General features: G+C 41.2%; 4 protein-coding genes across 6 annotated transcripts in view; 2 read left to right on the top strand and 2 right to left on the bottom strand.

The window, feature by feature from the left end:
- The window catches only part of INCENP (inner centromere protein), a 34,312-nt gene extending 10,020 nt beyond the window's left edge, over positions 1-24,292 (bottom strand). The window contains exons 1-9 of the mRNA XM_060770474.2: positions 24,168-24,292; positions 9,536-9,680; positions 8,113-8,223; positions 6,433-7,199; positions 5,383-5,431; positions 4,922-4,955; positions 3,184-3,283; positions 829-880; positions 1-15 (exon numbers count right to left, since the gene is read on the bottom strand). The exon at positions 1-15 is cut by the window's left edge and continues 88 nt beyond it. Coding sequence (XP_060626457.2) covers positions 1-15; positions 829-880; positions 3,184-3,283; positions 4,922-4,955; positions 5,383-5,431; positions 6,433-7,199; positions 8,113-8,223; positions 9,536-9,680; positions 24,168-24,186 — 1,292 coding nt within the window. The 5' untranslated portion in view covers positions 24,187-24,292. The remainder of the gene's footprint in view (positions 16-828; positions 881-3,183; positions 3,284-4,921; positions 4,956-5,382; positions 5,432-6,432; positions 7,200-8,112; positions 8,224-9,535; positions 9,681-24,167) is intronic.
- A 2,824-nt stretch (positions 24,293-27,116) lies between these two features.
- LOC132771921 (inner centromere protein-like) lies at positions 27,117-52,135 on the top strand. The gene is made up of 19 exons (XM_067466254.1): positions 27,117-27,219; positions 29,142-29,282; positions 30,632-30,745; positions 32,320-32,966; positions 33,541-33,589; positions 36,217-36,342; positions 36,866-37,183; positions 37,310-37,417; positions 38,330-38,432; positions 38,543-38,662; positions 40,225-40,236; positions 40,455-40,564; positions 40,751-40,871; positions 43,194-43,292; positions 44,786-44,883; positions 46,138-46,219; positions 47,070-47,168; positions 49,939-50,098; positions 51,808-52,135. Exons 2-19 carry the CDS (start codon positions 29,146-29,148, stop codon positions 52,014-52,016), a joined length of 2,712 nt encoding a protein of 903 aa, XP_067322355.1. The 5' UTR covers positions 27,117-27,219; positions 29,142-29,145; the 3' UTR covers positions 52,017-52,135.
- A 15,537-nt stretch (positions 52,136-67,672) lies between these two features.
- Positions 67,673-73,756, top strand: FTH1 (ferritin heavy chain 1). Its single transcript, XM_060770504.2, has 4 exons — positions 67,673-67,948; positions 71,025-71,171; positions 72,478-72,603; positions 73,440-73,756. Exons 1-4 carry the CDS (start codon positions 67,838-67,840, stop codon positions 73,602-73,604), a joined length of 549 nt encoding a protein of 182 aa, XP_060626487.1. The 5' UTR covers positions 67,673-67,837; the 3' UTR covers positions 73,605-73,756.
- A 2,735-nt stretch (positions 73,757-76,491) lies between these two features.
- BEST1 (bestrophin 1) lies at positions 76,492-119,915 on the bottom strand. Of its 3 annotated transcripts, XM_060770518.2 has the most exons (10): positions 119,646-119,915; positions 110,292-110,451; positions 109,027-109,121; positions 106,104-106,337; positions 88,769-88,923; positions 87,595-87,672; positions 84,238-84,390; positions 83,620-83,700; positions 81,748-81,899; positions 76,492-78,781 (listed from the first exon to the last, which is right to left on the bottom strand). In XM_060770518.2, exons 2-10 carry the CDS (start codon positions 110,441-110,443, stop codon positions 77,572-77,574), a joined length of 2,310 nt encoding a protein of 769 aa, XP_060626501.2. In that variant the 5' UTR covers positions 110,444-110,451; positions 119,646-119,915; the 3' UTR covers positions 76,492-77,571. The 3 variants fall into 3 exon arrangements, with proteins under 3 accessions (XP_060626501.2, XP_060626511.2, XP_067318656.1); XM_060770528.2 differs by lacking the exons at positions 109,027-109,121; positions 119,646-119,915 and having other exon boundaries at positions 110,292-110,353; XM_067462555.1 differs by lacking the exons at positions 106,104-106,337; positions 109,027-109,121; positions 110,292-110,451; positions 119,646-119,915 and adding an exon at positions 103,803-103,919.
- Between the last annotated feature and the right edge of the window lie 24,264 nt (positions 119,916-144,179).

The following is a 144,179-nucleotide window of genomic DNA, read 5'->3' as shown; positions in this document are numbered from 1 at the left end:
TAGCTTGCTTGTCTCCTGTAAATGTAGTGGTTTGTATAAAAAATAAGATAGGCTCATTATCCAGAACACACCAGTGCAGTATTCTATCACCAGTCTTCTTGAAAGCACTGAGCATCTTCCATCCTTTGGCTTCTTTCTGAGTCCTTTGAGGGTCTTAAAAGAATCGTGAGGCAGGATGTCAGCTCAAAGATATACCTTGATTTCACTAAGGGCCCTTCAACACAGCTGTATAACCCAGAATATCAAGGCAGATAATCCCATAATATCTGCTTTGACCTGGGGGCCCTTTCACACAACTGAATAAAATACCACATTATATTCTTTGAACTGGATGATATGGCAGTGTGGACCCAGATAACCCAGTTCAAAGCATATATTGTGGGGTTTTCTGACGATATCCTGGGTTATATGGCTGTGTGGAAGAGCCCTGGGTTATCTGAGTCCACACTGCCATATCATCCAGTTCAATGTGGATTTTGTACATTTGAATCCATGAACCTAATTTGGCATGATCTCTTATTTGTAACCCAGTCTGAAAATTCTCCCTTCCTCAACTGCAAAGTGGAATACCGTTTTATGTTTTTCCCGTTCTTTTCTTTCCCTGTTCTTCAATTCCTCTTATCTACCAACACTTTGAACTTGTGTATGACTGGGTACTATTTTGTCACTCATGTGAGACATCAAGCAATGAAGCTTTTTTCCTACTCCTAGTAACAGACAAGTAGAAAGGATGTGGCAGTCTTATCCATAGGTACTTAAAAGATGTACAGGCATATATACAAACAATAGTTAAAAACGTAAATATACGAATGTTAAAAAAGAACATACCCAACGTTCTGGGATTGTTTTTGAATTTCTTCACACTTTTTAGGGCTTCCCACTGCATAGAGAAAAGCAACCACAGTTAGTGATCTCTAAACTATTTTATGTGATAAAAGCGTTAAGTGAAAACTATTATCAAGCAGATGAACATTTGTAATTGCCAGGACAGATATGGTTATAATTTACTTTTTTATAGAGGTTTTACAAAAAGGTGATTTACCGTATATACTTGAGTATAAGCCGACCCAAATATAAGCCGATGCACCTAATTTTATCACAAAAAACTGGCAAACTTATTGACTCGAGTATAAGCCGAGGGTGGGAAATGCAGCCGCTACTGGTAAATTTCAAAATAAAAAATAGATACATTATTATTGAAATTACATTAATTGAGACATCAGTAGGTTAAATGGTTTTGAATATTTGCCATAATCCAAAGTAAAACAATAAACAAGCCATGTAAGTGGAAAAGGGGGGTCAACAAAAACAATATGGTATCAACAGTAACTTTATAATAATGGTGACTCAGGCTGGCTTCCAACAATGCCTATATAAACAAAAAAACTATAAAAAAATTAAACAAAAGGCAATACTAAACATGGTAGAATAAGTTCAAATAAACAGTTACATTAAATAATTATCATTAAAAGCAATTCTCGCAGGTTTCTATTGATGCAGCCTAGAACGGCACTGGCCTTTTCAGCTGCAGCATCACACTATTGTCTCATGTTCAGTTTGTGGTTCTAAGACTCCTTTCATAGAATCCTAGAGTTGGAAGAGGCCCCTAAAGAGCCATCTAGTCCAACCCCCTTCATTCTGCCTTCATGCAGGGAAAGCACAATCAAAGCACCCCCAACAGATGGCCATTCAGCCTTAATATTAATATTATTTTTAATAATAATAGTAATAATAGAATTGGAAGGGAGCTCTAAAGGCCATCTAGTCCAACCTTCTTCATTCTGTCTTCATGCAGGGAAAGCACAAGACACCCCTGACAGATGGCCATCCAGCTTTAATAATAATAATAATAATAATAATAATAATAGAGTTGGAAGGGAGCTCTAAAGGCCATCTAAGCCAACCCCCTTCATTCCGTCTTCATGCAAGGAAAGCGCAATCAAAGCACCCCCGACAGATGGCCATTCAGCCTTAATATTAATAATAATAGATTTGGAAGGGGGTTCTAAAGGCGATCTTGTCCAACCTCCTTCATGCAGCAAAAGCACAATCATAGTAGGGCACCTCCTGGTCTCAGAAAGCAGGCAGGCAGGCAGCGAGGCCAAGTGGAAGCTGAATGGAGCTGGCTGCGGAGGCCTGTGCAGTCCTTTGCAACCAGCACAGGCTTCTGCAGGCCTCCACAGCCACAGAAGTCAGGTAGGCAGGCTGCTGCAAGCGGAGGTCCTTCTCCGCTGCATCCTCCTCTCACTGCGCACGCCGGCGCACACCTTTGCAGGAGCAAGCGGAGGACGCAGCAGAGAAGGACTTCCGCTTGCAGCAGCCTGCCTGCCTTCTGTGTCTGCGAAGACCTGTGGAAGCCTGCGCTGGCTGCAAAGGCCTGCGCTGGCTTCTGCTGCCCTTCGCAGCCAGCTCCACACAACCTTGCTTTTGGTGAGACCACCTCCAGCTGCGTGAAGTGGATGGCGAGCGCACCTGCTGCTGCCCCTTCCAACGAGGCTGCCTCCTTCCTTACAAACGGAGGCCCGAGGTAGCCTCGCCGGAAGCGGCGGCAGGTGCACTCGCCAGCCACTTCTCTGGCCCGAGGCTGAAAAAGGAGATGCAAGGCTCACCTGCGGCCTCCACTGCCTCTGCCACTGCCATTCGTCCACCTCCTCCGGCCCACTCCATGGAAGTGAAGGCCAGCCGGCTTCGGAGCCCCCAGGCTCCACTGCTCAGCTTGACTCAAATATAAGCCAAGGGGGATTTTTTAAGCCCAAAAATAGGGCTGAAAAACTCAGCTTATATTAGAGTATATACGGTAATCCTTTTACCTAAGTGCTTATGTCATGATCTCTAGCTCATGCCATACAACTGTCAGCCAGCCACTATGACACAGAGCACATGGCCATGATCCAAAAGGGAGGACAGGACAGATGAACCAGCCAGAAAACTCAATTGCCCAAAGGTGGGGGAGAACTGGGCTCTGGAATATGGAAAGGGACAACCTCCAGACGCCAGGATTCTTGAGTGATTTATGATGTTGTAGTTAGGCCTATATAGGAGGCCAGTAGTGCAAAACTCTTGTAGTTAGGCCTATTGCAGATAGGCCTAACTACAATATCATAAATCGCTCAAGAATCCTGGTGCCTGGAGGTTACTAATACTCTGTTACTCAGTGAACCCCATTATTCCTAATCTACTGACCCTTGTGTTCTCCTTTTTGCTGATCTTCTTGAGCCTGGAGATTTGCAGTCATGCTTGCCTTCTGTGAATGTAGTGACGTTCTCAAGGTTTCAATAGCCTGCTGTAAGGCAAACACATTCTCACATATAAAAAGAAACACGGGTAAAAACATTGTTATGACAGATCAAATCCTTGCAATAAAAACAATTTTACATTTAAATAAAAAGTTCATGGAACCCTAAAAAAGAAGAAATATTGTATACTATTTCAGGGGAGTTTTCTAGTTAGAGAACTTCTGATAGATGTAATACAATCTCAAATGCTGCATGACGCCCAGACAGCAGTTATAGTGAACCAAGAGGACAAATGGCTTGTCAGGCTTAATTTAACCTGTGGGTTTCAGGTGCACCACCACTGCAATTCTCCCCCCGAAGGGGGACTCAGGACGGCCTAACAAAAGCATCATACGATGCTAGCATCATAAAAACAACCACATAAAAACATAATACTTATTATTACTATATATAATAATATATATTATATATAGTAATCATATATATAGTAATAATACATAAAAATAAAAATACATAATATGTAATAATACATAAAAACAAAATATTTATGTAGAATATTTGCTTGCCAACTTTAAAGAAGCAGCCTTTGACAGAAGAAACGTATATGTATCAACTCGTAAATTAATCCTGTTCCAATAACGATAATAGACCTCACTACCTCTGAGGATGCTTGCCATAGATGCAAGCGAAACGTCAGGAGAAAAATTGCCTCCAGAACATGGCCATATAGCCCGGAAAAACCTACAACAACCCAATAGGATATATACTTGGAAAAGACCACTCCAACCTTTGCCATCTGTTATTCTACGATTCCATGCAGGAAGACACAATGAAAGCACTCCCAAAAATGGCCACCTAGCCTGTTCAAAAATCTCCAGAGAAGGAGACTCCACAACACTCCCAGGTAGAATATTCCACTGCCAACTAGGTCATACTGTCAGGAAATTTTTCATGTTTATGCAGAATATTTTTCCTGAAATTTGAATGCATTGCTCCATATCCTAGTCTCCAAAAACTGCAGAAAACAAACTAGCCCAGTCTTCAATGTGACAACCTTTCAAATACTGAAAGATAGCTAACATGTCCCCTCAGCCTTCTCTTCTCCAAGCTAAACATACCCAGCTCCCTAAACCACTCCACCATATTTTAAGAGAGCCATTGCTACTGTTGAACAACTCCAGCATATTCTAATGTTTAGGCAGCCCGTTTTCCTCAATTTGAAATGTTGCTCTATGTCCAAGATGCATCTACACTGTAGAATGATGGCAGTTTGAAATGTTAACTGCCATGGTTCAATGCTACTGAATCTTGGAATTTATAGTTTGGTGAGACAGCAGCACTCTTTGGCAGAGAAGGGTAAAAACCTTGCAGTACAACTCCTATGATTCCATAGCATAGCCCAGGACAGATACCTGTGGGATGACACTAGGCACTTCTTTTCAGAGTGACGAGGAACCATTGGGAAGTATTGTCTAGCCCACATTTTACTGTTTCTTCACGAGAATATCAAAGGGACACTTGTCAAAGCCCTTACTGAAATCAAGTTATGTTATATCCACAGCAATCCCTTCATCTACCAAGCTTGTAATTAAAAAGTCGATAAGATTACTCTAATTCCTCTAGGTAAGGAGGTACAATATAGAAATATACCTTTAGGCTTTACTTTTCCTCTTTTCAGAACTTACCTCTTGAGAATCAGAAGAAGGATCTAGCTCTGGCCTAGGGAGAAAAAACATAAGCATACATACATAAATAAAACAGTACAATTTTCTTTTTATCATTCTGTCTCTAAAGACATTAAAGCGATGAAATGAAGTGGCCAGCATTGTCAGCTAAACTCTTACCCACATTCTGTATTAAGACTACACAAAGCCCTATAAAAGCGCAACAAATGTCCTGTTTTCATGTGGGAATTTGGAACTCTCAAGAAGTCAAAGGATTACATTCAGCACTGCACAAGCAGATGTTGTTAGTTCATCCAACGGGACTTCTCTTTGCTCCCCTCCCTCTTATAGCCCTTTTATTCTGCTTTCACGGCTTGTGGAGCTGGCTTGGAAAGGCTGCAAAGAGGGTAGAGCAATGCTGCCAGCAGTTTTAGTGTAGACAGCCCACTCTGGATGCAATTTGAAAATTTTATTCAACTTACACAGATTCAGTTGCTGTTTCTTCATCTTCTGAATGCACAGCTGCTGGAGCTATAAGTCAAGGAACATAAATACGTTTATATTTCCAACATAGCCTATGCAATAAAAATACAAGTAACCCATATGTAGAGTTTGTTTTTCAACAGTACCAAATCCAAATAAATTGGAAAATGAGTTACAGGTGGTAGCACATTGTTGACTAGGAGCAGGATATTATGAACAGATCAAAACTGTCAACATATATCACATTAGCTCGGTACAGGGCTTAGAAAATTGCAATTTACAAAAAAAGACTGCATATCCTCAGTATGTGTTTTCAATTCCTGTAAAATTTGTTCAGATGGATTTGGTACTTTTCAGAAACAACTCCACACATAGAGCCTTATTTTTCCTCGTCCATGTGGCCACCCAGACAAATGAGGGAGGAAGTGGGTGAATGGATGATAAGGGGGGGAAAAAACTTTAAGAGGCTACTTTAGAGAGGCAGAGGCAAAAAGGGTTTCCTTGTTTGAAAGAATAGAGAGGAAATAGAACAAAGGGAAATCAAACAACAAAGGAAAAAACCAGAGCAGAGGCTAGTCACAGCATGCCAAGAGAGAAGGCAGGAACAAAACTGAACTGGCAAATAGGGTTGCTCTACCTAGATAATCTGGCTTACCTATTCTATGACCAATTAAAGGTTCCCTTGTTCCACAAGCTTCTTAACAAGTATGGGTTACATGCCCCATCCCCATTTGACACTGCTCAGTTCTTCAGTGTTTATCATTCTTTCTGGCTTTGCTTTGTAAAAAAGTACCCACATACAGTTTTTTGTTTGTTTTCTATTATCTATTCTATTATCGAAAGCACTTCAAAAACCTTGAACTGAGTCAGAAATTATTTTAATACAGGGGTCCCTTCCTCAAAAAAATCCATGGTTATCTAAAACATCAGCCATAACAATTTCAATTTCCCAGCATTTTGATTCAACACATCAATGGACAGGCAGATAAAATTTGGGGGGTGGGGAGAGAAAAAGAAAAGTAATACTATCTCATGCTGTACATACTTACAGCTTGAGTGCCCACAAGCACTGGATGATTGTTGGCAAGCTTTATGCTTCAACATAGTCTTGGTAAGAGATTTCGATTGCCGGGCTGCTCTTTTCCTTTTAGCGCTTAGTGAGCATCGTGCAACCAGAGAGATGTTGCCGTTCTGGGATGGCCTGCCTATTAGGCTTCGCCGTACTGACTGACGTTTTCCTTTTGATTTTCGAGGCGTCCATGGATCCTCACTGAAGTTCTGCTTGACTTCCGTATCAGAAGGCTGCAAATTTTCTTGTTGCTGAGCACATGCGATCTTCTCATTTGTCACGGGTTCTTTACTTTTAGTGGTTTTGGCAACCGATCCATTAGCAATTTTCAGTTTGGAAGCTCTTCGCCCCTCTTTTTTTATTTGTGCTTCAGGAGTATCTGGGATCACAATCAAAGACACCCTGGACAGAGGTTTTTCTCTGTTTGTAGAGGACTCTTGAGATAACAATGGGGATTGGATGCTCAGTGAAACCTTTTTTTCTGGGGGTGGAGATTTTCTGAAGTGAAGTTCAGCACTGTGCCTCTCATTAGCACTGATTTCTACCAGTGGTATCCTCCCTTTCGCCAAAGGAACAGTAGCGTTCTTAAGAGAATCTTCCGAGGGCCTGGCTGACCTGGCAGCCCGAGACCTAGTCACACGACAACAAGGTGAGATATTCCCTGTATCACCTTTGGAAATGTCCAGGTCTGTTTTGTGTTGCAGACCTCGTTTAGAAGATGCCTGGCTACCATTTCTTTTTGATAACCTAATAAAAGGAAGACACTGTCAGAAAAATAATAGGATACAAGTTCACTGCAGAGTAAAGCTAGTAGATATTATGAGGGAAGTAGTACCAACTTCTATTTATCTAGATTTATTTTTTTCCCCATTAATTGAACTGATACAGGATTCAATATGAAACTTAACAGAATCCTGCTGTTGTCAGTCCCAACATGATCATGAACCCACAGCCGCATACATTACACATCACCCATACCTCTCACTATGATCAAAATGGGAAGTTTTGTATAGACTTGAATGAGACTTTCCATTACTGGCATCTTCTGCACATGATATCTGATGCATGAAGAACTGAACTGATAGTATCAGAAAGCTCTATACATGTAAAACAAGATATTTAAAAGAGAGGCAGTTGCACCATCATCTTATGTCACTGTTTCTTCTTTATTATTTCTTTTCTTTTCAAGAAAAATAACAGATATATTGAAGAATTTTCAATTCACTGCAGATAGTAGGTAAGTTTCAGAACCCTTCTAAGATCAAAGAAATTTCAGACAGATTAGAACTTGGTATTTTCAGTGCGACACGGAATTGTAATGGGGCATTAAGATTTGATGCCCAAGTCAATATGTACAAAGTTGTTTTCAGAAGCACTGATTTGTGTGGGTACCTGATATGGCCCCATCACATTTTTCCCCCAAAGGGAGTTTGCCATCACTTTCCTGAGATTGAAAGTGTGTAATTTGCTCAAGAGCACCTAGTGGGTTTCCACAGACAAGTGAAGTTTCCAACTCTGGTTGCCCAAGAATCCTTTTTAAACACTCAAATCATTACACGACGCCGGCTTTCTTCCTATCTCAATATTTACTCCAGATGTCAACTGTAAATCATCCCATCACCCATCGTCAACCTGACCTCCATATAATATTCCATCCTACCTCTTTCTGGCAAACTGTTCATGCTTAGCAGATGAAGCACGGCTTTTTTTCTGGCGATTTCTCTGCGATGGCGTTTTGGGCATCAGCAGCTGTTCTTCATTGAAGTTGTTGCTTAGATACCAAAGAGCAAAACAGTTGAAATGCCAGCCTGTTAGTGTCTTACCCAGATAATTACTGACCAAATCATCTATTGTGTGTTACAGAAAGGTAAACTATTTATTTCAAATTAATCCATGCAGGAAATGTTGCAAGACTGAAACAGCTAGAAGCATGTGTTTCCAGGGTGGAATGCAGGGGTTAAACCAATCATAGTGGATCGCTCCTCCATGCCATCCTTTGAATAGTCACTGTGTAGATGAACCCAAAATATTTTTACGAATACTTATCTGTTTCCTGGCCTGGGCAACGTACCCAAACACAAATATAATTTGAGAAACTTTCCGCACATAGTCTAAGGCACTACTTTTTTAACTGTGGCTCCTGACCCCAAATGGGGTCCCTTAATGTTGGGGTTCTGAACACCACATAGTAGCTATTTTTGACATTTGCACAAATCTATTGTGCAGTGTTTACAATGGACTATGCAGAAGATGCTTCAACTGTACTTCATAAAAAGGAAAATCAGCCTGTTTAGCAAAACTTACAAATGCTCATTTCTTGTCAGCAAATGTTTGATTTTCATACTTATTTTATATACTAATATAACCAGGGTTATGTAAAAATTTCTTGGGCCAAAGGAAGTGTGAATGGAAAAGTTTAAGAAGCCCTGAACTAAGAGATAGAGATTTGGTAGAATTATACTTTGCATTTCTTCAGCCATCAGATATGGCATTGATATCTCATAAAAATCAAGCATATCAGAAAAATACATAAGATCAAGATAACCATCAAAAATGAGTGTCTTGATAAGGTCTCAGACTCCAAATAAGCAATGTGTATAGAAAACAGCGCTCCATGCAGTCATGCTGGCCACATGACCTTGGAGGAGTCTACGGACAACGCTGGCTCTTCGGCTTAGAAATGGAGATGAGCACCACACCCCAGAGTCAGACATGACTGGACTTAATGTCAGGGGACTACCTTTACCTTTATAGAAAACACCAGCCAAATTGTATAATTCCATGAAATGTAATTATGAATGGCAAAATGCACATGGGCTGCATAGCTAAATGTTTTAGGATTATGCTTCTAGATTGATTAAAAACAATCCAATTACAAACCAGCCTGTTTTCTTATGACCGCCAATACCAGTCAGGATCTCAGTTACATTTACAATTTAGAAAGGATTTATAGTTTCTCTGATTTAAAGTTAATCCACCCAGGATGACAACCTCTCGGTTTTGGAACAGTTACAGTTTCAACAGATACAAAGAACCAAATATTTGCTTTTGGCACCTGTCCCAGAATATTGTGAGATTTTTACCTGCTGAACATCTTTTGTGCCTCTTCAATAATCTCATCCATCCACAAAAAGTCTGTGTTGTCAGCATTATCAAGAAATTGCCTACATTGATTCTGTATTTCCTCTTCCAGCCTCACTGGGCATATCATCTTCAGCATTGCTTGGTCTGCAAAATAAACAAAGAGGTTCTTCTTGATCAAGGAACAGATATACTTGATAATTTGTTCATCACACTAGAGGAAAAAAAGATAGAAATGCCTTGATTCTCTCAGACTCTGTTTCAGCAAAACAATCTTAAACAGGTTAGCTTGTGTTCAAACTAAATACTCAGAACCAGGCAAGTGCCAGCAGCCTAACTTTAAATAAAAGTCAAATTACCAATTTTGAAAGTAGTGGGTGTCTGAAAGATACATGGCAGAGCTTTACAAACATTTTGTGTTGGTGACACTTTCTTAGTCATGTATCATTTTGCAACATGGTAATTCAGTTTCATAAGCATACTAGAGGTGTTAACCAATCCCTTATAAGAGACATGGAAACATACATAAGTTGTAATAGTGATGCAACATATCACATGAAACTTTCATTTATATATTTTAAAATATATGGTTTGTAAGTTAATTAACATATATTTCCAATATTTTTGTTATTTCCTGTTACATTTGTTTTTTTTTTAATATAATCTTTATTGCAATTTTCTAAAATAAATACAACCAGTAGGGTTTGAGAGGAAGTGGGAAAAGGTCCGGGGGGGGGGGGGGGGGGGGGGGGTAGGGAAGTATAGGGTGGATTGAAAAAAAAGAAAAAAAGAAAAAGAAAAAGGGGGGGGGGTAGAAAATTGAGAGGTTAGGTAATTATAGGGGGGGGGGGGTAGTGTGGGAAAGGTAAGAGTGCCAGTTAAAAGAAAAAGAGAGATCAAGAAAGTTCGTTCTTCAAATCCACTGACTTCCAGGATTCTTTGGGGGAGGTTTTATCCTTTTCTTTCGTTTCTTCCTCCTTTTTCTCTCTGTTTACCATAGATTATTTCGACTAGTATGAGGTTTATGTCCATCTCTCTTTCCCGTGTCGTCTCTTCTAACTAGCTTATTCTTGAACTTACTTTTCTAGCTTTAAGTATTCTTTAAATTTTGTCCAATCAGTTTCCATTATCCCTTTGCTTCTTTGGATAATAAAGCTCAGTCTGTCCATGTTTCTCACCTCTAGTATTTTCCTTATCCACTCCCCTAACTGTGGAACTTTTTTCTTCCTCCAATATTTGGCAAGACATATCCTTGCCGCTGTTGTTGCCAAAAATAGTAGTTTGTCTGTGTTCTTGTCTTTTTTAACATTTGTCGTGATGCCCAGTAGGAATATTTCCGGTTTTAGAGGAATTTTGATTTTCAAAATTTTCTGTAATGTTACTTGTATCTCCTTCCAGTAGCTTCTTGTGTTTTTACACCGCCACCACATGTGGAACATCGTTCCTTCTATTGATCCACACTTCCAACATTTTGAGTTTGCCTTTTTATAGTATTTGTTTATTTTAGCCGGGGTCATGTACCATCTGAAGAAGACCTTAAGCCAATTTTCTCTCAGGTCGTATGCTTTTAAATATTTCAATTTTTTCTTCCATATCTCTTCCCACTCTTCTGTTCTTATTTTTCTTCCCACATTTCTAGCCCATTTCACCATACATTCTTTTATCTCTTCTTCTTCAGTATTCCACCTGAGTAGTTCTTTGTATATCTTAGATATCTTTTTCTTCTCCAGTTCCCATATCCTGTCCCATTTATTTCCTTTTTTTTCGAATCCTGTCTTTTCATCCTTGCCAAAGAATTCTTGTACCTGCCTGTATTGGAGCCAAGTCATGTTTGGGTAAATTAGTTTCATTTCAGCTAGTGGTCTTAGGGATACTTCATTTTTTTCTTCCTTTATTAATTCTTTATAATTTGGCCATTTTATCCAACCCAATTCCTTTCTCTGACACGATTCTAGTGGGGAGATCCATGTTGGTATTTTGCTGTACATCCTTTTTTTATATTTATTCCAGGTTTTAATAATTGCCGCCCTTATGTAGTGATTACCAATTTTTTTTTCGATTTTTAGTTTCTCATAGCCAATATAAGCATGCCACCCCCTACGGAGATCAAAGCTTTCCAAGTTTAAGATTTTATCTTTTTTTCAATCTAATCCAATCCGCCGCCCATGCTAGTGCGCAGGCTTCTGCATAGAGGCCCAAATCTGGGAGGGCCAGTCCTCCTCTTTCCCTCTCATCGGTTAGATTTTTGTTGTTTATTCTCGGTTTTTTGTTGAGCCAAATGAATTTCCTAATATCCTTGTTCCATTCTTTTATATTTTTTTGGGTTCTGATTATAGGTAAATTTTGAAAAAGAAATAACATTCTTGGAAGCACATTCATCTTGATACAGGATATCCTCCCCAGGAGTGAAATTTTCAGATATCTCCAATTCTCTAGATCTTTCTTTATCTCTTTCCAAACTCTTATGTAATTGTTTTGCAGGAGCTGTGAATTTTTGGGTGTGATGATAATTCCTAAGTATTTAAGTTTCGAGACGATTTTTATCTTGCTGTTTTCTTTAAGTTGTTCTAATTTTTTCTTTGATATATTCTTTGTTATAGCTTCAGTTTTTCCTAAATTTAGTTTGAACCCTGCCACTGTTCCATATTCTTCAATTGTCTCTAACCATTTATTCAAATTTTTGTTTGGTTCTTCGATAATACAAATTAAATCGTCTGCGGATGCCCTACACTTGTAGGAATACCCATTTATTCTTGCTCCCCTAAGTTCCTCGTTGTCTCTTATACTATTTAATAGTACTTCTAGTGTTAAAATAAATATTAGGGGAGACAAGGGGCATCCTTGTCTCGTTCCTTTCCGTATTTCAATTTCCCTGCTTTCCTGTCCGTTTATTACTATTCTTGAGTACTGTGTTTTGTATATTGCCTCAATTGAGTTTATTATATAAAATCCTAAGTCCATTTCTCTGAAAAGTAATTTTTAAAAAATCCAGTTTATTTTGTCAAACGCTTTTTCCGCGTCGATTGCGAGGAACATCACTTCTTTTTGTATGTGTTTTTCGTAATATTCAATAAGGTCTATTATCGTTCTTACATTTTCACATTGATTTCTCCCCGGAAGGAAACCCGTTTGTTCCTCTTTGATCCAATTTACAAGGAATTTTTAAAATCTTTCCGCTAGTATGTTGCTAAAGAGTTTGTAATCTAGATTTAGGAGTGATATTGGCCTATAATTTTCTACTTTCTCCGGATCTTTGTTTTCCTTCGGTATCACACATATATTGGCTTGTTTCCAAGTGGGGGGGATCTCTTTAGTTTCTCTAATTTCATTCATTACTTTTTTTAGGTACGGTGTTATTTCTTTTTGTAATTTTTTATAGTATATTGCTGTATACCCGTCTGGGCCCGGTGCCTTATTTAATCTCAGGTTTTTTATTGCTTTCTGTATTTCCGCCCCGGATATCTCCCCGTTGAGTGCCTCCCTTTCTTTTTCTGAAATCTTTTGGATTTTCCTCTTTGCTAAATAGTCCATAATTTTTTCATTTTTTATTTGTTCATCCTGGTATAGTGTCTTATAGTATTTCTCAAATTTTTTTCGCACTTCTCCTTCTTCTGTTACTTCTTCTCATTCATTCTTATTCTTGTAATAATTCTCGCTTCTCTCTTCCTTCTTAATCTTCTTACCAACCAGATCCCCGGTTTATTCGCGTTTTGAAAATAATCAGCTTTTATATACTTCAGGTTTTTAGCTCTCTCTTCTAGCTCTAGATATTCTTTCTCTTTCTGTAATTTAGCTATATTGTCCGAAGCCGTCTTGTTTCTTGGATTTTCTTTTAATTTCCTCTCTTCCATTTCTATTTTGTCCATTAGCTCTCTCTGTTTCTCTATTTTTTCCCTTTTTTTCCTTGCTTTTAGTTGTATAAAATATCCGCGCATAACTGCTTTACCCGCTTCCCACAAGGTGAATATGCTTGTTTTGTCAGTATCATTTTCCTCGAAATATGTTTTCAACTTGTCTTTGCATCTCCTGATGTCTTCGTCCTTCAGTAATAGATTGTCTTCTAGTTTCCATTTCCAATCTTTTCTCCCTTCCCTAACTTCCATCATTAATGGGCAGTGGTCTGACTCTGTTCTTGCTAGAATCTTTATGCTTTTCACCTTGGGCAAGAGGGATGCAGATGCCCAGATCATGTCTATTCTCGACCAAGACTTATGTCTGGCCGAGAAGTAAGTATAGTCCTGCTCATTTTCGTTATTATGTCTCCATACATCTTTCATTTTCATTTCTTCTAGCAAGTTTAATAGTGTCTTTGGCATGTTTCCTGATGTTTTCTTTTCTTTTCCTGTTTGTTTGGTATCGTTTGGATTGGTCGTTTTGTCTCTTTTAACATCTAGTACGCAATTGAAATCTCCTAATATAATTATTTTATCAAATTCCTGTTTTATTATATTTCCTTCTAGTTCTTTTAGAAATTTTGATTTTGCCTCGTTCGGCATGTATACGTTGTAGACTTCCGGTGCGCGAAGATGGAGAGGAGTCAGGCACACTAGAGCTCCGGCGTGTGCCAGCCCAAGCCGAGAGACCGGGTAGAGCGACAGCTCCCTTCCCCGGCGTGGATTGATACGAGGGGAACAGCGGAACCGGGGATGCCGCCAATGGTCTAAAGGGGGGTCCCTTCCTCAAGAGGGGACCACCCAAAAGACCCGGTAAGGCGCCCGAGGTACGGCGGGTCTAGGCTGGGCGAGAGGGCATCAAGCCCGACCTATCCTCTACCACGCGCATTTTAGCGAAAAAGAAGCAAGAACCGAACCAAAAAGTGAGTAAGAAAAGAAAAGGATTCGGAGAGGGAGGAGGGAGACCCCTTCCATGTGAATAGAGAATGAAGGAGCGATAGAAGTGGACAAATGGAGAGAAAGAAGAGACCGGAGAAAGGAGAACCCTCGGAAATCCCCTGAGAGGGAAAGAGGGAAGGAGAAAGAGGAGAGAGAAATAAGAAGCTGGAAAGCAAAAGACACGAGAGAAAAAGAGTGCAATAACTAAATGAACGAAAGCAAGAAAACAAGCTCGAATGCTCAAATAACTAAGGAGTCTAGACAGAGTTAAACGGAAAGTAAGAGAAAATAATTAAATAATTAAATAATTAAAGGAACAAGGAACAAGGACTGACCTTGGGAAGATTGTTTTGTCTGCGGAGCCGATAGCAAGATAAGGAGGAGGCCGAGTGAGCTCTCGCGAGAAGAGGAGAGAGTCCACGTGAGAAGTCGAGGGTGCCGAGATTAGGAGGAGAAGAAAACGCGAGAAGAGAACGCAAGAGGAAACGAGAAGATAAAAGACAGCGAGAGGAAGTACGAGGACGGGAGGAAAACAGGAAGAAGGAGACAGGAAACGTAAAGGGGAAGGTAAATAAAGGCACACAAGCGGCGAAGAACGAAAGGCACGGGACAGCGAACAAAGAAAGAGAGGCCAGGCGGAGGGACGCGCAGAAGGCAAAGACAAGAAAAGAAACAAATAGAGAAGAAACTGAGTAAAAGGTAACGAAAGAACAATTTAATATACCCATCACCCATCACCCCCAAAGATTAGCATTAAACAAATAACAAAATAAAATAAAGAGAAGGCAAGACAATTTTAAAATAAAGAGAAGTGGAGAAGGCAAGACAATTTTACGAAAGCATATTGGAAGAAAGAGAGAGAGGACCCGAAGGAAGACAACAGGAAGGAAAACAGACAAAGAGACAACGTACAACATCGCCACAAAAGGAAGATCTAGACCCAAGAAATTACAGATTAGACTTGACAAGGACAACAGGAACAGACCTAAGAACGGAACCTATGTTTGAAGAAGCCTCTGGAAAACTGGAAAACAGGGAAGAAGAAAAAGAAAAACTAGAACAACAGCAAGAAGAAGGAGAACTAGAAAGACAACAAGAAAGTACCTGCTGATATGTGTGCCAGCTTAAAGTTTTACTGTAATAATGTTAACGGACTGAACTCGGGAAATAAAAGAAATAAAGTTTTTGAGAATTTAAGAAAAAAAATTGCCAGATAATTGCTTTACAGGAAACTCATATCACCCATAAACACATAGCGTATCTGGAAAATAAAAAACTAGGTAAGGTATATCAAGCATCGGCTTCAGTAAAAAAGAGGGGGGTAGTAACATATATAAAAGAAAATATAAATTCAGAACTGGCCTTTAAAGATCAAGAGGGCAGAATGCTGGGGTATTAATCACATGGCACAACACTAAAATATTGGTCCTGTTACATTTGTGTGGCATATCTGCAAACTGCAACCAACACACTAACATGTTGTGACACACAGTTTGGAAGTTCTGTTAGATTAGGCACCTAGGTCCCTTCTACACTGCCCTATATCCCAGGATCTGATCCCAGATTATCAGGCAGTGGAAACTCATTTAATCCAGTTTAAAGCAAATAATCTGGGATCAGATCCTGGGGTACACGGCAGTGTAGAAGGGGCTCTAATCATATGCCTATTGCTATAGGAATGAAGAATCCCTACTGGCTATACCAGTTAACTCCAGAAATAAATGTAAAATATTGGTAGCATGCAATGCCTTATAGTGTTGTGGATGATAGGAGAGATAATACCAAGAGGCAGAAAAGTATGGTTTTATTTTCAGCTGAGACTCTGCTGTGGAATTTCCTCCGAAAGCAAAGCAGGGTGAGGATAAAAGCGTTGACTTTCCCTTTTATACATCTTCAAATACAGGCAAACAATGAAACATGCTCCTACATACGTTAACATCCCCCACTACGTCACTTTAGCATCATAGAAATATCAAATTAGAGCTTTCTACATGAATGGGGCATGTCTCATATCTATAGAGCAGCTTACAGTAGGTTAGAGATACTAAGATTCAGCTCACATAGATCCATCAAGGGGCCTACTTTTGACCTATCAGGACAGGGGGAGAGCACCACTTCTTTTTACCTCTATCTGTCCGTGCTGTTCCTATCTTCCCCCTAAAATGTTCATATACACCCCTCCTCTTGACTGTGCTTTGGACACAGATCTTCACAATCATTTTGTCCTGTCAGCTTGGCTACCTAATACAGAGAGAATCTGATTTTCCTACATTTCAGTGCTTCCAACATGCATACAATACATGTATAAATATCCATATTTTCAGTATCTTCACATCAATAACAATGGTTCTCAACCTGTGGGCCCACAGAAGTTTTGGCCTCCAATTCCAAGAAATCTTAACAAGCTGGTAAACTGGCTGGGATTTCTAGGCCAAAACACCTGGGGGAACCACAGGTTGAGAACCACTGCCTTATATGATTGGCCCACCACATTTGCGGCTTTGACTTTTATGGATTTATAGAGCTTTCTCCTCTGTGGCCCCCCGATTCTGGAACTCACTACCTGGAGAAATTTGGAAAGCCTCTACCCTAGAAACCTTTAAAAGGGACCTTAAAACCTGGCTCTTCCGCTGCGCCTTTGGAGAGTAGGTATACAATTCCACACTACTGCTTAGCCTCAACGTTCTGTCACTGGAGTATACGTTGTGTCGCCCCTTCCCCTTTGTGAGAAAGCTTGATTCCACAACCCCCGCTATAATGAGCCCTCCTTCGCAAATAATCTGTTTCTTTTTTATCTCGCCCGAGTTTTAATTAGTCTCTCTTTTAATCATAACATGTAGCCCACCCATTGTGATTGCACCTATTGTAATTTTATATTGTTATATATTTACATGTTTTATGCAATTATGATGTTGTTTATTGTTTGCATTTTTGGTTGTTTTTTGGTTTTATTTTATTGTAATTTGTTGTTTGGGCTTGGCCTCATGTAAGCTGTTCTGAGTCCCCACTGGGGAGATGGTGGCAGGGTATAAATAAAGATTATTATTATTGTATTGTAGAAGGCTTTCATGGCTGGAATCACTAGGTTCTTGTGGGTTTTTTCGGGCTCTAGAGCCATGTTCTAGAGGCATTTCTCCTGACGTTTCGCCTGCAGCTGTGGACAAGTCTACATAGGGACCACCAAACGCAGCGCCCAGACACGCATCAAGGAACATGAAAGGCACTGCAGACTACTTCAACCAGAGAAGTCAGCCATAGCAGAGCACCTGATGAACCAGCCTGGACACAGCATATTATTTGAGAACACAGAAATGCTGGACCACACCAACAACCACCATGTCAGACTACACAGAGAAGCCATTGAAATCCACAAGCATGTGGACAATTTCAACAGAAAGGAAGAGACCATGAAAATGAACAAAATCTGGCTACCAGTATTAAAAAACTCTAAAATTATAACAGCTAAACAACAGAGAGGAAAAAACCAGGCACAGATTAACACCTCCCAGCAACAGATTTTCCCAGGCTCAGGCAGGCCTTCAAATGCTAATGAATGTGATCAGCTAAACATTCACACCTAACTGCAGCAGGGAAGAGCTCCTTGCCCCACCCCAGCCATTCCACAGATATATAAACCCATTTTTCCTACTTCCAACAGACTTCACAACCTCTGAGGATGCTTGCCATAGATGCAGGCGAAACGTCAGGAGAAATGCCTCTAGAACATGGCTCTATAGCCCGAAAAAAACCCACAAGAACCTATTATTATTATTGACAGACTTTATCAAAATATTATCTCAAGGAATTCCAAGTTTTCCAGTGGGTCCTTGGCCCCTTCTACACTGCCATATAAAACTGAGATTATCTGCTTTGAACTGGATTATATGGCAGTGTAGAAGGGGGCCAATGTCAACTTCCTTCAGTCACAATGGAGGACCCTGAGATTCCCAGAGAGGTGTTCTCTTAGGTAAGAAAAGTAATTTCTTTATAGGGAATGTTTCGCTTTCTCAAGGACCCCATGCTCCTAATCCCAGCAAATATAGAGGGCTGACTGCACAACAAAAGGCCAAATTATCTTTAGGAATATTTCTGGCTTGTCAACCTGCATTTTAGCTGAGAATATTTCTTCTTTGTTTTTTTAATAGTGTTTTGTTTTATCTCACAGTTTTAACCTTCTTGTACTGTTCTGTCGCCTCTGGGCCTATAGCTAGTTGACTTTAGATATAGGATGTGTAACCTTTACCCAGCGGGAAGCCAGGGGCCCTAGGAAAAGTTCTCAGAGGCTTCCTTTACAAGAGGAATCTTCAAATGGCTTAAAAGGTACAACAAAGTCTTTTATTAATGAATCAAACAGGAATTGTAAAGCTTTCTTGGTAAAGTATAAGTTCTCTCAAACTTGTCCACAGGGAACAGGCACTAGCTTCAATAACTTTCTTCAAAGGAAAATTCCCCTATTTAACTTCTCCCAAGGCTAACTAAAATCCAACCCTCACTGGTGTGGGCTCCTCTGCCAGGCCGAACTCCTTCACTGAGAGGACCTACCAGACAGGCAATGGATGTTCTTTAGAGTTTAAGGCTGTCTTCCTGGAAACTCCCAAGGCTGTAGGAAGGAATCCCTGGAGTTCTTAGGAGACTCTTAAAGCTGTGGGAATGCTTCCCTGGCATTCTTTCCCTGGAGCTCTTAAAGGCTGAAGCCTTTGTACAGGGGACGTAAACACATCCTATACATTGGCTAACCTTGCTGTGACTAACGTGAAAAGGCTCCCTTCCCTCCAAAGCCTAGAAAGGGGGTGGAACCAGGGAACCCAATGATAATTGACAGGTGGCTTGCTCCATGAATGCAGCCAAAAGCCACCTATCTGCAGAGTCCCTGAAACTTAGAACTATAAACAAACACTCAGTGCAAAGCACAAAATTGGAGCTCCTGGAACAGCTGTTCCAGAACATGTATCCTGCCTCAAGCCACAAGGTGATTGTCAGATCCCAATGCCATCAGGAAAAAAAAAATCACTATTGACTGTGCCAGAGTTTGTAGATTTTCATTTGGCAGCAAGGAATTGAAGTGTCTTCTTCCCAATGGCACCCAAAGCACAGAACAATCTCCCCTATGTATACCACCAAGTCTCAGTGCTGGCTTACTTTCAGTATTTCCTCCAAATGTAACAAGTGACGAGGAAGTGAATTGTGATAAGGAGGGACACACAAACTGCAACTTCTCTTGAACACCCATATAGTAACCACTGTAACAGCAAATTGGCTGGAGTTCTTTATTTAGCAACAAACCAACCCCCTACTTCAGCAGAAGCACTCCCCTTCCAGTTAAGGAGCAGGCAAGCACAACTTGTATATTTTATAGAAAACTTTATACAGCACTATTTACAAAAGTCTAGCAGAAGTTCTTGACTCTCTTCATTCAGCCTTTCTTTCCAACACATTATACCCCCAGTCAGTTTATATCGTCTTCATTATTTATTTATTGACCGTATTTATACCTTTCTCAACCCTGCAGGGGACTCAAGGCGGCTTACAGAGAGGCAATTATTCAATGCCTTAAAGCACATACAATTCCAAAATGTTAAAATACATATTAAATATTTAAAAACATTTCATTTCATATTAAAATCATTCCATCCTTAATTGTAGTCCAAGCCAATCCATAGTCATTGCACATATTCCAAATCTGTTATTGCTCTGCACTATTCTCCGAAAGCCTGATCACACAGCCAAATATTTACCTTCCTTCTGAAGGCAAGGAGAGAGGGGGCTGATCGATTGTCACTGGGGAGGGAGCTCCATAGCCAAGGAGCCACAACTGAGAAGGCCCTTTCTCTCGTCCCCACCAGTCACATTTGCAAGGGGGCTGAGACTGAGGGCAGGGCCTCCCCAGACGATCTCCCAGGTGGGTTTATAGGGGGAGATTCATTCGGACAGGTAGGCTGGGAACATTTTGGGGAGTGGTTCTCAACCTGTGGGTCCCTAGGTGTTTTGGCCTACAACTCCCAGAAATCCCAGGCGGTTTACCAGCTGTTAGGATTTCTGGGAGTTGAAGGCCAAAACATCTGGGGACCCACAGGTTGGGAACCACTGGTTTAGGGCTTTATAGACTAAAGCCAGCACTTTGAATTGTTCTCAAAAGCAGACTGGCAGCCAGTGGAGCTGACGTAACAGGAGAGTTATTTGCTCCCTGTACCTCGCTCCGGTGAGCAATCTGGGTGCCGCCCATTGGACCATTTGAACAGTCTTCAAAGGCAACCCTATGTAGACCATGTTTGCACTAGTCTATACAGCAGGGGTCCTCAAACGTTTTAAACAGAGAGCCAGGTCACAATCCCTCAAACTGTTAGGAGGGCCTGATTATAATTTGAAAAAAACATGAATGAACTCCTATGTGAACCACACATATCTTATTTGTAGTGCAAAAGACACTTAAAAACAATACAATAATTAAACTGAAGAACAATTTTAATAAATATTAACTTATTAGTATTTCAGTGGGAAGTGTGGGCCTACTTTGGGCTGATGAGATAGGATTGTTGTTGTTGTTGTGTGCTTTCAAGTCGTTTCAGACTTAGGCTGACCCTGAGCAAGGGCCAGGTAAATGACCTTGAAGGTCCGCATCCAACCCCTTAGTCTTAGTTTGAGGACCTCTGCTATACAGGATGTAACAAGAGCGTGGACCTTAAGCTTCTCTGTATCTGCATCTCCATCAGCTCAACACTCTGGCAACAGCACCTCACCACGACATCTCCAGAAACTCCTCCCAACACATGTAACAGAGAAGCTTGTGCTTCTTTATTACTCTTTCAAGTTATCCCACCTTGGCTGTAAATTACTCAAGACTAACCGAGTGATTAAGTCCTTAATTCTTGCTGCTGGAATGGTACTGAGACTTATACTCACTTATTGTTACTTTAAAGGTAAAAGTTTTCCTCTTGACATTAAGTCTAGTCATGTCTGACTCTGCGAGGGTGGTGCTCATCTCAATTTCTAAGCCAAAGAGCCGGCATTGTCCATAGACACCTCCAAGATCATGTGGCCAGTATGACTGCATGGAGTCCCATTACCTTCCCGCCCAAGTGGTACGTACTGATCTACTCACATTTGCATGTCTTTGACCTGCTAGGTTGGCAGAAGCTGGGCCTAACAGTGGGAGAAGATGGGGCAATGCTGACAGGGGATAGGGAAAAGGCAGAACTACTTAATGCCTTCTTTGCCTCGGTCTTCTCACAAAAAGAGAGTCTTCAACCTCAGCAAGATGGAGTGGATGAGGGATTGGAGGACATCCAACCCCAAATTGGGAAAGAAGTCGTCCAGGAATACCTGGCCGCTCTTAATGAGTTCAAGTCCCCAGGGCCAGATCAACTACACCCCAGAGTATTGAAGGAACTAGCGGAAGTCATTTCGGAACCACTGGCAACCATCTTTGAGAGTTCTTGGAGAACGGGAGAAGTTCCAGCAGATTGGAGGAGGGCCAATGTGGTCCCAATCTTCAAGAAGGGAAAAAAGGATGACCCAAACAACTACCGTCCGGTCAGCCTCACGTCGATACCGGGCAAGATTTTGGAAAAGATTGTTAAGGAAGCGGTCTGCAAACACTTAGAAACAAATGCAGTCATCACTAATAGTCAACATGGATTTATCAAAAACAAGTCATGCCAGACTAATCTGATCTCTTTCTTCGATAGAGTTACAAGCTGGGTAGATGCGGGGAATGCCGTGGATGTAGCGTACCTGGATTTCAGTAAGGCCTTCGACAAGGTCCCCCATGACCTTCTGGCAAGGAAACTAGTCCAATGTGGGCTAGGCAAAACTACGGTGAGGTGGATCTGTAATTGGTTAAGTGGACGAACACAGAGAGTGCTCACTAATGCTTCCTCCTCATCTTGGAAAGAAGTGACAAGTGGAGTGCCGCAGGGTTCCGTCCTGGGCCCGGTCCTGTTCAACATCTTTATTAATGACTTAGATGAAGGGCTAGAAGGCATGATCATCAAGTTTGCAGACGACACCAAATTGGGAGGGATAGCCAATGGTCCAGAGGACAGGAGCAGAATTCAAAACGATCTTGACAGATTAGAGAGATGGGCCAAAACTAACAAAATGAAGTTCAACAGTGACAAATGCAAGATACTCCACTTTGGCAGAAAAAATGAAATGCAAAGATACAGAATGGGGGACGCCTGGCTCGAGAGCAGTACGTGTGAAAAAGATCTTGGAGTCCTCATGGACAACAAGTTAAACATGAGCCAACAATGTGATGTGGCGGCAAAAAAAGCCAATGGGATTTTGGCCTGCATCAATAGGAGCATAGTGTCTAGATCTAAGGAAGTAATGCTACCCCTCTATTCTGCTTTAGTTAGACCACATCTGGAATATTGTGTCCAATTCTGGGCACCACAGTTCAAGAGAGATATTGACAAGCTGGAATGTGTCCAGAGGAGGGCGACTAAAATGATCAAGGGTCTGGAGAACAAGCCCTATGAGGAGCGGCTTGGGGAACTGGGCATGTTTAGCCTGAAGAAGAGAAGGCTGAGAGGAGATATGATAGCCATGTACAAATATGTGAGAGGAAGCCACAGGGAGGAGGGAGCAAGCTTGTTTTCTGCTTCCTTGGAGACTAGGACGCGGAACAATGGCTTCAAACTACAAGAGAGGAGATTCCATCTGAACATTAGGAAGAACTTCCTGACTGTGAGAGCCGTTCAGCAGTGGAACTCTCTGCCCCGGAGTGTGGTGGAGGCTCCCTCTTTGGAAGCTTTTAAGCAGAGGCTGGATGGCCATCTGTCAGGGGTGATTTGAATGCAATATTCCTGCTTCTTGGCAGGGGGTTGGACTGGATGGCCCATGAGGTCTCTTCCAACTCTTTGATTCTATGAGCTCACCACGCTCCCTGGATTTGAACCGCCAACCTTTCGGTCAACAAGCTTTAATCCGCTGCGCCACCAGGGCCTCACTTTAGAAATGATATAATACTCCAAACCTCTGACAGTCACAATAACAACACGCTGAGCATCCCTTAGCCAAAATGTTGGGGCCAGATGTGTTTTTAACATCGGAAAACCAAGGGCTGGCTGGCTATCTCATGCATCAAATTCTGGAGTATTTCAGACCTGGAAGATGGGAGGGGTTCAACTGAACATATTGGGGGGCAATCTATAGGGTGGGCATCTCTTACCCAGAAACTCCAAAGGCTTTGAAATCATCCAACCAGGAGAATAAGGTTTGTTCTCTTTGTTTTGGGATGGTTCAATATACTCAAAATGTTTCATGCACAGAACTATTAAAAACATTGTGTATGAAATAATTGCGTGTATACCAGGCCTGGGCCAACTTGGGCCCTGCAGATGATTTGGACTCCAACTCCCACCATTCCTAAGTCCAAATCACCTGCAGGGCCCAAGTTGGCCCAGGCCTGGTGTATACACTTCCAAATAACCCAGTTCATAGAACCATAGAATCAAAGAGCTGGAAGAGACCTCATGGGCCATCCAGTCCAACCCTCTTCCAAGAAGCATGAATATTGCATTCAAATCATCCCTGACAGATGGCCATCCAGCCTCTGTTTAAAAGCTTCCACACTCCGGGGCGGAGGCTCCTTCTTTGGAAGCTTTTAAGCAGAGGCTGGATGGCCATCTGTCAGGGGTGATTTGAATGCAATATTCCTGCTTCTTGGCAGGGGGTTGGACTGGATGGCCCATCAGGTCTCTTCCAGCTCTGATTCCCTGTGCACGAAGGGAAGGATGCGAGGCGGAGGCGGGCGACCCTTAAGGCCACGCAGCCCGCCTTCTCCCGATCCAGGACTTACCCTTTGTGCTCCCCGCCATTGCTGCTTGGGGAATACAGCCAGCTCCGGAGCCAACACTTCCGCAGCCAACTGTTAACGACGACCCGCGCTCTCAACGCCTGCAACCCAGGCTTGCCGCCGTTCAAATATTTTATTTTCAAACTACGTCACAACCCGCGGTCCAATCAGCAGCGCGCGCCTCCCGAACGGGGACAGCCATTGGCTGAGACGCAGCTGCCCAGGTGGACGGAGGGAAGGGCAAACCCGGGGTCACACGAGACTTCAAAGCGAGAGTGCATCCCTCCTGCAGAATCTTGGGGATTGTAGTTTAGGGGAGGGGACTTCAAAATGCTCAGCCAGGGGGGTTCCTGGGCCTCACTAAACTACAAGCCCCAGGACTCTGCAGGAAGGAGGCAACCACAGGATTTAATACTGTTGTTGAAGCCGGAATTACTGAGTTTTCCGGGCTGTTTGGCTATGTTCCAGACGCATTCTCTCCTGACGTTTCGCCCACATCTATGACAGGCATACTCAGAGGTTGTGAGATCTGTTTGAAACTAGACAAATGGGATTTATATATCTGCGGAATGTCCAGGGTAGGAGAATGAACTCTTGTCTGCTTGAGGCAAGTGTGAATGTGGCAACTGGCCACCTTGATTATCATTTAATGGCCCTGTAGCTCCAACGCCTGGCTGGTTGCTGCCTGGGGGCTCCTTTGTTGGGAGGTGTTAGCTCCTCGGACTACACAGAGAAGCCATTAAAATTGACAAACCTGGACAATTTCAACAGAAAGGAGGAAACCATGAAAATGAACAAAATCTGGCTACCAGTATTTAAAAACTCTAAAATCAAAACAGTAAATAAAGAGCAATCCTCAAAAACAGGGGAATTCCAGACAAGAATAAATCAGGGCCAACTAATCACCTCCCAACAAAGGATTCCCCAGGCAGTAAGCAGCCAGACCTTGAAGCTGCAAGGCCATTAAATGTTAATCAAGGTGGCCAATTGCAACATTCACACTTGCCTCAAGCAGACAATTATTATTATTTATTATTATTATTATTTCAGATACTTGTACCCCGCCCTTCTCAACCCCCAGGGGGAGACTCAGGGCAGCTTCCAGCCAGCAACAATTCAATGTCTCCAATGTACACATAATAAAATTATATAAATAAAAATGTAATGTTCGTTTGTGGGGTTAACATAACTCAAAATACACTAGACGAATTGACACCAAATTTGGACACAATATACATATCAGGCCAATGAGTGACCATCACTCATTAAAAAACTGAAAAGCAAAGCAGAAGAGACACATATATACATAAATATATACACATATATACATAAATATATACACACACAAAATACATATACACAGACTGGTCCACAGCAACTCGTGGCAGGGGACAGCAAGTACATAATAAAATCCAGTAATTACATTCATTTAAAGTATTAAATCTCATTAATTAATTAAAATCTGTTTCTGTTTAAAAAACAGCCTGGTGGCTGTTCTTTCTCCCACCCTGGACTTTCCACAAATATGTAAACTCCACTTGCCTAGTTTCCAACAGACCTCATAACCTCTGAGGATGCCTGCCACAGATGTGGGCGAAAGGCCAGGAGAGCATGCTTCATCTAGAACATGGCCATACAGCCCGGAAAGCTCACAGCAACTCTTTAAAGTACCAACTAACTGACGGGATGCTGCGCTTGAGGAAGCGGATTTCTTCGTTTATGTTAGGGTGCATCTATACACTGGAGAATTAATGCAGTTTGATACCACTTGGAACAGCCCTAGCTCAATGCTATAATATCCCGGAGTCATATTTTCACAAGGCCTTTAGCCTTCTCTGTGAAATAGTGCTGGTGCCTCAAGAAACTAAAGTGGTGTCAAACTGCATTCATTCCCCAGTGTAGATTTGGCCACGGTAGTCCACGCTCTGGTTACATCCCGGATTGATTACTGCAACGCGCTCTACGTGGGGTTGCCCTTGAAGACTGCCCGGAAGCTTCAGATGGTCCAGCGCTCGGCAGCCAGGTTGCTAACGGGAGCGGCACTCAGGGAGCATACCACTCCTCTGCTGAGCCAGCTCCACTGGCTGCCAATCCGCTACCGGGCACAATTCAAGGTGCTGGCTTTAGCCTATAAATCCCTAAACGGTTCTGGCCCCGCTTACCTCTCCGAATGCATCTCCACCTATGAACCGACTAGAACATTAAGATTGTCTGGGGAGGCCCTGCTCTCGATCCCGCCTGCGTCACAGGCGCGCTTGGCGGGGACGAGAGACAGGGCCTTCTCAGTGGTGGCCCCTCGGCTATGGAATGCCTTGCCGGCAGACATCAGGCAGGCACCTTCGTTGCTGAAGTTTCGGATAATGGTTAAGACCTGGCTTTATGAACAAGCGTTTGGCTAAGCAGTGCAACCAATCAAGGAAGACGGTAAATGGAACATAGGAATGGCACAAGGACTATGAGAACGGATCTGATTTCAACTGAGGCGTTATGTCTGTTGTTTTGTTGATTTGTCTTGTTTGATTGTTAATTGTTGTGGATCGATGTTGTTGATCCTGTTTGTTGCATTGTTATGTTTTAATTGCACTGTAAACCGCATTGAGTCGCCTGTTAAGGGCTGAAAAATACGGTATAGAAATGAAGCAAATAAATAAATAATAATAAATAAATGCACTCTTAGTTCAACGCTCAAACCAACCCAAGGCTCTATGAGGAGATGCTACTATAGAAAGTGCGCACGCGCCCCCTTCCTGCTTCCCCTGTCCTCTCTTTTGCCTCAGCGCGCCTCTGAGCCAACAAATCTCGACATACTAGTGCGCGTGCGCGTATTTATGCGAGCTGCTGCCCTTCACCGAGGTGAAACTGTAGAGGCGGGACTTCAGAGTGAGCCCTTTAAGCCTTCAGGACCAATCAGGAACACTTGCTCGAAAGGTTTCCCCCCTCCCCTTTCGAAGTACTGGCGGAAGGGGCCGGGTCGTTTCAAGCGGCAGGGCTCTCGTGCGCATGCGTTCAGGAGCGAGGCGTGGGGCGCATTTTGTGCAGCTCGGGGAGCGCTGTTGTACGTGGGGCGCTTGGGTGGATGTTTTGGTTTTCTTTGTGTAGCAGATAAATTGGGTTGTGAGGCTGCTAAAACGAGTTCTGCGGAAGGGAAGGAGATAGGTTTTTTCGCTTCTTGTCTCCCTGAGTAGCAGGCTTGAGACTTGTTTGGCTAAAGACTACAGCTCTCAGGATACCATAGTTAAAATGGTATCAAACTGCATTAATTCTTAAGTGTAGATGCACTCCAAGGGACCAATTACATACTTTTCAGCAGGCGATGTGGCGTTGCTATCTGTGGAAGTAATTGCCCTTAGAAGCTATGATAATTTCCATTTGATGTTCAATATTTGGTGTTACTTTTTTTTTCAGGTTGCTGCAAGAGGACTGCCTTGGGTGTGGCATTTTCATTTTTCCCATCTTGTAACGTCATTATTTCCAGGTTGTTGTAGGTTTTTCCGGGCTATATGGCCAAGTTCTGGAGGAACATTATTTCCCTTTAATATTGTTGGTCTGCTTTGCTTTCTCCTTCAGTTTTAATTGTAGACAGCATTGTTGTTGTACTTTCAGACTTCTGGTGAAGCTGTCACAGAGTTTTCTGGGTTGACTTGCCCAAGGTCAGAAGTAAATTAAGCCCAATCTCAAACCACGACACCTTCCTAGCTCTTTACCTCAGCTTTAATTGCAGTCTGTTGTGTCAAAGTGCATTAATTCAACAGTGTGAATGTTGCAGTTTGACACCACTCGAACTTCCATGGCTCAGAGATGTGGAATCCTGGGAGCTGTAATTTTTCAAGACCTATAATCAAGCTACAAGTAGAAAGTGCTCCCTATGTCAGCAACAATAAGAACAGGATACTGTATATATTGCGTTGTGAGTTTTCCAGGCTGTCTGGCCATAATCTAGAATCATTCACTCCTGACATTTTAAAGCCCTGTGCTGGCAGGACTGAAGACCGACAGGTCGCAGGTTCGAATCCAGGGAGAGGCGGATGAGCTCCCTCTATCAGCTCCAGCTCCTCATGCGGGGACAAGAGAGAAGCCTCCCACAAGGATGACAAAACATCAAAAAAAATCATCCGGGCATCCCCTGGGCAACGTCCTTGCAGACAGCCAATTCTCTCACAACAGGAGCGGTTGTTCCTGACACAAAAAAAACATCCACATCTATGGCAGGCATCCTTAGAGGTTTTGTGAGGTCTGTTCGAAATTAGACAAGTGAGGTTTATATATTTGTGGAAGATTCATGGTAAGAGAAAGAACTCTTGGCTGTTTGAGGCATGAGTGAATGTTCCCATTGGGACTGGCACAGCTGGCTGGGTGTCAGCTGCATTAAGATCACTACTTACCGAAAGGTCATGAGTTCGAAGCCAGGCCGGGTCAGAGTGCGCTTCCGGCCAATTTGTCTAGCTTGTTGTCGACCTTTGCAACCCGAAAGACAGTTGCATCTGTCAAGTAGGAAATTTAGGTACCACCTATGTGTGGGGAGGCTAATTTAACAAATTTACGAGGCCATAAAAAAAAATCTTCAGCAAAAGCATGCGAGGAATGCAGGAAGTACTTCATCAGTGTCGCAGATGGACGGTGAAGCGACAGCTCCCCTGGTGGCCAGAAAATTGGAATGTTAAATAGCCTCTGACTGTCGGTCTATATGTGTTGTGTGTCTATGGCATTTAATGTTTGCCATGTATGTGTACATTGTAATCCGCCCTGAGTCCCCTGCAGGGTGAGAAGGGCAGAATATAAATACTGTAAATAAATAAAATACAATTGGCCACCTTGATTAGCATTGAATGGCTTTGCAGCTTCAAAGCCTGGCTGGTTGCTACCTGGGGGAAATCCTTTCTTAGGAGATTTTTTAGCTGGCCTTTTTTGGTTATTGTTATGCAAATATAAACTTAAGGGATGACTTGATTTCCCCCCCCCCTCTTGTCTTTTAATTAGTGCCATGGCCGAGGGTAGAGGCCCCACTCACCTTCTTGATGTCTGTAATCAAAAGTTCTCAGATTTCCTGTTCAGTGCCGAATACAAATACTTGACGTGGTTGCGGGAAATTGAAGAGGAAGCACTGAAGATGTTTGAAAGGTAGAACATATGCTTGAAAAGAATGATCCCTTTGTAATGTTTGTAATGTGCTACTTTTAATGGCCGTCACCTTGACTTAACTTGTGGCAGATCTATGAACGAGAAGCCTGCAAGAAAACTTGCTCAGTTCTTGAAAACTCAGTGATGTAACTTCCTTGGCTTAGTCTATCCACCTGTGCTGTGGTCGTCTTCTTTCCTCCTGCTTTCTGTTTATCCAGCATTTCCAACGAGGCATATCATCTCATGCTATGTCCAACATAACAATAGTTCTTATTTAATCACTTTGGATCCTGCTGCTCTTTCTCTCAGATCCATTTAAATTATGTAGGGGTTTTGGCAGAGGACTCTCCTCTATCCCTATACTTTGAATGAGTTTATTCCTCTCTTCAGTGGCTTTTTATGACAGCTTTTCCCACCCCACTGGACAGCATACCATACACAGTTAAGTCACTATTAGTAACAAAGTGCCCAGTTACTGTGGTCATCTTGGAGGCAAAAGCAAAGCTGCATATATACTAAGCATATAGAATCCTAGAGTTGGAGGAGACCTCATGGGCCATCCTGTCCAACCTCCTGCCAAAAAGCAGGAAAATCACATTCAAATCACTTCTGACAGATGGCCATCCAGTCTCCAAAGAAAGAACCTCCATCACACCCTGGGGCAGAGAGTTCCATTGCTAAACAGTTCTTACAGTTGGGAAGTTCTTCCTCGTGTTCTGGTGGAATCTCCTATAGGTTGAAGCCATTGTTGCGCATCCTATTTTCCTTAGCAGCAGAAAACAAGCCTGCTCCCTCCTCCCTGTGACTTCCCCTCACATATTTGTAATTGGCCATAAAGTCTCTCAGCCTTCTCTTCTGCAGGCTAAGCATGCCCAGCTCTTTAAGCCGCTCCTCATAGGGCTTGCTCTCCAGACCCTTGATCCTTTTAGTCAGCCTCCTCTGGACACACTCCAGCTTGTCAACATCTCCTTTCAATTGTGATGCCCAGAATTGGACACAGTATTCCACGTGTGATCTAATCAAGGCAGAATAGAGGGATAGCATGGTTTCCATGGATCTAGACACTATACTATTTATGCAGGCCAAAATCCCATTGGCTTTTTTGCCACCACATGATATTGTTGGCTCATGTTTAACTTGTCCATGAGGACATATGCTACATCCTGTTTCTGAGTTGCGTGTTTACCATAGCAGTAAGGGTTGTTTGCGTACATTCTGTGCTATCCCAATGACAGATATGTTAAGCTTTTAATAAAAATGCATTCTGAGCTACTGCAGTGGAGCCCAGCATAGCTTCTTGTTAATTGCAAGCTTTCAAGGATTTTGTTGTTTGTTTCATTCTGCAACAGCAGCTTTAATGCTGAACCTGAGCTGATGCCCAAAACACCATCTCAGAGAAAGCATCGAAAGAAGAAGCGGTCCTCATCATTTCAGTATGAAAATAAGGAACTAACTCGAAAACGGTAGTAATTGTTTAAATATTTAAGTTTTGTACTTTTGAATAAGCTGTGTGGGAAAGAGCCATATATATCCTGTGGATTTTCCAATATTTGCAGTTTTCCAAGTTCTGAGTATGTTCATTTAGTATTTACCTGACATTTACTGTCAGTATCTTAATGCAACTTTCATCAGCTTTTGCCGATATCATGTTTTTCTCCTGATTATTATGCTTTATTTTTCCCCTATATACCCTGCCACTGCTGTACAGCAAAAATACTTCCTCTTTTGTTTTTCAAAAAAGTAAAGATTATTGTGTATTATGTATACTTTACACTCAGCATGGGTGAAGCTAAATTTGTCATATTGTTGCCTTTAATGTCTTGGACATCAGTCCAGACAGCATTCAAGAGAAGGTTCTGTTTTGAACATTTCCCTCACCGCAACCACTCCTGTTGTTAAAAGGACTTGCAGTTCATAGCAAGGAGCCCCCAGTGGCGCAGTGGGTTAATCCTTTGTGTGGTAGGACTGAAGACCGACAGGTCAGAGGTTCGAATCCAGGGAGAGTGGGGGATGAACCCCCTCTGTCAGCTCCAGCTACCCATTCAGGGACGTGAGAGAAGCCTCCCACAAGGATGGTAAAACATCAAAACATCCAGGTGTCCCCTGGGCAATGTCATTGTTGATGGCCAATTCTCTCACACCAGAAGTGACTTGCAATTTCCCAAGCCGCTCCTGACATGAATTTTTTTTTTAAAAAAAACACCCTTAATGTACAGTATATATTTGTATATTGGTGATTGGCACAAACATGCTCCTGGTGGGTTCTTGGGCATTCCTATGGTAAAGCAGTGGAGTAACTAATAGAGAAAATACAGGAATGTGGTATGGCCATGCTCAGTTGGAGTGGGAAAATATTCAAGTAAGAAATATTTGCAATGTGGTGATAATGCCACCCTGTGGCCTGAAAAAGAATTACTGTATTTGATGCCTAGAGACTAGCCTTATATTTGAAATACTCCACTGATTGGGGGGTTGTGAGTTTTCCTGGGCTGTATGGCCATGTTCCAGAAGCATGTCTGGATTTCCCCTGTTTTTCGAGTGTTGCTCTTTATATACTGTCCTGATTTTAGAGTTTTTTTAAATACTGGTAGCCAGATTTTGTTCATTTTTATGATTTCCTCCTTTCAGTTAACATTGTCCACATGCTTGTGGATTTCAGTGGCTTTTCTGTGTAGTCTGAGGAGCTTACACCTCCCAACAAACGATCCCCCAGGCAGCAACCAGCAAGGCTTTGAAGCTACAAGGCCTGTAAATCCTAATCAAGGTGGCCAGTTGAAACATTCACACTTGCCTCAAGCAGACAAGAGTTCTTTCTCCCATCTGGGACATTCCACAGATATATATACCTCACTTGCCTAGTTTCCAACAAAATCTCTGAGGATGCATGCCATAGATGTGGGCAAAATTTCAGGAGATAATGCTTTCCTATCATGGCCATACAGCCCGAAAAACCCACAGCAACCCAGTGATTCCAGCCATGAAAGGCCTTCAATAACACTCCACTGATTCTCGGTTGTCTGTTTGTTTGTTTTTTAAGATTATCTAGAATGCGAAGTGGTATAAAGCCAGCATGTTTTCAGAGACTTTCCCAAAATAAAGAGGGCCTTGATGTGGGGATAACAGATTCCATATCTTATTGTATGACAAGACGTTCTAAAGAAGCTTCAGAAGTACAAAGTGAGATATCTCCAGAAGGAAGAGTAATTGTTACCAACGGTGGTCTAAGTGCTGAAGTAAAGGAGGAAACGAATGATTATGTAAATAGAGCCGCATTTTCAGATGGCAATTTGGTTCATGTGGCTGGAACTGCAATGATGCTGCCACCAGAAAAGACTGAAAAAGAGGGCGATGCCTTCAGATTAAGGAATACACCATCTCCACAAGCAGCTTTAAATGGGAAGTCATCAAATAGAGTGGAAGAAATTCCAGCCCAAGGGTTGGTTAACAACTTGGTGTCATCAGGGGAGCTTTTCCAGGAACTAAATGAGAGTACTGGAAGCCCTGCAAGTTCCAAGTCAGGACATCGCCATGCAACTAGAGTACACAAAAGCAAGAAAGTATCCCTTGCAAAGAGGTATTCGCAAAGTAACAAAAGGAGAAGTGTGGTTCGGAAATCCCTCAGCAGAGCAGTGGCCAAAAAGAAAGCAGCTCAAGACTCCTTGTCTACCTGTAGTCGAGTCAGCTGTAAGTAAAGACAATTCAGTGTATGTCACATAGAGCAGGTCTGCATTGTTATGTAACTTATAGAACCTAAGTGTTTGACAAGCAGGAATAAAGTAGAAATCTTTAATGTGATTGCGCAGGAAACAAACTTCCTGGAGTCTTAAGGACTGTTCAGTATCCCTAATGTGTGCAATTCATCTACTTTTGTTCTAAACTAGCAGATTCTTGAAAACAATGCTGATGTTTCTTTTTATAATGACACCACCTTACAACAGTAACTCTAGTAAAAAAAAAACTATGAGATTTGAGCACTTTGTACCTATCTTCCCAAAAGATGTGAACATTGGAGATGTTGCATGAAAACGCAGTTGGCCCTCTGTATCCTCAGTTACAGAAAACCAATTGCCTCCCCCCTTAAAAAAAAATCAAACCTTGATTCTGCTATTTTATATGAGGGACGTTGGTTTACTATGCCATTGTGTATGTCATGGGACTTGAGCATCCACAGAGGGCAGCAGAAGCATTTCATAGTATTAGTTTTCATCTTAAAATGTATTTTCATATAATTATTTCCTTTAACTTTCTCATTCTCCAGCTCATAGTTCTCTTGAAGTGTTCATGGATGTTGAGATGAGTGATCATGGGTAAGCATGTCCTAGAAAATTCAGACAATCCTAAGGGGACCCTTTCAAAAGGTTTCCTTAACAATATTTCTTCAGAAGGGGGTTGCCTTTGCCTTCCTCTCAGGCTGAGAAAGTGTGACCTATTTATTTATTTACAGTATTTATATTCTGCCCTTCTCACTCTGAAAGGGACTCAGAACAGATCATAGAACACATATACGGCAAACATTCAATGCCGTTATACACTTGACAAGACAGATACCTGTATATAGATAGAGGTATATATAGGCTTTCCCATTTTCGGCATCTTGGAGGCTGATCTTGATTCCGGCCACGAGGGGTGCTGTTGCTCCGCTTTCCCTGCCAAAGAGCTTTGTTAGTAAACTTCCTCCTTGATTGAATCGCCGGCATTTTCTGTCATTTTCTTATGGGTGCCTTAAACACCTCTCCACTTTAAGCGGTACCTATTTATCTACTCTCATTGCTTTTTACAAAACTGCTAGGTAGGCAGAAGCTGGGCTAAAGGCCAGAAGCTCTCCCTGACCTGGGCTTTGAACTGTCAATCTTTTGTTTGGCAAGATTTATTGCAGCTGGCGGTTAACCTGCTGTGCTAAAGCTGGGCCTTATCCAAGCTTACAAATTGGATTGTCATAACTGAGTGGAGATTTGAACTTTGTTCTTCAGAGCTGTAGTCCACTATTCTCTTTAAAGTTTTATAAGGCGTTATTGGCTAGACAGTTGTAGCCTTTGTTTCATTTGAGGTGGTTAACATTTTATCAAAATGCCTTTCTTCAGGCCTTTATTGACACAGAATGCTGAATCTGATGAGGTAAGATCTTGGCAGTTTTCTGCTGGTGAATTTTCACATGGTGAATTTCCTTCTTGATGCCTTCTTTAGAGCCATTGAATTTTGCCTACTAAATTCCAAATAGACTTGAAAAAATTGGTCACTTTTATTTACTTTTGCAATCAGTTATTTATTGTGTCAAAACTGCTGTAACGTGAAGAAAATTAAATACTGGAAGGCATGCCGCTCAGCTGTGGCCCAGTCTATTAGATGCATCTAACTGCATGAGATCAGCCGGGTAGGGAAAGAACATAAAGCGCTTGTGGTTCTAGGTTCAGCTCTCCTTGTTAACACACTTTTGGTTGGATCTGCTTCTGCTACCCCTATTTTCTATCTTTTTATGTCTTTTGAATCAGGGAGGTCTTGCAGAATCATCTCATTGAAGGTGGTTTCTGCATCATAATTGGCAGTAGCCATCTTAAGCAATAGTGAACACAGAAATAATTAAAAATATGAATTAAATATTCATCTAATTTATATTTTGCCTTTCTCCTAATATGGAACACAAACAATACATATCAAACATAGATATAACACACATTAAAATGGATAACAACATGCTTGTTTTCATATAGACATAACATATTTGAATAATAAAATAGTATTTAGCAATAAAATTATCCTGAAACCCACTGAATTTATTTTTTAAAAATATTCATTCTAAATAAATTACAAAATATTTCTTACTTTTACATCAACTCAAGAAATCTGGAACTCATTACAGGAAATGAGAATAGACAATATGTTATAGGCTCCCTATTGTAGTTGGCCTGTGAAAAATATCAATTTCAATTTGGTATATTAAGTGCTATTGCACTTGGCTGAAAGCAGTTTTAAATCCCTAGATTTCTAATAGCTATTTGAGTAGTTTGAGCAACTGCAGTTTGCTAGTGCATTTAGTGGTTTGCAGATGTAATACTGATTTGCTGCCAAGCTTAGCAAACTACAGTACTCATTTCTGGCAACACATCAGACTATTCAAATCCATTTTTTCTGCAAGTTGGAAAAAGAGTTTTGAGGAGCAAACTTTACCTACACATGAAGTCTAAGAACAAATCAACAGTTACTATTCATCATCACTCCCCCCCCCCCCCCGGTGCCATCATCATATCCTCTAGCAGTATTACAATCTAAGAAAAGATTTAATTAATATTCAGATTATCTTGTCCTGACATTTGTGTTTAATATTCCCATTGGCCCAGTGAGGTTACCGCCATGGGTGCTATATTGCCATTTTATTAGCAGTAGAAAAAAATGATGTTTATTACACTTCTCTGAGATACTGAGTTCATTCTAGTAATTGTTCATTTCTGATCTTTATATTTCAGGAGTAGTTTGAGCCTTGCAGTACTCATGAGTCCATAAATGTGATTTCAATTGATGTTTTCATGTTATGTTTTTAACTGGTTTGGTTTAAACATGTTTGTTTATTTACAGATGCTTTAATATATGCCATTAAATTGTTGCCTTTGTAAGGCCACCTTGAGTCCTCTTCGGGGTTGAGAAGGGTGGGATATAAATGTAGTAAATAAATAAATGGAAATTGCTAAGAGATGGGAGTTGTAGCAGGAAAAGAGTATAAAGAAGAAAGTAATTGCAGTGCCTATGAATTATGGTATTTTAATTTGTTTAGTTTTTCTAGAAAGATTTCAGAAGAAAAGAAGCTGTCTGCCCACTTCTCCTCATTAATAAAAGTTAGAGATGTACATCACCATAAGACACTTACATTTTTCATGATTTTTCTGGCTCAATGTTTGGATGGTCAGGTATCATTATGCTAAAATGTAACTTTTTTCTATAGATTCCAAACACACTACATAACATGTTTAGTACACTGGATACATCAAGTCCGATTCCTAACAGTGTTTTGCAGAGTTCACCTAAATCAAAGATGCAGCAACAAGAAATATGCAATAAAGGTAAATAACTGAATCCAGTTAAGTTACATAGGTGCAACAAAAGCTTGATAAACCATGTCAGACTTATGATTTGTCACCAATCTATGACACTGTTATGAAGTGTAAGTTTTTTTTTAAAATACCTATTTTGTTGCCTTTAAAAGAGATTTAAATGATTCATATTCCCCAGTTTTGAAGAAAAGTGTCTGCCCCTTTTGTTGCTCATATGAATTAAATTGCTGGCACTAAACTCGATAACAATTTGTCATCACAGTGGAGAGAAGCCTGCATAATCCTTATATACGCACTTGATCTACGTGTGTGTGTGGTTGGGTTTTTTTGGGTTCAATAAGTTTATTTTGTTTTCCAAAATCTTCATAGAAAATCAAGGAAGGCGTCTTAACTATCAGCCACACATTCCTGAGCCCGAAGGAAGCTAGCCTTCTTCTGAGCCACACAATCTTTCTTCTGGGCAAGGGACAACTTTGGACGGCTCCACATCTTCTTTTTGACTTCCCTCTTGGGTTTCTTTTCTTTGCTGCTGGCTCACAGGCTTCTCAACACATTTGGCCTTGACAAGGTCTACGAAGGCCAAGTTGAAGTGACTGGTGATGAGTATAATGTTGAAAGTGTGGATGGGCAACCTGGTGCCTTTACATGCTACCTTGATGCTGGTCTTGCTCGAACTACAACTGGGAACAAGATCTTTGGTGCTCAAAAAGGAGCCGTGGATGGTGGCCTCTCAATTCCACACAGTACCAAGCGCTTCCCTGGCTATGACTCAGAGAGCAAAGAATTCAATGCTGAAGTCCACCGCAAACACATCATGGGTCAAAACGTTGCAGATTACATGCGCTACTTGATCTACCTGTGTTGATACTACCTAGAATATAGGTTTTATCTCTGTTGTGGTTTTTGGTCAAGTCCAGGTGTTAGCAATTAACAGGATGTTATGATGTGTGGGATCTGCTGCAGGAAATGTTACTGTTGGGACTAATTCTTCTTTTCTGCAGGAAGATTTGAAACCGAAATCAGCAGCATCCAGATCAACGGCTCACAAGATTCAGTCCACAACTGTATCAAGGAGCAACTTCCAAATAGCCAGTATGCTTACTTTATGTTTTAAAATTAATCTATATGGGATTTATTTTCTTTTTTCAAATTTGATTTAATCTCAGTATAATGGCCTAAAAGCAACAACATGCTGGTACTCGAATCACCTCCGGGCTAAGTAAATAAATAAATAAATACTGTAGAGTTTTTGTATCATTTTTATATTTTTATTTTTAGTGTGTTTTATCAAAGTTTTCATTTTATTTTATGATGTCTCTATTCTATGCTTTTTTAGTTAGGTTGTTCTATATGGTCTAAAGTGTTTTGCTTTGATGTAAATTGTTTGTATGGTTTTCTTTTTGGCATTGAATAGTTGCCATATTTGTTGGAAGCCTCCCTGAGTCACTTTGGGGAGATAGGGCGGTCCATAAATAAGGTGGTATTATTATTATTCTTCTTATTATTATTATTGATAGCACAATTGAACATTCTTCTTAAGTGACTGGAGATTTGGGGGGGGGGGGTTGCATAGGGATATAAGAATGAACGAAGGATCACTCTCCCTTTTTGGTTATAGTAATGAAAGTAGTTTCATCAGCAGCTGTTCCCCTATATTGAATTTAGGCAAGGGAATGCAGTAATTTGAAGTTACTGGAATTATCCCGGAAGATATTGTGATCTCTTGTGATGGAGATTTGCTGCATGGTAGCATGAGGAGAAGTGGAAACCAGAATGTATCTGGTGTCATAGGTGGAATGTCTTAGTCACAGGGAAAATTAGAAAGGGTTTTTTTTTTTTTTAAGATCTTTGAAGTGAGACTGTGTACTTACAGACTTTTCATTAGCTTTCTCCTATAAAATATGATGTTCCAGACCTCTTGGTAGGAATCTGAAGATGTGAGGTAGCAAAGATAATGTATATAACTGGATTCACTGTATACCCATCTTGCTTGTTTTTCCTAAGGAAACAAAGTTACAAGTGTGCAAGTGATGATCTGCCTACTGTCCAGAACATGCAAGATGAAAACAATTCCAGTCACAAAACAACATCTTCTCATGCAAACAAGGTATTGCTGCCTTCTGTCAAAGAAAGGCTAAAGATATCAAGGGCAAAAAATGTTCACTTTTCTTTTTCAACTCTGAGAAGGCACTAAATATGTTCATACTCTTTTGACAGATCATACGGCCATTCAAAAACTTTTTCCAATCTATACAGAAAAATCAACTACTTAAACCTTCAGGGTCACCAGTAAAGAATAGTGTTAAACACAGCACACCCAGTAGACCTCCCACCAAGGTAAGGAGGACTTCTCTCATTTGCTTTTAATAATAACATATGGAATCTTGTTGGCAAATCACAAAAGCATAAGAACTATAGTCATGGTGTTGCGTAGTGTCTCTTGTCCTAATCTCCTCAATCCTCACTTACTAGGCAGCAGGAGCTCCAATTGGGCCACACCGCCCAGAAAGCAGCTGACATGCCAAATTATATGGGTGCATCAGGCAAAAGCAGATCCCTTTCAAGCCAGAGATTGCTCAGGCGAGGGCGGAACTATCAGCCTGTTGCTTCCCAATAGATACAGGGCCCGTCCCCATTTGACACAGAAGTCAGTGGCTGAGAAGTAGGAGTTGTGAGATTATTGTCATCCCTATGGATCCCCTAAATTAGAGTTGGAAGTATGTAACTCTTAGTTCTTCTACAGAAGACCCATGTAAATTGAACCATTTCTCTGATAATTTTTTTAATTGGCCAGAATGCTGTTGGCCTGTTACTACTGTGTAGCCTAGAATTGTACACTCCCAGCTATTTTATCTTCACAATCCCTGTATGTATATCAGGGAAGTTGTTCAAACTAAAAGGGTCTTTTTAGCAGGATTAAATAAAAGTAAATAAAGAACAACACTCAAAAACAGGAGAATTCCAGAGAAGAAATGATCAAGGATGGTCAACACCTCCTAACAAAGGATTCCCCCAGGCAGCAACCAGCCAGGCTTTGAAGCTACAAGGCCATTAAATGCTAATCAAGGTGGGCAATTGCAACAGTCACACTTGCCTCAAGCAGACAAGAGGTTTTTTTCCTACTCCAGACATTCCACACATATATAAACCTCACTTGCCTAGTTTCCAACAGACCTCGCAACCTCTGAGGATGCCTTCCATAGGATGTAGGCAAAAAGTCAGGAGAGAATGCTTCTGGAACATGGCCATACAACCCAAAAAAAAACACACAGCAACTCAGGATTAAGATCTTTACATGAGATTCTGGAGAACTGCAGCAAGACGAAGTACATAGCATCAGAGTGGACTAATAGACTGTCTTACTTCGCAGTAACTTTTCAGATTTATAAATCATTAGATTGGTATATTACAAGATTAAATAAACATTGTAAAATGGCAAGTTGGGGGCAACCAGCAAGAGAACCTCCTCCTCTTGTAGATGTGGTCAGATCTGTTTATCTTGCTGCTTGAGAAACAAAGTTGGAAGACAGGCCACAGCAAGAAAATACTTCACCTTGTTCAAACTCTCCTCTCGTCTGAAACAAAACTAAACTTCCTTTGATGGGGTGAAGTGAAGTCCAATAAAATTAAATTTAATGTTGAACGTCATTTTGCCCATTGATCCTGGGGTCTTGAACATCACTAAGGCATCAATTAGTTTGTTTTTGGCCTACGTCCCCCTTAAGTTACTACTGATGAGGTAAAGAAGCCTTTTACTTGGGTCCAGTTGTATCTTAAACTTGTATGTTACTTCACAAAGGCAGAAAGAACTACCTGTAGATATGACTTGGTTAGACATCACTTTGATTTCCCTAAACTGAACAATTTCATCTTTCTTTTTTCATATCCATCCTACAAAGGGAGATTTTGTTGTAAGTAACTATTTTTGTTCTCTTATTTTATGGGTTGTGGAACTTGTATGGTGAATGGTTTCTAAATACATGACTTGAATGCAGATCTTTTCTGGGGTGTTTCATGTTTATACTATCACAGAACTTGGTTTCTTTTAACTCATGGCAGGGACATTGCTTAAAATATACTGTGTTGAGAATGTATTATACCGTAATCTAACCTTTTTTTCATATCTTAGGAAAAACAGCGTCAGCGTCTGGAAAGTCTCAGAAAAAAGCAGGAAGCAGAGCAACAGAGGAAACAAAAAGTGGAGGAAGAAAAGAGACGACGATTGGAAGAAATAAAATTGTAAATAACAATATCCAGATTGCAAATAATATGTAGGGCATACTTTATAATGTTGGTGAATACAGCTACTCTTGGTACTAAGGTGACAGTCACGTATTTGAAAATATGACAAGACTATTAATATAACACTTTTGATAACAATAAAATTATGTTCTAATTGCTATGTGAATTTTACATATTTTACAGAAAGCGCGAAGAAAGGCTAAGAAAGGCACTCCAAGCCCGAGAACGGGTGGAGCAGATGGAGGAAGAAAAGAAGAAGAGACTTGGACAGAAGTTGTCTCAACTGGAGGAAAAGAGTGAAAAGGTAAAAAATAGTCCTAATCTCCTACCCACAAATCCCATAGTTTGTTCTTTTTATTAGATATAGAACAGTGGTTCTCTACCTGTGGGTCCTCAGATGTTTTGACCTTCAACTCCCAGAAATCCTAACAGCTGGGAAACTGGCTGGGATTTCTGGTGGTTGTAGACCAAAATATCTGGGGACCCATAGGTTGAGAACCATTGATCTAGAGGCAATTGACTGGGGCTTTACATACACAAAAGATCTTCCCCTCCCAAATCTATAAATTCCAGATCCTTTCAGTTCTCAGGACCACTATTGAAGAGTAGGACACAAAATATTGAGACAGTATGGGGAAGAGATATGGTAATGCTGCCTTTACAAGCAGAAATGATGTTCTGTTTGTATAGCACATCATTGGGTTCCAGCTTTTATAGTCATATAATTTGTTAATATCTTTCTCTGACTTTCTAATGGCAATTACTATCCAGCAAATGTGCTTTGGAAGCATCCCCTGTCTCTTCTTGAACCATCCTTTGTGGCTTTGTGGTGGACCTTATTTCATTTCTTTCTATCTATTCTTATGCAAAGTGGTTTTGTGCAAGCAAAACGGTTTCAGTGTGCTAAGGAAAATATATTTTATTTCTTTGTTCCTTCCTATCTAAATGCCTGATCACCTGTTGTACGCCAATGCAGGAACACCTCTGACCTTAAACACCACACCGGCTTGGTAAAATCAGCAAGCAGTTTATTGAAGAATATATGTAGGCAAAGGAATAAAAAATAGCAAAAACAGTAAAGGTCCAATATATGAACTAGTCCATAAGCTTCAAAGGAAAACAAGATCCATGAGTACATAAAGTCCATGAAACTAGGCACTTGAATCCATGAAACAAGAAAGCAGGAAAATCTCATAGACAAATTTTAAGCTTGGCAAAAACTTGGTACATGGAACTAAGAGCACTTGAAAAGAAGACCATGATGAAATAAGTGTTGACTCGACTGAGACAACTCCCATGAATCATTATAAAGCTTTTTCGGATCCCAAAACGTAAAGGAAAGCATTTCTCTTGACTTTTCCACAAGATAAAGGTTTGCTATCTCTCTTTTGCAGTCGACAAACTGATCGTCTCAGTCTCTGAAGACATTGTCTCTGTTTACTAAACCTCTTTCTCTCCAAGTTTTCATTATCTTCTCCCTCATTAACTTCTGCACCCAACAAATCATTTTCAGACAATTGCTCTGAGAAAAGCTGTGAAGGTCCTCTCCCAAGAATGTGACCTTGTGAATCTTCCTGAGACAGCTTGGGCCTCTTGTCTGAGCTTAACTCAGGCCCAAGTAAACCTTCATTCCCAATGCCAGCAGACCCAGGCCCACCACCAGGAACATCATCCCCATTCCAATCATGAACATCAACATGAACATCAGACACAATCACAGGTTGAACAGGCTGATGTACAACATCACCGTCTCCCAAATCAGTTACTATACTCCCGACTCAAGGATGGAAAACGGAATGTTGGTGGACAGAAAAAGAGAGTTAAAGATGGGCTTAAAGGCAATCTTAAAAACTGTAGCATAGACACTGAGAACTGGGAAGCCTTGGCCCTTGAGCGCTCTAACTGGAGGTCAGCTGTCACCAGCAGTGCTGAGGAATTTGAAGAAGCACGAATGGAGAATGAATGAAGATATGTGCCAAAAGGAAGGTGCATCAAACCAACCCTGACTGGACCACCTTTCGCCTGGAAACCAATGTTCTCACTGTGGAAGAAAATGCTGGTCCAGAATAGGTCTCCACAGTTATCTACATACCCACCGCCAAGACACTACACTTGAAGGGCCATCATACTCAGACAATGAGGAATTGCTTAAGTAAGTAAGCCCTGGAGAGATGGGAGGGTGGGGGGAAGGAATATGCCATGCCCAGCTAAGAAGTAACATGTTAAAAAGAACATGTTATTTCCTAGCTCTGGTCATGTTAAAACTAACATGTTGCCATTACTGAGTTGGCCTCTCAAGTCTACACCATCCCCACCTTAGTAATAAAAGTAAAGAATAACTACATCACAAAAGTAATCAAACAAGTAGGGACAAACTTATTTTATAGATATTAAGACTTTCTCACTCAAAATATTTTTTGTCAGAAAAAATAACAAAACTTGTTTTTAAAATACTTAATTTTATGAGTGATGATAGTGAATTTTCAGAAAGTACAGTGATTAACAGAAACAGATTGTGTGTTTTTTTTTTCTTGGTCACTACCACTTGACATTCTGATATAGTATGCTTTCTTAGACTAAAATCTGGAATAAGGAAAAATATAATTTTATTTGGTCCTTTGGACAGGCGAGAGAAGAGAAAGCAGCAGAGGAGAAGAACAGGAAGAAGAAATCAATTAAGAAAACGGGGGAAGCAGAAGCCCGGAAACAGAAATTGCTTCAGGTGGTAAGCACTCAATTTGAATCCAATGGTAAAACTTAAAATAAAACAGAATTATTCTAAGGAGCTATAGAAATTATTTATATGGACAGGAATTACAAAATTCTTGAACAGTATTTCATTGTTACCCTGAAACTATGCTCGCTGTTGGCTGAAATAGCGGAACCCATGGAATGCACTGCCGAAAGGAATTCCCTTTAAATTGTGTATGTTTTTTCTTGCTGTTAACAAACCCATGCCGTAAAGCATTTAACAAAATTAGTCTGGAATTAGATAATTATGTTACTCCTATTATTCAATGGGAATATATGGCTCCCCAGTTGAGCTAGCATTGACATGATTGGCTAATAATAATAATAATAATAATAATAAAAAACTTTATTCATACCCCGCCACCATCTCCCCCAACGGGGACTCGGGGCGGCTTACATGAGGCCAAGCCCAAACAGCAAATTACAATAAAATAAAAACAAAGACACAAACGACAACACAGTGAAATACATAAAACATATGAATACAATAAGCAATATAAAAATACAATATCCACAATCACAATGACAAAGAGCAGGCTGCATGTGCAAGATAAAATGCTAAAACTCAGGGTGAGATAAAAGAGGAGCAGTTTGTGAGGGAGAGCTCATAAAGAAAGAAAAAACAGGCCTTCATACAAGCGGGGGAAGTGTACTCCAGGAACAAAAACATTGAGGGGAGCAATAGTGTATGGTTGTGTAGCTACTCTCCGAAGGCGCACGGAAAAGCCAGGTTTTGAGATCCTTCTTGAAGGTTTCTAAGGTGGGGGCTTTCCTAATCTCTCCGGGCAATGAGTTCCAGATGACCATCCAGCCTCTGTTTAAAAGCCTCCAAAGAAGGAGCCTCCACCGCATTCCAGGGCAGGGAATTCCACTGCTGAACAGCTCTCACTGTTAGGAAGTTCTTCCTAGTGGTCCCATCAAAGGGGCCATCCGGTCCTGGGTGTTTCATATGTCTGTGTTTATAGTGCAGAGATTTGATCTGGTTGGAATGGGTAATTGGCAAGTCCCTGGTAAAAAAAAAAGAAAAAAAGAGATGTTATTGTGTGAAAACTGAAGCCATGTTAACCTAAGGAATGCTCTGCCATAGAACTAATGTTAAATGTTTCAACCGGGAAGGGGGCGGGGTCATGTGTTCAATGTCATTTTTATTGTTTCAGAGACAATGTATATGGAATCTCCCCAATTAGGCAAAACTGTCTGTCCATCTTCAGAATGAGTACAGGAAAAATACAGACCCCACTCCTGATTTCACTGCATGAAGGATGAGAATTGAAGGATAGATCGTTACATAGAGGAAGCCCGTATCATGAAATCTTCATATAGGCATCACTGCAACTTAACACTGCCTATAAATAAGGCATAGCTAAGAATCGTGGAGTAAAATTCCTTGTCACTTTGCTTAGCATTTGTTGCTACTCTTTCGTGTCTTTCCCCCTATGGAGGGCTCTGATTTTATCATTGTCACAGGAAGAAGTGCCAAAGCTTCAAGAGCAACAAGAAAAATGGAAGACAGTTGGAGAAATTAGGAAAATGCTAGAGCACAATAAGGTGAAACAGGAAAAAGGGTGAGGACTTTGCTTCCACAGGATTGAGTGTATCTCAAATTCAGTGTGTTATGAACCAGACAGTTTGGGGTCAGTGGAAAATAACAGCTTTCAAAACAGAAAATTGTGAGTTAGATGAGCATTACTAAAATATTGTATTTTCAGTCTACTCTCTGTATCATATATTTTTAGAGGGCTAGAAGGAGTCAAGGCAGTCTAACCATTTGTTTCAAAGAAAAGTCTTCCTGTCATGCAGATAGTACTTCGTTTATAAACAAACAGCAGAAATAACCTACACATGGCATTCATTGACAGAAATGATCGCTTATAATAACATCCGTTTTGTAAAAAGCCTGTATGTAAGACTCCCATTCTGAAAAACAAACACATACCCAAATTGTTCATTGGTTCATCAATCATAGTAAAGGTAAAGGTTTCCCCTTGACATTGAATCTAGTCGTGTCTGACTCTGGAGGTTGATGCTCATCTCCATTTCTACGCCAAAGAGCCGGCGTTGTCCATAGATGCCTCCTAGGTCATGTGGCCAGCATGACTGCAAGGAGCATCATTACCTTCCCGCTGGAGTGGTACCTGTTGATCTACTCACATTTGCATGTTTTTGAACTACTAGGTTGGCAGAAGCTGGGGCTAACAGCATAAGCTCACCCCGCTCTCCAGATTCGAACCACTGACCTTTTGGTCAACAAGTTCAGCCGCTTAGCGGTTTAACCCACTACGCCACTGAGGGTATCAGTCTTGCTCTTAGCCTTTTTGTTCTGTTGTCTGTCTATTGTCCAAGCCCATTCGTCCTAAGGACCTTTATTGCCTCCTGGATTGTTTCAGCCAAATGTTTTGGACAAATGGTCTCCTCTAAATAATAATATTAATAAATAATAAAACTTTATTTATACCCCGCCACCATCTCCCCAAGGAGACTCGGGGCAGCTAACATGGGGCCAAGTCCAACAATTACAACAAGGCAAAAAGAATACAAACATACAATCATACAATAATACATCAAATAAAATACAATAAAATACAACAAAAGAAAATAATACAAAATAAACACAGGATATAACATAAATATCCTAAAGCTTGAATGTCCCATGTTGACATTTATGACCTAATTTCAGAAATCATGATGAGGGGCTACTTGATATATAGAAACCCTCACCCTTAAATTATAGCATCAAGCATGGTTGAATTCAATAGCAAGTGAAGAAGAGTACAAATGTACTGCAAATGTTCTTTGCCACTACTTTCCCTTGTTTTTAGGCATTGTGGACAGCAAGAAAAAGAGAGACCGGTGAAACCTCTGAACCTTGCAATAGTTACTGAAGATGAAGATAATTTGAAGGTATGGCCAAATAAATAAATAAATAAATAAATAAAAATTCAGCCAGGAAATAGGTGGACAAAATCCAACACTGGCTGACAAATAAAGAAACAAATCATTCTAACTGAATTAAGGAGATTTTCAAAATGCAGGGCTTATTTTATCCTCTATATTCCTTAGAGGAAATGCATGTTTGTGCATGTGATATATTTTCTCACCATAATGGACCAAGGTGGGTACACTATTCCATACTAGATGTTCTGTGCTATTCTGTAATATATGTTTTTCAAGGGAATACTGAGATCATTTGGGGAAAAAAAGAATCAAGAAGTGGGATGAGACCACAAAGGGTCATCCAGTCCAAACCCCTGCCATGCAGGAACATAATAAAAGCTCTGCATTGTCGAAGGCTTTCATGGCTGGAATCACTGGGTTGTTGTAGGTTTTTCAGGCTGTATGGCCATGTTCTAGAAGCATTCCCTCCTGACGTTTTGCCTGCATCTATGGAAGGCATCCTCAGAGGTTGCGAGGTTGTGACCTCACAGCTTCTGAGAATGCCTGCCATAGATGCAGGTGAAACGTCAGGAAAGAATGCTTCTACAACATGGCCATACAGTCCGAAAAAGCTACAACAACCCAATAAAAGCTCTGTCAACAGATGGCCAGCCTCCAGAGAAGGAGAGCCCACTACTCTGAGGCAGCATATTCCATTGCTACACCATTGAAAAGTTCTTCCTAAAGATTAGGTGGAATCCCTTTAACTGGGATTTTGAATCAATTTATTCTTATAAAACAGAGGCACAGGCTGGCAGGTTGGATGAAATTGGGGGTCTATGTAGGGTGATAAATTAAAAATGTGGTTATCTTCTAGAAGGAACAGGATCATCCCACAGTGGACCATCAAGAAAAGGAAACCAGACACATGGAAGCAGTTCATGCTGGCTATAAATGGCTGAATATAATGGCTCAGGTGAGTAGTCATGATTTGTGGTCTTTTCTAGCAAGGTGAATCCCGAGCTCCTGCTTGAGGCTTGTAGTTATTGGTTTATATGAATTGGGATTATCCTCTTCCTTATTAGGTTTTATTATTGTTGTTATTTCTGAAGTTTTCCATGTTCCTGGGATTCTCTTATTCATAATTATTTCATTAAATAGTAATAATAGGTTGGGAGAGATTTTTGGTTGAAATGTTTAGTAAAAATGTATAAATTCTAAAAGGAAATTGGACTTCAACTCCCAGAAATCCAGTTTACTAGATGTTAGGAATTGTGAAAGCTGAAGTCCAAAACACCTGGAGGACCAAAGGTTGAGAACAATTGAGGGAAGCAAGATGTCTAAACAGGTTATTCATTTGAGTATTTTGGAGAGAATTCCTGCAGAAGTTTATATTATAAGCCAGGGATATGTAGATGATAGCTCTGGGTCTGCTGGATGAGTTGTAATAGACCAAGGACTTTCTCTTCCTCTTGTTTAATGATAGCAACAACAAAATACTTTCTATTCTGGAATAAAGAAAAAATAAGAATAACTGAGAGTAGCTTTTTCTCTGAAAAGACTGTGACCAATTATTAGTATCTCATCTTACAGCATTTCAGTTTTTAGTGTACATATTCTGTCCCAGGCTCCAGTTGATAAATCTTAAAATCCAAAGGGAAATACTATTTCACAAGCCTGTTTAAAAAAGTTAGTTTCTAAAGGTGTTGCAATCCTGGCCAGTGATCACAAGAGGGCATAAGAATATGATAAGCTCAGTAACGTGGTGTATATAGTCATATATATAGGTTCACCTCATGTATAAGTTGACGGTAGGTTTTGAGGTCAAAATTATGGATTTAGATGTGACCCATGGATATATTGAAATGAAAGGGGAAAGCACTAATATTGCATTTGGGGAGAAGGGGCAGCGGCCATTTTCCCTCCCAGGCATTCAAAAAACCCAAAAGTGGCACCACAGTAGAGATAGTAGAGGGGCCATTGCTTCTTTTAGTTTCTCATCAGATGGATTAAGCTCTTGCCTTTCACCAGTCTACACAGAGAAGGGAATGTTTTCTATTTTGATAAGAGTTAAGGTACACTACTGACACTTCTGTGTGAATATTGATGAAAATTTGACTTTTTAAAACTAACATTTCTAGACATATATATGGTATATTAAAATGGAACCCTCAGGTTTTTGATGTAGATGGCATCTCCATGACAACATAGCAGCCAATAAAACGTCTTCAGGGTATGTTTCTTATTTAAGACTAACTTCTGTATGAAGCCTTTTAGAGGTATGTTTATCAGTTTTATACTAATTTATGCAATGTTTTTGATATGAAATCATAAATAAATAAATAAATAAATAATAGTTATAAATATCTCTCTCCTGCACATTCCATCACAGCATACACATACCTGGTCATACTCCTTCAGATACTGTAAATAGATCTCATGTTTTCGGAAGATTTCTATTGATGTAGTTAGGAGTGATGAATAAAATACATGAGGAATAAACTTAGAACTAGCCAGAATACTATACCTAGTCTAGCCACAGAATTGGAAAACCCTTTAACCTTGAGTTAAAGAATTTAGGGGAAGACAGAGGAGTCTCTGTCTTCCCCTATCTTTAGGCATTTATACTGGCAAACAAAAGCCTACATACTCACTTGCACACATTAAGTGTACAGTGCACAACTGAACTGTATAGTGTCTTCTGCTGTAGTTTTTGTAGCATCTGCAAAATTTTCAAACAGTAGATGTTATTGAATGTGTGATATGTACCCTTACTATTTCATCTGTTACTACATCAACATTGTGATTGAACTATTGAGGTGTTTACATTCACCCTGTTTCAAAGACTAATTGGTGTGAATTATAAATTAAGAGCTTTATCTTTTTTGTGCTGTATATATTTCACAAGGTATTCTCCAACTCAACAATGTGTTTATTTAGGGCTGAAAATTCCAAAATTAGCCAAAATCTACTCTAGAAGCCAAATATATTCCCAGTCTTCATCTCCTGTACACAACTGGAAATCTAAAGACCTTCAAAAGACTGGAATTATGCTAAACTGCAGAAAGAAATATTTTGTTGATCTCTATTATTATTATTATTGTTATTATTATTATTTTATTTCTTACGGTCCTCTCCTCATGGCTCGAGGCAGGTTACAGAATAATTTAAACATTAAACATTGTAAAAAAATACCACAAATACACGTATTCAAATTTATTTATATAAAGATACATATTAAAACTTATTTCTATAAAATACATATTAAAATACATAAAACAGATTAAGTAAAGGACACACGTTTAAAATTAATGTTTAAAAACAGTTTGGGTAGGCCTGCCTGAAGAGATAGGTCTTTAGATGGTTTTTAAATTCTGACAGCTCATTTAGCTGTTGGAGCTCTTCCTGCAGGTCATTCCACAATCTTGGCGTGGCTGATGAATAGGTCATCTGGGTGATGGTCGCCAGTCGGGTTCTGGCAGGCTGGAGTAGCCACTCCCAGAGGACCTAAGTGTTCGGGACGGATTGTACGGGAGAAGGCGATCTTGTAGGTAACCTGGACCCAAACCACGTAGGGCTTTAAGGTCAAAAGCAATACCTTGTACTTTGGCCGGAAACAAATTGGCTTGTCCAATGAAAGGTTAAAGTGCAATAAGTTCTCAAATTTTAAAATGCAAGCTTTGATACCAACAGATATTTCTGACAAACTGCTGCAGCTATGCCACAAATTCTGCCTTGTCTTTCAGAAACCAGCAGTCAGTAGTTCCAATGAAGTAAATTCCACAAAAGTAAAAGATACTGCATCCCTCAAAATGAATCCAAATGACTATGGCATGGATCTGAATAGTGATGACTCTACCGATGATGAAAATGAGCCCCGCAAACCCATTCCTCTGTGGGCCATTGGTATGTGTGAGTCTTTAATAGGTGTGGGAACATATGAGGAAGATCAAAAGCCATTTTTCAGTTCTTCTTATCCAGAGTGGCTGTCCTGTTGGCCTGAAAGCGGAGATGATGTTTCAATCATCCCTGACTTTTGTTTGGATTTGGAGCTGTTTTAGGAATCTCCCTAAACATTGCTTACTGAGAAACAGCAACCACCCCCCCCCCCTTACACCCACAACACCATTGCTTTCACTTTGAAAATCAGGCTTATGAGGCGCTAAGGGCTACACAATTCATACCACTGCATTAAATGTTAACACTGAGATTGGGAGATTCCTTAGAACTTGAGATTCTAAGTGGTTCCCTCGGGTTCTTTGTTTTGATACATCTGGCCCTCATACATTAAACTGCAAGTTTCCCAGAATTGTACTGCTTTTCTGGTGGTTTTGGTATAGCATAGTGATGTTTCAGCTGAAACTTACATATCTCATTGCTCATTGTTTATACAGCCTGATATAGTTTTCAAGAGTGTTGCAGGAAAAAGCAAAACTCATACAAGTGGGATGCTCACTCAGAAGTGAACTAGATGGTTGAGAGACAGGTGTTTAGACTGACAGCTGGTGAGTCCATCTCATGTCAGTCCCATTGTGCCCTCCTTTGGATTAATCTAGCAGGAAATCTTCTTTAATTTCAGAAACCTTTCAATTTCAATGATAAAAATCTATATAATGGGAAATACCTGTAAGATAGAGACCATTTTGTTTACAAATTAAAGCTTTTTTATTCTTGTCGACTAACCAAAGGTCTCCTGGGTTTACAATCAATAAAAACAATACAGACTTTCAGTTTAAACAACAAAACAATCAGAAAAGAAGATAGGGAAGAAAAACAATAGGACACTGCTTTTCCTGTTCTTGTTTCCCTCTGATGTGGCCTGATGAAATGGCTGTTAGTGAGAAAGGAGCCTTCAGTGGGATTTGGATTATTATACTGGAATTCTGCAGACAGTAGCATAACTTGATCTGTTACAACAGAAGCAACAGTGGATGGAAGGTGGATCTGGATCTGATGGTAGATCTCCAGATGATTTGAAGGAGATCAGCAAGAAATTCCAATTCTCAGTTGTTTACTAATCGCTGCAACAAAATGATAGCCCTTTCAGTCCTAAATTATACTTCTTAAAAGAAGAAACCTTGATGTAAACAGGAGTTATTTTTTTCCATGTCAGGAGCAACTTGGGAAACTACCAAGTCGCTTCTTGTGTGAGAGAATTGGCTGTCTGCAAGGACATTGCCCAGGGGATGCCTGGATGTTTTACCATCCTATGAGAGGCTTTTCTCATGTCCCCGCATGGGAAGCTCGAGCTGACAGACAGGAGATCACCCCGCACCCTGGATTTGAACCACCAACCTTTCAGTCAGCAGTCCTGCTGACACAAGGGTTTAACCTATTGCACCACCAGGGGCTCCATATAACCAGGAGTAAAATCTTTGTACAGAGTTACTTTGGAGGCAATGTAGTTTTGATGCCAGGATCTTCGTGTTCTTGTAAAAGTATAAGTAGAACAAATAAACTTGCCCTCTTTGTTACATGTCACAACTGATTTAATCACTAACTTTAGTCCACTCATAGATTGGGATTAATATTGTCTCCTACATAGAAATGCTTTGAGTTTAGACCTGTTCCTGCTTGAAGGTTGACTCATGATGCAATAACTGTTGTTTCCCCAGGGCTTCATCTTACCCAGGCTGTCACAGATCAATATTACAACCCTCCAGACATCAACAGGTTATTTGGAGTAATATTGAGCCCTAAACTAGAGGATATTTTCTACAAAAGTAAGCCAAGGTATTTTAAGCGCACGAGTTCAGCGGTCTGGCAGTCCCCACCTGGCACCAAACCAGCATTACATGCTTCCAACAGCATGATAAAATACTGAGTCTGTGTAAAATTGTTTGTCAGCAGTTTTGTATGTCATATTTTGGTCAGATGCATCCGTAAATCATTTTAATATTTTATGTGTTTTGTAATAAAGGTTTAAATGCTGAAATACAGAAAGGTCAATTTCACTTCATATCTATCAGTCCAAAGTATTCTGAATCTTCCAAATGAAGATTTAATACATAAAGAAAACAGTAACCAGAAGTGATTCTTGTATTAGAATATAGTACTGTTGATCTATCTCATGGTTCTCTCTAGTGTTGACAGACTCTATGCAGATTGCATACTTCATCCAGGCTTACATACCTTCCATAAATCAAGGGAGAGCAGGCGGATTGGAGGGAAATATCTCTGCTTGGGCTGAGTAACCCATGATGCTGTAGTAGTCTTGTGCCCCACAAGCTAGTGGAGGATGCCCAGCAACAACATACTGATGCAGAAATGTTGGGTGTGACCTATTCACCAAATGGGTTGCAATTAATAATTAAGAAGACAATGAATAAGAAATTCAATTGAGGCCTCGTATTGATGCAATAACTATGAATTATCAAATATTTTTTTAAAAACCTGATTTCTTCCTTTAATTTTAATTTGCCAACATAATTTAATGATAAAGGACAGTTGTTAATGTTGAGGCAGAAGAACATGTACCAGTTTATCATGGCAGCTCCAAAGGGACCCAGGTGTACAAGTCTGTAACTAAAAAGATTGTCAGAATTGCAAAGCATGACAAACATTTAAAAGGATGTGGATTTCCCCAATGTGGCTCTCATTGACACTATAACAGTGAGGGTTATTTCAGTTGCCGTAGTCCCAAGAAAGGGGGATGCTGTGCTTAAGGAGGCCAATGAGTGTAGGGATGAATCAGAGTTAAGAAAAGCACACAAGGTGTCTGCTCTGGTAATTAGGCATGTAACTGCTACATCCAGGGTTGCACAGGTAGTAGTCCTATCGATGCAGGATATTCTGTGTGCTGTAATAAAGCTCTTATGAGGGTCAGTGGGCTCTTAGCTATATAGTGGGTGCTAGTCATAATTCAGTGGCATTTGCTTCAAGAAGTATTACTGTCTTCATAGTCGCTTGTAGGTCATTCTGATTACAATATGGAGAGGATGATCAAACGTCTAGAAATAATTTAGCCTATATGCTGTTTGAAGATGGGTTAATTTTTGGAGAAAAGATTCTTGGAAAAGTACTGGTTTAAAGACAAAAAAGAAATGTCATTTATACAGAAGAATAAATCATTTTTGAGGTTATATTTCCTCCTTTCAAGAGGGAAGGAATTAGGACAGAAAATGTGGATTTAACAGTAGGACAGGTTGATGGAATAGGAACAGGAAACAATTAATGAAGCAAGATTTCCAACAATAGAGAAGCCGGTAAGGCTGGTCCTTCAGATATTCTGGTAGGGGAGAGATTAGTACATATTGGTTGGGCTTTGGTGAAATTAACAAGTGGCAGGTGGGTAGTGGAGGTAATTAATTACAGATATAATAACATGTTCAATTTAAAGCTTGCTGGTAATATTTACCCCTTATTATTTCAAAATCCAGGAAGAAAGATTGTTGCCAAGGAAATAAATAATCTGCACATTGGAGCAGTAGAGAAAGTTAGAAGATTATATAGGTTTAAGGCATTCAAAAGTAATGGGTCTTCTAGACTTGTTTTGGATTTGAAATATTTGAATGGGTTTGTGTTTTGAAATGGAAACATTAAAATCTATTGGGCATATCTGGAGGATATAGCACTGGAGGAGGGTGTTCTATATACGAACATTGCCTCTTGAACATAAAGTGCCTTTGGAGTAAGAAATAAATGGTAAAAATGTGTAATGATACACCATTTATCCCATAAGCTCGAAGGGGTGTATATGCATGCATAACTTCTGTGTGCACATTAACATGACCTGGTAAGATGGAAATTATATCTGGCAGTTCACTAAAGCAAAAAATGAATAATACTTCCTGGTTAAAAAAAAAAAGTCTGTGATGTATACTGACATGTTAAGCAATGCATATGAAAATATATGTAGATGGAGCAGTCAGTGTAGTTCCTCCACCTCATGGCCGATCACTCGTGGCTATATATGATTGCCTTCCAGAAGTAAATTTTTGGTGGTGGATCCACAAATGACTGTGAAGACCTCTTCTGGATCCACGTGGTTTTTCACATTGATGACACAGATTTCTAGACAGAAGGTGATCAGGACTTCTGTTGTCCGTTTTTGGTCTAAAACTATTTCGCAGCTTGTGATCTCTTTATTTTATCAGTGTTAGATAAACTATTTTACGCAATGCTTTTGAGATGAAATTTTTTAAAAGGACATGAATTTGCTTGACTTGCTTTCCTCTTGGCATGTTACTTCATTTTGCCCTGCTTCAAAATCATATATGAAAATATATGTGGATGAGTCAGAGTAGTGCCTCCAAACTTGTCACAATGCATGTAGGTCATGGATGCAGTAAGCAGATTTGAATCACAACCATGTATTTCTCCAGAATCAGTAAAGCTAAAATATTCAAGAATGGTGCAGTGGGGTCTAATAAAAGTTAAATATATAGACTAGTGATTTTCAAGGTTTATTCCTGAGAAACAATTATGAAATTCAATGGGGCCACCATAAATTGACAGTTGACTTGAAGACACATACATATATGCTATGATACTCTTCAGAAGTTTAACAGATATTAATGAGAAAATCTGTAACTCTGGACAAGGATACCAGAGTGAAAAATGCATCCCTCTTGATATGCTATAAAGATAAAGTGTTCTATGATGGGGAAAACACTCCATGTGATGAGGTCCTTAGTGTTGAGTCAGAGGACACGGGGCTTCTGAAGCTGACCTTACAGCCGAGGTTTAGAGGTGGGAGTGGCCAGACTCAGACAACTCAGTCCCAAACCACACAGGTCTTTAAAGCTTAGTGCTAGCACCTTAAATTGTGCCTAGGAACAAATGGGTAAACTGTATAAGCTGATGTAAAAGTAATGTGTCATGAAAATAATCTTGAAAATTGTTCATGTGGAAAGGCTCTAATAATCTTATTAGACTACAAGCTAAACATGAATCAACAGGGCTATAAGCAATGCAAACCAAAAAAAGCAATGCAACTCTAGACTGCATCAACATATAGGGAAATAAGAGCACCACTCTATGATAGCCATCTTTAAATATCTGAAGGAATATCAAACTGAAGCTGGCTTGTTTTATGCTGCTCCAAAGATTAGGGCACAGAGCAATGGATCCAGCGGGGGAGCCTTGAGTCTATTTACAGGAGTGTGTTCTTATATGGCCTATGAAAAATACAAAGTCCACAGCAAGGCAATACACTTGTTAGGCTCAAACAGAAATCAACAGATTTACTGTCAAAACATTGGGTGCATTTTCAGTTGGTTCTAACAAAGATAATGTCTTAATGTGTATTGTGGAAGATATCCTTTTTCTGTTCCATAGTGAGCTTCCTAAAACTCAAAACAACAATAGCATTTGTTGTGCAGAAAAAGACAGCACAAAAGTTTATGTGTACAGTGTTTTACACAAAAGCTGCTGCCGTTTTTCCATGTGTTTACAGCTATTCTGATCTCTTTTGAGGGTTTTTCAATGTTTTTAATTGTTTCAACTTTACAATATCTTGCTTACACTTAATTTCCATTGGTCTCTTTTGTGTTAATGCTCAAAAATGCCTAAAAGGCAATTCACAACACAGATTTCATTATGATACAACACGAAGAGAGAGAGAGAGAAAACGTTTCCCAAATGTGGAGAAATTTAGTATGTTCACTTTTGGCTCAGCTTTTTGAGGCAGAAGTTTTTAAAAAATGGTAGCAAATGAGTGGTGGAAGCCTTATCTGTGAGAACAAATGAAGGAGGCAGGAGAAAATGGAAAGGGGTTAGAGATTTCAGTGCAAAAATCTGCCTAGCAAAAGTGTGATTTTCAGCAAGACCCAACAAGGGAGGAAATGGCTAATTTTTCCTTCCCTGTCTGCTGCAGCCTAGCTCTCTCCTATACACACAAAAACATTCTCACACACCCATTTACTTTGCAGTGAAGAACATCTCCAGGTTTCCACAGACATGAAATACCTCACTGTTTAATTTTTGTGTTTGCAGTTTTTTAAAATAAAAGAACTGAGGCAGGCGTCACAGCAAGTGGAAACTTTCCATAATTATGTTTTGCAACTGAGTTGCCTTTCCCCTCATTTGCTGAGTTCATGTGTTTAGATTCTAGAATCTTTCTCCTCTCTTAGAGACATTTCATTCCTTCCTTCTGTTTGAAGCCCGAACAGTGTTTCTCTCTCTATCGTGCAGTTGTTCTCTCTGACCACAGGCAGGTGGTAGTTGGAGTCCAATAGTTGCCCATTTCTGCTCCATGCGACAAACTTACAGTAAAGAGTAAGACTGCATGCTCCCATTGTCCCCCCCCCCCCAATCCAAACAGACTGCCAAGTGAATTTTACGTCAAAACTGGTGACAGGAGTGCTCTCTGAGGGCAATAGGCTAGTTTAGAGGGTGCAAGACAGGTCCTGTGGCACCTATTGTTCTGTCTTCCAACAGAGGGGAATGGCTGAGGTCTGGAAAGTATTGAACAGAAGTTATTCCTATCCTCCAGCACCTGCTGCCTGAGGAAACTGCCTTCCTCTGGCCAATGCTTTGTTTCACAACACCAAAATATGTGCAGGAGTTTCCAGCTTTCCCTCTGCTTGTAGGGTGAGAGAACTTGTGGAGAAACAAGAGAAATTGGTTCAGTGGTGTTTTCCATTTCAATGCTTCAAAGAATGCTGAAGCAAAGAGGAACAATTTCAACCGCATCTGGATGGAAATGCCTTCTCCCCCCCCCCCCCCCCCCAAAATACATTATGAGGATAACCTTCGTTTCATTTATTTTTCTGGAGAGCTAACTGTATGGGATGCTGTTAAAACTGCAATAAGTTTTTGCCATTTTGTTGTAAATGTGAATACAAAGGCATGAGGCATTTTTAAAAATTGCACTGGAAACATCATCCACATCTGCAATCCACCTTTCTCAAGAACAGATTAATTTATGGAATTAAAACCATTTATAATTCACAAAAAACAATATGCAAATCAGCTGTCAACACCATTGATAGTCCATCACAATTGTTTCCCCAAAATCCCCACAAAATAGAAAAGATTTCACTTGCCAGCAAAAGAACAAGAAAGAGCAAAAAGGAGGGTGCCAGTAGCCACCAGGAAAGTCTTCTGCTTTATTTTCCATTGAACAAGACAGAGTGGGAAGTGGGACAGAGATTTTAAATTTTTAAAAGGCTCAAAAAGGGACATCTCAAGCTGGAATAAGATATCAATAAATGCTGTTAACACAGTCTAGAAAAAGTAGGTTCACCATGAGTAAATCAGTGATGATGTGTGTCTATAAACATGCAGTGGACACATGCCAAGTAAAACAATGGCCAGTTGCAGGCTCCTCAAATATTGCCATAGGTCCCAGAGTTTCCACGTGAGGATATATCTCTCACATTTAAGCTTATGGTATTCCCCCCATGTAACACATACTTAATTCATAAGCTTGTGTTTCTTGCTAAAGAAGCTTCTAATATTGAGGATGGAACCCAAATTGATGTGGACTACCATATATATCCATATATGAGGGTTATCCGGAAAGTAAGGTTACAAGGCATGTAACTCTCACTGGGAATTTTCATGGGGGAAGTTGGTATCACTGCCATGTAGTGGGAAGCCAGCGGAAGTGAATGAGCAGTGCCAGTCATCAGTAGCTCATCGACTGACATTGTGGTGAAGGTTAGAGATGAGCATCCTCATTCTGTTTCCCTCCTGTCTGTCTCCTTCATGACAATGTGTGTCCTCACACCACTCATGCAATGCAAGAATTGTTGACCTCATTTGGTTGGGATATTTTAAGCCGGCCCCATCACAGCCCTGATCTCACACACAGTGACTATCATCTGTTCACTAAACTGAAGGAATACCTGGGTGGAAAGCACTTTTTCAATGATGATGAGGTGAAAATCGAAGTGATGAACTGGCTGAAAAAGGCAGAGGAAGACTTCTATGACACAAGCATAAAAAAACTCGTTGCACGGATGACAAAATGTATTGAACGAAATGGTGATTATGTGGAAAAATAATGCAATACCTATGCTATAATCCATGTAAGTTTTATTAAAATACATTCATTCTTTGTATTAAAAAAACCTTGTAAGCTTACTTTCCAGATATCCCTCGTATGTTGACCTTGTTTGTAAGTGAAAAACAGGTTTTGGGGCGAAAAGTATGGATTTTGATTTGACCTGTGGGTAAGTCAAATGTCTTTCTATAGAGGGGAAAGCACCAGTGCTGCCTTAGTTGGGTAGGCACCATAGCTATCATTTTCCCATTATGGCATTCAGGAAGGCCAGAAGTCATGCCATGGCGAAGAGACTAGATAGGGTTGGTGCTTCTTTTACTTTTTACTTTTCTTTTTCTCTCAGAACAGATTAAGTCTTTCACCACTCTACTCAAAATGGAAGGTTCCTTTTAAAAAAAAGAATTTAGGCATGCTATTCACATTCATCCACATTTTTTAAAAAAATAATATTTCTAGATTTACATATGAGGATATAGAGTAAATGCCCGTTTTGACAATGTCTGCCAAACTGTCTCAAGCCTTTGTATATCTACCATTTATGCTATAATGATTCCTCTGTTTACTGTCCTTTGCTAAGGACAATCTTTCATCCTTATTGATACAGCAAGTGGTGGAAAGGAAAAGAGGTTGGTACAACAGCAGGCCTGAAGGCATGACAGATTCTTCCTCTCCAGACCTTAGAATTATTAGAGTTTAATATTAGTGTCATTCTAACAATAAAATTAGTATCAAACATAATGAATTAACATAAAATGAACCATTACTTGCTATTCAACCAGTCAAAGTCATTATCAGTTAATAATGACTATAAATAACTATTAAACCACCCAACAAGTGAGGGCTAATAAATTATTTTTAATGAACTAGATCTAAGCTATAGTCTGCTCTCGAAATACTAGAGTTTTTAAAGGAGTGAAGAATTGTCAGCCATATGTAAAAAGAAAGCTTATCTTCAAGAGGCCAAAAGGCTGGCTAGTTTTTCATGGGTAAGCACATTCAGGAATAAACAAAGATTGGAGTTCACTTTAACAATCCTAAGCATGGGTGGGAAGGAAAGAGTAGTGTTTGCCTGTGGGTGGCATAGGAATGGCCAACAGGGCAGAAGCAGCCTGAAAACCCATATTGTATTTTGTACAAAATCTGCTTCATAAGAAAACACATTTTCTGCAAGCAGGAGGTCCCAGTTTCAATCCTTGTTTTTCCCCAAGTCCTGCTTAAAGAACTGCTGCCAGGAATGAGCTAGATGAGCAAATGGTTAGATTCAATAATAACATAAGAGAAGGAGAAGGAGCAGTAAGTCTAAAGGCACCAAATCCCATCTGCTAAAAACATTGCTCATTGCTTTAAAAATATCAACAAAACATTAAAGCTAAAAATCTTTAATTTTGGAATACAGAAATGTGTGTATTGTTAGTATCTTTGAAATGTCAAAATCAATTAAATACTGGGAAAGAGAAAGATATACACACACAGTCAGATCCTGGGCAGTAGGGTTATGCCTCGATCCGATTTAGAAAACTGTCTTCGGCTTATTTGGATACCCATGACAGCAAGGTCTCTGCGGCCATGTTTTTTTCATCTGAAACAGACCATGTGGCTGCCAATCATGGCTACTTTTAGTTTGTATTCGGTAACACGTGGAGAGACTGCTGTATGTCCACACAGGGTTTCCCTGAGAGCCCTGCCTGTTGAGCCAATCAGAATAGAAGAAAGCCGTGACGTATCTTGCCTAAGCTAAATCTATATAAACAGGGCGAGCACTTCCACTTCTCAGTTGCATCCTGACTCTAGAGAGAGGCAGATGGATTGTGCTTCAGTCCTATTGGCCCTGGTAGCTTTAGTTTTTGACTTGGCTTGTCTTCAGATTTCCCACAATATGTTTTTAATTTTTTTCCCCCAGTGGATCATACTGGACTGTTTTTTTTAATAGGGGGACATGACGCTTGCTTGCTTGCTTGCTTGTGGATGGTGGCTGACCTCTTCCAGTATATTTTGAGAACAAGAAATGCAAAAGTTTTGGAAGAAGTTGCTGTTGTTATTGTTATTAGTAAAAAAAAAGTGTAATAGTGGGCTGTGTAATGAGGAACTCTGCATCTTTGACAGTTTGGCATTCGGCAGGAAGGAATGCTGCTGCTCCTGGAGAAGTTACCTTTTTGGGAATTTGTTAAAGGGGATTTTATTTCTAGAAAGTTAAGAATTACCTAAAAATCAGAGGAGACAAACTTTATAAAACTTGGGGTGCTAACTGTGGTAGATGTATCCTCCAGTGTGCCCATTTTCATCCCTAATGCCCTAAATATGATGGGAAAGGGGTGCCCGGGGAGCCCTCCATTGCTGCCAATGGGCTGGATCTTCCTGCTTTTTTTGGCTGCGTATTGAAAATGGCTTTTTGGACGCTGCCTGTTTTTGAGAGGCTCGCAAAAATAGATCCAGGGGTCTCTCAAAATTCGGATACAAAAAATGGCTCGTGTTTCAGCTGGATTGCACAATCCTACTGGGAAGGCCCCAGTAATTGTATCAGATTCTCCTGCGTCTCATTGATCTTAGCTACATTGAGAGCTGGCTATTACTCAAACCTCTAGGTATAAATAACCATATAAATAACTTGTCTAAGACTTCCTGCTTCTGTACATTTTTTCTGAAACTATTGTTTCTGTCCTATTCTTTCATAGTACATTTCTGTACTATTGTTTCATGAGCTGTACAGAAAGGAGAATTTTACCTTTTCTTAATACAGTGTATTCTTAATGAAAGAAGCTGTTCTTGGAAGGATCTTCTCTTCTGTGCAATCTATGGAAGCATGGACATGGCTCTGGTGTTTGGAGACATAGGGAAGTTATTTATTTTTATTCAGGTTCTTTATTACATCAACAACATGATTACTGTGTGCACAAAAATCATGAACACAAAGAAATCCTGATTTATTCTTTGATGAAGCAATAATAAATATTAAATTAAAAGGAGAGCTCTTTCTTCATAAGTGGACTAGTCAAATATATTCAAAATGAGATGTTTCACAACATGCTAGTAATAATGCAGCATAAAATGTCCCTAGTTGGCATGAGTCCAGATGATTCAATAACACATGAAAGACAGTAATAGGTGTGCAGTCTTGTGTGGCCAATGCCGTGGAAAGAGATTTGATTAAGAACAGTGGACTGATGCCCTTAAAATACCCAACCAGTACAAAGTGGTAACCAGAATCACAGGCTTTTCTGATTGTGCAATATCTGCCATTTTAATTTACTTTTAGTATTAATATGTACTATTTTTAGCTTGTAAAAAGAAATAGCAGAAGTCCTATATGTAAGGAACAAGAGTTAACTATGAAATAGTACATTACATCTTACATTCTCTCCCCCCACTGCCAAGAGGATGTCGTGAATAAATATAGTAGTGAGTGTGCTTTGGGAAGTTTACATGTTGGTAAATCTGACTGCAAGGCTGGTATTTTCCAGCAGTGTCCCTGACTGTGAAAACCCAAAACAGTTCTATTCAGAAACAAATCATTTTTTTTTTAGAAAAGATCATCACAACATGTCCAACAAAACTGGCAAATTATCTTAGTGTTTTCTACTGTATTTTGACCCTTGTCCATAGTCCTTCATATACTGTGAGGTATAAAGTAGTGGCGACAACTGTTCATTTCCAAGAGACTCACGCAAGGGGATTGCCTCTCACAGTCTCCGTCTGATGTAAATGAAGAGAACAACATGCCCATTTTTACCAATACCACAGTGAGTCACTGGACAAATGAATTGCCCAATAATGGGGTTTCTTTCCAGTCCTCCTTGCTACACTTACCGTCCTTGTCTTACGTAAATGCTGTGTTGGTCCCTTCGTTTCAGCTCTCTACCAAGCTCTAACATGATCCAATGCTTTGTTGTGGTTCATGTTAAATCCTTTTCTCGAACCTATCTTACGTTGTGCTTCCAGTTCCATAAGTATTTGATCCCATGATGACCTTTTTCACCATGTTTTTCTTCCTCGTTACCCAAAGTTGGCTCATTGTGTGGTTTCTGTGAAGTCATTCCTTACTGCAATTACCACGTGTTTTTAAAGCAACAGCCCTAGCACTTGCCCAATGGACATTTCCCTCTATAATCATTTCCTGTCTGGTTGACAGGATGACATCAGGACCAAAGCAAAGTGTCCTACCAAACAAACAAAACAAATCAATCAAAACCTGCTTTCCTACCAACACATAGTGTAAAGTCAAATCCATAGAGTACACTACTTACTCAAAGCCAGTGAGCTTTCTTCAATTGACTGGTATATCCCACCTTTCTTCCAATGTGGACCCCTTGGTGGCTTATAGAATAATATTAAAACTAAATGTGGTACTTAAAAACCATTAAGTAAATAATCAGATTAAAGCACAATCGTGTAAGACACATATAAAATAAATTAAGTTATAGCACTCCCCCCATTAAATAACCCTTCTGTCACACGCCTTCAGCCTTCCACTGTTATAATAAAATGGTCTTTGCTTGCCATCAAGATGAAATCACAAAGTGGGCCTCCTATGGGAGAGAGTTCCACAGTATGGGAGCAGCCAACAAGAAGGCTCTTCCTGTGTTCTCCTTATAAGTTTGTATGTTGGTGGGACAAAAAAAAAAGCCTTCAACTACAACAATTGGTGGCATTCTGTTTCTGATCCCAAAAAGCTTCTCCTGCCTTTCTCAGCAATGCCTCCCTGCTTTCTTATCCTACCATCTTGTTAACTTTCCTTCTAAATGTGTATCTACACTGTAGAATTAATGCAATTTGACACTACTTTAACTGGCATGGCTTCATGTAATCATGGAATTTGTAGTTGGAAGGCGCCAGCACATTTTGTCAGAGAAGGATTAAGACCTTTTAACATTACAACTCCCACGATTCCATAGCACTGAGTGATATCAAACTGCACTAAATCTACACTGTAGGTGCATCCTTAGAGGTGTTCACACAATTCCCTTCAAACATAGAAGATGAGAGAGGGTTGTGTCGAATAGCACCAGCCTCCTGCTGCCAATGCACATGCTAGCACCGTCCACATCTAATCTGCACATCTGGCACATACAAGGAGAGGTCTCTATATGTTAGAGTTCCTTCAAGTACGAGGAGATCAGGATGAGCCCAAGGCATTTCCTTATCTGAAGCAAACAATGTTCATTCCAAATTAAGATGGTAGTACTTGAGAAATTATGTTGGTAATTAACTCAGGCAAAAAAATCTCATGCCGTTTTTGATAACAAATACAATAAAAGAAACAATTATGTTCTGACAACCTGGCACAGACTTGGGTGCAAGATCCTGTCCCACTCTATGGAGTCTAGCCCAGAAGCTTTCACGTACATCATGTGATACAGAGGTTGCTGGGGGTGAAAAATGGACCTCAGAGCACTTGCAATGCCTAACAATGTTTTTGAGTCTTTTGGAATAGCGTTTTTCAGGCCAAAAGAGGAGAATTGCTGCTTCTGAAAGAGTTCAGGTACAACAGTTTACCTTCCAAACAGGTTACAAGGCACAGTAGAAAACAAAGACATAGCTGTGTTAATCTGGATTGGGTTGCTGTGAGTTTTCCAGGCTGTATGGCCAGGTTCCAGAAGCATTCTCTCCTGATGTTTCGCCCACATCTATGGCAGGCATCCTCAGAGGTCTGCTGGAAACTAGGCAAGTGAGGTATATATGTCTGTGAAATGTCCAGGATGGGAGAAAGAACTCTTGTCTGCTTGAGGCAAGTGTGAATGTTGCAATTGACCATATTTATTAGCATTTAATAGCCTTGCAGCTTCAAAACCTGGCTGGTTGCTGCCTGGGGATCCTTTGTTGGGAGGTGTTAGCTGGCCCTGATTGTTTCATGTCAGAAATTCCCCTGTTGTTTGAGATCATGAAAGCTTTCAACAACACATTAATCTGGACTATTAGTATTCCAGAGCAATACAGCTATGTGTTAGTTTTTTGTTATGTGATGAACATAACATATGTAGCTTTCCTGTCAATCTTGTCACATTTGCCTGACAAAAAAGGATTTCTCACTTGGGAACTTCCATTTCACAACTATGTGAGTGTGAGATTTTGAAACTTTGAAAATGTCAGGAAGGATAGAAAGAGATGCCCAGTTGCATAGTATGCCTCTCTGGAAAACATACTTTCTGGCACCCTTAAGCAAATGTATATATATGTATTTGGAAACATACATATATATTGAAATTCTTGGGCAGAGTGTGTAACTGGACCTCACAGATGCAGCTTGTTCATTCTGGCTTGCTGCCTACAATACAGACAATTAGGGCTGTGTATGCCACTGTTTACAGTCCTCCTATCGAGCAGCACACTACATTGCAATCCTATAAACAGGTTTTTAATCCTTTTTTGTGCGTGTTGCCAAATTCTGCTCCGTGATTATCTAACCTGCAAAACCCATAAACTCCTTTCCCTGCTACAAAGTAAAATGTAGTAACAAGCAATTTAATCAATAGTTGTAAAATTCAAAGAAGGACATTTGTAGTACAGATTGAGTATCCCTTATTCCAAATGCATGGAACCAGAAATGTTTTGGATTTTTTTGGGGGGGGGGGTGACAGACATGTATTTGCACATATCATCATTTGCACATATCATCTTAAAGAAAGAATATACATTTTATATATATCTTATACCCAAAGGTAATTTTATACACATACATTAGCGTACATAGCCACTGTTGCCCAGGTGTAGGAGGAGCTGGTGCCCCCTTGCTTTCATTCCTTTCCCTCCTCTCATAACTTTCCCACTTTTCTTTCGCTTCCTTCCTTCCCTCCTTTTCCTTTCTTCTCCCTCCCTCCCCCCTTCTCCTCTCTCTCTCTCTCTCTCTCCTCCCTTTGGTTCTCCTTCTCCAGCCTACCTCACAATGCTCCAGTGGCGACACAGCTGTCTTTATGGCTCCTTCCTTTCTTCCTCGCTGCCCCTCATATATGTCACCTTTCTTTCCCAGTGACATAACAAAGAGCCACTGAATTATCACTGAGCAACAGACCCTTCATACACGTTACCTTTCTTTCCCAGTGACATCCATGAGAGCCACCTAACTCAGCCAATCCAGTGATATCACAGAGGGCCACTTCACCTAGCAATGGCCTTTGTGGTACAAACAGACAAACATCCACATGTTGACTTTCATATATACAGTAGATAGATATTTTTAATAGCTTTGCTCATGAAACAAAGTGCATGTATGCTGAACCGTTAGAAAGCAAAGGTGTCACTATCTCAGCCCATCTCTGTGGACAAATTCAGATTTGGGAGAATTTGGGAATTTGGAATCCCAAATAAAGTGTGCGCAACCTGTAATAGCTAATACTGTATATTACTCCTTATCATTACAGAGCATGATCGGAAAATGGTGGAAGCATTTTCAGAAATCCATTCAGGATGCTCCTGGGAGCTCAATGGTTCAGTGGAGCCCAGAACTGAAAAACAATACTATAAAGCAGGCCTGGGCCAACTTGGGCCCTCCAGGTGTTTTGGACTCTAACTTCCGCCATTCCTAATAGCCTCAGGCCCCTTCCTTTCCCCCCTCAGCCGCTTAAATGGCTGAGGGGGAAAAAGAAAGGGCCTGAGGCTGTTAGCAATGGTGGGAGTTGGAGTCCAAAACACCTGAAGGGCTCAAGTTTGCTCATGCCTGCTATAAAGGAAATGTTACATTCCCTTGTATTTGTGTCACTCTTCTTTTGTGAATAAATATCAAAACAGAATAACATATTTTTGAGGTAATAAAAAAACACTTTTGATCCAGATGTACAAAAACACATCTTTTCTTGTGCTTCCAGTGGTCACTAAACGAATAAACAAATCCACACAAAGCAGGATGAAGTAAGCGAAATGTGGACTGCCACCAGCACACTGCCACACACTTTTGGGAAGACTGGATTTTGCTGGGTTTGCTAAAACAGGAGGCAACTTTATGTCAGTATATTTCCAGCCTCTGAGCAGGAATTTATCACTCACATCATCTGTAGTTACCTAACACACTGACTTCTGAAGTAATGTTATTGTGCCTTTAGGTGTTGCATTGTGCAGAAGTTTTCATCAGTGGCAATATAATTGGACAGCGTTTTCATCAGTTTCATAATTGGACAGCGTCACTCAATCAAAAGTGATTTGAGAACCAATTTATAAGAACATTAACATAAAGTAAAGGTAAAGGTTTCCTCTGACATTAAGTCTAGTTGTGTCCAACTCTGGGGGGTGGTGCTGATCTCCATTTCTAAGCTGAAGAGCTGGCACTGTCCGTAGACAACTCCAAGGTCATGAGGCCAGCATGACTGCATGGAGCGCCATTACAATCCTGAAAGTCAAAAATGTTCCACATTGGTGGTCCATTTTGCAGAACATGTCTTTCTTCTCTGTACAGGTTGCGAATCCCTCCTCTAAAATGCTTGGCATCAGAAGTGTTTTGGATTTTGGAATATCTGAATATACATATTCATGGAGATTGCATTCAAGTCTAAATCTGAAATTCATTTTTACTTGATTAAATAACTTATAATATTATTTCAGGAAAAATGTGGAGTGGGTGGAGGGAGGAGGGGTGGGAGTGAGAGGGTAGGGGAGGTGAAGAAGAGAGGGAATATATGTGTGTGTGTGTGTGTATATATATATATATATATTAAATTAAATTCATTTATTGTTTAAGTGCCTCGCGTTTCTGTTCTATATGCCTCACAAAGAATGCTGTGCTGGAAACAAAGTTTGCAAACATGGAACCATCAGGAAGCAAAGGTGTTGCTGTCTCAGGATGCATCTACACTATAGAAATAATGCAGTTTGACACCGCTTTAACTATCATGGCTCAAGGCGATGGAGTCATGAGAGGTGTTGTTTAACACAGTCTTTGGCTTTTCCTGCCAAAGAGCGCTTGGTGCCTCACTAAATCCCAGGATTCCATAGTATTGGGACATGGCAGTTAAAAGTGGTACCAAACTGCATTAATTTGACAGTGTAGATCAGGCATGGGCAAACTTGGGCCCTCCAGGTGTTTTGGACTCCAAGTCCAAGTTGTGGGACTTGGAGTCCAAAACACCTGGAGGGCCCAAGTTTGCCCACGCCTGGTGTAGACACATCCTAGAGCAGGCATGGGCAAACTTGGGCCTTCCAGGTATTTTGAACTTCAACTTCCACAATTCCTAACAGTGGCTGTTAGGAATTGTGGGAGTTGAAGTCCAAAACATGCCTGCTCTAGAGGAACATTTAAGGCATGTCTGAAGCGCTCTTCCTCCAAATCAACTTCTTCCGACGAAGCCTCGCAGGAATCAACAAGGCGCAAAACCTGCTGAGTCATGCTTACTCTGGAGGCGCGTGCCGGGATGTGTGTACGAGTGTGCGCGCGGGCGGGGCGAGGGAGGGAGGGAGGCAGGGAGCGAAGAGCGCGAGATCCTCAAGGAGAGCCTCGCGCCCGTCCCTTAGCGAGCCTCCATTTCTCCCCCCTCCCTCCCACCGAGCGGAGGGCGTGGCTTCCCTTAATCTCGGATTGTGACGCAGCTCGGGGCTATATATAGAGACGACGTCAAGGTGGCCGGGCCAGAACGCTCTGCGCGACCTAGCTGAGGAGGTTCCCGCTTCAACAGTGATTGGACGGAACCCACTCCCGCTCGGCCGCCGCCCGCTCGCTGCCTTCCTTTATCTATCTATATCCATCAATCGATCCATCCGCTCGCCTTTGTGCTGCCATGGCCTCGTCTCCTTCCCAGGTGCGCCAGAACTACCACCAGGACTGCGAAGCCGCCATCAACCGGCAGATCAACCTGGAGCTTTACGCTTCCTACGTGTACCTCAGCATGGTGAGCCCTGGGAAGGAGAGGGGCGCGTGCGTGTGCGCGTGCGGTGGGCAGGCCTCGAGAGAGAGAGAGCGGGAGAGCGCGCGCAATGGAGCGCTGGAGGGCCAAGGTCCTGCCGCCTCTTCCTCGGGTGCCGCGCATGCGCCTGGCGTGCCCTTGGGAGGCGCCTTCCCTCCTGGACTTCGCCCCGTCCTCTCCAGGAGGGATGGGAGTAAACAGCCACGGCTCCCAAAGAAATCTCGCCTTCTACTGCCTTTGAGGCCCGGATGGGGATGACACAAACCACTGATACGCATTAAGAGCGTTCTTTCGCATTATTTTGTGCGCGTTAAATGGTCAGTGTAGATAGGGCTTAGTCTAGCTGTGGATTCCCCCCATTCACATCCTTGAAGTTCTCCTGAGATAATAGTATGTCGAGGGTCTTAATAGCCAACCTGCAGAGTGTTTGGAAGAGAATAAAGTACACCTACAATGTGAAATTAATGCAGTTTACCGCCGCTTTTAATTACCATACCTTGTGCTATGGAATCCTGGGATTTGTAGTTTCCCAAGGGTTCTTAGCCTTCTCTGGCAAAGGGAAATTTGTCTCACCAAACTATCTCTCCCGGGATCCCATATCATTGAGCCATGGCAATTAAAGTAATGTTGAACAGCATTTATTGTACAGGTCAGATGCACCTTATGGAAGAACCCTGCCTTGCAATCAGTTTCCCCTCTCCCATTAGGATGGGTTAGGCAGCCACAATCCAGCTGCTCTCTCCAGAGATTTTTCCTGGTTGCTTTTTTGTGGCCAAATGCTGCAATGCAAAGAGGAACTGTCTTGTGATGAGCTTGCTTACTTCTCGAGTATTGCAAGATAACTGCGCCACTGGCACACTGCTTGCTGTTGAGTCTTTTTATTCCACTGGACTGTTTTGAGGTAACTGAAGAGTGGGGAGGGCCCCCTGGTGGCACAGCAGTTGAACTGCTGAGCTGAACTTGCTGACCAAAAGGTTGGCGGTTTGAATTGGGGGAGCGGGTTGAGGTCCAGCTGTTAGGCCCAGCTTCTGCCAACCTAGCAGTTTGAAAACATGCAAATGAGTAGAACGATAGATACCGCTTCTGTTGGAAGGTAATGGCACTCCATGCACTCATGCTGGCCACATGACCTTGGAGGTTTCTATGAACAACACCAGCTCTTCAGCTTAGAAATGGAGATGAGCATTCCCCCCCCTCCCCCTGCGGGGTCGGCCATGACTAGACTTAATGTCAGGTGAAACTTTTACCTTTACTAAAGCATGGGGAGGGAGAGTGTTTACACTTTTGTGGTGGGGACCTTGATAAGAATTGATATTGGCTCCTGTTTGCCATTTGCCGGCGCCTGTTTGTTTGCAGAAGCCCCAGTTCTTATCTCTCCAATAAAGAGTGATTGTACTTTAATTGACTTTGGACCTTTTCTCTGGAACATTTGTTTGCATTTGTTGCATTTGTTGACCGCCGTTCTCAGCCCTAGGGCGACTCATATAGCTTTCATATAGCTTGGTTGTTTTGAACACAGCTAAAGCCATTTCCCCAAGTTACTGTTAACTTATATGGTGTGTGGTTGTAAACCTATCAGCATAAATGTGGCAAACATATTTTGGCAGATGTATGTTAAAATGTATTTTTCCAAACACTGGAAGAGCTTACTGATCGAATCCACATATACTCATAAATTAGTTGACCATATGTGGAGAGAGGAAAATGCCAGCAGGGCTAGACGTTCCTGGCCAACTGCGGCCCCCATTTTCCCTTCAAAAAGGCCCTAAATTATACTATGGCTGAGAGAATAGAGGGGATCAATAGTTCCTTTAGGTTTTCCCAGGATAGACAAATAAATGCCCTTTTCCACTCTATTCAGAAAAGAGGATGTTTCCATTTCTTGCTTTTGATAAAGCTTTAAAGTATAATACTTTGACTCATGGATGGTGACCCAGATTTTTTTTTTGGGTTGACTTCTGAATAAATTTTCTAGACTCACATATGATTAAATGCAGTACTTGGAACTCAGTAGCTTTAAAAATGAATTTATTGACACTGGCTGTCAAGGGGTAGTCCAGCTCTTGTTGCTCTGGAGTTCTTTGTGATGTAACATTCACTGGAATACAGATTTCAATTTATGACTAATAGTCAAGGGGAATTGTAAGTGATATAACATACACTTATCTCAAAACCGTTTGTCTGGCAGATGGTTTCTAAAATGGAATGTGCTTCTCCAGCTCTCTTCAACCTGTTTTTGTGGCCTAAACTGTACATTTCACAGAGGTAGCAAGACTGATTAGAGCAGGGATGGAAAACTTTGGCCCTCCAGGTGTTTTAGACTTCAACTCCCAGAAATCCCAACCAGTTTACTGGCTGTTAGGAATTGTGGGAGTTGAAGTCCAAAACACATGGAGGACTGAAATTTCCCTGTGCCTGGATTAGAGGTTCAAAAACTCATCGAAGTAATGTAACAATTTGATACTTAAAATGAGTATTCAGAAATGTTTGATCGCTTGACTGTTGGCAATTTCTTTCCAAGCCAAAAATATCAGTATTGACTACCCTAACTTGCTGAGCTCTTAGAATTATTAAATCCCCTTTTTCTGTTTAAAGGGCAAACTCTCACCTTAGAGGCAAAGCAAGTTACCTTGTTCTCCCTGTTCTGAAGTGATTTTCAGAACTTACTTTCTAGGGGATCTACCAAAAGAAAAAATGACAATTAGACTTGTAACTTTGGTTCATCTAAAGGAGCACTGGGCAAAGTTGAAAGTTCCAGATATCTTTGGACTGCAGCAGTAATCATTCCTTACCATTTGTGGCACGGGTTGTTCTTAGTTCAAATCTATCAGTTTGTCCTCTTTTCCAAAGTCATAGTTCTGTATTTTGCATTAGAAAAAGATCATAGCAAGACCTAACACAGCCAGTTTGACAGGCTTGTTGTGCAGCAGTTGTATGAGACAGCAAATGGTAAGAAAATATATGACCAGATCAGTAGCAGAAAGTTCTGAATAGTTGCTGCAGATAGTTGGATCTGCTTCCTTGACAGTCCTAATCTAGAACTCCCTGCCTTCTTTTTCAGTCCTATTATTTTGACCGTGACGATGTGGCCCTGAAGAACTTTGCCAAGTACTTCCTGCACCAGTCCCACGAGGAGCGTGAGCATGCAGAGAAACTTATGAAGCTCCAAAACCATAGGGGTGGGCGCATTTTCCTTCAGGACATCAAGGTGAGCTGAACTGTTGATTCAAGAGTTGTAGTACAATTTATAATGATGAAAAGTGTGGAAACACAGAACTTTGCAGTCCTTAGGTTAAGATGGTTATGAAAGTCAGATGGTCTGAGGGAAACTGTACATGATTAGCGGGCCCATACTCAAGGAAGGGGGTTTCAAGGTATAAACAGAAGTCTTGCTTGAATGTATCACATGATCTCATGTGAAAGAACACAAATCTTGAGTATCTGCATTAATGCGCACTTTTTCAATGTACAAGTAACTCTTCACAACTAAATCCTCCTGCAAGTCTGAAGTGGTTTAGTCTGAACATAATGCCACGTGATGGTGTAGAACATGTCCTGCTTTGATGCAGCACTTTTCATCTGAACCATGTGTTCAATCAATATTATTCAGTGACATATAATAACAGTGGCCAGGACTTCTTGACATGCAGATTGTTCTGCATACTGCTGATTTGTGACCTTGCATTCCAAAGGAGCATTAAATTAGCTTACACAATTCAGCGGTGAGGCTTCTCCAGTGCTGACAACCAAGAATGTCCCAAAATCCTTTGTAGTCACATGGGTTCTTGACAGAGAAGCTGACCTTGACAAGATTTCTAGAATGAAGGATCTGGAAAACCACTATTTTATTAGTACCAAATTGTAAGGTGTTTTTCCTACAAACTAGCATGCTTTTATGGAAATGTAGTATGAGAATTTGCTTCCATGGAAACTACAGCACTGCTAAACTAGCCAAACAAGATTTTCTAATTGACATACAAAGGCATTCTGTTGCACTTCAGTGATAAGGAAGTGTATTGTTTTAAAGAAAACATACTGACCAGCAGTACAGGGGAGTAAAAAGGAGACAAAGTTTAGGAAAGGCCTTATTACAAGAAGCTTACTACATATGAAGAGTACCTTCAACATTTCTTTGGTCTTTGAGCATAGGCTGTTTGGAGTTGTATATAGCAGGCTGCTTACTTGCCCCACAACTATAGTTGGCATCTACACTTTCTTCTGATATTAGATTATGGTGGGAAATGGTTTGATGTTAATTTTTTTTGAGTAGTTGTGGAGACAGGTGTGTTGTTGGACCCTTTAGGATAATAACTCACTTTCTCTTGGCACATGACCCAAGAGCAAGAATGTAAAGTGCTTTTAAAGGCAAAATGGCATTGACTCAAGGACTTTCTCTAGCCTTGAGCATAACCTGCCCAGTTGTTCCATAACAGTGCTACTTTGTTAATTTTGGGGATTACAGTGCCTCAGCATCGATCAGGAGAAAACCTGCTCTGCTTCTTTTGTCTTACTAGAAACCAGATCGCGATGATTGGGAAAGTGGGCTGACAGCAATGGAATGCTCTTTACACTTGGAAAAAAATGTGAACCAATCACTTCTAGAACTGCACAAGCTGGCAACTGAAAAAAATGACCCCCATGTAAGTGTCTGTCAATATCAATAACATGTTTGGCTTGGAAAGTGAACAACATGTCTCTGATCATGCTATTATTAAGAAACAATAGAATTTAAAAATGAATTTCCTAAGCAAAAATGTACTAAAAAATTAGACCAGTAGAGAATTGGCATATCAGTCTAATAGAAAGGGGATGTCTGTGTTCATATATTGTAGACATACAGCACATACAGGGATCCAGATGTTATGAGACTTCAGCCCCTGTTATTCCTTTCACTTTGCCTGTGCTGGCTGGATCTTTTGGAGCTTGCAATCTTTTAACATTGTGGGGCCATTTGACTTCTGCCAATGGAGTGTACAAAGTGTATTTGGGGGGGGGGGGGGTGTAGACTTCAGCATCACAATTAATGCTATGCATTTCTGCTATAAAAACAAAATGCCAGTCTTTATGGCTGCCCACATGTTTTAGGGTGTGATATGCAAACTATATGAAGAATTCAAAAATCAGAGATGGCTATAAATGAATTTAAGTGGAAGTGTCTTCAGATTCCTTGTTCTTTTACGGTGAGCAATATGGCAAAAAAAAATTATACATGCAGTGGAATTCAACTTTTTTGGTACACACCTGTCTGCATACTGTAAATTGTACTTCTCTTCATTAGCTGTCATTTAGTGGTGCTTGTAAATGTCTTGTACTACATCTGTGTGAGGAGAGAGAAAAAGAACCAGAACAGAAACTGACAGTGCTTCCTTGGCCTCAGGCTTTGCTCATTTTGATTTAAAGACATTCTTTGTTGTGAGGACTGCCTGATTTTGGCTGGATCAGTAGTAGCATGCCTAATGCATCTTTTCTCTTCCAGTTATGTGACTTCATTGAAACTCACTACTTGGATGAGCAGGTCAAATCCATCAAAGAGCTGGGTGATCATGTGACCAACCTGCGCAAGATGGGAGCACCCAAATCAGGAATGGCCGAGTACCTCTTTGACAAGCACACTCTGGGAGAAAGTGACAACGAGAATTAAATGCTCTCCATGCAAACAAAGCTTCACTGAGACTCTTACCATCTTCAGCAGTGCATGTTTCTGGTTTCCCCCTTAACATTGTCCATAATGTATAAAAACAATTTTGTTCTTTTGTGTTATATCATATGCCCAATAAAGTGACTTGGTTCCAATTGTTTTCAGCTGTGCTGCTGTATATATAGAGCGGAAGTGTCAGTAAAGTACACTTTGAGATGGCTGCAAGTTTTGAAAACCTATCTAACTCACAGTACATGAGAATAGGCTCCATTAAACCTGGTAGTACTCTTCAGTAGATATACATATAACTGTTGTAAACTGAATTCTCCAAATGAGATGGTTTAGAAGAAAGGGCTCTGGTATACTAAACTAGACATAACCTCAGGTTCTTGTAAAAACTAAGCTATACTATACACGATAGATTCTAGAATCTATATATTAGAGCAGCATTGTCAAGTTGTGGTTGGCATTGACATAACAGTAGGTGGATGTACTTCAATCAGTAAAATACATTTAAAAAAATAAGTTACTCTGGTTTGGAGGGATGTTACTTGCTCTGCAGTCCATAGCTGGATTCTCTTTTTACTAACTACTGATATATAATGAGGGTTGTTAAAGAAAGTAAAAACAACAGCTCTGCAGACTACTAAATATTTGTGTTGTAGCCATCGGTTACAACTGTCCTTTAAATCATGTCTCTGTTGCAATTTAACTAAGCAACGGCTGCCCCCTTTCTGATGGACAGTGTGGTAACAATTGGCTGATTTAATTTTCCTGATGCTTTTCTAGTTATCAAAGTGGAAGATCCGGGCTTTATTTATTTATTTCATTTATATACCGCTTTTCTCAGCCCGGGGGGGGGGGGGGGGGGGCTTAAAGTGGTTCACAAAAATATAAAAAGTAAATGGCAACATTCAGTGCCTCACAAAATATAAAATACAACACATAACTAAAATAGCATATAACAATAGATTAAAACCAGTAAACTAAAATTTAGGGCCTCTCTGCACAATACATCCCAGAATTCTTCAGGGCATGGAGGCACTGGCAGTTAAAATGATGGGTCAAAGTGCTACATGCAAGAGGTGTCAATGAGGGATGCCATTCTTGCCAGCTTTACCTCAGAAGATCAGAAATGTCATAGGAGTTGTATTTCTGTATCTGATGGCTTCCTGGGATTGGTAGTTTTATGGCTTTTTAGCATTCTCCACCAAGAGAGCTCTAGGGCTTCTCTGAACTTGTCATGGACAGATCATCTTCTGGTTAGGACTAGTATTACAGATACAACCTACTCCTGCAGGGGTGGAGGACCTGTTGGAATGGTATGCCCTTGAAGGCTAATGGATCCTTTGAGATTGCAGGAGCCCTTAGAGCATGGGTCCCTGGATTTTTAAAACAGATGGTTCATGTCATCTGTTCATGGTCCCTCAGACTGATGGGAGGCTGGACTCTCTCCTTCAACCAGTCTTCCAGCCTCACAAATCAATGGTGGAGGGAGAGGCTCTGTTGACACCCGCCGGAGAAGAAGCCCTCTTCTCCGTCATCTTTATGAGCTATAGTTTATTGCTATGGTATTGTACTGAATGGTGTAACGGCAGCCGCCCTAGGCAGAAGTCAAATACCACCCATAAATGTTGCCTTTCTATTCTAAATCACTGAAATGATTCATTTGAGAGTTTCATTTTGTGTTAATGTCATTTATCTCACATACTTCTTCCAGGAGCACTGAAAAACATAAAAGTCATGTGCTGTGCACTACAAATTTGAACCACTCACTTGCATGTTGCTGTTCAAATCACACAAGTTTGCCTTTCTTACATAACATAGTTTCTCATAGTTAGGAAGGAGGGTCAGAGTGAGGGAGATTACGCTGAGGACCGTGGGCTTTTCTCAGTTTTCAGCTTGGGTCATTTGTACAATTTCAAAGATTCCTAATAAAATAGAAATGGGGTGGTTCTCCTTCCCCGAAAGGAAAGTTGGTCTTGTCAGGCATCGCCAAAATCTCTGCTCATGTGCCTACACCTTAAGTTTGCCTCTGGCTTCTCCGCCCTCAGTTAAAGGAAATCGCACCCTTTGAAGTCAGGCTGTAAATTATCTGTGCACTTTGTTTCTTTCTAATTTTCCAGCTATATTCTCGTAACTGAAGAATTGGGGGAGAAGCCAGTCCTCTTTCTGTGGGACCAACTAGATTTTTCTTTAAGTCAACTTCTTCCTGGTAACTATTGTTTATCTCTGCCTGTTGCGTACTTGAACCAAAATAGATAGATAGTAGTAGGGAAGTGATAGGTTTGCTCTCCCTTGATATTCTGAAAATTAAGAACTTTTGGGCCTCAACTCCCAGAAGCTCCTGCTAGCAGGGTTATTGGGCGCTTCTGAGAGCTGAAATCTAAAACATCTGGAGAAGCAAAGGCTGAGAAATACAGCTGCAATTTTCCTCAAGATTTGTCATAAGATGAAAATGAGTTGCTCCAGATTCTGCCGCTTGAAAATGTTCATCTACTAGTAACAATTGTCTAGCTACAGTAGTTCATTTTATCATTTATTCGAGATCATAAGTGCACTTCTGCACCTTTTAAATTCTGTATTTTAATGGCACTGCCATGCACTTTGTTCTTGTGTTGTTTTGAATTATTGGGAACTGAAACTTCCTTCAGTTGGCCTCATTTGTCATCTAATTTTTAGAAATAGGTCATGTGCAAATTTGCATAAGAAGCTTGACACAATAATGGTATTTTTTGTGCTAACAACTGTTTCATAATGGAATGTGAGTACAAAATACCTGTGTATAGTGATAGCAAGCACTGTGAACTGAGCAAAACAGCATTCTTATCTGTTCTGCAATGGATCAAGGCAGCCATTGTAATGCTTATCAAACAAAAATGCTTGAACCTTAAATTTTCCTACCCATTTATTTGTAATAAATACAGAAAAGAGCTTCAAGAAATGGCACATTTCCCCTCCAGTCTTAAAACCAAAATCATACTTTATTTGGGTACCCCAAAAATCATTTATATATTTCTCAAACTGTAAAGGAAGCAGAGGGTAGGCTTGTTTCTAGTTCAAAAAGGATTGCTCAGTTAAGGCTATCTCCTGCCATCCCAACATCTCTTTCATGCAGTCAGGTAGGTTATGGGACTGGTCTTTCAGGGCCAAAGGGAAGCTTTTGAGCTCCTATCATCTGTAGCAAATACTATATAATAGGACATCCCATTTTGTCTTTTACCCAAAGGATGCCCATAGAATGAGAGTAAGGACATTCAGTGCTGAATTGTCTCTTTCCAGTTGAGCACAGAAAGGCAGCTACATCCAACATGATTTGGGTTTCCTTTAAAGGCACTCTTCATCTGGCATTGCAACAGGTTGGGGATGTTGGATATAGTCTCTGTACTGCAGGCAGTAAAGTCTGATGTGCCCTTGAGACCGATGAAACTGGCTGGTCATGTTCCAATCTGATTCATTTCATTCATCTCCTCTAGTGTGGCAGTCTTTTGTCATAGTTATGTGGTGTTAGGAACTTGCTTGAAGCATTCGACCCAGTTTGCTTCCCAGCCCAGTTCAAAAGTTCAGATGCAGGTTGGCTGAGTGGGGCGTAGAGTGAAAATCCTTGGCATGGTTGGGGAATTAATCATTTGGTTTGGCCCTTAAATCCATACCAAAAACAAGGTCCCCAGCACTGGTAATGCAGTTCAGGTCTTTGGTACATTCAAATAGCAAAACAATGTATTAAACAATTAGACCTTTTCCTCCTACCTTTGTGCGGCTGAAGTACCACGAATGGCTCTTAAGATGATTGTTACTGGAAGCAAGCATGTATTTATGGAAGGAGCTGTTCAGATTAAGAAGCAGGTACTCTCAGTTGTTTTGTAGTTCATAATGATTCTGGTGCCTCTAAAAGGCTGAGCACCAAGGAATCATTTTTTTTTAAAAAAACCCACCCATTGTCCCAATGAGAAAAGACAGCTCAGTGCATTCAGTTGTCCCTGTTTCCATTCCCTTCATCGGCTGTGTTCTCACTGGTTTCCATGATCACTTCCATTAGGCCCACAAAGTCCCCTTCTGCTAGAGAGATGCCAGAGTCATTGGGTGAAGGGCTGGCCGCCTTCCTCTGATCCTTAGTGTGGTAAGAAGCAGTGGCACCTCCGTTTCCTGTGTCTCTCATGGCCCCGGGGACCACAGGAGAATCCTGCTCCCTTATTCCAGGAGAAGACTCGGGGCCTGGAGCAGCGTTTGCTTTGCCCAGCTGGGCTCTCTCGAGCACGGGGGAGGTCAGTGGTGTGAATGAAAAGAAAGTAGTTGGTCCATTGCTGCTAGGGGTCCTGATGCCGTAGTTATGAAGGAAATTGGTGTGGTCTGAGTTTGGTGTTCCTGTGTTGTCTGCAGTCCGTCGGGGCTGTCGGGGGCCTCTCGTGTCATTCAAACCCTTAGTATTGGTCTGCATCTCAGAATTGGGGGACTCGGCAAAGAAAGGAAATTTGGAGCTTGCCGAGCCCACCAAAGAAACACCTCCTGGGCTTCCAAGAGGCAAAGCCTCCTTTGACCTGTTAGTTATATTTTGTGCCTCCCCTTCAATGGTCACTGCCAGGGAGTCTGAAGCCTGGTTCTTTTCTGCTGGCCAAACAAAGGTTTCTCTGCCGCCTGAGCCAAGGGAGTTCTCACTTTTGTCCAAATCACTGGCTCTGCAAGGAGACTGATTTGCAGAGTTATCTCTCAAGGAAGCTGAATAGGCAGCAATACTAGAGAGAGCAGGAGGTTTCTTGCGGCCTTGACGCCTGGATGGGAAGATCATTGGGATGGAGCTGATGGGTGTCTGTGGAGCACTATAGAAACCAGGTCTCTCATAAAATGGGGTTGACATGAAAGCATCAAGCTCTCTCAGCTTACTGGCTGCATTGTCCCATTGATCCTGGGAAATGAAGCCAGGTGGAGAGCAATCTCCCCTTTGCTGGTTAATACTGGTGGGACTCCCAGATTTCCCCACATCTGGGTAAGCATAGTAAGGGGAAGGAGGCACGTTTTCATTTCTCCGACGCAGCAGGTTCATTCTTGATGACCTGGAGAAACTGGGGGACTGAACATTTAGAAAGCGGCCAATGTGGCCTAGCAATGGTGTAGAGTGATTTGCTTCCTCATTCTCTTTAATCTGCTCCAGGGGTTGGAATTCCATATCTTCTTTTTGCATGCTGGAGAAAGAAAACAAGGCCACAACATAAAGTAAGCAATGTGAAGATTAAAAAAAAGTAAGTGCCTTTAAGATGAGAATATAGGGAACCATTGGACTAGATATTTTGGAATTCAGTTCCCAGAAGGACTAGCCAGCATGACTGATAGGAGAGGATTGTGGGAATTTTAGACCGAATCATCTGAAGAGCCAAAGTTTTCCCACCTTGCTTAAGTTCTCACAAATGCAACTCTGAATATGCCATGCCATGGTTTGCAGAGATCTCAACGAGCTCCTTGTCTGTCATTACTGGCCACCTTACTCTAGAGCAGTGCTTTCCAGAGATTTCTTGTTAGTGACATGCTTCTTAGATACGCATCATTTCGTGACAGTGTAATTCAGTTATTAGCAAACCTGAGATACATATATAAATTGTAACAACAAAATATGTGGGGACACAACATATCTCACAAAAACCTTTCATTTACATATTTAAAAATACTGTATATGAATTGTAAGATAACATACATTTCCACAATTTTTGTCATTTCCTGTTATATTAATGTGACACACCAACATGCCGCATGGCTCACAGTTTGGAAAGCTCTGCTCTAGAGAAACCACCTTCTCCTTCCAACAATTGGAAAACCATGCTGTTCTGCAGGTTGAATGTCCCTTACCAGAAATGATTGGCATTAGAAGTCTTTTGGATTTCAAAATACCTGTATTTGCATATACGTACATATTTTAGAGATGGGACTCAAGTCTAAGCATAACATTCATTTATATTTCATATATACATTACACACAACATCTGAAGGAAATTTTACATGCAATTTAAAAATAATTTTGTGCATGAAACAAGGTTTGTGAACATTGAACCATCAAAGAGCAAGCACATCACTATCTCACTCACCCATGTGGACCACTGTGAATCCTGCAATTCTTGATAAGGGATGCTCAACCTATACTATCTTTACTATTACTGCCAGTTGCTCACTAGGCATAGAACCTCTGAGCATGCAGTAGATGACAGCATACTAACCTCATTATTTTATTTTGGAGGATTGCTACTGCCAGGAACTCCCAGATGGCATTGACTAAGAGGTTCTATGACTTTCAATCCAAAAAAGAGTACATTTTGAAGTTCTGTGGTTGTAACAATTAGTCCTTCTCCATTATTCCTCATTACCATGGTGTCACATGAGCCCATCCATCTACGCTGGGCTCAAGGAAGATGTCAATATAGACAGCAGGGGCCCCTGGCGGCATAATGGGTTAAATCTTTGTGCCGGCAGGACTGAATACTGACATGTTGGAGGTTCGAATCTGGGGAGAGCACAGATGAGCTCCCTCTTTCAGCTCCAGCTTCCCATGTGGGGACATGAGAGAAGCCTCCCACAAGGATGGTAAAACATCAAAGCATTAAAATGTCCCCTGGGCAACGTCCTTGTAGATGGCCAATTCTCTCACACCAGAAGCGACTTGCAGTTTCTCAAGTCGCTCCTGACACAAAAAGAAAAAAAAGACAGCAAAAGCAAGAAGAAAAGGGAATAGAATCCAGGACCTCTCAACAGTCAGGAAAAAAATTAATCATTGGTTTTGGTATGGAGTGACCGTGTCAGCTCCTGAAATCATGCCAAACACTGATTCAGAGGCCCAATAGGAATTAATTGCTTTTTGATTTTAACAAGTATAAAGTAATTGTTCTCTATTATAGTCCAAGGACATTTTTCTAACTGAGGGACATCAACAAATTATGTCCCCTCCTTTTTAAAAAGTAAAACCTTATATGAAAAGAAATTCTGTATGTTTTGAAACTGTAAATTGTCAACTGTTGTTATTATGTGCATTCGACCTGACTCATCTTATGGCAACTTTCGCATTGGAGTTTCTGGCCAAGATGATTAAGGGTGGGTTGCTGTTGTCTTCTGAGGCAGGGAGTGTGACTTGCCCAAGGCCACCCATTGTACTTTCATAGATAAAATGGGATTATGAACACTGGTTTCCCAGTTCTCTAGTCCAATGCAAACTAATACACAAGGCTATCTCTAAAACATTTTATTTCTACCTGGGAGCTTTCATAGGTGATGCAAACATGGCAGTTACTAGACTCCAGAAGCCTGCACTGAAATATCTACACACACTGAAATTCTGCATGAGGAAAAGTTGAGTTCCATGAAAATATTATGAACTCTATCTTAAGGCACAGAACACCATCTTCTTTATTCAGAGCATTCAGGCGTGATCGGATAGGTGTGTATAATAACAGCTTATTTGCAAGTCAACGCCTTCATAACTTTGAGCAGTACTCATCCCTTTACTGCCCGCAGACAACAAGGTGAGGTGCTGTAAGCCCAAAGTGAAGGAAGGGGCTTGGCAACTCATCACACATAATTTAGTTATATGAGGCTTGGATGACTAAGTTTGTAATTCATAAAGTCGGCAAAAGTTTCAGTGTACGTCTAAACAGCCAAACAAAATGTTTTGGTAAAAGGGTGATCCACAAAGAACAAAAAAAGGTTTGAAAGAAAGTTGCCCACTTTTTTTAGACCCATTCAACAGATTTAATCCATAATTTAAAACAAATCAAATTACAGTAATAAAAAAAATATTATGGGAGGAAAAAAATAAAACAGGTTAGGGTTGATTAATCTCATGAAATTCTATGTGAAATTCTATGACTAATCTCATGAAATTCTATGTGTTTTTATATATGAAAGTATGCTTGTAAGTAGCTTTTATCTGGGAAGAAGGCATTATTGGCTGGCTGAAACAACCAACGGAAACACCCCAAACAGCAGTGTTTTATTGAATGTTCCACTTGTTTTCTCAAATAATATATACTTTTAAAAGCCTCTTTTGAAACTATCAGGAGCAACACATTTATTGTGTCATGAGTGCTCATAGGCAAGCGCTTATATCAAGTATATTCCCAGTGACAGGGAAGCAAAAGGATCTACATATGTCCGAGACAGCTGCACTTGCCTGATGTCAAAGGTTGAGCCAAGGAAAGATGGCCGCTTATAATCTGCTGTTGCTGCTGTATAGGGTGGCTGTGGATCTGACTCATTCCAGTATGGATCCTTCTGCAGGTTGGGCAAATCCTGGTGCATTTCATCCACAGCCATAAGGGAGACCTGCCAAGAGACAGAATGACACAGATTATGTCAAACACTGTGGTCCTGGCAATGTCTTTGCATGTTACTTATTTCACCCATTTCTGAGAAACACCTAATAATTTGGAGACAGTTGGGATTTTAAAAACTAAGGGATTGTAAAGATGAGAGGGTGTTTTACGGTTAAATGTGCTGGAGAGCTAATGATAGTGAAACAGCATATAAATAACAATGTTATCTATATGCTGTTTGCCACAAGTATATCACAGTTTAGGAGTCCCAAGCAGACAGCAAAAACAGGAGTTCTATTCGCTCATTATAAGTTGAATTATAGAGCTGGAAGAGACTACAAGGGCTATCCAGTTCAGCCCCTCCCATGAAGGAATATACAAAGCACTTCCATCCAACCTCTTTTTAAAAATCTCTGAAAAAGGAGACTGTACCATAACACAGCAATTTATTGGAAACATATTAGAACAATCATTTTCACATTATGCTGTAATGGTGCAATGACAGCTCTTTGTTGATGCGAATTCCCATTATATGTCTTCCACACAGCCTCGCTTCCTAGCTGTGTTTGCCCTAGTCAGCATATGCACACTGTGTTTTTCCAACCATATTTTCTCACAAATGTGTGGTCACGTGGTTTTGGCATTCTTGAGAGAACTTCTCCCACCAGGCCCGTAGCCAGGATTTCCCGGGGGGGGGGGTGTGATTTTTTTTCTGGGGGGAGTTTCGGGGGGCCCTGAGTTTCGGGGGGGGGGGCTGAGTCTGAGTGAAAGAGGGTCTACCCTAGCAAACCTTTTGTATCATTATCCCAATACCCCATGCATATGAGATATATTGAGTATGGTGATCAGATCATGATATGAATAAACATAACAGTTTAAATAATGCACCAGTAAGGCCTTTTCACGAACCACCATGAGAATTTTGGGGGGGGGGGGGCTGAAGCCCCTCAAGCCCCCCCCTCCCCCCGGCTACATGCCTGTCTCCCACCATATCAGGACTGCAGAGGAAGGACATTATCACACAAGGAAGAGTGATGGAAGAAGAGTCTCTAGAGCAGCAGAAAGCAAGCTTGCTCCACATGACATCCTTTCAAATATTTAAACATGGCTTTCACGTCAACTCTTGCTTTAAAGGTTATTTAGGTTTGTCTGAAGCTAAACTATGGGTGGAATGACACACTTCTGAAAGCCTAGGATATAGCATGAGCTTACTGAAAAAGATAGGTGAAATGATCAAAATGTGAGAAAGGCAGCAGGAGAAAATAATCAGAGAGAAATCAGAACGGGAGATCTCAAGACTGAATTTTCAGTGCGGATAAATGATCTCGATGTCAAAAGAAATGCAAAGGTTATGCACTTGATTATTGATGTTAGGAATGCGTCTTAACATTTAAAAAGCAGAATGGGGGGAAAGGGGGGGCATTTTTCTGGGATAACTATTAGTCAAAGTCTCAAGAATATATTTTCTGGGGATGCCCCTACCAGCCATATGTTCTGGGAGTTATAGTCCAAATATAATATTTATTTGCAAAGCCATATTTTCCTTGAACGCTTGAAGGCCATTGGATTGCCAAGAGTGAATGTCACCATTAAGACCCAACTAGCTCTGAATTCAGTCCTGATGTAGTCTCTATTCATCTCCACATAATTTATATCAAGAATTTCTGTCCCATTAGTCTGAGGTGTCCCAAATGGGAAAGAAATTCATAAATAGTAAGCCTACAGTTTACCTGAAGATTCCTGTCAATGAGCCAGTTGGTTTCAAAGTCATCATCATCCTCTCCGAAGGGATTGATGAGCTGCTCAGCTACCTATGAAATGAGAGCAATGAGATGATGCCCCAAAGTGTAAGAAATGTGTGTCAAAATAAACACCCAGACCTAACCTTTGGAAATGTTAATCAATGAACTACATGACTCCCACCTCTGTTTAGCCAACATGTATTTTAAGCAGTTTTAAACTGTTGTAATTATTACCCATGTGTGTGTTTAATCAACCGGATGTTGTTAATCTCATTAACCTGCATACCTTGTATAACAAAATGTTGTTGCTGTTGTTTGTTTAAATACCACCTGCAAATTACTGCAAATTATTTTTTAAAAAATCCAAATGCTCCCTCTTACAACCCAAGGTCAAATATGCTTTTAGTTTATCTAAGCTTTGATAAGATTCTTAAGGTTATACTCTAGTTTCCATGTTTTGGTGTAGTGCATCAAACACCTGCAGTGTGGTGGTGATGGTAGAAATCAGCACTTTTGCCTTTGCTTCTCGTGAACCAACTTCAGATATTTTGCCCTATGGGGCAGAACATTCCCAGGAATCATTTATTATTTTCCCTTTGGACTGACCTTTAGCCAGCCTGCATAGAAGAAAAACTGCAGAAAGGTGAAGACTGGTATGTAGAGGTCCATCTCATGGCCATGATACCCCTTTTCTGGATCCAAGAATTGCCGTCCAATTAAGCAAGCCAAGAAGAAGCTGTAAACAGCTACTGTGACCACCTTGGAAATAGAAACATAATTAGGGCCTGTCAAAACATCCTAAACTGCTATGGATGGTAGCAATGCTGCAAAACTGTTATTATTATCTAGGCACCAGAGGTCATTAAGAGAGTATTGCAAAATAGGCACAGTGGGTTAAACTGCTGAGCTGCTGAACTTGCTGTTCGAAAGGTTGGTGCTTCGAATCCGGGGAGCAGGTTGAGCTCCTGCTGGTAGCCCCAGCTTCTGCCAACGTAGCAGTTTGAAAATCTGCAAGCGTGAGTAGATCAATAGGGGCGGTAATGGCGCGGGACGGTAATGGCGTCCATTCAGTCATACTGGCCACATGACTGTGGAGGCGTCTACAGACAGCGCCAGCTCTTCGGCTTAGAAATAGAGATGAGCACCACCTCCCAGAGTTGGACACAACTAGACTTAATCTCAGGGGAAACATTTACTTTTACTTTTTACTTTACATACGCCCTCCTCTGCCCACCAATGCCATAACTGTGCATCTCCATTGTGAAACCCACTCCCACCGTGGTTCTTTTCTTCCTTCCTGTAGTACTTAACTGCATGATTCATACATATTAAACCTAAGAACTGGTTATGTCCCTTCATCAGGTCGTTCATTGTGGCAAGAGATATTGCTTGATAGGACTAGTACAGCACCGAGAGGAAACAAAGTTATGCTCATGGTGGAAAAATCAGTTACTTGGAAAGCCCCTAGAAGTTAGAACCCAGCTTCAAAATTCTTTACTGGTTGATTAGACTTTGGATTTCAGGGGTTTCATTCTCTAATATTTCTACACTTTTACCTGCTAAATCGGGGACTCTTTGAAGAATATGACTTAATTATTCCATATAAATTATTTCATATAGTTCCATATAGTTTTGCATCATTGGGAATATGATTCAAATTTAATCTTTTGTAAATATCATTTTTCCTTTTTCAAGTCCTTAATGATTGTAAAAAAAAAGTAACAACAAACAAACAAAACAAAACCAAAAAATCCTGCATGGCTTCTCTCCACTAGAATATAGGTTTCACTGCCATCTTTTTCAACAATTTTTAAAGCTAGTAGCAGATTACGTACCAAATTATTTATTCAGAGTCTGACAGACTTTTTACATTATACTATTATAGCACAGGGATTTAGGGAGGTTTATTTAGAGTACTCAGCCAAGAGCTCATCTAGTATCCAACCAAACTACAAAACCCAAGATTTGATATGATGTTGACTTGGTAGTGGCATCATAGTGCTATAACTACACAGCCTAAAAAGGCCTTTAGAAGCCGAAGTAGTATTCTGTTGGCCTGGTGCTGGGCATGGTATGCCACCAATTTGTTAGTGTTTATCTGACTGAAATACTTGGTGTGATGATCACCTCCTTAGTTAGAGACAACAAGCAGGATTCTAGCTATATAGACCAATAGGTGAAGAGGGAGTATGGACAGAAGGATGGAGGGGGGAGATAGCTGGACAAAGTCATTTCTGCCTTGCACTTCTTTTTCATGTTACATAATTAGAACACTTTAACTACCATGACTCCATCCTTTGGAATCCTAGGTTTCATAATTTCATGATGTACTGAGAATTGTCAACCAGAAACTCCAGAAAGGTGAAGACTGGTATGTAGAGGTCCACTAAATTATAAATCTCAGAATTCTGTAGGATTCAGCTGTGGCAGATAAGGCATCAAATTGTGTAGCATGGAAAAGCACAATAAATGTCAAAGTCTGGAAAGAGCATCCTAATCGAGTCATAATGGAAATAATGTGTGCATGTGTATCTGCATCCACACTACACAATTATAGCACTTTCATATCACTTAAGATGCAATGTTTCCGCCTTATATAATCTTGGAATTTATAGTTTTGTGAGATTATGCTGCCGCAAAGTGTGGTGGAGTCTTCCATTTGGAGGTTTTTGGGTGGCCATCCATTGGGAGTGGTTTGTCTGTGTGTTCTCACATGGCAGGGTGTTGGGCCTTGGGGTCTCTTCCAGCCTATGATTCTATGAATTGAGAACTCTTTACTAGAGCCCTTGTATCGTAAAGAAGGGAAGTTGAATAGAGAATATCATAGCAAATTACAAACGACATATCTCAGAATTGTGTAACGTGGAGCCAGGGCAATTAAAATAATATCAACTGCTATAATTGTGCTGTGTGGGGACAATGTGTTTGTGTGCATGTGCGTGCACATTTATTTCTGCACACAAACTCCTATGTCTATAACTTTGTGTCCATGACTTTCATATTTTAGGAGACTTTGGTCAGCTCAAATTTCCAGAGAAATTTCCTATTAACTTTAATAATCTATGGGGATAAGAATCCTCTTCTAGTGTACAACAGATTCTAATGAACTATTTTATCTAAACTGCTGGATTGTATAACATAGCAGTTGAGGTGGGCACCATAAGGTCTTCCCTGTGACCACAGTTTGGGCGGTGGTGAACAGTTGACATGCCTGGTGTATAGGGCAGATAACCCTCTTCCCCACAAACTCGATTCATCCCACTAAGTGCTGTGCAATTCATATGACAGCAGCTATGAAGCCATATCGTTCAGGCTAAAGAAACTGACATATTTGCCATGTTTTAATGCGTACAAAGACAACAAAACCTTGTGCTTGTGGGAAATAAGGAACAAGCAGAGTTCATCTTTAAAATCTCATAAAATCTTTCAGAGGAACTATAAGTGTAGGTTGGAAAATGCCTTTTACGTGTATCTACAAGTGTGCCTACTGCAACTTCAATAAACTGTGTTTGGTACACTGGAGTTTTATTTATAAGATTCCTAAATGACGGGTTATGTTGGAAGATTACAGAGTTGTGATATGTTTGGCAAAAGTTAATTTCTTTGAAATACAGGTGTTACCTTGCTGTTGTGTGCTTTCAAGTCATTTCCGATTTAACATTTGTCCTAAAAATCCTCTAAAATCTTTCTGAGGAAGTATAAGTGTAGGTGGGAAAATGCCCTTTGCTTATAAGTGTACCTATTGCAACTCCAATAAACTCTGTTTGCCAAACTAGAGATTTATTTGTAACTTTCATAAATGATGGGTTGGGTCGGAAAATATGTTTGACATAAATAATTTTCTCTGCAATGCAATCTTTACCTTGTTGTGTGCCTTCAAGTTGTTTATGAGTTATAATAAGCTATAATACAAGTATCTGTGCTTGAAATCAAGGAGAAAACACACCGAGGTCTATTTCTCACCTGGGTATAGACCAAAGGAATACTGATCCAATCATACCCATAGAGTCGGCCACACTGACTGCGCAGGGTGTTCATTTCCTAGATTCATTGAGGAAGACCAGGTATTACTTGAGGAAGAGTCATTCACCACAATGCTCCCATTTTCATTTTGCAAATGCATGTCAATAGACTGTGTTTGAAAGGCTCCAAATACTAGTAGTTCTTGGGCAAAAGTTTCGGTTGTCAATAACACAAGGCTATAACAGACTAAAACATATTCTAGACCTAGGCTTCATCTCAAATTGGAGACACAATGAAGAGTTTGCCTCTAGAAAGGCAAGATTCTTCTCTTCTGCTCTTCCGCTGCTGACTTTATAGAGTACAAAGTATTAGACTTCAATTTCAGTGACTGAAGTAAGCTGAAAACGAAGGGGAGAAATACAAGGAGTTGAGAGAACTCAGACATTTTAAAAGTAGCTCAAAAAGTTGGCTGGCAGAGGATTAATTGTGACAATTCCTGCCAAATCAGATCATTCCGAGGATATGATGTTAGCTGAGAGGGGAAGGGAGTAGTTTTGAGTGCTACAGTAAAAATCCCACACTGATAACATTCCTCATGCCTGAGCTACTGTATGAACTCACTAAAGTAGGCATGGCCCTCCAGGTGTTTTGGACTTCACCTCCCACAATTCCCAACAGCTGGTGGGCTTTCAGGAATTGTGAGAGTTGAAGTCTAAAACACTTGGAGGGCCAAAGTTTGCCCATGCCTGCACTAAAGCAACTCCATGCGTCTCATCTGCAATAGAGTGATAAACACACTGATCTGTTTTACTAATTTGTGGCAGGACTTAGCAATCTAGTACATTTAAAGTCCTTTAAATATACTGTCAATATTTAATTAAATCCTAATCTGAGCCCACTCTTAGATAGAATGGCAGATAGATCCTATCCTCTTTTAACCATTACTCTCCACGCCTCACTGGAGCGATGCCAGGCATGGTCATTAATGAAAAGACATCATGACCTAAATTCTATGGTCAGTCCTTACTAGAGTAGCACCATTGAAATAAATGGGAATTATCTATGTTGGCTCATCACCCAACCATACATTGAATAGGTATGCCTAGTTAGGACTAACGTGCTGGATGCCAATCAATATGTGATTTTCACATCCCCTTACAAATACAAAACTTACATTTAAGATCCCTTGGAGCAGCACACTGTCACGAATCCGGCCATCATTACGGGCCTTCACTGCCAAATTTGAGAACCACACGCAGGGAATCCAGAACTTGTTATGGGGTGAGTTCACACTGTCAAACTTCTTGTGTTCTTCTGGAGTCATCAGGCCTGTACAGAAGATAATAATGACAATTATGCTTATTTACAATACCTTTCCACCAAAGAGTAGAACATCAAACAATACAATCAAAGACAAAGACAATAAAATTTAACACAATAAATATTCAGAAATGGCTTGCCATTGCCTTCCTCTGAATTACACCTAAAGCACTTGGTATTCCTTGGCAGTTCGCACCCAACCTGACCCTGCTTAGCTTCCAAAATCAAATGGGATCTGGTGACTTCAGGAGTGTGTTACAAGGGAACAGAATATTAAACACACAAAAATAAAAGTACAGGGTGTCATTTACCACCAGAACTTTTAAGTGAAAGCCATAAACATGGCACACAGTTATGTCACAATGCCCTATCCGTACAAACATCTCAAAACTTAAACTGAGTTAAAGATCTTAAGACCTGGCTATTAAAGTGAGACTTTAGGGATTAATATGACCTATAGGTATGATGGAACTTGCATAAGAATGGTGAAAGCAATTAGTTTAATGTTTACAAAGTATAAAGTCAGGTTGGTGCTAGACCTATGATATGTTTCAATCATCTGAAAGATTATTTATAATTGATATGTATATGTTTTTATGTTATCTCCAGCAAAGGATCACCGCCTTGTCGGGGCGCTGGAGCTTGAGCACCTCAATGATGTCATGAGCGAAACCGTGAAGGGCCACCCAAGACGGGACGGTTGTGGCAGAGAGGTCAGACCAAGCGTGATCCCTGGGGAAGGCAATGGCAAACCACTCCAGTATCCTTGCCAAGAAAACTAAATGGACCAGTACAACCAGAGATATGTCGGTATGCCATTGGAAGATGGGACTCCCAGGTCGGAAGATGGCCAAAATGCTACTGGGGAGGAGCAGAGGATAAGTTCAACTAGCTCCAGATGTGATGACGCAGCTAGCTCAAAGCCGAAAGGAAGGCTAGCGGCCGACGGTACTGGAGGTGAACGACGAATCCGATGCTCTAAAGATCAACACACCATAGGAACCTGGAATGTAAGATCTATGAGCCAGGGCAAATTGGATGTTGTTATTGGTGAGATGTCAAGACTAAAGATAGACATTCTGGGGGTCACTTCACATCAGATGACCACCAGATCTACTACTGCGGACAAGAGGAACATCGAAGAAATGGAGTAGACTTCATAATTAATAAGAAATTAGCTAAAGCGGTGCTTGGATACAACCCAAAAAATGACAGAATGATCTCAATTCGAGTGCAAGGAAAGCCTTTCAACATTACAGTGATCCAAATATATGCCCCAACCACAGCTGCTGAAGAAGCAGAAGTAGATCAGTTCTATGAGGATCTGCAGGAACTACTGGATAAGACACCAAAAAGAGACATTATTTTCATTACAGGAGACTGGAATGCCAAGGTGGGAAGTCAAATGACAACAGGGATCACAGGCAAGCATGGTCTGGGAGAACAAAATGAAGCGGGACGCAGGCTGATAGAATTTTGCCAGGAAAACTCGCTGTGTATAACAAACACTCTCTTCCAACAACCTAAAAGACGGCTTTATACATTGACTTCACCAGATGGTCAGCACCGAAATCAGATTGACTACATTCTTTGCAGCCAAAGGTGGCGAACATCCATCCAATCGGTGAAAACAAGACCTGGGGCTGACTGTAGCTCAGATCACGAACTTCTTATTGCCCAATTTAGAATAAAACTAAAGAGATCAGGGAAAATACACAGACCAGTTAGATATGATCTCACTAACATTCCTAGAGAATATACAGTGGAAGTGAAGAACAGATTTGAAGGACTAGATTTAGTAAACAGAGTCCCAGAAGAACTATGGACAGAAGTCCGCAACATTGTTCAGGAGACGGCAACAAAGTACGTTCCAAAGAAAAAGAAAACCAAGAAGGCAAAATGGTTGTCTGCTGAGACACTGGAAGTAGCCCAAGAAAGGAGGAAAGCAAAAGGAAACAGGGATAAAGGGAGATATGCCCAGTTAAATGCACAATTCCAGAGGTTAGCCAGAAGAGATAAGGAACTATTTTAAATAAGCAATGCATGGAAGTGGAAGAAGACAACAGAATAGGAAGGACAAGAGACCTCTTCCAGAAAATTAGAAACATTGGAGGTAAATTTCAGGCAAAAATTGGTATGATAAGAAACAAAGATGGCAGGGACCTAACAGAAGCTGAAGAGATCAAGAGAAGGTGGCGAGACTATACAGAAGATCTGTATAGGAAGAATAATAATATTGAGGATAGCTTTGACGGTGTGGTGAATGAATTAGAACCAGACATCCTGAGGAGTGAGGTTGAATGGGCCTTAAGAAGCATTGCTAACAACAAGGCAGCAGGAGACGACGGGATCCCAGCTGAACTGTTTAAAATCTTAAAAGATGATGCTGTCAAGGTGATGCATGCCATATGCCAGCAAATATGGAAAACACAAGAATGGCCATCAGACTGGAAAAAATCAACTTATATCCCCATACCAAAAAAGGGAAATGCGAAAGACTGCTCCAACTTCCGTACAGTGGCCCTTATTTCTCATGTCAGTAAGGTAATGCTCAAGATCCTGCAAGGAAGACTCCAGCAATACATGGAGCGAGAGTTGCCAGATGTTCAAGCTGGGTTTAGAAAAGGCAGAGGAACGAGAGACCAAACTGCCAATATCCGCTGGATAATGGAGAAAGGCAGGGAGTTTCAGAAAAACATCTACTTCTGCTTCATTGACTACTCTAAAGCCTTTGACTGTGTGGATCATAATAAATTGTGGCAAGTTCTTAGTGGGATGGGCATCCCAAGCCACCTTGTCTCTCTCCTGAGGAATCTGTACAAGGACCATGTAGCAACAGTAAGAACTGACCACAGAACAACAGACTGGTTCAAGATCGGGAAAGGCGTACGGCAAGGCTGCATCCTCTCACCCAACCTTTTTAACTTGTATGCAGAACACATCATGCGATGTGCGGGGCTTGATGAATGCAAAGCTGGGGTGAAAATTGCTGGAAGAAACATTAACAACCTCAGATATGCAGATGACACCACTCTGATGGCCGAAAGCGAGGAGGAGCTGAGGAGCCTTCTAATCAAGGTGAAAGAAGAAAGCGCAAAAGCCGGGTTGCAGCTAAACGTAAAAAAAACCAAGATTATGGCAACAAGAATGATTGACAACTGGAAAATAGAGGGAGAAACCGTGGAGGCCGTGACAGACTTTGTATTTCTAGGTGCAAAGATTACTGCAGATGCAGACTGTGGCCAGGAAATCAGAAGACGCTTACTTCTTGGGAGGAGAGCAATGTCCAATCTCGATAAAATAGTAAAGAGTAGAGACATCAAACTGGCAACAAAGATCCGCCTAGTCAAAGCCATGGTATTCCCTGTAGTAATCTACGGATGTGAGAGCTGGACCTTAGGGAAGGCTGAGCGAAGGAAGATCGATGCTTTTGAGCTGTGGTGTTGGAGGAAAGTTCTGAGAGTGCCTTGGACTGCGAGAAGATCCAACCAGTCCATCCTCCAGGAAATAAAGCCCGACTGCTCACTGGAGGGAAAGATACTAGAGACAAAGTTGAAGTACTTTGGTCACTTCATGAGGAGACAGGAAAGCCTAGAGAAGACAATGATGCTGGGGAAAGTGGAAGGAAAAAGGAAGAGGGGCCAACCAAGGGCAAGATGGATGGATGGCATCCTTGAAGTGACCGGACTGACCTTGAAGGAGCTGGGGGTGGTGACGGCCGACAGGGAGCTCTGGCGTGGGCTGGTCCATGAGGTCACGAAGAGTCGGAGACGACTGAACGAATGAACAACAACATGTTTTTATAGTTTTATAATATTGTGTTTTACTTTTATTGTTATTCTTTGAATCTGGCATTGAATTATTGCCATAATTTGAAAGCCACCCTGAGTCCCCCTTCAGGGGTGAGAAGGGTGGGGTATAACCACAGCAAATAAATAAATAAATAAATAAATAAATAAATAAATAAATAAATAAGATGCAAGGGAATTGTACACCTAAATAACCCCTGTCTGTGCACATTGAAACAATTTAAAAATAATAGTTGTATGTCCAAATGAATACCCAAGCCTGGTTTCTGGTCACCCATTAATGAACATATACAATTTAATTAGTGGATCATATGATCCCCACCCCTGTTCTAATGCCTTTTGTAAGTTATTGCAAAGCAAAAGTAAAATAAGTCCAAACTATATATCTTTAACAATCCTAATTAGTTGCATTTAAAGCCATTTTTCTAAGACAAAAATTCTTCTTTTTAATTCAGTATGCCTGGTCTAAGACATGGGTTGGCTTGAAGACAAACACACACGCACATTTACTGGTATTAACAAAAATAATAAAAATGGCTACAATATTATTATAATTATTTATGTCATTTTTTTTTTTTGTAAATATTTTTATTAATTTTCATGCACACATACATTGTTAAAAACAGGTAATAGGTATAAAGGGAGCTTAACAAGAGGAGTATAGAGTGGGGAGAAAGGGGGGGTAGGGGAAGGGTGGGTAGTGCTTTTGGGTGGGGGGACAGGGCTGGGGGTAGTAGAAGGGGGACAACGAGGGGAGGGGGTTTGGTACTTCCAGGTTTATCCGTCGTGGTTCAAACATAATGGGTTTTGCATATTACATTTGACTTTTACATTTCTCATTCTTCTCTCTCCATAATAAATTCTGTATAAATGTTAAATTTTGTTTTGTGCCTTATGGCTTCCTTTCTTAAGAGTAATAAAAGTGTCATTATTATTAATTGCTCCGGGTGGTTTGACCCTTATTTTTTCTTTAGCATTTAATCATTTTCTTGGATTGTTGTTATATTTCTATTGTGTACAGCCCATTATTTTCCTCCTTTATAAATTTTATTACTGAATTCCAATTGGTTTTCTGAGGTTTCCTATAACTTTGAGAGATTCTCTGTGTCAAGATGTCCATGTTTATTATGTCCCAAATCTTGTCAACCCATTGTTCCATTGATGGGACTTCTTTGTTTTTCCACAATCTTGCTATGACCATTCTGGCCGCTGTTGTTAAGTAAAAGAGTATTTTATCTCCATTTTTGTCTAGTTTGAGATTGTGAAGCCCTAATAGTAGTATTTCCGGTCTTAAATCAAATTTGACCTCTAGTATTTTTTCGACCGATCTATGGATTTGAATCCAGAATTTTTTGACCTTTTTACAGTTCCACCACATGTGCAGAAATGTACCTTTTTCTCTCTCGCACTTCCAGCATCGATCTTCTTTTTTGCTTTTATTTATTTTGGCCAGGATTTCCGGGGTTAAATACCACCTATAGAAAATCTTGTACCAGCTCTCCTTTATATTAGTGGCATATGCATATTTGATTTTGTTTTTCCAGATTTTTTCCCAATCTACTAGGGGTATTGAGTGGCCTATATCTCTTGCCCAGGTTATCATGTTGGTCTTTATTTGTTCAGTCTCGGTGGACCAGATTAGTAACTGATTATATATCTTTCTTATGAGTTTTGTGTCTGTTGTTAGGATGTTGTCCCAAAAGGAACCTTTTGTTTCAAAGCCTACTTTTTCATCGATTTTGAAGTTTTCTCTAATCTGATGGTAGTGGAACCAGGAGATAGAGGCGTCAACTTGGTTTAGTTCTTCTCTAGATTTTAGAGCTATTTCCTGTCCCTTGATGTTAATGAGTTGTTTATAAGTAAGCCATATCTTCCTCGGTATTTCCCTTCTATGATGTGCTTCCGTGGGGGAAAACCACATTGGCGTTCTTTGATGGAATTTGTTTTTATACTTATTCCAGGTGTTGATTAAAGCCGCTCTGAATGGATGGTTTTTGAAGAGTTTTTCTTTTTTGTCTTTATTTCTCCAGAGATAAGCGTGCCACCCCTGGTTTATGTCGAACCCTTCCACTGCTAAAATCCTCTCTTTACTAAGTGTCGCCCAGTCTCGAAGCCAGCTCAACGCTGCGGCGTCGTAATATAGTTGTAGCTCAGGGAGGGCTAGTCCCCCTCTCTTTTTGTCGTCTACCAGATGTATTGCCCTTATTCTATGTTTCTTGTTGTTCCAAATAAATTTGAGGATAGCCTTTTGCCACCTCTCTAGCAGTGTCTTAGTTTTTAAAATGGGTAGTGCTTGAAATGTGAAAAGGATGTCTGGCAGAACGCTCATTTTTATTGTAGCTATTTTGCCTAGTAAAGATAGGTTGAGCTGTGACCATTTCTGCAATTTCTTTTGGATTTCCGACCATTTCTTCTCGTAGTTATTTTTTATGAGGTGGTTATTATTGGGAGTAATTATTATTCCAAGGTACTTGACTTTATTGCTAATGTTTATTTTTGCCAGATCTTGTAGCTTTTCTTGTTTCTCCTTGCTCATATTTTTGACAATTATCTGTGTTTTATCTCTATTTATTTTTAGACCCGCTACTTCGCCATATTCATCGATTGTCTCTAGCCATTTGATTATGTTGTTAATAGGGTCCTCCACAAAGCACACCACGTCGTCCGCGAATGCGCGTAACTTGAAAGAATGGCTTTTAATTTTTAGTCCTGCTAGTTCCGGGTTTTTCCTTATGTTGTTAAGTAGGGTTTCCAGGGTAAGAATGAATATCAACGGCGATAGCGGGCATCCCTGCCTGGTCCCTTTCATTATAGGGATGTCTACCGATTGGTGACCATTAACCTTTATATTCGCCTTTTGTTCGCTGTATATGGCTCCTATCGCGTTTGTGAACTGATATCCGATATCCATTTCCCTTAGTAACGCCCTAATAAAGTTCCAGTTAACCCGATCGAACGCTTTCTCTGCGTCGAGGAACATTATGCCTACTTCTTTCTGTTTTGTTTTCTCACAATAATCTATAATATTAACTACAGTTCTTATATTATCTCTTAGTTGGCGTTTTGGTAAGAACCCTGTCTGGTCTTCCATTATAGTGTGATTTAATAGGTTTTTTAATCTGTTGGCTAATATTCCTGTGAAGATTTTGTAGTCTACGTTGAGTAGCGAAATGGGTCTGTAATTTTTGACCGAGGTGCTGTTTGTGTTTTCTTTATGTATGAGTGAGATTGAGGCTACTTTCCAGGACTCAGGGACTACGCCTTCCTCTAGTATATTATTAAACAGTCTCTGTAAAAAGGGTATTAAGATTTCCTGGAAGGTTTTGTAGTATTTGGTGGTGAAACCATCCGGCCCTGGTGCTTTGTCGGCCGACATATTTTTTATTGTTATTTTAATCTCTTCTTGGGTGATGGTTTTATTCAGAGTTTCCCTTTGTTCTTCTGTTATTCGTGATATGCCTTGTCTTCCAAGATATAGTGAAATTTTTTCCTCTGGCACATTCTCATCTTTGTATAGTTCTTTGTAATATTTCACAAACTGTTCCATAATATCCTTTGTTTGGAAATAGCTCACCTCATTTGCCTCTATTTTTGTTATGTGTCTCTTTTGTTTTTTTATATTAATTCTTCTCGTTAACCATTTCCCTATCTTATTCGCGTTTTCGAAATGGTATTGTTTGGCGAATTTGAGTTTCTTTTCTATCTCCTCTAGTTGTAGGGTGTTCATCTGTTTCTTCAATAATTCTAGATGGTGTAGGCTTTTTTTGTTGTGTGGATTTTCCTTTACTTGGGTTTCAACTTTAGCTATTTCCCTGAGAAGTTTGTCGCATTCCTCCTTCTTCATCTTTTTCATTCTTGCCCCTCGCTCGAGGAAGTGTCCTCTTAAGTAGGCCTTTTTGGCGTCCCATACGATATCTATAGGCGTTCCCCTATCTATATTGAAGTTGAAGTACTCCTTTATTACGGAGTTTGTGCTCTCTTGCTGATTGGGGTCTTTTATAAGGTTGTCTCTCAGTCTCCAGGTAAAGATATTATTCTCCTTTTGGTTTAAGTTTAATATTATCAGTATCGGGGAGTGGTCTGAGTTTATCATCGGCAGTATTTTGCTTTTCGTTATATTAGGTAGAATTGTTTTAGATCCCCAGGCCATGTCGATACGGGTCCAAGTTTTGTGTCTATGGGAAAAGAAGGTGAAATCTCTTTCACCTTCGTGTTGGTGTCTCCATATATCTTTTAGTTCTAAGTCGTCTAATATGCTTATGAATTTTTTTGGTAAAGTTCCTGCTTTTTTGGGGTAAGAATTTGGTTTGTTAGAGGATTTATCGTTTAGGCGGTCTACCACTCCATTAAAGTCGCCTAGAATGAGTAGATCTTTGTAATCCTGTTCTTCTAGGTATCTTTTTAGTTTGTTAATAAAGTTGTCTTTGGTGGAGTTTGGCGCGTATATCGAGCATATTAGTATTTCCCTGCCTTCTATCTCTATTTTTACCCCTAATATTCTTCCTTCATGGTCCTTGAATATTAGCTTTGCTGGTATTTTTTCATTTATATACATTACAATTCCATTTTTTTTCTGAGGGCCTGATGTGTGAAACATCTTTCCCAATTTGTTTTGTTCTAAGAGGTCACTGTGTTTTTTTGAGATGTGCGTCTCTTGCAACGAAATAATGCTATATTTCTCTTTGTTTAATTGGTTGAATATTTTCCTTCTTTTATTAGGAGCATTAAGGCCATTACAATTATTGCTATACACTTTAATATTACAATCCATCATTGTTTTTATTTAATTCTTCTATATCCATGTCCTTCCTTGGTTCCTCCGGTTGGAGTGGGTATACCTTTGGTGACTGTTCTCTAGCTCTCTTTCTTCTATTCTCATATTCCTCCTCTTCCTGTTCCTCTGCGGATTCTGTTACTTCTTCGCCTGTTTCAGGGGTTTTTAATTGTAGTGTCCAGTTTTTCTCTTTTTCCTTATTTTTGTCCCCTTCCTTGTGTCCCTCTGTTTTAGTTAATTTCTCCCAGAACGATTTTGCCTTTGCTTCAGAAGTGAGCCAGTATTTAGTTTCTCTCCATGTCACCATTATACCCTCTCTCTTTTCCCATTTAAATTTTACGTGTCTCTTTTTTAATTCATCTGTCAAAAAATAGTACTTCCTCCGCCTTTCCAAGACTGAGGAGGGAATTTCCTTTAATATTACTACTTTGTTCCCTTTATATATTAATGGTTCCTTTGCATTCTCACTCAAAATTTCATCCCTCAATGATTTTTTTGCACAGCAAACTATAACGTCTCTGGGGGTTTTGAATTTTTTAGAGTATTGCGTTTGAATTCTGAATACCCTGTCTAAATTCATCTCTGTGGTTGATCTTGGTTTCTTAGTAATATTTGATATGATCTCAATAATGGTTTCTTTAATATTTTCTTTGTCATCTTCCTTTATGTTCCTAAATCTTAATTGATGTTCTTTTTCTTTAGCTTCTAGAAGTTCTTGTTGTAGTTCGGATGATGTTAGTCTTCCTTCTAGGTTCTCTATCTTCTTTTTCATAATTCTCTGTTCCGTCTTCATTTCTTTGTTTTCTCTTAATAGGTCTTTGTTGTCCTGTTTTATACTTCCGGTAGCGGCATCATGGCGGGCGCCACGGAAGGCTGAGGCTCCGCAGCCAATGCATTCCTCTTTATCGCAAATCCCTTGGTTGAGCGGGAGAATTCTCCCAGCTCCCCCCAACCCGGCAGCGTGAAGCGGGTGGGCGCTATTAACTCAACCGGTCGAACTGGTTTTTGACAACCAAACAAACTACCAGCTCGGCAAACCGGTGAGTTGTGCAGGGAGCGGTAAGGTAACCTGGCAAAACGCCGGGAACAGCCGGCCAGCCGCTATTTTAAAGGACATGAAGAAATAGGAAACAAGAATCGGGACGGAGAAGAAAGGGAATCCGGAGTGGCAAGAAGGCAACAAGCAACAAGAAAGCAACAAGCTAGCTAATTTTTCTTGGGTTAAGAGCTATGGGCAACATAGTACACCTGTGAGTAGCCTTACGGCAAACTGAAGATTGATTATTGATTGATTATTGATTATTGATTACTGACTACTGATTACTGACTATGGACTATTGAACATGGACTATGGATTATGGACTATAGATTACAGACGGACAAATGAATAACTGATCTATTACTGATCTATTTTGAACCGTATTGAATTATATTGAACCATATTGAACCATATTGAACTATACTGAACTTCATTGAACTACTGAACTACACTTAATTGAACTTGTATACTCAGCTGAACCAACTCTATCTATGGCAGGAAAGCCCTGAGTAAACTTAGCGAGAATCAGGAGGAAATATCCTCAAGACCTACTCAAGACTCAACCAAAAACCAGAAAACATAATAGCAAAAAGATTCCAGCCAAAAAATCAACTAAAAGGCCTCTATAAAAATATAATACTAACTAATAGTGACTAATAGTGACTGTTATACTAACTATAAGTGACTGTCAAAACTAACGCCTGGACCTGAGAGGTTCAGGAGACATATTGTAATAAAGGAAAGTGAAAGGAGGCTTGGTGTAAAAAGTTCAAAATACCTGACTAAACGCTGTGCTGAGCAACGTCTTGCAAATGGCTCCGCGTATGCCCTCGAATCGCTAAGGTTCCCCACCCCAGCAGGCGGTGCGGAGACAAAGATAGAGGCCCAGGAGGAGGGAAAAGCGGGAAACTCGGGGAGAGACGAAACACGGAGAAATTTCCCCGAATCGCCATTCCTCCCGCCCCGGACTCATCCAAACTTCGTCCCTAAACGCTCCGAGGTCCCTGATACTTCCTGCAACCTCCTGCGGCCCCTGTTGCCAGAGAGTAAAACAGGGATCGGGACAAAGAAGAAGGCCTTACAGGGACAATGCAACCAGCACAATAAAGATTGGCAGCTCCGCCCGCCCACCCCCACCCCACCCACCTTTTGCTTGCGGAGAACGCGCCGGAGCCCGGGCCAGAGTGGAACGGGGAGAGGTGGGGGGCGTGCGAGTGGTGTGGAACACGCCGAGCCCCAGCGGACGACCTCCCTGCCGAAGGGACCGAGACCGTCTGGTGGGCCAAACCCAAGACGCGCTCTCGCCAGGAAACCTCGCGAGACTGGCAGAAAGGACCGTCAGTATCAAGGGTAACCCCAAGATCCGGAAACTTTGGGTACGGCGACTATAACGGGACAGTGCTATGCGGGAGGACGGAGGGGGGTGGGGAATGAGTGAGTAGGGAAGAGTTAACCCAAGAGAAGAATACAGAGGAAGAAAGAAGACAGGGGAGAAGACAGGAAACGTTGTAAAGATATAAATAAAATTAAATAACAACACTTAAATTAATTAAAACAAATAAAACAAACAACAAAAAAAAAAAACAAAAAAAGGAAAAAAAAAATAAAATAAATAAAAATAAAATAAAATAAAATAAAATAAAAGAATTAGGAACATTAATAGATAATAACAACAATAATAATAAGAACATTATCAAAATATAACACACACATAAACACAATTAGTCCTATTTAATATAATAATAATAATAATTGTAGTAATGAAAATAATAATAACAACAAGAAATAATTAACTAAATAAAATAATAACAATAATAATAATAAATATATTAAAAATAAATTAAAAAATAAAAAAAATATAAAGAAAAATAAAATAAAATAAACAAATAAAATTTAAAAAGGGGGGGGAGTGAAATAGTTCTACTTAAATAATAAGGAATAATAATAATAATAATAAATATATATATATATATATATATATATAAAATAATAATAATAATAAAAAATAATAAAATAAAAAATAAATAAATAACAATATTTATAACACTAAAAACTGCAACGCTAATAAGAATATTTACAACATTGATACCAACACCCCCCTTAACACAATATGGAGAAAAAAGGAGAAAAAACCAACAGAAAAAACTCACTCACAGAAGAGATCGGGGTGAAAGACATCCTGAAAGAAATTTGGAAGATTCAAACAGAAATTAAAAATCAAAATGAACTGTTAAGGGGAGAGATGAATGAGATGAAAAAGGAGATGAAAGAAGAAATCAAGACTTTAATAAAAGAAGAAATGAAGAATTTCGGAGATTTATGTCATTTTTTCATTGACTTTCTCTTAGAGTGATACCTAAAGTAGCTCCCAAAGAGGATTTATTTTAGAAAGCTTAACAATAGCATTTTAAAAATAATTAAAATCTTCCTATTAAACAGTATAAAATAATTTAAAAGGCCTTGCAAAATTTAAAAAAAAATATTCCAGTAAGAAACTTCTCTGTTTCCCATTAAAAAAGGATACATGAATAAAAAGGTTTTTGACCTCTAGTGAAAGGACAGTGGTGAGGACAGCAGCCTAAGCCTTTTGCAGAAGATAATTCTAGAGCTACTGAAAAGATTTATGATTCTCTCTCTCTCTCTGCTTTCCACAAAGAAAATAGAACAATTATATGCTTCAGTCAATTTGAGTGCCAGATGTCCTAACTACTACCTCTGCTTGAGGCGTGATAATAATCTTTCTTCTACTTTTGGCTTTGTGTGGAAATGGGGAGGGAAAATATGTGTGCGCATTTATGTGTATGTGAGACAGAGAATTCATTAACTGCCACCAAGTTGATTTCCACTTATGGCAGCTCTATGAATGAGAGATTTCCAAGTCAACCAACTATCAGTAGCCCTGCTTAGGCCTTGCAGACTTGGGTTTCCTTGATTCCTGGAATGTGGTCTTCCTCTTACCAAGTATTATTGTCTTTCCTAGTGAGTCATTCCTTCCCTTGATATGCTTGAAGTAAGGCATTCTGAATTTAGTCATCTTGGCTTCTGGAGAGAGCTCAGATTTCATTCCCTGCGGGGCCCCATTTATTTGTCTTTTTAGAAGTCCACAGTATCCACAGAACTCTTCTCCGGCACCACATTTCAAAGGAGTCGAGTTTCTTCCTATTTTAGTATTCAGTGATACAGTATATCTTTTCACCTGAGGACCTTGTCTAGTTCATTCACAGCTTCCCTTCCAAGTCCTAGCCTTCTTCAGATTTCTTGAATGCACTCTCTATTATGATTAATGACTGAGCCAATGCATGGATATCTTGAATTATTTCCATGTCTTTGCCTTTGCACTTTCATCTTTGGCTTTCTGCATTAAGTATTCCAAATCTTTCTATTTTCTGATCGTGGTATCCACTTCCACTGTGTGCACTGGCAAAAAATGTGTGCAAGACATGGAAATAAATGTTATTTTAAACTTGCATACCATTGACTTTAAAACTTTCAACTCAGTTAGCCCCTTTTAGATGGTTTGTATGAACTGGTCTTCAGAGGAGAGACATTAAAAACAGATTGTTTGCAAAGGATCAAAGTCCATTTCCCCTTGTTGAGCAAGCCATTTGCAAATGTTCCAGGTTTCAACAAGAATGGAACAATAACAGTAAAACACAATATTATAAAACTATAAAAACATATACATATCAATTATAAATAATATTTCATATGATTGAAACATATCATAGGTCTAGTACCAACTTGACTTTATACTTTGTAAACATTAAACCAATTGCTTTCACCATTCTTATACAAGTTCCATGGATCGAAGTCCATTTCCCCTTGTTGATTAAGCCCTTTGCAAATGTTCCAGGTTTCAACAAGAATGGAACCGCAACACCTAAACATGCTGTTAGATCATGGTGTGGTAAAGTCCTAATTTTGTTTCAGATGGCTGTCTTCATACCCACTACAAATTTGATTACAAACTTGGTAGTGCCTGGGTGGCAAAGAATAGCATCAGTTCTCTTTTTTGCCACCTGGTGCTTTTTGTTCGCCACATTGCCTAGCTTTCGCCCACACAGAAGATTCCAGCGTTCAAAAAAAAAACAAAAAGAAAGAAAAATCATACACCCACCCAAAAAGAAAAGAAAACAGCAAAAAAAGTGCAGCAAGCAAAAAGAGAAATGCCCACCAGACAGGAGCCATAATGGTGATAAGAAGCACCATGGGGTGGGGGTGGGGGGGGGGCACATTTTAATTTGTTTGTTTGTTGCTTTTGTTGATACACATGCATCATGTATGAGTATCAAGTTTGCAGGGTCTAAGCAAACATCTGGAGCCTCCGGTAGCTCAATGGGTCAGGACTGAAGACTGACAGGTCAGTATTTCGAATCCAAGAAGAGCGCAGATGAGCTCCCTCTGTCAGCTCTAGCACCCCATGCAGGGACACGAGAGAAGGCTCCCACAAGGATGGTAAAACATCAAAACATCAGGGTGTCCCCTGGGCAACATCTTTGCAGATGGTCAATTCTCTTACACCAGAAGTGGCTTGTTTCTCAAGTTGCTCCTGACATGAAAAAAAAAGCAAACATATGCTCAGATTGTCCGTACTAGAAGCGTTAGGAGCTTCATTAGCCCCTCAGGAGGGCTTCACCTGCTCCTTCAATAAATAAATAAATAAATAAATAAATAAATAAATAAATCTTTTCCCCCCAGACACCTTCTTGAAGGCATGGAGGACATTTTCAGCATGTCTTGGTCATTTCCTGCTCACTTTGTGTTTCAAAAACAGCCTTGTGAGACCTACATTGACCCAGGAAGCTTGAAAAACGTGGTGAAAATGTGCCTCTCGCCCCCTTGTGAACATTTTGAGGCATTTTATTTAAAGATAAATTGGTATTTTGCTACACACACTGCACTTGGAAGAACCAAGGGCCACTTTTCTCACTCCTACTTTACAGGTTAAAGACCCATTCTTAAAAAGTAAATAAATAACTTTAAAAAATGAGATGCTTCCTGAGTGTGGAAAGCAGCCCAAAGTACAGCTGGGAAATACAAAACTTTGACAAAATATTATTACATGATGGAGACAATATTGCCATTAACGAAGAACTGTAGGGTAGATGTCCAAGAGTCCAGACAGCAGAAAGAGCAAAAGGAATCCACAGATAGAGCAGGTCTGATTTGCCACATTCTGAAGCAGGCAAAGGAATACTCATTAACATCCAAAGAAGAGAAGTTCTCAGAACATCATTCATTCCAGCGACAAAAAAAATTATCTCACTGAATGGCAGGGTGATATTGTGATTTAGCTTCCATTCCAGGTGTGGGTGGGGCCTCCGCCGGAAGTACAGTGACGTTGTGGGATGTGCAGCATGCCCATCCATCACTGGATGTCAAAATGAGGTCAGAATTCTCAGAAAGCCTCACCAAACTATTAATTCCAGGACTCACTAAGATGCAGGAAGAGAAGTTAAAGTGGGATTACAGAGCCATAATTGCAGTGTTAGCTCAGGACCCTAAGTGTTACTACTGTTGCAACTATCATTTCCCTACTGCATGTCTGGATAGCAGGACACTTGTTTGCCTTCCTTGCTTGCCTCCTGAGAGCCAGCAGGAAAACAAAGACAGGAACTCTTTTTCTGTCAGTAATGTTCCTGGTAACAGGACAAATCTCAGCAGAAAAGCAATGGTGATACCTGGCATTCCTCCAGCTAAGATGTGCAGATTTCAATATTGTGGCAGAAAGTTCAAGCACCTAAAATGTTAACATTTGCACATGGAACTATCATATTTATGGTGGATCTCATTGTTGTTGTTGTTGTTATTGTTGTATCCCCTAGACTAGCTTTTTTCAATGTGGCATTCTCTTGGGGTGGCTGGGAACTGGAAACCTCAGCATTCTCAAACAGCATATGCCACTGTTTGTCTGAAGATGGTGAATCTACAGTCCAATACAGCCGGAAAGCACCATGGAAGAAATGAAACTGCAAAGAAGTTCCATGACTTGCATTAGCACAGCGGTGAGCCAACTTATAAAATGCATTGGATCTATGCTTTTGGCAGTTCCTTCCATTTGTATGGGGTAGGAATTGTGTCACCCTCCACATATTCCTGGACTGCAGCTCCGAACATCGAGAGCCAGCATAGTCTAGAAGCTGCAATTCAATAACATTTGGAGGCCCTCAGTTTCCCACACCTTCACTTAATAAATGAAAATGTAACAACAGCAAGTAAAACAAATAGAGCTAAAGGGTGTGAGGTTCACAAATTGCACTGAGTTACCAAGCAGTGAGTCCAGTGTGGAAACACTCATTGGGTAACATATATTGGTAAGTGTTTGGATTACCCCAGCAAAGCTACCAGCTGTGGAAATATTTATACTGCAGAGAGGAAAGGGGATTTACATATGCAGATTGCTCCCCCAAACACATCAGGAGGACGCATATGTTTCAAAGGGGTGGGGGTTATGAAACTCTACCTCGGTTTTGCATGATCTGCATTTAGAATTGTGAGTAGTTTCTCCACCAGGTGGCAGAGTGGTCTGGCATCATCTTTCCAGGCGATCAGGGCTGCTGTTTAAACTATGCTGGTGCTGTTAACTCCTTTCCTTGTTCCTTTGGTACATAGATATTTTATATTTTCCAGCTAGTCTTTGATCTGTTCTTTTTATACCATGAACTTTTATAATAGGAGGGGTCTTCTTCCTTTTGTCCCTACCAGACCACTGCAATTTTTTGCATGTTTACTCAGGGGTAATTCCCACTTAATTCAGTGGTGTTAGATACCCTAAAGGAGTGGTTCACTTCCCAGGGCCTCTGCGGCTGCTCCAGGAATGAAAAATAAAAATAAATAAATTGAAATAATATCATAGATTTCAAAGTTTTTAAAATACAATTTCATTGCACAGACATTACACAATTGTTTAGATATCTATTTTACATTTCCTTACTATCTGTTCACTCTCCCTCACCCCATAACGCTACTCCTAAACACCATTAACTTGTAAGACACAGGGTAGGCCTAAAGGGCTCAGCTATAGAAACTTATTTTTAAAAGGGCTGTGTGAGTCGTAAAGATTGGGCACCAGATCCCACCTGATCTTGGAATCCAGGCAGATCCATCTTGTTCATACAAGGCAATACCTGCTATATTTCAGAGTAAGGGATTGGCAAAAATATTCATTTCCTAAGAAAACCGTATGAAATGTGTTCAACAGGGTTTCATCATGGATATACACACGCCGTTATTTACTACTTTTGTTACTTATCCTGTTTACAAAGGTTCTCACACCAAGAAAAGCCTGTTAGTTCTTTCAGAAAGGTTTATAAAGTGAGCAAATACATTACAAGAGGTTGATGTAGTCCCTGAAATTGTTTTAAGAAATCATCTGCCAAAGAAATATTTCCAGTGTAGGCCTGAAGAATGTAACCCCCAACTCCCATGCATGAGGGGTGGGGGGGGGGGGGTGGGGACTAAGGCATCAGTAAGTCTCAACAGTGCAGCCTACCAGCAGGGCACTCCTCACCTGTACCCTGCTGGTGGGCTGCTCTGTTGTATGCTAGGAAGACACAGGATCTTGTACCTGCTGTTACAATATGGTCTATGCTGGGAAACCGCTTGAAGACAGCAGTGCTGACGGAGCGCAGGATGAGCACACTCAGCAGATTGATGTAGCGCATCAGTGTGCGCCGCAGGAGACGCCCATACTCGTCCTTCCCATCCACACTGCTGGACACCAGGTTCATAATGCGATCGGGCCATGGGATGCTCTCGTACTGCCCCCACCAACGGGACACCACTAAGGTAACATAAAAGCCTAGAATGGACATGGGACAGTCAGTCATAACAAAAACATTGTCTGTTACTTATTAGCCTCTACTATACATCCAATCTTTTTTTCTTGTTTTGTTTCTGAAGCTGGTTCTCTACCAATGTAATCTAATTTGAGGTTGATGAAAGACTAAATCCAGTGTTAACCTAAATCTGAACAGACTCATTTAAATCAATGGCAATCAAAAAATCAGGAGCGTTAGCTAAAAATTCCATCATTTTCTATTAGTTTGGACCAACAATGTATTCAGCCCAAACTGTGCCTATGTATGTGGATAGAATTTGGCATTGAATTGTAGAAGCAAAGAGAGTGGCAAAGGTGGTCAAATGTTTCCATGCTAGTAGGCATCGCAAATCTACTCTGGGTTTTATTCCAGAGTTTAAATGAAACATCAAAGGTGCTCAAGCCACTTTAGGGATAGAATTCAGCAATGTGGATGGCTCCTTTAAAGTCTAGAAGAAACCCTGAAGTAGATTTACAATATGCTTGACATGGAAGTCACTGATTTTCATTGGAATTAAAAATACACAAATCTGCCCAACCCCCAACAAAAGCAGCAACACCAGAAGTCTGATTTTTGTTTGTTTGTTGGTTGTTTTTTTTTTTTTTAAAAAAAAATAAACAAACAGAAAGGCTTATCACAATGCTGTCTATACATTTCTACATTTTTCTGGGTCAGTCCAAATGATGCCTCCTCTCTGCTGCCCATCCAAGACAAAATACCATTCTGGTACATGAGGTTGAAAGTCCTACAACTATCCCCTCCATTACAGCCAGTAAAAATACAATAACAACAAAGGAAACAAATAATGTGTTACTGTCCTTCAAAGATATTCAAAAATCTGCTGTCTCCCTTTCCCTGAATTAATGGTACAACCAGCTCCATCACAAAAGAAGAAAGCAGAACTTCTTTGGAAACTCTTGATGACTAGCCACCTGGGAAGTAGTGTCTAAGGGCCTTTCCAGACAAACCAAAAATCCAAAAGGAAGTGCATGTTTCTCAGAAAGAACCAGGTTTAAAGGGCAACTTTTAAACATGTGTTTTCCAGCCTTTGAACTGATTCCTCCTGAATTTTGGCTAAATCATTTAGCCATCCCTCCCCTTTAAACCCAGTTTAACCTGGGTTATAATGCATGTGTAGAAGGGCCCTAAGGTTTGTGAGATCTTCATTTGTAAAGCCTGCTGAGAACCTCTTATTGTGAGATAGATCCCTGTTTTTCTCTCATTTAATGAGAATTGGTTAGAAAGGGCACTGTTGTCCCTTGTCATCTTCTCAGACAGGAGACTACTGTGGAAATACCAAGACAAAACTGCCAAAAGTAAAAGCAAAAGAGATGTCTGTAGGACAAACCAATATGCTTCTATGAGAAGACATCTTCCTTCAAGCCACTTTAAAAGACTTAATAGAGGAAATACTAAACTCCAAAACTCTCCCAATTTATCATGGATGGTCCCAATTAATCCACCCACATTCTTAGCTGCTAGTAAATCATCAGAGTTTACCCTGTTCTTCCCATTTCCCCCCCTTTGTTCTTCATTTACTTCAGTTGGTGCAAACTTCAGAAGCAAAAAGTGAGTTTTCATTCAATTAACTCAGTGGGAGGAAAAAGAGAGGAGGAATCAAAACTGTGCCTTTCCCAGTAGGATCGGGTACTTTTGCATTTTGAACTCAGTTCAGAGCAATGGAAATAAGCTGAGAACAAAGGTGAATAGTGAGAGAAGGAAAAAGAAACCAGACCATTCCAAAAGTAGTTAGAAAAGTAGGATGAGATGATAGAAAATTAATCAATATTGTTCCTGTTAAACTGATATTGTGGGAGAGTACGACATTTAATTAATGTGAAAGAAACCTAAAAGAGAAGGTGAACAGAAAATAAATCCATCACAGCATACTTTCTAATGCCACTTCTGTACTGACACTACAATCCAGCTTGAAACTGGTTCAAAAGGAACCAATTTTGCTGTGGGGTGATTTAGATTGACAGCTCTAAAACTGGCTTATGATCAGGAAAGAACCAGAACTCAAAATGCTTTGCAGATCCATCCCCCTGCCCCCCCCCCCCAAATGTGCATCATTGCACCAGAGGTATATGGTTGGGGAAAAAATGAAAAGTTACATAGCAGCAGAAGCCAATTACCTCTCCCAGGAAGCCAATTAGCCCCCTGCTGCCAAGCCATGTCCATGGATCTTTATCGGCAGATCCTGTTTGGGATGTTTTTTGTTTTTTTTACTGTGTCTACAATATGCCTTGCATTTTGTGGAGCTAATCTTGCCCTGGATCTGGGATACACAGGGAACAGCTGCAATGCATATTGTGGCTGAACTTGGACTTCCATTTGACTTTTTAAAAAGTGCAGTATCACCTTTAATGTGCATTGCAGCATGCATTGGCATTTGGCTACCATAGTCTTGAGTGGGCTTTGAACTACATTATTGTGTCAGTGTAGAAGGGCTTCAAGGTAGCCATGTCTACTGACTTCATTAAAGGGCTACAATCTGGTAGTTAATTAGTAAATTTAAGTCAAAGCATAGGAGAAGAAGAGCACCACTTTGGTTTTCCTTCTTCAAGTCCCAAATGCTTTATTTCTGGCTGTTGTTATGAATATGACAAATAAGGAAAACAAAACAAAGGCAAAGCTTCACATTATTCTTTCCATATTTGCATTTCTTACCAAGCACAAAGGATACAGGTATCAGTTCAGCATAACTATTGCAGTAGAGAGCCAGTTTCTCAAACATCATCCTTTGACCCTCATTCAGAATCAACCTGGAATGGAAACATAGGAGGCTATGCCCAGTTTCAAAACAGCAAAAGGTTTTCTTGTGATGGCCAGTAATAAACCTGAGGGTGGATATACGCACCCCACCTTGATTTCTTATTCATTTTCACTTGTTGGACATGTAAGCTCTGCTTTTCTTCACAAGGCAGCAAAAGTTACATTTTGAACTGAAGTTCCCAGAATTCCTATGCCAGCATTAATACTGGCCAGAAGATTCTGGAAGCGCTGATCCAAAAGGTAACTTTTCTGAGTGCTGCAGGTAGAGGAGATGTTTATTTATTACAGTACTACCCCCTTAACAATGGATTCTATATTCACAGTTTCATTTCCACACACTTCAAAAACATTCCCCCTTGGAAGTGTTGTGAGTCTTCTTAGGTCTTCCATTTGTGAGTTTATGGTATGCTTCTGACTTAAGTGTAATAAAAGTATAGGTTTGCTATTATCCACAGTTTCAGGTATCCATGGAGATGGTATCTTGGAATGTATTCCCCATGGATACAGGAGTCATACCACATTTTAATGGGATTTCTTTCTCACCTCTCTCCCAGAAATAGGACCCAAACTACCTCATAGTAATATTGAATGAAGAGTACAGTTAAAACACAAAACAGCAATGAATATTATATATACAGAATAAAAAAGGCAATTAATAATACTATAGTTATCTATTTTTTCTATCTCTCTGTCTTCTATCGTTTTGCAGTTGCTCAAAATAAACTTGTCATATTTGCCGCACCTAAAATGTGGTGTTTGTTGTGTGTACTATACACAATCATTTCACAGACCACCAGGACAAATGTTGCAAATCAGCAACGAAGTGTGGTTAAGATGCAAAAGTTAGTAAGAAGGAAAACTGCACAAAGTTAAGATGGGGTGCAGCAGTTTGTTTTTGCATAAGTCTACAGTGAAGGGTAAGATTCCACTTGCTCATCTCCCCATAGTAAGTAAAAACTAATTTTGTACTTTCAACTCTGTTTGCAGACAAAGTAGGTTAATGAGAGAGAAACTGGTGCATTTTAAAAGCTGCTGAAAAAGCGGTATAGCACAAGAACAGTCTGACCTTGATAAATAAGGACTGTTGGATGGTAAGGTTATGTCACCTTTGTAGTGGTGCCACAGAATCTCTTAGAATTAGCCAGAATACTGAGGCTCACCTGTAAACAAGGCTGATGCCAAAGTAAAAAGCTACGAAGATGAAGAATTCGCAGTAGAGGAGCTTGTAGATGCTTCCTTTCCATTGGAGCAGGAGCTGGGAGAAAGTGCCCAGGCGTGCATCAGCCACACGGTATGTGTATGTCACTGTCATCACAAGGTCTACAAGAAACAAATACCAGAGAAGTATTGTTGAGGATGAAGGAATCATAGAAGTAAGAGACCTCAAAGGTCATGCACAATCAAAGCACTCCTGACAATTGGCCGTTCAGTCTCTGTATACATTCAATGAAGGAGACCCCACCATGGTCCAAGGTAGCATATTTCACTGTTGATCAGTTCATACGATCAGAAAGCTGTTCCTAATGTTTAGATGGAATATCTTTTTCTTGAAGTTTGCATCCATGGCTCTGGGTCTTAGGCTCCTACTACACTGTCCTTATATTCCAGGACATGATCTCAGATTATCTCCTTATCCCATATTATATGGCAATGGAGATGAATATAATCCAGTGTAGAAGGGGCCTGAATCTCTGAAGCAGTAGAAAATAAGCTCAGTATGAAAATAAGCTCTGGTGGGCAGGGGAATACGGCTAACCTGTATGTCATATAGCATAAGGATGCAAGAATCTGACCTCTAGATATCATTGACTGGTGAGATATGCTGACCCATTTGAAACCTGATTCTTCTCTACACAGAGATTAACACGAGGAACATGTTTTTTTTGCAGTATTTTGCCTTGTTCTTAAATCCTTTTGGAGGGATCAGTCCTGACTTTGTAAAGATATTCCTTTGGGAGGATATAGCTTTCCTAGAAGTTCACAAACTAGGGAGACAAGTGGAAAGACGACTGGAGAGCCTTGATAGATGGTTGACAAGGGAATATAGCTCTTGAAAGGGAGAGGGAATCTGTGTATATTATGGCATCTGAACAGCAAGTTTTCCATTACTATACATGATGATGTATTACTAGTTTGCTTACAATATCTTACTAGAAAATGTTGTTTTTCTTATACCTTTCAGTGTCTGAAGGAACTTCAAGGCTGTCTGATTTTCATATGCCAACACAGCTCTTTCCAGAAAACCAGGACATCACATTTCAGATGGACTTATAAGGCATTTTAGAGCAATTGTATCATAAACCACGCTGCTTACCAATGTGGTGTCTCTACACTACTTTGGAAACCTGGAGCAGCTGTTGTGGATGGAGCTTGCGATTAGACTTAAAAACAGCAACTGCAACCACAAACAGACTTCCAAGAGCTTTGTTTACAGGCAGGGAAGGAGTTTAAGAATAATAGTGGGTGGGGGAAACAGAAAATAGCATTATAATGGAGAGGTAACATTAGAAAAGAGAGTGAAGGAAACAAGGGGGGAATCTAATGGAGTTGGAAATTGTGCCATGGGAATTAGAAAAGCATAACAAAAGTAGTTTATTAATCAGAACTGTAACTCTGGGCTGGACTGCTGCCCAGACAATAGTTTACACATGGAAGGGAACATTAAAATGTCTTGATCCTTGGAAGAGCATGTCCCACAAAGCTCTGTAACATTGCTATGGACTCCTGTGCTTGGATGACAGGGAACTGGGAGAAGATTGTAGGAACATCTGTGACCCTCCAGATGTTGCCAATTGTGGCCAATTGTGAGGGCACAGCATGCAATATATCTAGAAGGCTATAGGTCCCTTTCCCACCTAGGCTGGAGAACACATGAAGAACCCGGAGAATATCCTTTCATCTTATTTCCTATCATCCACACATCCAGATAAATGCACAATTGACTCCTGCCAAAGGGAAAAAGTGACTGTATAAACTGTCTATGGCACAATGTTTCATAACTTGTAGGTTTCATAATACCCCACTGTGAGGTGAATTTTCTGGCTCAGCCACATCATTGCCTGGAATTGCTCAACGTGATGAATAGCCTTCCCAAAGCATCAGTGTTTATATTCTTATATATCTACCCACATGCTCTCGGAAAGCGGCTGGAAGATTATTCCATTGCGCTATGCCAAAAAACATACCATAAAGATGTTGTGTGGCAGACAATCGACTAATGAAGAATGGTTTTGACTCAAACTAAGCATATGAAAGAAGTGTCCATCTTCTTGCTATCACCACCCTGCCAAATAGTTCTTGGGCACCTGATTGTGTTGGTAGCAAGAAAATGCCAGTCTAGTCAGTGGTTGCCATATTGTAATGCTCCAATGAGATACTAATTTGGATTCTTCCAGTGATTTCCAATTCTAGTCAACAGGATTGTCTTTTCAAAAATTGAAAAAACTAAAATATGCACATGAACAATCCTCCCTCTCTTCTCCCCTAGATGGGTGGTAATGTTAATCATACTAATGACATACATGTTATGCTAATTAACCAATCCAGACGATATGAAATGCGGCCTTCCAGATGTTGGATTGGAACTTCCATTAGCCCTAGCCAGGATAGCCAGTGGTGAGTTGAGGGACAATGGAAGCTGCAGTCCAGAAACATCCACATCGCTGATGCAACCTAAGAGCAACAGGATGCAGTGGCAACCATTCCTTTTATTTCCCCAGTGTTTTAGAGCAGCCTCAGGTCCCATGAAGGATGACACAGCCCAAGAAAAAAAAATTCTTGGTGTTTTAATTTGTAGGTCTGTTCTTGGTGTTATTTGGGATGCCAATTCAGAAAATTGCATTGGATAGATCTCATTACCTCTATTTCTTAAATATGGTTATCATGATTTTCTGAGGGCGAGCAGATGAAGACTGGTATATGGCATATATTCTGTAGCTCAAAAATTAGAGCTGATAGGGGGGAAATGGTGCGGTTTTTGGAATCATCAGGTCAAATACACCCAAATCCAGGTCTAACATTTGAGACACCAAAATGTATGTTGGCCAGTGTTATAGAAGGAAAATCATAGACATATTTTATTGCAAAGCCATTCTTGAGAAAGTATGCATCCTGGTACTGATTTATCTATGACAACAGGAAATCGGTTGTGTGTGTATTGGTAGCCAGATTTAGATACACGTTACCATTAATATATACAGATATTTATATTTCATTTATATCCTACCTTTCTTCTGAATGGAACCCAATGTTAAGGATAAGGCAAGGCTGGGGAACTGGTGATATTTTAAACAATTTCTACAAAACCTCAATCAACCAGACCAAAGGTAAGGGATTATATGGACTATAGTCCAAAAACAACAAGAATTATTGACAACTGGAAAATAGAGGGAGAAAATGTGGAGGCTGTGACAGACTTTGTATTTCTAGGTGCAAAGATTACTGCAGATGCAGACTGTGGCCAGGAAATCAGAAGACACTTACTTCTTGGGAGGAGAGCAATGTCCAATCTCGATAAAATAGTAAAGAGTAGAGACATCACACTGGCAACAAAGATCCGCCTAGTCAAAGCCATGGTATTCCCTGTAGTAACCTATGGATGTGAGAGCTGGACCTTAGGGAAGGCTGAGCGAAGGAAGATAGATGCTTTTGAACTGTGGTGTTGGAGGAAAGTTCTGAGAGTGCCGTGGACTGCGAGAAGATCCAACCAGTCCATCCTCCAGGAAATAAAGCCCGACTGCTCATTGGAGGGAAGGATATTAGAGACAAAGTTGAAGTACTTTGGCCACATCATGAGGAGACAGCAAAGCCTAGAGAAGACAATTCTGCTGGGGAAAGTGGAAGGTAAAAGGAAGAGGGGCCGGCCAAGGGCAAGATGGATGGATGGCATCCTTGAAGTGACTGGACTGACCTTGAAGGAGCTGGGGTGGTGACGGCCGACAGGGAGCTCTGGCATGGGCTGGTCCATGAGGTCACGAAGAGTCGGAAATGATTGAACGAATGAACAACAACAAGTCCAAAAACATCTGGATCAGCTATGGTCCAAAGAGCTCTGATCTAAAGAAGCACATCAAATTTAGGCAGGCATTTCTGTGTGGATAGGAATGTGTATCTCTGTAGTGGGAATAGATGCAGAAAGTCTACAGATACAGATCTTACACAATTTTGAAGAGTGAGATACAGGAGTAAAAAGAGTATAGCAACAAAAAAAAGAGGAAGCAGCCTTATACTCAGTATGCCTAGACCAGTGCTGTTGACACTGATTAGCATCTGCTCTCCAGGGTCTCAAGAGAGGCTTTACATAGTCTTGCCAGGATATGCCATTGAATGAACCTTGGATCTTCTGCATGCAAAGTATGTTGTTAAGGTGAGACAGCAATTTGGAAAGGACAAAATGCAGATGTGCATAATTTGAAGGTTGTTTTTCATGTCAGGAGTAACTTGAGAAATTGCAAATTGCTTCTGGTGTGAGAGAATTGGCCATCTGCAAGGATGTTGCCCAGGGGACACCCGGATGTTTTTGATGTTTTACCATCCCTGTTCCTGCATGGGGAGCTGGACCTGACAGAGGGAGCTCAACCCGCTATCCTCGGATTCGAACTGCTGACCTGTCGGTCACTAGTCCTGCCAGCACAAGGCTTTAACCCATTGCACCATTGGGGGCTTCATTGAGATAATAGCATTTGGTTTTACAGGGTCACTTGTCTTCTCTATTTTATCCCTTGAGAAAAGTACAATCACATTTAATCTGGAGATTGAACTGATCAAAGTAGAAGGAAACAAAGATGAAGAACTCGCAGCAGAGGAGCTTGTAGAACTCTGGAAAGGGACTTAATATTTTGATCATTTCTATGGACATGCAAGCAATTGGGCAACATTGAGCACATACGTTAGACAGGTTATCACTTTACACTATAGTATGGTACCCAAGACTTTCCCAGCATTTGATGTTGGTGACACACTTTTTAGACATGCATCGTTTTGTGGCACTGTAATTCAGTTTTACTAGCAAATCAGAGGTTGAATCAACACCTTATAAGAGATTCAGACATATACATAGGTGGCAATAATGAAATGGAAGTGGAGCACAACATATGAAAACCTTTTGTTTATATATATTTTTTAAAATATATATGATTTATTGATTATTTCATAAGACTCAGGTTTCTTGTCATGTTTGTGTGACACACCTACATACTGCAGCTGACGCACAGTTTGGAAAGTGTGGCTCTAGACAGACAAGATGAAGAATATAACTATCACAACAACAACAATATACGTTTTATTAAGAATAAAACTTTATCCTACCTGAGGACTTAAAGTGTCTTACAACATTTAAAACAAACATATCGCCAGCCCTCCGTATTCACAGAGTCTGCATTCATAGATTGAAAACATCTCCTCCCCCCCCCCCAAAAAAAAGAAAATTCCAAAAAAAGTAAACCTTGATTTTGCTTTTTAATATAAAGGACATTACTTTATTATGCCATGAAGAGATTTGACAGCTAGATCAACTGTTGGAATTTAAGACACAGGTGAAGACTCATCTCTTCTGGCAGCCTTTCTTGGGCAATTTTAAGTTGTGAATTTTAATCTGCATTTTATTAGTTCATTTTAACCCGTATTTTAACTCTATGTATCTTGTTGTATGTCTTTAAATAGTGTTTTAGCACCTGTTTTAATAATGTTGTATCCTGTGTCAAGCCACAGGGAGAGGCGGATAATAAATTCATTAGTTATCATCATCATCATATTATAATTGTAAATAATGAGCATCCACAGATTTTGGTATCTACGGGGGTACTAGAAACAAACTACAGCAAATACTAAGGACCTGCTGTTGTTTAAAAATTCACAGGTTGCAAATGGTAATTTCTTTTTAGTTATTCTAGGGAAATAGGTCCAGTTTCAGGGTTATGTTAGATTTGATAGTTGGTATAAAGCTACACAAAGACTGCCCTGCTTATGAAAAGACAAGAGCCTGATTTCAGTATTTGGGTCACATTTGTTTCTCCCAGAAAAAAAAAAATGTTCGCCCAAATCCCAAAGCTAATAGTAGTTTTGCTGGTAAGTAAATTCTGTGAGTGTGATCTATTTTCCCCCAGAACTTAGATTAAAAGTAAAAGACTGGAAAATAGCTTTAGAAATATCAAAATACAAATCAGATTTACTAAACAAACTGTACACGCTCCAGTTGGAAGCATTGTTTTCTGAGAAGTCTACTTTCTCCATTTGTATTGCATTTTGGACTTCCAAATTAGCATGTTCACATTTTCAAAAACTCAAGCTATTCCTTCTGCCCACTGAAAGACACTCAGTGGAAATACTATTTATATATTTATATATTTATTTAGAACATTTATATCCTGTCCTTCTCAATCTCCAAAGAGGGACCCAGGACGGCTTCCAATAGGCAGCTATGTCGACACAATATAATAACACAATATAATAACATAACATAAAATACAATTAGAATACATTAAAAACAGTTAGTACAAAGGATTCCAAAGACTGTTGTCTCAGCCAAAATCCCGAAAGCTATTTCCTGAACTGAGATCACTTCTTTTAAGCTCCTTGCGAGGATCTCAGAACCATTTTTAAGGTGGGAGAGTTCAACAGTGGCAGGCAGGTGGTTATTAATTTTGCCTGCTTCCAAGTAGTTGCAAGGTATGGATAATTATTATTTTTGCCTTCTTGCAATCCTCTTCCTACTTAAAAAGGAAGAGGATTGCAAGCTTCTTGGGAATAAGATACACTGAACACGTAAACAATATTTTTTCACTGTGTAGGTGCCTTATTATGGAATCCTCTTTCCTTGCCTCGACTATATCCACAGGTAGATTTTGTCTCCCTCAAGCATCAGAAATGTAGAATGCACATCTTTACCAAACATGGACAATTCCAGTCTCTTGACTGTGTAAATGATCCTCATGAATTCTTCCACAGTGTATATAAAATCTAACATGTCCTCGAGTGCCCTTCCAATGTAGCAGTTTTCCTGCTCACTGTTTTGAGGTCAATATTGTAGAAGGAGGGTAAAGCTAGAATACATCATCTATGGAATTTAGTTAGTTCTAAGGGGCATTCTCTAGCTTCGATGCAGAATGATTTTAAAGATGGAGCCTTCGTAGATAGAAAGGTAGACAGGCAAAGAGAAACAGAAGAAAAGCTTCAATTGCAACAGGAATACTGAGACCTCAGGTGAGATCAAATCACTCTTCTTTTATGATGATGCTGCACAGACCATTAGGATGGCTGAGGCCACATCTACACTGTCATACAATCCGGTTTCTGAATCCAGATTATCTGCTTTGAAATGTGGATTCATATAATCCAATTCAAAGCAGATAAATCTGATTTCAGAAACTGGATTATATGGCAGTGTAGATCATGCCTGAATTGAACAGAAGCAAGTGTTCTTGCCACAGTTGATGAGAGAATCCAAGCAGGTTGTATCCTAAATGGCTTTGTGCTAAAAGGTGGCAAGCAAAAGAAGAAGGAAAAACAGTACAAGAGCTTTGTTGCCTTTGGCACCTGTTCACCACAAGCCCTGGAGACCCTGGTGGCACAATGCGTTAAATGCTTGTGTTGGCAGGACTGAAGGCCAACAGGTCAGAGGGTCAAATCCAGAGAGAGCACTGGTGAGCTCCCTCTGTCAGCTCCAGCTTCCCTTGCGAGGACATGAGAGAAGCCTCCCACAAGGATGGTAAAATATCAAACACCTGGGCATTCCCTGGACAATGTCCTTGCAGACGGCCAATTCTCTCACATCAAAAGCAACTTGCAATTTCTCAAGTCACTCCTGACATGAAAAAAACAAAACAAAACAAAAAAAAAACAAAAACCTGCACAGACACCTGCAAGCATACACAGAAGAGTGACAAAAATGTTTACAATTACATGGTAAGTAAAACTCAGTGGTAAATGAAGGAGCTGAAAATCTGAGGAAAGAGAAATGGACAGACATATTTCTTTTGGCATAGTTGGTAATTAGCTTAGCTTTTTAACTACCTGACAATAAAATTAAATTCCCTAGTTCAGCAGCTAGTAAATATTACAGTTTACTGGTGCTCTGCTATTCTATATAAAAACTGGCACAGACAAACAGACAATCTGATATACATCATTTAAAAAATTTTGAGGGGGAAAGATCTATATCCTAAGGTTACACAACAAGCCTTAACTTTAAGTTCCCTTTAGTTCCTGTCATTGCATTATTTAAGGCTGCCATCCTATACCTGTGGCATGAAACTCAGCAACCCATTAAATATTACTTTCTTTTCATTTTTGTCCACTGAGTCCATGGATTTCAATCAAAATATGACTTTAAAAACCTAGAAAAAGAGCTGTGTTATGTTTACAAAATGCAACAATGGGGCACCGAGTAGCTGCTATTCCACACTTAATAATCCAAAATAAAAAACCATCATCCCACGAGCAGCTTTTACAGTCAGAATTCTCTCAAGGTCAAAAACAGGTATCTGTCTTTGTACACCTAAGGAAAAAGGAGTGTGCCGATGCTTATAGTTTGTGGACGTGTAGGAGGAGAGCACTCACTGTACTCACTTATAAAGACAACCTGCACATTTCAAAATAGCATCCTTATACCATCATGACCAGCTGTAAGGGAAAGCGGGGCTTTATGCTTGTGGAAAAGAGTCAGCATAGCATAGTGGTTTGAGCACTGGACTATGACTCTGGAAACTGAGATTTGAATCCCTGCTCCATGACTGACACAGAAAACCACTGGGCAAGTCACACAATCAGCTTCAAACTTATTTTTTTCTGAACTGATCTTGCCAAGAATACCTCAAGATTGGTTCATCTTAGGGTCACCATAAGTTGAAAATGACTTAAAGGCACACAATAAGAAGAAGAATGAATAATTGTGGCTGGAGCTCAGCTCAACCTGCATGGACAAGGACCGAAGCTGCACCTGCTGAAATTTTCTCTCATGAAAAATCAGGAGCACTTGGTCTTGTTTTTGCACCGGTTCACCAAGTCTGGCAGTGATCAAATGTGAGATTTGTAGGATCTTAGTTTTTTTCATTATTTTTACTTGAGTCTCAGAATCCATGGATTAGAGACTAGTGTGAATGGCATACATTTGGAATTTGAGTGCAGGAACTTGCTTCAGGTGTCATAGCTCACCATCCTTCCTTGCACAAATCCATTCCTGGTTATGTCCAGCTGAATTTATTTCAGCAGCATAATGACATAAGTTGGTTGTCATTTTCTTCCTGAAAATGATTGGGAGTCTTGACAATCTCCTACAAATTACATGACCATTTCCAAGTAGTTCCAAATCTATCTTCAGCCTTCCAGTGACCTAGAATCAATACTATTTGGTTTTCAAGCCATGCTTCTTATAATGGTTGAACACAATTGGAAGCCAAACGAAACAAAACGAATGACCACCTGAGATAATAAAGTTGTCCCTTTACTTGCTCCATAATAACAAGAAGGAATTCCAGTGTATAATGCGTAATGGAAGCATGGGTCACAGAAGTACTTACGGAAGCTGGGTCTGGCTTTGCACCTGGGTCTTGATGCTCTTGGCCTTGCATGTGTCCTGGCGGGGGTTCTTTGTCGGCACACTCCACGCTCCACCTCGTCCCACCTCTGTGGCTTGTGGGTGATTGGACCTGACAGTGACACAGTGCTCTAAGAAGCCTGAAACCCACTTGGGAGCTGCAACCGGTCACTTGATGCTTTAATCCCACTCCCATTACAAAAGAAACTCTGTGGTGCTTTCCCCCCCTTGTGTTCTCTCCTAATCTTCCGAGTAAGCCCTGCGTGTTTACAGAGGCAGCTGGGGGTGGGTTGGGGGGTGGGAGGGGAAATGGGGGTGGCCCCTTGCTTGCCGGCTCTCGCTTGCTTGCTTACTCCTGGCACAGCTGTGGCGGCTGCAAGAAGAAAGGCATTTCTCCCGCTAATTCTTTCCTGTTTGGATCTTTTCTGAAATGTCACAGTTCTTGAGAATCCCCAGGGATTAATTGGGACTGGAATTTTCCACAACGCTTATAAGGGGTTTGTCTTGTGGGACCAAGCACAATCCCAACAGGTCTTGATCCATGCACCTAAATCATATTTTGGGGTGCCTTGATTTCCAAAAATCTTCAACTGGGCATCATTCACATTGTATGCATGTATGTGCCTTCAGATTGCCTGCTGACTTGTGGCGAACCATGCATTTCATAGAGTTCTCTTAGCAGGAATACTCAGAGGTAGTTTTGCCAGTTCTTTCTTCTGAAATATAGCCTACAATATCCAGCATTCACATTAGCTGGTTCATCTCTTGGTAGAACATTGCCCCAACCCCACCCCTAATAAAAAGGGGACATATTTCAATCTCTGTGAGAATAATAGTTTCCCAAAGACGAAAGGCCATATGAACTGGAAGTGGTCTCCATCTATGACCTCCCTTGAGACTCCAAGGACCAGAAGCTTGCACTCCATAGCCCCTGAGCCCTCACACACGGGCATACATCCCCAGCTCCACTGTTCGGCTTGAAGTGGTCTGTCTCAGTGGGTCTCGGCAGCCTCCATGGAGATCGCCCAGACTATCCTCTCGCCTCTTCCCAGTTAAAGGACAAGCCGGACAGTTACAATGTATCTAGAACACCTTCATTTCCAAACTCCTGCTACCATCTATAATAATAATAATAATAATAATAATAATAATAATAATAATGTATATAAATAATACTTTATTTATATACCGCCCTATCTCCCCGAAGGGACTCAGGGCAGTTTACAGCAAAAGAACAAAGTGGCAAACATTAATTGCCAAAACAAACAAACATCCAACAACAATAAATCAACTGGAGCCGCGGTGGCCTGGTAGAGGGTGATGGCGAGGCCCTCCTGGGCCCGCTGCTGCCATGGCAGCTTCAAGGAAGGCGATAGCGAGGCCCTCCTGGGCTTGATGCTGCTGTGCCAGCCTTGAGGAGGGTGATACAGAAATATAGAAATATCTCTTTATATTTCTTTTATTTTTATTTTTATTTGTTTTCCTTATGTGAATGTGTGCGTGAGCAGAGAGGATAAAATGTAAACAAATAAGGCAAATGACCTTTTCCATCTTGTGCTCAGCAATTGCGAGACCCTCTCTTCACCCCTCTCTATAAAGCTACACCAAACAACATGTGGCCTCAAACAATGAGAAAGACTGTGCTCTATTTCACCCCCAGTTCTGTTTAGAAGTGCTTGACCTTACATTCTGCCTGTTACTAACAGCAGCCCACTCTTTCATTCTTAAGGCCTTGGGCTAAATCCCAAGATCAATCCCAACTAGCGTAGGCCCTTTGAATAAATGGGCTTTGTACAAGTGCTGATTCACCAACTTCCTGTTGATGCAGTGGGTCTGATTACAGAATAAACACACACATACATTTCGGGCACAATTTTGGTAGTCATGTGTTCTGTCTATAGTCAGATATAGTGTTGTTACACCATTGTTACTTTCATCCCCATCATTGGTCCATTGCTCAGTGCTGGGCTCACTTGGAAGTCCTCCTTTAGCCTGCTGTGTTTTGTGCGCACTGCTCAACACCATCTAGTGGTGAGATGAGAAGTTTTATGACCTTCTTTAACATGCCAAACAGACCATCCACAGCAACTTCCTATATGTCCTGCACACTGTATGAAAAAAATTGTTGCACTGATTCCATTAAAAATGTTGCACATAGTTCTTCCAAGGCAATGATTATATTAATGAAGAAATGTTGTGATATGCAATACCTTATATTTTATGTTTCCTTTAAAAAAAAAGATTTAAAGGTAGGAAATGCAGATCTTCCAAGGAAGAAGAATACTGATGATGCTGATGATGGTGATGATGTTTTTATTCATTTATATCAAGTCTTTTTCTCAATAATGGGAGCTGACAACATATTAAAGCAATACAACTTAATAGCTACACAAAAATTAGAAAGAAAGTATACATATATAGGGGCATAAAACCTCTCACCACAACAAGTGATGATCCAGTGAGGGGAGTTCCAAGGTTTGTGAGCAGTCACTGAGAAGGCCCTCTCCCTTGTTCCCACCAAACAGGCCTGAAAAGGTAGTGGGACAGAGAGAAGATGGGTTGAGGGAATGAAATAAAAAACAGACATTTTATCTCTGGCATAGCCTCATCATATAGACCAGGGATGGAAATCACGTGGGATTCCGGATGCTGTTGAACTGCAAGTTCCAGCAGTTCTATCCAGCAGAGGCAATGATAAGGAATGTTGGAAGTGGCAATTCAACAACATATTGAAGGCCATGCAGTTCATTTTGTTATTGACCATCTCTTCTGGCCTTTGGATAGAGAATAAATATAAAATATGACAACAATTTATGCTGAAATGAGACATTGTAAAAACTTTCCTGAAGTGTTTTTTTTTTTAAACTGTGGATAGAGGACAGCTTATCTGGGTGCTTCTCTTAGGGCCCTTCCAGACAGGCTCCATATCCCAGGATCTGATCTTTTCTGCTTTCAACTGGATTATATTAGTCCCCACTTCCAGATAATAGGGGATAAACAGAAAACTTGGGATCAGATCCTGGGATATAGGGCCTGTCTGGAAAGGTCCTCAGTGAACACATTCCCCACACAAGGAAAGCAAAGTTATCATGTTAAGGAAAAGCTAAGACTAAGTGCCATAGCGGGGAGGAGATGGGAAAGGGAAAGAACAAGCTCAAGCTCAATCTGTACATGTTATTTCAACAATTCGTTGAAATAACCCACTACAATTGCACCAGTTGGTTTAAAGGGTTATTTCAATATCACAGGGAAAAATCTTAGCCAGACTATGTCCTGTAGATTATGTGACTATCATTGTTATTTAGTTAAATGCAAACAGAAGATAATTTATTTATTAAGTGACAGAAGCACTGACAGGATTTTTCAAGAAAGAAAATTTACTCATAATGAAGGCAATGGGCTACAGTGGCCAAAATGTCAAACACTTTAAATAATATTTTGTTTGGGTGGGGGCATCAAGGGCCATCTTACAAAGGACTGTTTTGTTTTGTTTTTCCAATAAAGGTCTGCAATTCTTGTTAAAAGAAAATATTACCAAGCTGATCCTCTTAAGAGAGGGAATCCTGAAAGACAGAACTGTAGCAGAGACAGCCCTTATATACAATGCGACTCCCATTTCCATAGGGGATACATTCCTGTGGAAACATGAAACTATGGATAATAGTGAAACCTCCTGAAATGAATGGCTTCTACAGGAAGTTACCACAGTTGCACTGGAGGACCTAGAAAATTCCTCATGAGAACATATTTTGTCAGATGCAGGTGGTGAAACCACAAGTGCTGTCCTGTCAGTACAGGGGCTGAATTTCCATCAGATGCACCTTGAAATGGGCACTACACACATAGTCCTCTCCAGAGAATCTTGGGGCACATCTACATGGGCAGGAAACTGTGACTGGCATAGCATGCATTGCCCTGCATCAACCCCATAGGTGGCTTCACTGCCTACCTCTTTCCCACTGTTCCCAGTTTGACCTGCTGGGTGGCCACCCTTACCTTGGTGATCCTACCTCCAGGGTCAGCAATGTTGTATGGATGACAGAGCTTCAAAGAGTTCCTGGATGTCCCTGGACACCATTGGTGGTGTTTGCAAAGGTCCCTGCATGATTTAGAGGGGAAGGGAAAAGAATGGGGCAACCCCCTTCCCTCTCTTGGAGTTACACAGGCATCCTTGTAAATGTTAGTAGTGGTGCCCAGGAACTGTCTGAAATTCTTTGGAGCTTTGTAGCCATTGTGATAATGGCAACATAGCCACTAAAGTAGATGCCATCTTACTGTTCCCACAGCACTGAGCCTGGGCGAAGTAGGATGGCCGTGGAAACAGCAAGACTACTTCCTATCCGAAACCAACCTAACTATTTATCCCAAAAGTGGTGGTGGAGGTGGGGGTTTACAGAGCTTTTCAGAAGCTCTGGAACAGTCCCCAACTTTGTCTAATGCAGCACAAATCCTTGTCCTGCAGTGAGAGCAAGAAGGACCATACATCATGTGGATTCCATGAGGACAAATCTCACCCATCCTGTTTTATACTGCCCATATAGATATACCCTTGGTAAGCAGGGGCATGTGGGGCCATATTCTTTTAAATACATATCAAGAGAGCCTGGCTGATAGTGACTCACTTCAGTCTTTATCACTTGCAAGCAGCAGATTCACCACAAGGAGGCTCCAACATACAATTGAAGATGACTGTATAAAAAAATATGAATATTCACACCCCAGAGAGGAGTGTCCACATGGGTCCTCTCTCATTACTGCAACATCGCTGATTAGCAATGGCTTAGACTAACCTGCCTAGGATAGATATAATGTCATCTTTTAAAGGTGTAGTAGGCACGTGACAGTTACTTTTATATGATTGCTATTAATTTAAGACAGTTTCTAAAAAAAATGATACAAATTTACAGAGAATAAGACCACCTGATAGCAATTACTCATGTATAGTGCCTTTCAATATTAAACACTTCTGATTCCCAGTTGCAAGGGACATGCTAGAAAGTGTGCTACTAGACCCACTATATCAGGCCCGTAGCCAGGATTTTGATTTGAGGGGGGGGGGGGGGGCTGAGTCTGAGTGAAAAAGGGTCTACCCTTCTACCCTAGCAAGCCTTTTGTATCATTACCCCAATACCCCCATGCATATGAGATATATTGAGCATAGTGATCAGATCATGATATGAATAAACATAACAGTTTAAATAATGTACCAGTAAGGCCTACTCACGGAGCAACATGAGAATTTCGGGGGGGGGGGAGGAGGTGGCTGAAGCCCCTCAAGCCCCCCCCCCCCCCCCCGGCTACATGCCTACACTATATGCTATGAGCTTCCCAGAGGAAACTGGTTAACCACTGTCAGAACAGCAATCTGATGGCCTAGATCTTTGGTACCAGGCATGTAGCGAGGGGGTGGTTTTAGGGGTTCAACCCCCCCGAAATGTTTCAGATTTTTTTAAAAAACCTGTTTTACTCATGAATTTTAATTGGTTAACCAAATCCCCATGCTAAGTCTATGAGATGCAAAAAATTAAGAGTCCCTCCAGAACTGCAAGCACTATCTCAGGGCAAATATTGACAATTTATTCACACTGTCATTGCTTGCAGCAATAGCCGATGTAGTGAAGCAACCAAGTTGGAGATGTGTGTGTTGAATGCTCTCATTAAGGAGGCCAGACTTGGTGGAGGTGGTTGACAGGGGCGGAGTTGCAGGCTACTGAAGGCTGCTCTGCCCCCTGCTGTGCTCTTTGATTCAGCGTGAGCTAGGAGGCAGGTTTCATCGCCCCCCCCCACACGAAATTTTCACCCCTCCCCAAATTTTCAACCCCTCCCGAAATTTTTTTCTGGCTACGGCCCTGTTTGGTACGTATGGTACACCTCAGCTTACAGACTCTATTTTCAGAGCTTGAAAAGGTTGCATTTTTGGCTGTAAAATCCATAGCCACCAGTAGTCCCAACTTAGTAGTAACACTTCTGAGTAATCTTTTGTCTCCATACCTTTCCTCTTGTACTAAGCTTACTTCTATTGGAGGAAAATGAATTCAAAACACATACATAGTTTGTAATCAATTAATTGCCACAAGAGGAGAGGAAGGAATCTGAATTTTGCATTTCCCAAAATACTCAAGCTGCAGCCACTCATCACCTGTTTGTTCTTTCTTTGTAATAACTTATGCTATCATGATTGCACTTGGATATTGCTCAGCCACATGTCCCTGTTTTCATCTGTGAAATGTTGGAAGATGTGAAAACTTGTACCTTATGACAAAAGCCTTTGGACCTAAGGTCACCCACTGGTTCAGTGATGGAGGCGAGGTTCATAACCTCATTATTGTGATTCATGACTCAGTTAGGGAGCATAGGAAAGAGTTGAGAGCTTTTCTTACATGACAAGCTGCAGCACTCCACCATTCCCTCATCTAAACACCTATTAACATTTTTCTTTCCATTCAGTCATTCTGTTTTCACATGTAGAGACAGATATTCATGAAGAATCTCTTGTGCTTCTGAGCTAAGCTTTGAAAATAGGCTTTGGAACATCTTACATCAGCATTGGACAAGTCAAAGTCCACAGACAGCTTCCCAGTGTGTCAGGAGAGAATGCTTCTGGAACATGGCCATACAGCCCAGAAAACTCACAGCAACCCAGTGATTCTGGCCATGAAATCCTTCGACAACACAGTTTTCCATTTGCAGATCCCCAGACCTCTGCGAGATCCACCTCTGGAGTCTCCACAGTCCCAAATTGTTTGGAGGAGTGAGAATTACCAAAATGTAGTGAGAAGACATTCCTGAACACCCCCCCCCCCCCCCGAAGTGGCAGATATTGTCCAACAAGCATCCCTCGCCCAAAAACCAATCCCACAATCTCTGGGAAGGAAATGCCAAAATTGGAAAAAGTATAGTAATGTCCAAATTTGCTCGTAGATATCAACTGTAATATTTCAATTGCTTATAACAGTTATATCCTACATTTCTTCTAATGAAAGACAGAGCTTATATAAATTCCGTCTTTGAACCACAGCTCCCACAATCTCCCTGCGATCATACTGGTGGGAACACCAGAGAGGGCCTTCTCAGTGGCTGGTCCAAAGCTCTGGAATTCCTTTTCACCCATCTTACTATCTTTCTGCAATAAAGAAAAGCCCTTTTCATTCTGGCACACCTTTCAAAATGGATTTTAGGGGAAATTGGGTTTGTATAATGTGCTGGACTTTTAGACATTTAATAGTTTATTTCCAGGCTTTAATGTTTCTGCGAATTTATTGCTTTTTAATGTTTGTATGCTGTAAAATTTGAGCTATGTTTGCTGCATGCTGCCTTGAGTTCCAAACTGGGAAAATATAGAATATCCATAACAATAAAAACAATCCCAAAAGGGAAATTTTCTAAGCACTAATGAAGGGTGAAAATTTCTCTATGAAACTACTCTGTTTAAAAACAATTATCGGTTCAGCATTTCTCCTGTTTCCTAATGAAGCTCTTTTCCCCTCTGCTTTCTCCATGATAATCTGGAACTCAGGCCCCATTTACACTGCCATAAGAAAATGTATTTATTTATTTACTATATTTATATCCCGCGTTTACTATATTTACTATATTTATATCCCGTTTTCTCACACCAAAGGGGACTCAGAATGGCTTACATAATTTGGCACAATTTGATGCTGCAATTCAAGAATACACACACAATACAAATATAACAATAAAACCAATAAAACATATACATCTCTTAAAACTTTAAAACATAGTAGTCCTGTTGTTATCCTTTATGTTGCTACACATTGCAGTACCCAAACACCTGATTACATAACCAAGTTTTCACTCTTTTTCTAAAGACCAGGAGGGAGGGGCCCAGTCTGATCTCACTGGGAAGGGAGTTCCATAGCCGAGGGGCCACCACTGAGATGGCCCTGTCTCTCGTCCCCACCAATTGCACCTGCAATGGAGGTGGAACCAAGAGCAGGGCCTCCCCAGAACAGATTCATAGGGAGAGATAAATTTGGATAGGTTAAAAATCCAGATTATCTGCTTTGTATTGGAATATATTAGGCTACATTGCCATATAACCCAGTTCAAAGCAGATAATCTCGATTTTATATGACAGTGTTGATGGGGCCTCATTCACACTACATGGTTATAACGTTATGATTCCACCTATTGTCTATGATTTCATTCTGTGGAATTGTGGGATACAAAGCTGGAGCTGGAGTACTGTATGTGCAGATGTGAAGTACTCTTCTCTGAGACCCATTCCACACAGCTGCATAAAATCCACATTGAACTGAATTATATGGCAGTGTGGACGCAGATAATCCAGGTCAAAGCAGATATTGTGGATGATCTGCCTTGATATTCTGGGTTATATGGCCACGTGGAAGGACCCTAAACTGCAACCCCCCCCCCCCCCCCAAATTCCCTGGTCCTAGCATCTCTTTTCTCCTTGATGCAACAGTTGTTTTGCAGTGAAAGTAAATGAGTTAATGCTGACCAGGACAGAATGCTAGTTTTCCTTGCCTTGAACCCCCGCTTTGAAATGAGATCTGTCAATTGGAGGACTCCCAAGGGGATTCTCCATGAACACATTCCATCCGGTTGTGCAAACATTCCTCTTGGCCGGATGAGGGGAACGTGTGGGCGGCAGGAGTTTGTATCTTCAAGGCCCTTGTTTTTCTTCCTTTTTGACAGAGAAAGTGGGGCAGCTAGTGACACCTTCTCTGAACTGGGGGTGTTTTTTAAATATTTGGGATACAGTTTGTCTCTTTCTACCTCAGTTTGAGGTCTTGAAACTCTAGATTCTAATACATATACATACACACACATACTGCGTTTCTGGCACTTTGGGGGGCAGGAGAAAAATGCATCAAGCTCTGAAGGCTGCCTTCCCCTTGGCTTCAAATCAGCTGGCTGGTGTCAGCCACTATGTCCTGGCAAAGACAGCTGCTCTCAGAGACGGGAGCATTCAATGCCAAAGATCTCTTACTGTCTTCTGCAGCAAGTAACTGATGCCGAGCCTGCCTTGCTGCCTGACCCAGTGGAGGGCGGATGCCCCATGCTGCGTGAGAGAAATTGGAGTAAGCACATTTTTTTTTAAAAAAAGTAAATAAACATAGTCTGCAGACGTGGGCTTTGAAAGAACTCAAATCTGGAAAATGAGGAGAAACAACTTAGAAGGTGCCAAGACTCTGTTTTCCATCAGCCATTTTGACGCCTTGCCTGGGTGTGTATGTGTGCCTGAACAGCCTCTGAGAGTCAAGATTCACATTGGGAGACATCAGTTTGGAAAAGTTACTTTAGAAGGGTTGAAACCCTGCAAATTATCCAGCCAGGTTTTTTTTCCTCATTTCAGGAGCGACTTGAGAAACTGCAAGTTACTTCTGGTGTGAGAGAATTGGCTGTCTATAAGAATGTTGCCCAGGGGGCGCACAGATGTTTTATCATCATGTGGGAGGCTTCTCTCATGTCCCCACATGAGAAGCTGGAGCTGACAGATTAGAGCTCACCCTGCTCCCTAGATTCAAACCGCCGACCTTTTGGTCAGCAGTCCTGCTGGCACAAGGGTTTAACCCCTTGTGCCACCGGGAGGGGCAGTCCTATCCAGCCAGTTTAGGCAGTGTCAAGGCAGGCTGCTGCGTTTGAAGAGCTAGTAGTCCAAAAAAGAAACTGTAAAACAATTTTGAATAGGGCTCTGACTTTCCAACAGTCAGTGTTTTTGCTTCACAATCCTAATGTGGAGGAAGGGGTGGATTTATTACTGGAGACCTAGCAGTTTCAGAAGGAATATTTACCTTTAGTTCTCTGAGTATCCCCAGTAGTTCCCCAGCCCTTAGGAAATGGACACCGATAATAAAACTGTGAGTAAAAAGAGGTTGTGTCATACCTCCCAGCTATCTCATTTTGGCAAGGGCAGTCCCAATTGTCTGAGTTTTTCACTTACTTTTAAAAAAGTTTTGGCTGTATGTATGTATATATATATATACTAGCTGTGCCCTGCCACGCGTTGCTGTGGCCTTTAGTAAGAGTTTTGAATTCTCTGCCTGGCCTCTCTTCCTTCCTTCCCTCGCTCTCTTTCCCTCTCTCTCTCTCACACACTCCTTCCTTTCCCCTCTTTCTCTCTTTCCCCCTTTCTCTCTCTCACACTCCTTCCTTTCTCCTCTTTCTCTCTCTCTCTCCCTCTTTCTCTCTCTCTCACTCCTTCCTTTCCCCTCTTTCTCTCTCTTTCCCTCTTTCTCTCTCTCTCACTCCTTCCTTTCCCCTCTTTCTCTCTCTCTTTCCCTCTTTCTCTCTCACACTCCTTCCTTTCCCCTCTTTCTCTCTCTTTCCCTCTTTCTCTCTCTCACACTCCTTCCTTTCCCCTCTTTCTCTCTCTCTTTCTCTCTCTCACACTCCTTCCTTTCCCCTCTTTCTCTCTCTCTTTCCCTCTTTCTTTCTCTCTCACACTCCTTCCTTTCCCCTCTTTCTCTCTCTCTTTCCCTCTTTCTCTCTCTCTCACACTCCTTCCTTTCCCCTCTTTCCCTCTCTCTTTCTGTCTCTGGCATCCCTCCTTCCTTCCCCTTCTTTATGCTTGGCCATAGGGGTTCAGTGTGGAGGGGGTTGGAGGAGGAGTGCAGGGGCGGGGCGTTGGTGGGTGTGGGCGGGGCTTGGGCGGAGGGGGGTGGGAGGAGAAGGAGTGCAGGGGCGGGGCGTCGGTGGGTGTGGGCAGGGCTTGGGCGGAGGGGGGGGTGGGAGGAGGAGGAGTGCAGGGGCGGGGCATCGGTGGGTGTGGGCGGGGCTTCGGCGGAGGGGAGTGGGAGGAGGAGGAGTGCAGGGGCGGGGCGTCGGTGGGTGTGGGCAGGGCTTGGGCGGAGGGGGGGTGGGAGGAGGAGGAGTGCAGGGGCGGGGCATCGGTGGGTGTGGGCGGGGCTTCGGCGGAGGGGAGTGGGAGGAGGAGGAGTGCAGGGGCGGGGCGTCGGTGGGTGTGGGCAGGGCTTGGGCGGAGGGGGGGTGGGAGGAGGAGGAGTGCAGGGGCGGGGCGTCGATGGGTGTGGGCGGGGCTTGGGCGGAGGGGGTTGGAGGAGGAGTGCAGGGGCGGGGCGTTGGTGGGTGTGGGCGGGGCTTGGGCGGAGGGGGGTGGGAGGAGGAGGAGTGCAGGGGCGGGGCGTCGGTGGGTGTGGGCAGGGCTTGGGCGGAGGGGGGGTGGGAGGAGGAGGAGTGCAGGGGCGGGGCATCGGTGGGTGTGGGCGGGGCTTCGGCGGAGGGGGGTGGGAGGAGGAGGAGTGCAGGGGCGGGGCGTCGGTGGGTGTGGGCAGGGCTTGGGCGGAGGGGGGGTGGGAGGAGGAGGAGTGCAGGGGCGGGGCATCGGTGGGTGTGGGCGGGGCTTCGGCGGAGGGGGCTGGGAGGAGGAGGAGTGCAGGGGCGGGGCATCGGTGGGTGTGGGCGGGGCTTCGGCGGAGGGGGGTGGGAGGAGGAGGAGTGCAGGGGCGGGGCGTCGGTGGGTGTGGGTGGGGCTTCGGCAGAGTGGGGTGGGAGGAGGAGGAGTGCAGGCAGCATGGGCAGGGTAAGATGAAGGAGGGGGCGGCGAGTTGGTTTCGACAGGGCAGGAAGCGGCGTGGCGGGGCTTGGACTGGGGGAAGAGGGTGGCAGGGTTAGAAAGGGGCGAGGCTTGGCAGCGGCGTGGGTGGGCTTAGCAGGGGGAGGGGGGAAGTTGCGTGGTGCATGTGTGGGCGAGAAGGGGGCGGGGCGAAGTTGGATGTCGGTGAACTACAACTCCCATACTCTAGGTCACGGAGGGAAGGGGTGGGGCGAAGGGAGGGGGCGGGTCTTTCCGGAGGGGGTGGAAGGAGGAAGGAGTGAGTCAGGGAGGGAAGGGGTGGGGCCAACGGAGGGGCGTGTCTTCAAAGTCTCCCCCTCCCTTCACCCCACCCCTTCCCTCTGTGACTCATTCCTTCCCTCCTCCCTCCCTCTCTGGTTACACGCCCCCTTCCTTCGCTCCACCCCCTCCTTCATCTTACCCCTCCCACGCTGCCTCCAAGCGCCGCTGCCTCGCCGCGCCGCATCCCCACCGGCGTGTCTTTCCGGAGGTGGAGGGAGGGAGGGAGGAGGGAAGGAGTGAGTCAGGGAGGGAAGAGGTGGGGCGAAGGGAGGAGGCGTGTCTTTCCGGTGGGGATGCGGCGCGGCGAGGCTTGGAGGCAGCGTGGGAGGGGTAAGATGAAGGAGGGGGTGGAGGGAAGGGGTGGGAGGAAGTTGCGATGCGTGTGTGTGTGTTTGTGGCGGCGACGTGTTCGTGCTGGGCGAGGGAGGGAGGGAAGTGCCGTTCGGCCGTTCGGCCATGTGTGCGCGCGAGCTGGAGACTTTGCTCCAGTGCGCATGCTCTGTTGTTTTGCCATTTTGTGAGTGTGTTGTTGTGATGTTTGTAATTGTGAGTGGATTAGTTTGTACCGAGTGGGTTGTCCTAGGGCCATGGCAATTTTGGTGCAGTTTCGTTGAGGGGGTTTAGAGTTTACCTGTCCGGTATAACCAACCTAACAGATTTATATATATAGATATATATACATATATATATATGAACTTTCCTGCTCTGGCTCAAAAGTTATGCCTTTGTCTACATTTGCAATTGGCTTTCTTGTATAGGGTGCTATTTTGATTAGTGCAAGCAATTGAACAATGAACAGGAAAGTGTTTTATTCATTTCCTTATAGTCTCACAACCCTTCAATGCAGTGTTTCCCAACCTTCCTAATGCAATGGCCCCTTAATACAGTTCTCATAAAATTATTTTAATTGTTACTTCATAACTGTAATTTTGCTACTGTTATTAATTGTAATGTAAATATCTGATATGCATGATGTATCTTTATTCACTGGGCCAAATTTGGCACAAATACCTGACACATCAAAATTTGAATAGTGGTGGAATTGGAGGGAAGTTGATTTTGTCATTTGAGTGTTGTAGTTGTTGGGATTTATAGTTCACATATAGTTCCACCAAGGATGGAATTGAACCAAAGTTGGAACCCAGAACTCCCATGACCAACAGAAAATACTGGAAGGGTTTGGTGGGCATTGACCTTGAGTTTTGGAGTTGTAGTTCATCTACATTGAGAGAGAAGTGTGGACTCAAAACAATGATGGATCTGGATCAAACTTGGCATGAATACTCATTATGCCCAAATGTGAACGTTGGTGGAGTTGGGGGGAGGGGGAGGGGCATGGACCTTGAAATTTGGGAGTTGTAGTTCATCTACAAAGAGCAAAGAGCATTCTGAACCCCACCAATGATAGAATTGGGCCAAACTTCCCACACAGAGGCCTCCATGACCAACAGAAAATACTGGAGGGATTTGGGATGAATTGACAGTGATTTAGGGGAAACATAGTTCACCTACATCTGGAGAGCACTCTGAACCCAAATGACTATCCCAAAGGGATTCCTAAGACCATCAGAAATATGTGTCCAGTATTTTCTGTTGGTCATGGGAGTTCTGGGTTCCAACTTTGGTTCAATTCCATCCTTGGTGGAACTATATGTGAACTATAAATCCCAACAACTACAACACTTCTGGTGGTCTTTAGCGACCCCTCTGAAATTTCCTCGTGACCTCCAGGTTGAAAAACACTTCTTTAATGATTCTTCAGCTCACATTTCCTCACAAGTTCTTCCATTTCTGTCACATCTATACTGTTTCTGTTCATGCTGATGACTTTGTGGGACTTCATTAGTACTAGTTAGCAGCCAATCCGTGACAACTGAACTGCCTAAGCATATACAGTTCTGTCTTTTCTCATTTCTACTTTTGTAGTTGGTCATTTTCTCTACTCCCAATCACCCACATAGCTTTAAACTCTTTGATCCATAAGAGCCATAAGAGTTAACTATTACATGGCTAATAAGTTATAGGAAAACCTTCTGGGCTGATTATTAATTTCCTTTCTTTTCCCTCAGAACCTAGAGGTAGCAAAGTCAGAGGTCCTGTTTTCAGATTGACCAATGGAGATCTGTGAAGAAATGGACTCATGTGTGCGTAGCTGATGCAGATCTAGATTCACACTCATATCAACAGCATGCTGCTCATCTTAATCCCTCCGTCTCCACAAACACATGCACCTTTAGTTCAGCATGGTTGGTGGATAGCGTCTCTTCTCTGCCTTTGAAAGAGACCTGTACTCAATGCAAGTGTTTTCAAAAATGTCTGATGTGGGGCATAGGTAAGATTTTTTTTCCTAATATGCACAGACTGGCAACATATATGTATGCACTGACTACAGTTGTTTGTTTGTTTCCTGGAACTCACTAAAGACTGGCAGCCAATGACTCATGGACCAGCAATGTCCATGGACCACAACTTTGAAAAGCCTTCTGTAAGCCAAGCCAGCGTTGAAACCAGTGTACTAACGTAATGTGAACAGAGAAGAGAATTAAGTAAAGCAAAAAGCAGAGTGTGCATTGAATGCAGGGAGATAAAAGGTACCAGCATAAACACCTGTGGACCTTGGCAAGGGGTGGAGATTATACATTCCACAGCTCTGCTCTTGAAAGTGTGACTTCAGCGCATGATGCATCATTAGCTCATGAGTTTTAGCAGTCACATTTCCCCATATTCCTGCATGTGCATAGACATGCAGACATACACTTACTTCACAGTCAGCCAGTGTCTTACATACCATGATGAGATCTAAGGTATTTTCCCAGTTGCAGTGGGAGGAGCCAAGAGATAAGGTTATCACATCCTGGTTTGTTTTTCTGCCAAGGCTATTGTGTTTGAACGATATAGAGTCCCTCTCTGTGATAACTGATCTTTGCCACTAGTTTCACGTCTCTAAGTAGCAATAGTGTGGTTGTTTTCAAGTTCTCATTCCTTTTCAGGCATAATTTTAAACATCACATCTGTGAATGCCAGTGGTGCAGCTAAATAATGCTTTATATCAAAAGAAAAATATGCGCAAATGACTAGATTCACAATTGAAGGTTACCTGTAGTACATGACATGAAAGAAATGAAATGATTACCATATTATGTAACAAAATGTGAAACATTTTCTGTTCCTGGCTTGGAAGTTATTTACTGTTTAATTGTACGGTACTTACTTTGAAAGTAGTTATACTCCAGAAATGTCGTTTTTGTTTTTTATCCTTCTGTTATCTGGTGGTGCAATGGATAAAACCCTTGTGCTGGCTGAACTGCTGACCTGTCGGCAGTTCGAATCCATGAGACAGCGTGAGCTCCTGTCTGTCAGCTCCGGCTTCCCATGCGGGAACATGAGAGAAGCCTCTCACAGGATGGTAAAACATCTAGGCATACCCTGGGCAACATCCCTGAAGATGGCCAACTCTCTCACATCAGAAGTGACTTGCAGTTTCTCAAGTCACATCTGACATGAAGAGAAAAAATAAACTGAAACCCAAAGTTTAAAAAAAATATTTAATGAAGATATGTTCAAAGCCAAAGTTTTTGCAGTTTAATAAACTTTTTCATGTTTTTATGATAAAACCAATTAAGAAATGATATTTATAACCCAGGCACAAAAAATCATGCTACATTGTATTATCCTTCAAAAAAAAGGAAAGAAAAGATTATCTGATTTGAACTGGATTATATGGCAGTGTAGAAGGGTCCCATGTTAGCATTTAAAAAACCCCAAAGTCCATATTAGCACGGCATTTTTAGTGGGCAAAAGAATGGACCATAAAAATGTTGCCAGATCTCTTCACTGGATAAACTTCAGCAAGATCAGATTTCCTCTCAAACTCTTTTGTGATGTTAGACTAATGTTGTTTTTGTAGGAAAACATCTGAGTCAAATTCCACTCATAAATACTGAACTGACATACCTTCTAGTTTGCTCAACAACAACACAAAAGCTAGCTTGGAAATGAAGTGACAACTTGTCATGGTGATCCACTAAAGCCCATGACAGTAGCAGTTTATTTTTAACAGTCCAGCTCCACAAGAGTGTGTACGTGAGGATAGGCAGATTTTCAATAGGGTAAGGAAAGGCTTAAGTGTGCATGGAAGTGACCTTTTGCTGCCCAAAGGTTTTAGGTACACTAGAATGCTTTGAATGGTTGGGCTGAAATAAGTCTCATGTAAACTTTTGCAGTGTTTTGTCCTTACTGGTGGATTTTAAAGATTCTATTCATGGTGATCCAATTTTAAACTGAAGAATTACAATGCAAAAGTGTTCTTTGGAGGCTTTTAAGCAGAGGCTGGATGGCCATCTGTCAGGGGTGCTTTGAATGTGATTTTCCTGCTTCTTGACAGAGGTTTGGATTGGATGGCCCAAGAGGTCTCTTCCAACTCTATGATTCTATGATCACCAAATAAAAGCAAACAGCAGGGAGATGCCAGGCTTCAGGGAAGAGCAAAAGAAACATGCATACTTTTAGGAGATTAGGGATATTTCTCCATAGGATCCAAGCTCTCAACAGGGTAGAGGGCAGGGCAGTTGCACCCGAGTGTTGTTTCAGCAACTGAACCTTATCATGTGTCTCCAGATAGTTCTCTAGGCCTCAACAGGGGTTAAGTTCCTTCCCTGATGCCATGTTAAAGGAAATTTGTGACAGAGCATATAATTTAATTTAACAGCTCCAGAAGAAAAAAAAAACTTCACTTTTGCAGGGGATGACTAAAGCATGCAGGCTGTGAGGTGCTACGCAGAAAAGTAACATTTCCAAACATTGCACATTTCTGTAATTTTTGCCTGCAGCAGCCTCGCTAATTTTTTTCTTGCCTCCTTAAGGCTTCAAATTGCTCTCAGCAATCTAACCCCCATTTCAAGATTCCTGTCATCCCCGCTGATCCCTCTGTTGATTTCCTGTGCTGCAGAATAATACTGCTCTAAACTCCAGTCTTTCCTGCTGAGACAATTAAAGCTGTCTGAGCTCAGCTCTGAGGGGGATCCAGCATTCCAGACAGCGATGCACTGGAGGCAAAGGAGCCGCAAGGTCTGGTGCCAATTTAAATCCCCTGCCATATGTTTCTGCAATGATGTGCTCTCCCAGCTGTACAGCTGGAATGGTGCTGGAGTTGGCTCCGGCAAAGCAGTTTTCACAGTTGAAGGACCATTCCCTTTCCCTCTTGCTATTAGATGACGAGAAGGACTTCTTCCATTAGGAACGGATGAAGCAGAGACTTCCATCTGCAAGCATTTCCCAATCCTCCTCCAAATTGAAATCCTCCATTCCTACTCCCTGGTCAGTGTGGATAACACCAACTGAGATTTAGGGCCCTTCCACACAGCCATATAACTCAGAATATCAAGGCAGAAAATCCCACAATATCTGCTTTGAACTGGGTTATCTAAGTCCACACTGCCATATATTTCAGTTCAAAGCAGAAAATGTGGGATTTTATTCAGTCATGTGGAAGGGGTCCTAGATATCTTTAAGCTATCAAAAGTCTCTCCCTACCACACAGTTATAGCACTATGATTCCACTTTAACTGCTGTGGTTTTATCCAAAGGAATCCTGGGATTTGCAGCTGGACATTTAGAGTTCTCAGCCAGAAAGCTGCTTTGGTGCCTTTGGCCAAACTACAAATTCCAGGATTCCATCAAAAGTTATGGATCCACTTTAAATCTGGGAGGTGGCTTTAAAATGCTCAGCCAGAGGGGTCCTGGGCCTCACTAGACTACCAACCCCAGAATTTTACAAGAGGCACCAACCGGATTCAAAGTGGTTCCATGCTCTAGTGTGATGAGGCACAAAGTGAAACCATAGTGCTATCTCCACAAATTGTGAAAGGGCCCTCTGTTGTTTTTTATGTAACAAGCTAACACAGCTCCCAGTTCTGAAAGTTCTTCTGCCAGCACTCACCTTTCCCCTCTGTTATCTCTTTCTGGCTTTCTTCCTTGCAGCAGATCTGCTTGGTGTGCTGCTATACCTGCATTTTGAGTTGTGGTTGTTGCTCTTTCTCATTATGAAATTGACAAAAGGAAATAGGTCTGGGTTCAGAATCTACATGGCATATCTGGTAAAAGCAGCCCCATAACCCACCTGTGTGTTGCAGCAATGGATTTTGGTGTTCCGGTGCTCATCATAGTAGTCCTACAGCCAGGGTCTCAAGGAGAGACAGAAAGAAGTAAACATTTCAGAATTTAGTACTTATCCTTTGATTCTCCAGATGTTTGGGACACCAGCTCCCAAAAGCTCCAACATGGATGGCCCATGGCCAGGGACTTGTGGAGAAAACTGTACAAAGCACCTAGAGCAATGGTTCTCAACCTGTGGGCCCCCAGATGTTTTGGCCTTCAACTCCCAGAAACTCTAACAGCTGGTAAACTGGCTGGGATTTCTGGAAGTTGTAGGCCAAAACACCTGGGACCCACAGATTTCCTGTGTTGCAGAATAATATTGCTGAGACCGGAGTTTAGAGTAGTATTGATCTAGAGGACCAAACTTTGGGAACTACTGCTCTACCCCACTTCTCCCTTCTCTGTTTCCTGGAACTGTGACACAAAGCTGAAAACAATATTGCATACATTGTACATAGAATCATAGAGTTGGAAGAGACCTCATGGACTATCCAGTCCAACCCCCTGTCAAGATGCAGGAAAAGCGCATTCAAAGGACACCTGACAGATGGCCAACCAGCCTCTGTATAGAATCATAGAATCATAGAGTTGGAAGAGTTACCTCATGGACCATCCAGTCCAACTCCTTCCAAGAAGCAGGAAAATAATGTTGTATGTTAGAACTTGTTGAACTGCAGGTTCCAGTGTTCATCATCATACTCCCCCAACATGTTATAGATTAGAAACAAGGCATGTGGACAAACAACATCACAGTGTGGTCAAGGAGATGAAAGTTATTCATGAGGAAAAACACAGAAGTTAGGGGAGGCTGCTTCAGTTTGCTTTTGCCAGATTTTGCAGAGCAGGATAAGATTCTGTCCCTCTCTCCTCCATTCCTCTCCTTTCCTCAATTAATTGAGTACAAACTACTTTTGCAGTTTGAATTTGCTTTGAATTAAGCTGAGGACTACAAGGTAAAGTGGAAAGAGGAGAGAAAGTAACTGGGACATTTTTAACATGGTTGAAAAATGGGAGTCAAGTGAATCAGGGTTGTCATGCACACAAATGCTCACACATGTATTTGATTATCAGTTTGAAATATGAAAGTGGACATGCATGGAGCTTTGTTCTAATTATATTTGAATTGTTATATTCCCTAACATGTGCAGAAACCCTTACATTCTGTATATTTGTCCTGTTAAGACCAATGTTATTTGTGTGTATGCGTGCTTCAGTTGTCATTGCAAAGAGCCAAACTCCCCATATGCACTCATACAGGGAAAAATATGCCTGGAGGATGATGTTTAGTTCCAGGAATTACAATTCAAGAAGGATGTTGACGAATTGGAAAGGATTCTGGGCAGAGCTCATGGGATAATAAAAGGTCTATATGAGCAAACATTGCACAAACTTGGTGTTCTTTGCCTCCTGAAAGAGACAATTGAGGAGAAAATAGTTTGCAGCTTTCCAAATATTTATCAAGATGTCAGAAAGAAGAAAGGGAAATGATTGTTCCTTGTATCCACTGATGGTAACATAAGAAGCCAGGCCCTAATTTGGAAAGATCTAGATACAGATCCACGCCCTCTCTAGGCCTTTTTTCTTTGCTATTTTGGCACATTTTAAATTCAAACTATGTTATATACTCACACAACAAAAGGTTTTTGTAAAAGAAAGGAAACTACCAGTTACTTTCATTGAGTGGTCCAGAGTCTGGTATTTCGAAGCAAGGAGCAAGAAAACAATCCTAAAATCCACTTTCTCCATACCTTGTATAACAGAAAAATATAGCATGTTTGTCCATGAGGAAAATTATGGGGCATGCCTTTTATTAGAACCAGCCAAAATGCAAGCCTATCAGTACTCTTAATCATTTGAGAGAGCATAAAACTGAGGGGACAGGAGAAAACACCCACAAAAGTCCCAAATAAGAACACTGAGGACCTGCACCATACTGGCTCTCTTATATCTACATTAACCCATATAAGTTTCCATGCAATTGAAACTTCAAGAGCAATGTAGTCCCCTAAAAACAAAATCTTGAAAGGGCTGCATATGTTCCACAATACAGATAGAAAAAAGTTTTGACTAAAAAAACCACTTGTTGGAAATATCATGCATTTATTTCTGTTCTTGCTATATCGGGTGTTGGCTTTCATGGGCTTCTTAATGTCTGTGCAAAAGAATTCTAAATTTTTCATTGTAGAAGCATGAAGGGAGGTGGATATATTTATTATTAATAGTTTTGTGCATTTCTTGTGTTATTTTTTATGTCAACCCTATGGATGAGAAACCTCCAACCATCTCTACTCAGGCCTTGTAAATCAGGGCAGCCAGGGTTTCTTTGACTGAGTCAATCCAAGTGTAGTGTGATTTTCCTGTTTTCCTACTTCATCTCACTTTCCCCGGCATATTATATGTTTTCTCACATTTCATGCCTATGAGGAGGTAGACTGCTATTAATGGAAGCTTCTATCATAATAAATGTTTTAGTTTTTAAGGCAGCGGTGGGCCTGAGATATTTATTTATGACATTTCAACCCCGCCTTTCTCACCCCAGAGAGGACTCAAGGCAGCTTTACATACAGGCAACAATTCAATGCCCAAAAACACAATGTATATTTAAATAAATATTAAAATAGAATTTAAAAATACATTAAAACAATTAAAACATTTAAAAACTATATATTAAGAGTTAAACACATAATCCACGAGCATAATCCGGGCCATTCTAATGATCATTGCACATAAACCCAAGTCCATCTATTGCACAAGTTCTTTAAAGGCTTGGTCACAAAGCCACATTTTCACTCTCTTGTGGAAGGTCAGAAGTGAGGGGGCTGTTCTAACATCACTAGGGAGGGAGTTCCACAGTCAAGGGATCACCACTGAGAAGGCCCTGTCTCTCATCTTGGTCAATCATGCCTGCAAGGAAGGAGGGATCAAGAGCAGGGGCTCCCCAGATGATCTTAAACTCCACAGTGGTTCATAGAGGGAAATACGTTTGGACAGATAAGCTGGGTCAGAACTGTTTAGGGCTTTATAGGCTAAAGCTAGCACTTTGAATTGTGCTCGGTAGCAAATTGGCAGCCAGTGAAGCTGACGTAACAGGGGGGTTTTATGCTTCCTGTATGCCGCTCTGGTGAGCAATTGGGCTGCCACCCGTTGGACCATTTGGAGCTTTTGAACCGTCTTTAAAGGCAGCCCCGCATACAGCACATTGCACTAGTCTATTCGAGATGTAACCAGAGTGTAGACTACTGTGGCCAAGTATAACTTCCCAAGGTACGGGCGCAACTGGCGCACAAGTTTTAATTGTTCGAACGATCCCCTGGCCACCGCCGAGATCTGTTGTTCCAAGCTCAGCAATGAGACCAGAAGAACTACCAAGCTGTGAACCTGTGTCTTCAGGTTGTAACCCTATACGCTGTTCAGCTGTTTGTTGTTGTACTGCAACTCATGGAAATGCCTAGGTACTATAGCCAATGGGTTTAATGTGGGATCAAGGGAGAGACAGCTCTCAAACTGAAAAGCCCCGGTTTTCCTCAGTTTTGGCTTTCCATTAAACTCTATCTGGGCAACAGATCACAAAAGACAACTCTTGCAGTGAATTACCCTTCAAGGACATCTTGATATACATGTTAACTGCTTACAGAGCAATACCTGCTGCTACTTCCTTCCCTGCTCCTCTTTATTGCTGTAATAGCCAAAGGCCAAAGAAGAAATTGCCAAGCATTGCTCAAAATCAGGAGAAGCCTGCTTCTGTTCTTGGGAAACTCCAGGAGCCATATGGATGACCAAAAAATGAGAGATATGGGGTGTGGCTGGAAGCCTGCTTTCTAGCATTGAAAAACAAGTGTTTGACTTCATATTGAATGGGGGTGGATGGGTCAATGGGAGTGCAACCTGTTTCAAAGGCGAGCTGCTGCTCCTGGAGGCTTCTCTGGGAGGCTATTTCTGAATTGTTGTCAAATGAACTTCGACTTATGGAGAGCCTATTCTTGAGTGACTTCTGTGTTCCCGTGCCATCTTTCAGACTCAGGACAGCCATGGCTTGAATCTATCCATCTGAAATGGGGTCTTCTTACAGTCCTCCATTTTGTCAAGCACTGCTGTCTTTCTAATGCGTGAATTCTGGATGGCCATCTGTCAGGGGTGATTTGAATGCAATATTCCTGCTTCTTGGCAGGGGGTTGGACTGGATGGTCTATGAGGTCTCTTCCAACTCTTTGATTCTATGATTCTTCTCCTATGTCCAAAGTAGGACAGCTTCAGTTTAGTCATAATACATAAATAAAAAAATAAATTGTATTTTTACCTGTTTCTCCTTATGGCTCTTGGCAGGGCACAACACAGTTAAAATATATTATCATAACATAAGTTTTATGAAAACTTATATTAAAACTTATTTTTTACAAAATGCACATATTAGAGTATAGAACAAAAATTAAAATACAACAAGCATAGAACAGTCCTCCAGGCATTTTGGACTTCAACTCCCACAATTGCTAACAGCCTCAGGCCATTTCTGCTTAAGCGGATGAGGGGGGAAAGGAAGGGGCCCAAGGCTGTTGGGAATTGTGGGAGTTGAAGTCCAAAACACCTGGGCTGAAGTTTGCCTGGACCTGATATAGAATGTGAATCTAAAATTCATAGTTAATAATTGCCTGCTGGAAGAGATGGGTCTTCAGAAGTGTCTTGCATTCTGACAACTGACTGAGCTGTCAAATATCTTCCAGCTGCTCCTCTTTTGGACAGCAAAGGAAAAGGTCCTCTTGGATGCACTATCTCTGTGAGTGCATCTACACCAGGCCTGGGCAAACTATACTTTGTTCTAGTGGGTTTTTTCGGGCTATAGAGCCATGTTCTAGAGGTATTTCTCCTGACGTTTCGCCTGCATCTATGGCAAGCATCCTCAGAGGTAGTGAGGTCTGTTGGAATTAGGACAATGGGTTTATATATCTGTGGAATGGCTGGGGTGGGGCAAGGAGCTCTTCCCTGCTGCAGTTAGGTGTGAATGTTTCAGCTGATCACATTCATTAGCATTTGAAGGCCTGTCTGAGTCTGGGAACATCTCTTGCTGGGAGGTGTTAATCTGTGCCTGGTTGTTTCCTCTCTGTTGTTTTGCTGTTGTAATTTTATAGTTTTTTTAATACTGGTAGCCAGATTTTGTTCATTTTCATGGTCTCTTCCTTTCTGTTGAAATTGTGCACATGCTTGTGGATTTCAATGGCTTCTCTGTGTAGTCTGACATGGTGGTTGTTGGTGTGGTCCAGCATTTCTGTGTTCTCAAATAATATGCTGTGTCCAGGCTGGTTCATCAGGTGCTCTGCTATGGCTGACTTCTCTGGTTGAAGTAGTCTGCAGTGCCTTTCATGTTCCTGGATTCTTGTTTGGGCACTGCGTTTGGTGGTCCCTATGTAGACTTGTCCACAGCTGCATGGTACACAGTAGACTCCTGCAGAGGTGAGAGGATCCCTCTTGTCCTTTGCTGAACATAGCATTTGTTGGATTTTCTTGGTGGGTTTGTAGATTGTTTGTATGTTGTGTTTCCTCATCAGCTTCCCTATGCGGTCAGTGATTCCCTTGAAGTATGGCAGGAACAGAGTCAGGAGAAATGCCTCTAGAACATGGCTCTATAGCCCCAAAAAACCCACAAGAACCTAGTGATTCCAGCCATGAAAGCCTTCGACAATACATTAAACTATACTTCCTTTCACTTAAGCATCTGAGGGGGGAAAGGAAGAGGCCTGAGGCTGTTAGGAATTGGAGAGCTGAAGTTGGCCCATGATTGATCTACAGAATATAGTATAAATGCAGTTTGGCACTACTTTTGTTATCGAGCTCTTTTTTGGGGTCCTCCCAGCGAGGGAGATCCCAGAAGACCGCATCACTTTTACTGCCATGGTTCAATGCTCTGGAATCCTGGGAGTTTCAGTTTAGCAACTCACCAGCACTTTTTGGCAGAGAAGGCTAAAGACCTTGTAAAACCACAACTCTTGGGTGAAAAGGAATCCTGTGAGGGAAAGGCTTAAGAGGCCCTGGAACAATGTGTTGTCGAAGGCTTTTATGGCCGGGTTGCTGTGAGTTTTCTGGTCTGCATGGCCATGCTCCAAGCATTCCCTCCTGACGTTTCACCCACATCTATGGCAGGCATCAGAGGTTGTGAGGTCTGTTGGAAAGTGATGTTTATATATCTGTGGAATGTCCAGGGTGGGAGAAAGAACTCTTGTCTGCTTGGGACAAGTGTGAATGTTGCAATTGGGTTGTTGTAGGTTTTTTGGGCTATATGGCCATGTTCTAGAAGCATTCTCTCCTGAAGGAGAGAATCAAGCTGCAATTGGCTAGCTTGATTAGCAATGAATGGCCCTGCAGCTTCAAAGCCTGGCTGATTGCTGCCTGGGGGGAATCCTTTGTTGGGAGGTGTTAGCTGGCCCTGATTAATTTTTGTCTGGAATCCCCCTGCCAAACGTCAGGAGAGAATACTTCTGGAGACATGGCCATACAGCCCGGAAAACTCAGAGCAACCCGGCCCTG

The sequence above is a fragment of the Anolis sagrei genome, chromosome 1 (genome assembly GCF_037176765.1).
Source record: "Anolis sagrei isolate rAnoSag1 chromosome 1, rAnoSag1.mat, whole genome shotgun sequence".
NCBI lineage: Eukaryota > Metazoa > Chordata > Lepidosauria > Squamata > Dactyloidae > Anolis > Anolis sagrei.
Note: the sequence above shows the minus strand (reverse complement) of the source record. Positions and strands in the feature narration are given on the sequence as shown.

Coding starts and splice junctions, on each gene's coding strand:
- LOC132771921 (XM_067466254.1), top strand. CDS start 29,146: ATGGCCGAGGGTAGAGGCCCCACTCACCTTCTTGATGTCTGTAATCAA. Junction 36,343..36,865: donor TATGCAATAAAGGTAAATAA/CTGAATCCAGTT, acceptor GCTGGCTCACAG/GCTTCTCAACACATTTGGCC. Junction 37,418..38,329: donor GAGCAACTTCCAAATAGCCA/GTATGCTTACTT, acceptor GTTTTTCCTAAG/GAAACAAAGTTACAAGTGTG.
- BEST1 (XM_060770518.2), bottom strand. CDS start 110,443: ATGACAGTGACATACACATACCGTGTGGCTGATGCACGCCTGGGCACT. Junction 88,924..106,103: donor AGACCATATTGTAACAGCAG/GTACAAGATCCT, acceptor TCTTCTGTACAG/GCCTGATGACTCCAGAAGAA. Junction 87,673..88,768: donor TGCTCCAAGGGATCTTAAAT/GTAAGTTTTGTA, acceptor CAATGAATCTAG/GAAATGAACACCCTGCGCAG.
- FTH1 (XM_060770504.2), top strand. CDS start 67,838: ATGGCCTCGTCTCCTTCCCAGGTGCGCCAGAACTACCACCAGGACTGC. Junction 67,949..71,024: donor CCTACGTGTACCTCAGCATG/GTGAGCCCTGGG, acceptor CTTCTTTTTCAG/TCCTATTATTTTGACCGTGA. Junction 71,172..72,477: donor TTTTCCTTCAGGACATCAAG/GTGAGCTGAACT, acceptor TTGTCTTACTAG/AAACCAGATCGCGATGATTG.